This window comes from Bos indicus, chromosome X, assembly GCF_029378745.1.
Source record: "Bos indicus isolate NIAB-ARS_2022 breed Sahiwal x Tharparkar chromosome X, NIAB-ARS_B.indTharparkar_mat_pri_1.0, whole genome shotgun sequence".
Classification (NCBI taxonomy): Eukaryota; Metazoa; Chordata; class Mammalia; order Artiodactyla; family Bovidae; genus Bos; species Bos indicus.
Window position 1 is genome coordinate 59,600,437 of NC_091789.1, and position 144,179 is coordinate 59,744,615.

Below are 144,179 nucleotides of genomic sequence, written 5' to 3' on the forward strand. Positions count from 1 at the left end.
GTGAGGTGGCCAGCAAGGTGGCAAGAAAGGTCTGGAACAATCAAAATGAAGAACTTCCTGTCACGGCAGTTATGATCCTACCTCCCTTACCCCTAACAGCCTTATGGTGCCTCTGGGTTTTGTCAGTGATTGCTTTGCCAGAACATTCAGAGATGGCTTGCTGCCTCCTCTGGGCCAGACACTTCTGGACCTTGCCAGGCAAGATAATGAACTATAAAGACGAACAGACTCTGCCTCACAGTGCTGACAGCTAGAGAGGGAGACAAGACCTGGACGGGACAGGCTCAATCAATGTCAGAGGGGCCTGGTTCCCCCTACCACCCTGGAGCATGTTCCCTTTTCCACTCCTCAGCTCTCCCCAGCTTGAGTGTCCCCATTCCCTGGGCCACATTCCAAAGTTGCTTCAACTCCTACCACGTTCCTGCCCCTCCCCTCTCCCCACAGAACAACCTCTCCTCCCACTTCCCTGAGAAAACACAGGCTTTGAAGCGTGAATTAGCTCACTGCCCTGCCCCACTCCCCCCAAACTGGCCTGCCTCTCCAACTTCCTTCCCCTCCAGCCCTCCCTTCTCAAGGGACAAGGTGCCCCTCTCGTTAAAGGCTAATCTGTTCACCCTGGCCTTGGCCTTATCCACCCTCCTTCTCTGGGGCCTTCCTCTGGGCATTATGACCCTTCTCTTCAGGAAACTTCGGCTTCTTTATACCAGCTCTTTCCCTCCTGATTATAAAGTACCTGTCTCTGTTATCCCCCAGAATTAAGTCCCTCCTTTCCTAAATGTATTCTCTTGCTCCCCTCACTCTAAATATCTCTTCCCCTCCTTCCTTTTCTCTCTTTTCTTTCCTTCACCCTCAAATTCATTGAACATAGAGTCTATACTTTTCTCAACTTTCCATTCATACTTCGACTTACTGCAATTTGGCTTCAGCCTATCCTCCTTGTGAAAGGGCACTACCAAAGGTCACCAATGACCACCTAAGTGCCAAGTTCAATGATCTCTTTGAACTCTGGGTGGCCAAAGGCACTCTCGGCCAAGTCCTCATTTCTGAGGCTCTCCTTTCTTTCTTGGTCACTATCTGCTGGTTTTCCCTCCTGTTTCTGGAACTACCCCCCTGTGTTTCTTTTGCTGACTTTTCTTCTGCTTAGTCCTCAAATATGTGGCTGTCAATTACAATCCACAAACAAAGCTGATACACAGTCATGTTTTCAACGGGTCATGGCAAAATGGGAAAAACATCAAAAGTAGAGTTTTTCAATAATTTCAATGTATCTAATTATAAACGATTGTCCTTTATTCTGACATTCTGCCTTTTTAAAACTTTTTGGTGGCAAAATATTCTCTTTCCTGAAATGATGGCAATGGCAGATATTAATTTATTTCTTTAATGTCCCTATTTGTCAAGATAGAAATGTCCAGTCCCATTAATCTGTTATTCAATGAATGAAAAATTGAGACATATTTCCAGCCTGAAATGTTCCTGATAGGTGTCTCAAACCTGTTCCAAAACTGAACTGATTTTGTTTCCACCAACCTCCTCTGTACCTGCCTCGATAACCAGTTTCATATTGGCCCAGTCACTCAAGCTAAAAGCCTCAGCCGCCAAGTCCTATTGATTTTGGGCTTGAGAAAACGAGAAAACCATTTCTCATGTTTGTCTCCTCTGTGCTCCCCATTCTCCTGGTTGTTTCTTCAATTATGGTCTCATCCATCCTCTCTCACATGGATGCTGGAAGCAGCTTCCAGATAGATTCCCCCATTCTTGACTTGGTCTTTCCAATCATCCTCCTCCCAGCTCATCCCGTGATCTTTCTATAACACGGGACGAACTTTGATCTTTCTGGGCTTAAACACTTACAGTGATTCCCAGTTGTCTATGGTAAGTATCCAGTCTCTTTTGTGTGTCAGTTGAAGCCCTTTGCTGCCTAAGCCCAGCCTTCCTCTCCAGCCTTCTGCCTCCAAGGCCCTCCATGCACCCTCCACTGCAGCTCCCCTTTAGAGACCTCCACTCTATAAACAGGCCACACCTTTCACCTGTAATCTTTTCATGGTTTAGAGCCTCTGAAGGTCTCAGTCCCATCCCGTATAGGGTTAATCACAGGGAACACTGTGGGTCACAACAAGTGGCAGAGCTTAAAACTGATTTAGTGGGTTGCAGCCAGCATTTAACAAATTGAATGAACAGCAAATGGAAGAGTGAAACATGTGGGGTAAGGGTATATATTATTCTGTGAAGCTTCTGTTTTAGTCATATATCTCTAGATCTAGATTGAAAGATATATAAATGCATGTCCTGGTTTATGCCATAAAAAACATTTCCTACTGTGGGTCCCAGTCATAACATTTGACCACACTTGAGGGACTAGATTGGAGCAGGAAATGGCAACCCACTCCAGTACTCTTACCTGGAGAATTCCATGCAGAGAGGAGCCTGGGGAGCTGTGGTCCATGGGGTCACAAAGAGTTGGACATGACTGAGCAACTAAGCACAGCACACACACACACACACACACACACACAGTGTGTGTGTGTGTGTGTGTGTGTATTGCTTGCTGATGCCTGTCTTCTGAGATGAGCATGACTAAGGAGGCATGCAAGGGACTATATGTTATTCTGGGACTCATAATTAGTGCTGTTCATGTCAGAGTCCTTGCTTTCGCTGGGGAGTTTAATAGAGGTCAGGAGAACAGGTGGTGCCAAGGAGGCCTCATGGAAGAGGGATGATTGAGCAGGGTGGGGCTTATGTGGGCAGACAGAAGAGGGAATGTAATCCTGGCACAGGAGCGGATAGTAACAGGACAGAACATTTGTTAAACATTTATGTAGCAGGCACTGTTCTAAGCATTTCGCATGGATTAACTGGTCTCACAAACAACCTTGTGAAGAAAATGCTATTTTCAGCCTCATTTATTGGTGAGATTAACACATTATTGACCAGGGGTTGTGGGGTGGGGGGTGGATTGCCGAAACTGATGGCTGTGGCATTGAAACGTCTCTTGTCAATAACGTGTTAAGGTGCTTGCCTAAGGTCACATCCCAGCTTATCTGGTGGCTCAGTGGTAAAGAATATGACTGTGCATGCAGGAGACATCAGTTTGACCCCTGGGTGGGGAAGATCCCCTGGAGGAGGGCATGGCAACCCACTCCAGTATTCTTGCCTGGAGAATCCCATAGACAGAGAAGCCTGGTGGGCTACAAGTCCATGGGGTGGCAAAGAGTCAGACACAACTGTGCAACTAAACAACAACAAAGTCACAGAACCAAAAGTGACTAGGCTGAACTTTGAACTCAGGTGGTCTCTGTTTTCTTAACCACTGAGCTACCTGCCCTGCTACTGGGGATCTGGTGTGGAAAGGGGGCCAAGCAGGGTAAAGGGAGAGCCTAGGCTGGCAGGAAACTAGAGGAGGACTTAGAATGCCAGATAGAAAAGTCCAGAAAAGGCTCTGCTCTCACCTCGGGAAAGGAGATGTTACTTGTTCCCTCTAGCCATTGCCTCTTGGCCCAGGGTCCCTGGGTTCGCGGGCAGGAAGCCTAGAAACCAGAACGCGGGCCTCATGGAGGCGAGAAGCAAGGCAGCCTTTGCTCTGAGAGAGGAGGGATGGGGGCGATTCTCTTCCCACCCAAGTCTGTCCCCAGAGCAAAACTAGCAAATGGCGCCTGGGGCCTCTGCCCTCAAGTCCAAATGTCCCAAATGTGCCAAGCCTTGGACCCAGCCCCTTGGGTGCCTGGGATGGGGGTCCCCTCTGGAGAACAGTTTGTTGCCAGGTCAGCTCTCCTCCTACACTTTTTTCCCTCTTGGCCGCCATCCAGTCCAGGGCCTGTGGCCCATGTGGTGCTGGGCTCTCTGGGCAGAGCCCCTCGCAGCTCCCCATTTGCTCCTCATTTGGATGGCAGGGGCTTAGAAAAACAGAGCACTGAGGAAGCAGGAGGGAGGGTGCCTGGGAACGTCACTCCCTCCTCTATTCAATCTGTCCAGCCCTGGCTCCTCTGGCCAGCCTCCTTTCCCAGCCTGGCCTGAGGCCTGGGGAAGATGCAGTGATGCTGAATTGTCAGTAGTACTGAATTCTCAGTAGTGCATTCTCTTCTCTTTTCTTTTTAGTCTTGGCATCCTGCAGATCCTGCCTAGGTAAATAACACATACTGGTAACCAGCGGCAGATATCTTCTTGGGAGGTGGGTCCTGACAAACTAGTAAGAATAATAACTACCACAACAAAAATGTTCTGTTCTGTGCTCAGTTGTGTCTGACTCTTTGTGATCCTGTGGCTTGTAGCCCACCAAGCTCCTCTGTCCGTGGGATTCTCCCAGCAAGACTATTGGAATGGCTTGCCATTTCCTTCTCCAGGGGATCTTCCCTACTCAGAGACTAAACCTGCATCTCCTACATTGCAGGTTTCTTTACTGCAATTCTTTACTGTAAACCCGCATTGCAGGATTCTTTACTGCTGAGCCACTGAGTAGGTAATACGCATGGAGCACTTGCTGTGGAGAAGGGAATGGCAACCCACTCCTGTATTCTAGCCTGGAGAATTCCACAGGCAGGGGAGCCTGGTGAGCTACAGTCCATAGGGTCCCCAAAGTTGGACACGACTGAGCAAATAACACTACTACTACTATGGAGCACTTGTGATGTGCCAGGCACTGTGCTAAGCACTTTATTGCTTTATTATTTCATTTGCTCCTATGGAAATCTTAAGAGGTGGATACTATGATTCCTTCCATTTAAAGACATGCAGGAAACGGGCACAGAAGATTAAGTGACTTAGCAAATAGCTAGTGGGGAAAAGATCTGAGATTGAGATTTAAGTCTGTTTTGTTTCAGTGCTGTCTGAGACTTTAGAATCCATCTGTGTAGGGTATGGTCCTTGTGACAGTTGCCCTGAGTGCCCCACTTTGAGGCCCTTGTGCTGCTATGGAGTTAAGCAGATGGCAGAGGGGGCCAATGGAAGTGGGAGACTGGTGCCACAAGCCATATACAACTGCACCATGGCCATCACCAGTGCTCTGAGACTCGACCTGACCTGTCAACGGCACCACTTCTTGACTAGGAAATGGGGACCACCGGAAGTGCTGTCATTATTTGCTTCATGATAGCTCTGTACTCAGCCTTCAGTAGCCATTGTTATAGAATGGTTTGGTTACCACTCTAGCTCAGGCCCTTATCCTCTAATGTCAGTATTTTTGCAGTAGACCTTAAAGTGGAAAAGTTTGGGCTTTAGAGTTAGATCAATTTAGTGTGTGTCCCAGCTCTGGCACTTAGCTGTATGGCCAGGAGCAAATAACTTTTCATATCTCAATTTCTGCATCTGTGAAATGCGATAATAATGGTGCCTATTTCACAGGGTTGTAGTGAAGGCTGAATGAAAGAATGTGTCAATTGTTCAACCTGACACATATTTAGGACCCAGTATATGTTGGCTGTAATCAGTTATTGTAATTATTCTGTTTTTCTCCTCATCACTGTAGTTATTCAGAACATTGGCTTCAGAAGCAGGCCTGGGTTGGAATCCCTCCTCTGTAGTTTACCATCCAGGTGGTCTTGGGTAAATTAACCAATCTCTCTGAGCCTTAAGTTCCTGGAGATGAAAACAATACTACCCATCTCACAGGGCTGGAGTGAGGATGGAATGAAATCGCATAGGTAAACTGGTATTAATTCTTTTTCTCCCACACACTTCCAGGTGTTTTCTGCACACATGGCCAGATCCAGCTTTCTAAAACACACCTTCCAGGCTGCTCTTGCATCTGCACTGGCAACCCATGACCAGATAAGTCAGGCATTCACAATTTCCCCTGTAACTTCAGCCTCACTTCCAATTCCACCCAGTTCCTCCTCTCACTTCCAGCAGGCTTGTTACTACACTGGCCCCGCACATGGCCATCTCTACTCCTGCCTGCCTACGTCTGGAATGCCTTCTCTCTTCCCCATGTCTCATATTCTACCTCTCCCTGCCCCTTTGACAGTTACTCCAGGACATGCCAATATCCACCTACTTCCATGGCTTTATCATCTAAGCTCCCTTCTCAGATGTGAAGCAAGGCATCCTACTGAAGTGATCAGGGGAGGGGCTGTGTCATTGTCATCTCCCCACAGCACCTATCAGCACCCGGCACAGGACTGGGTACACAGAGGGCACTCATTCCATGTGACTGGGAAGCCATGCAACAACAGGGTAATTGGTCTGAGAAGACTAATTTTAGTCAGTCTAGCGGAGCCTTAGGGGCTCTAGGGTAGGGGGACAAACAGCCATGACAGGTGCACAGGCCAGGATGGGTTTCTCTGTTTGTATTTTGGCCTTGTAAGACAGAGTATCCATGATCCCAGGATGGGGGAGTTTAGAGGGTAGCTGTTGACTTGGTTGGGACAGCTCAGGAGCAAGGCAGGTCAGAAGTAAAAGGAGCACAGCAGAGGTCCTTGAAGGGAAGGAATCTAGAAATTCTCTCCACCTTATCTCCAGTTGTCTCCTCTATTGACAGAACATTCCTAAGCATGTTTAAAGTTTCACCTCCACCCTCCTTCTTTCCCTCTCCTCTAGCCTCAGCCTAGACCAGCAGACCTAAAAGTGTGATTCAAAGACATCTGGGGGCTCCTAAGATTCTATCAGGGGGCTCAGTCAAAGCTACTTGCTTGGTAATACTGAGACATTATTTGCCATTTTCATTGTGTTGACATTTGCACAGATGGAACAAAAGCAATAGTGGGTCAAAGTACCTAAGCATGGGTCAAAGCAGTGGCACTAAACTGCATTCATGTTATTCTTCATCATCAATATATTCCTGGTAGAAGAAATGTGAGTTTCACTTAAGAATGTTCTGGGGGTCTTCCCTGGCAGTCCAGTGGTTAAGACTCTGCCTTCCAATGCAGGGGTTGAGTTTGATCCCAGCATAGGGACCTAAGATCCTGCATGCTACAAGGTCTGACCAAAAGATAAAAAAAGAAAAAAAAAGCTTTGATTGAACAGTGAAATTTCATTTTTAATATAATAAATCTCAACCCTTCGAGTATATTTTGTTTTTAACAGTTTGTATGACAAATAGGAAGGATATCCAAGGCACTTCTACCTCATATTGCAGTATGATGTTGGTGTGAGGAAAAGCACTTGTTTGATTGAATTGCAAGCTAAACGAGCCAGTTTTTCATGGAACTTTTTTTTTAACTTGAAAGAACAATTGACAGGAAAACTATGGTTATTTAGACTGCGGTATTTGGCCAACATTTTGAAAATGAATCAAGTGATCCTGTCATCTCAAGGGAAATAACTGATAGTATTTGTTGTCAATGATAAACTCTAAGCTTTCAAGTAAGAAGTCAAATTTTGGAAAACCTGTAACTGTTACTGTAAGCTTGAGAATTTCTCAATACCCTAAAGACATTTTTGATAAGATTAATAGTTACATTAATGAATGTGAGTGTTTATATTGTATAATCACAAAATGAGTCAACAATTGGAAGATCTGTATAACTGGGTGAGTCATTTTCCAAATGACTAACGTATGATGTTACAAAATCATGGATAATAGATCCATTCAAAGTGCAAGCTAGACCAATGGATTTTTATGTAACAGAGTACAAAAGGTTCATTGATATGGTTTCAGATTTAACATTGCCAATATACGTTAAGAAATTACCACTTGTGAAGTTTAGGTGTAGCATCAAAGAAGAATATTCAGTGTATTAGTTTTCTATTGCTGCCATAACAAGGTACCACAAACTTAACAACTTAATATGATAACCATTTATTATTTCACACTTCTGTAGGTCAGAAGTCTAGGGGGTTTCACCTGAGTTCTCTGCTTAGCCAAGTTGTCAGCTGGGCTGCATTGTTACCTAGAAGCTCTCGGGGGGAAATTTCTGCTTCCAAGCTCACTCAGAACATTAGAAAAGTTTAGTTCCCTCAGGTTGTAGGTTTGAGGTCCTTGTTGCCTTGCTGGCTTGTCATCTAAAAGCCACTCTCTGCTCCCAGAGGCTGCCCACATTTCCTCTCATGCAGCCCCTTCCATGTTCAAACCATCAATGGCACGTTGTCATGCTTCCAATCTCTCTTCCTTCTCTGCCCCAAGCCAGAGAAAGCAATCTGCTTTTAAAGGATTCATATGATTAGATGAGTCCCACTGAGAATCTCTCTTTGCCAAATAAGTAACATAATCATGGGAGTGATAAACATCCTTAACACCCACTTTCAAAGGAGAGGACATTTATACACAGGTGAGGGTCATTTTGGGGATCATACTTAGAATTCTACCTAAAAACTATTAAATAACTCCCTTCTCTAGCTACATATCCTTGTGAAGCTATATTCTCCTCATATACTTTAACCAAAACAACATATTGCAACAGACTGAATGCAAAAGCAGGTATGAGAATCCAGCTATTTTTTATACCATCAGATATTAGAGAGATTTGGAAAAATGCAATACAATGCCAGTTTTCTTGATAAAATTTTTTGTTCTGGAAAATAGTAATTTTTCATTAAATCAGTTCAGTTCAGTCACTCAGTCATGTCTGACTCTTTTCGACCCCATGGACTGCAGCACGCCAAGCCTCCCTGTCCATCACCAAACTCCCAGAGTTGACTCAAACTCATGTTCATTGAGTCGGTGATGCCATCCAGCCATCTCATCCTCTGGTCACTGGATGACATGATCTTAGTTTTCTGAATGTTGAATTTTAAGCCAACTTTTTCACTCTCCTCTTTCACTTTCATCAAGAGGCTCTTTTGTTCTTCGCTTTCTGCCCTCAGGGTGGTGTCATCTGCAAATCTGAGGTTATTGATATTTCTCCTGGCAATCTTGATCCCAGCTTGTGCTTCACCCAGTCCAGCGTTTCTCATGATGTACTCTGCATATAAGTTAAATAAGCAGGGTGACAATATACAGCCTTGATGTACTCCTTTCCTGATTTATTAAATATATGTTAACATGCAATGGGTTTATTATTGTGATTTTGAATTAAAAAGTTTTAAATTTTATCCATTTTAATTTCTATTATGTTAAATATCAAATGATATAACCCATTAAAAGTAAAGCCTTTTTGGAGTCTTTAATAATTTTTTTCAAACTTTAAACTTTTTATTTTGTTTTGGGGTATAGCTGATTAACAATGTTGTGGTAGTTTCAGATGAACAGAAAAGGGACTCAGCCATACATATACATGTATCCATTCTCCCTCAAACTCCTCTCCCATCTAGGCTGGCATGTAACATGGAATCTTTAATAGTTTTTTAGCTAGTACTTTTTATTTATTTATTGTTAAATTGACATACATGTCATTCTATATTGTGTGACCAAATGTGGAAAGATACTTAAAGTTCATTCTTTTGGGTGTACAGTTCCATGAATTGTAGACTTATACAATAATCTTTATAGTTACGACATCCAAAACAATTCCCTGTGCCACATCATTGTAGTCAACCTCTGTCCCTACTCCCAGTCCCAGGCAACCACTAATCTGTTCTCCATTCCAATAGCCTTGTCATTTGAAGAATGTCATATAAATGGAATCACACAGTAAGAGGCCTTTTGAATCTAGCTTCTTTCACTCAGCATAATACATATGAGCTTCATGCATGTGGTTGCCTGTATCAATGGTATTAATACATCCTTTTTATTGCTGAGTAGTATTCTGTTGTGGGGTTCCCAGGTGTCCAGGTGGCACAATGGTAAAGAATCTGCCTGCCAATGCAGGAGATGCTGGAGACGCAGGTTCAATCCCTGGGATGGGAAGATCCCCTGGAGGAAGAAATGGCAACCCACTCCAGTATTCTTGCCTGGAAAATTCCATGGACAGAGGAGACTGGCAGGCTACAGTGGGGGGGGGGGGGGGGAGTGGTCACAAAGAATCAGACTCGAATAAGAATATAGACACATACACAGAGTATTCCATTGTACAGATGTGCCATAATTTATTTATCCATTCAGTAGCTGAAATACATTGTTTCCTAAATAGTTTTTAAAACTTTAAAGTGGTCTTATATGTGGAATCTAAAAAGAAATGATGCAAATGAATTTACTTACAAAATGTAAATGGATTATCTAAGTAGAACAGACTTATGGATGCCAGAGGGAAGGATGGGGAGAAGGGATAGTTAGGGAGTTTGGGATGGATATGTGTGTATGTGCTTAGTCACTCAGTCATGTCCAACTGTTTGTGATACCATGGACTGTAACCTGCCAGGCTTCTCTGTCCATGGGATTCTCCAATCAAGAATACTGGAGTGGGTTGCCATTTCGTTCTCCAGGGGATCTTCCAGACCCAGGAATTGAACCTGGGTCTTCTGCATTGCAGGCAGATCCCTGGGTCGGGAAGATCCCCTGGAGAAGGGAATGGCTACCCACTCCAGTATTCTTGCCTGGAGAATCCCCATGGACAGAGGAGCCTGGTGTGCTACAGTCCATGGGATCGCAGAGAATCAGACACGACTGAAGCAACTTAGCACACACACACGCATGCACATCAGTATATAAGGGTTTGGATTTCAGAGGGGATAAGATTGGAAGGATTTAAAGATCAGATGCAATGGGGTGTGGAGGGTCAGAGAGAGAGAGAAGAGTGTGATTAACTCTGAGGCTTCTGGCTTAAACAGCTAGCTTTTTCAAAAGGAAAAAACTGAGGAAGGATTGGTTTTAGTTCAAGGGCAATTCAGGATACAATTTTGAACATGCTGATTCTGAGATGCTTTTGAGGTATTTAAATGGAGACATTTCCAGGTGGCATGGGCTTCCCAGGTGGTGTTAGTAGTAAAGAACCCACCTGCCAATTCTGGAGACACAAGAGACCTGGGCCTGATCCCTGGGTAGGGAAGATCCCCTGGAGAAAAGAATGGCTAACCACTCCAGTATTGTTGCCTGGAGAATCCCCATGGAATGAGGAGCCTGGCAAGCTACAGTTCATGAAATCACAAAGAGTCAGACACTACTGAAGCAACTTAGCACACAAACACAGATGCACATAAATATATAGGGGTCTGGATTTAAGAGAAGTCTGGGCTAAAAGTGGTGATTGGAAGTCATGAGACTATAGAGGGTCATCGAAACCATAAGAGATAAATGAGAATTCCAAGAGTGGAGATGCAGAGTGAGAGGGGAAGAAGTCCTAGGTCAGACTCCTGAGAAACACATATATAAGGGAGGAGGAATCAATGAAGAAGTAGCCAGAGAGATAGGAGGAGTATCAGGGGAAAGTTATATTACAGAGGCCAGGAGAAGAAAAGATTTCAAGAAGGGCAAAGCTCTTGGGGACATTGAATTCTGCATGGAAGTCAAGAAGTTAAGAATTGAGATGTGGCCTTTGGATTTGATGACTTCAGAGGTTAAAACATCTGCCTGCAATGCAAGAGACCTGGGTTCGATCCCTGGGTTGGGAAGATCCCCTGCAGAAGGAAATGGCAACCCACTCCAGTATTCTTGCCTGGAGAACCCCATGGATGGAGGAGCCTGGTGGGCTGCAGTCCACGGGGTCGCAAAGAGTCAGACACGACTGAGCAACTTCACTTTCACTTTTCATGAACTTGATGAGAATTTCTTGGTTTGGCATGTGTCTGACCCTCTCTGCCATCAGCCCTGATTCCTCCCATGGTCTTTTCATGCCTCCCTCTTTGTCCCTAGAACCACTCTTTAAAAAAAAAAAAAAAGTATTTATTTATTTGGCTGGGTCTTAGTTGCAGCGTGTGGGATCTTAGTTCCCTGACAAGAGACTGAGCCCGAGTCCCCTGCACTGGCAGGTGGATTGGTAAGCACTGGGCTACCAGGAAGTCCCCCTAGAATCTTTTTTTATTTCTCATTGTTGTTCAGCTGCTAAATTGTGTCTGATTATTTGTGATCCCATGGACTTGAGCATGCCAGTCTTCTCTATCTTTCACTATCTCCCAGAGTTTGCTCAAACTCATGCCCATTGAATTGGTGATGCTATCCAACCATTTCATCCTCAGCCACCCACTTCTCCATGCTCTCAATCTTTCCCAGCATCAGGGTCTTTTCCAGTGAGTCGGCTCTTTGCCTCACATGGCCAAAGTATTAGAGCTTCAGTTTCAGCACCAGTCCTTCTAATGAATATTCAGGACTGATTTCCTTTAGGATTGACTGGTTTGATCTTCTTCCTGTCCAAGGAACTCTCAAGAGTCTTTTCCAACACCACAGTTCGAAAGCATCAATTCTTTGGCACTCAGCCTTCTGTATGGTCCAACTGTCACATCTGTACATGACTACTGGAAAAACCATAGCTTTAACTAGACAGACCTTGTTGGCAAAGTGATGTCTCTGCTTTCTAATACACTGTCTAGGTTTGTCATCGTTTTTCTCCTTCTAGACTCCTATTTTTATAGCACCATTTCCTCCCTCTCCCTTATGACCTCACTTTACACAGATCTCTCTTAGATTTTCTTTCTCAAAGTCTCCACTCCTGCCTCTTCTGCTCTCTTTCCTAAGCCATCTCTTCCCAGATCTAATTTTCCTCCCTTTATTCTCTCACCAAGGACTCCTGTCCTTCAACAGATACTGCTTTTCTCAGACTGCTCTTCTTTTTCCTTTCAGACTCATCTCTGTTCCCCTACTATCTAGGCTCCCTGGATCTCAGCAGGTGTCCCAGCAGATATGGCCTCCTAACCTTAACAATGACGAATCAGAGCTTGGCACGATTCCATCAGGATCTGACAGTGCCGACCTGGAGGAAATGCAACATTAGAACTTAGTCCTTGAGTGGTTGCCAATCTGCTAACCACATCCTGCCCTCATCTGCCCTGGCACTTGCCCCTAAGGTTCTGCCTTTTCCTCTCCTCAGTTGCATAGAATCACTGTGAGCTGATAAGGTGCCCTTCTACTACAAATTCTATCGCGCCTCAACTAGCATTTTCTACGTATCAAAATGTCTTCCTCTACGTAAGCTTCTCAAGCAGACTTGAGAAGTCAGCAGGAGAAAGATAGGAAGACTTGCCCCAGGTCACACAGTTGGGTAGAGGATTAGCATGTTCTCCCTCCTACCGCTTGGGTCTTGCTTGTTTTCATGCCCACAGGCCTCCTCAGGCCTGTGCTCAGGCCCGGCTGCCCTTTTAGCTTGTCCCAGCCTGCCATGGGGTAGCCCCCTGGAGAGGCTCTGGCTCAGGAACATCGTCTGGGGGTCAGTACCCCATTTGCACCTGGAAGACAGTTACAGGTCACCTTTGGAAGAAAGATGGTTTCTGATTTGCTTTGTTGAATTCACACTAGGCAGCAAATCTCTTTGCTCTGATATTGCTTCCAAAACAGAGTTGAGAGTGATGATTAAGAGTCAGGCTCCAGGGTGGGCTCTTACTGCCCTTACGTGGTTCTGCTCTGCAGTAGCTCAGTCAGATGATGTACATGAAACCCTGAGCACAGTGCCTGACACCTTGAAAGTGTTCAGTGAATAGTGGCCATTGGCCTTATCATTTTTACTGAGGAATTCTTGGTAGGGAGTCAGTGTGATGCACTGGCAAGTTTACTGAACCAGACATCGAGAGCCTTAGATTCCAGGTCTAACTATTACTGCTCAGCTTGAGTTTCTGGGTGAGTCATTCATTTCATCTCAGTGGGCCCAGGGTTTCTCATCTGGAAATATTAATAGCTGCCCTACTTCTGTAATATGCTATATAAGCCTTTAAAACATTCATAATCTTTGACCTAGGAAATTCCTAGGAAATTGTTCGTGTTACATGCAAAGGTGCTAGGTTATAATAGTAAAAAATGGAAATTAAAAAATGTCTAATAGTTAATGGTTTAATTATATTCCTATATGATAGAGTGTAGCATATCCATAAGAGAATGATGCAGATCAGATTTTCAATTGACATGAAAATAGGGCCATGTCAATGGATCCTGTCAATGTCATATTATTATATTATTTAGAAATGATAGCAGATTACAGAATTATAGAGGATAAAGTGATTCAGTTGTGTAAAAAAATTATTTTCATGTCTTCTATAGTACACCAAAGTGTTATCAGTGATTAAAACTATGTTTCTTGCTTGTGATATTACAGAGACCGCTATTTTTCTCTTTATACTTTTAAAAATTCTTTGCAATCACATCTAGCATGTTTCTAATCAGAAAAAAATAATAGGAAAGCTTTTTATTTTCCATTTGGAGAGGAAACCCATGGCCGTACTCCACTCCACAGAACTTTGGAGAGACTGAAGTGACATAGAGTGTGATACAAAGGGGAGGCCCATCATGATCATGGCCGCCTCACTCCCACCTTGTAGGGACCAGGACCTCCTCTTTGAAGCCACCAGAGTTTGACCCTACAGTTCACATGTCTGCCCTTGGAGTCAGTTTTAGGGGTGGGGTAGAGCTGGGGTTTGCTGGAGAAGAAGCTGGGTGGACGAGTCTGTGGGGTTGTGGGCAGTGCAGGGTTGCTGAGGTACTAGCTTACCAGGGCCATGTTTATGAGGCTTACTTCCTGCTGGCCCTCAGGGCCACTAGCCAGGAACACATAATGGGGGTTAGCAGAGCCCCCACCTCTCCCCATCCCAAAGCTGAAGTGTTCCAAATTCCTTCTTGGGCCAGAGCCCTCTCCCCCCAAGATCTTTCCTGGGCTTACAGAGGTCACCACACAAAAGCCCAGCTGGAGTTTTTGACAGGAAAAACACAAAACTCACCGAAGTTTTTTTAAGTACCTCAATCTTTCACAGCCTCCAGGGGTTTAATTCTGATCTGTAATAAGTCTCTGACCCAAGGTTGAGATTTGCAGATGGATTTTGCAAAGCTGCAGCTAACAATTAGAAATCCTTTATCACATCAGCCTGGGGCCCCTTGCACCTTCCTACCCTCCCTCAGGATCCCTTCCTTCCTCTCCAGGGCTATACATCTCCTCCAAGGCTCTGCAAAAGAACTGCTTCGTAAGTGTCTCAATTCTGATTTATTTGTTACCTTTTAAATTTCCAGTTGTTATCAGTTTGGCTTATGGTGAAGCCAGGCTGGGCCACCTTGGGTTTCTGACGGGAGGGTATGGGAGGGAAACTTCAGGAGGCACCTGGATTTGTAGTATTTGTTTCCTCAAGGCTACCACAAAGTTTCCAGTCTTTGAAACTGCGGGGCCAGAAGAAGCACTCTCCAAGTCAGATGATAATTTCTGGATGGAGTTTTTGAAGGCAGAAGGACTGAGATCAAGGGATGGGATAAAGGAGGTACAGTTTACCCTTCTGCTTAACTGTGGGGGTGAGGCACTGAAGAGGACTGGAAGGGTGCTTCCTCAAGACCAGTTCCAGCGCCTTTCTTGCCATGAAGGCTCACGGAGTCAGCAGAAGATGGATTTCTGAGTGAAGTCCTAAAGTCTCCTCTTTAAGTCCTTAAATAACTCTCTCCCACTGGTCTCCAAGTGTCTCATTAGAAAGTTCTTCTTTGAAGAAAATTCTGTTATTTGCAACAACATGGATGGATCTTGAGGGCATTATGCTGAGTGAAATAAGTCAGACAAAGATAAATACTGTATGATATCACGTAATGGGGAATCTAAAACAGGAAAACAAAAAATGAGCACATATATACAGAGAAGAGATGGATGTTATCAGAAGTTGGGGTGGGGATGGGGGGTTGAAACGGGTGAAGTGGGTCAAAAGTACAAGCTTCCAGTTATGAAATAAATAAATCCTGGGGTGTAATGTACAGTGTGGGAACTATAGTTAATACCATGCTGTAGATTTGAAAGTTGCTAAGAGAGAAGATGATAGAAGCTCTCATCAGATGAAAAAGAAAAAAGTGTGTAACTTTGGTGATGGATGGTAACCAAACTTATTGTGGCCATCAGTTTGCAATATATGAATGTATCAAATGATTAGGTTGTACACTTAGAATGAATAACTAACAACTCTTTTGTGACCCCATGTACTGTAGCCCACCAGGCTGCTCTGTCCATGGGATTTCCCAGGCAAGAATACTGGAGTGGGTTGCCATGCCTTCCTTCAGGGGATCTTCTCGACTCATTATATCTCAATAAAAATGAAATTCCATTTTTGGACTGAGACATTTTTCTCTCCAAGTGGCCTCTTTAAAAAATGAAACTGGAAACATTAACAGCACTTATAGCTAGGGAGGTTGTAGGTGATCTCTGTTTTTAAAAATTCTGTCTTTCTGTGTTTTCCAGCATTTTAACATGAGAGTGCTTTACTTTGATGATCAGGACAAAAAGCAACTTCTTTTTTTTTGTATACAAAGTATAACTTTACTTTTATGAAACAAACAAACAAAAACTTGTATCTGAATATATATGTCACTGAGGGCACACACAGTAGGGTGTATCCGTGTGCAGAGAGAGTTGTAAAGGAATACCATGCTTCAAACGTTGTGTTTCTTCTGACACTTTTCATTTATTTTCCCACAGTTCTGTATACTGTAGTATTTTGTTGTTGTTGAGTTGCTAAGTCATGTCTGACTTTTTTGCGACCCCATGGACTGTAGCACGCCAGGTTCCTCTGTCCATGGGATTTCTCAGACAAGAATATTGGAGTGGGTTGCCATTTCCTTCTCCAGGGGCAACTTCTTTTTAAAGCAATTAGAAAATCTCTCCATCTAGTTGTAATTCGCTGTGAACTGCTCCAAGGACAAGCTTTCCAGAAAATTGGGCTTCAAAGGAATGGCTTTGCCACCTACCAGAGTGCTTGGGAGCTGGGGGTGAGGTGTGGAGTGGAAAAAGTGTCTCAGATTTCTGGGAGGGACTGAGATCAAGGGCTGGAGAAATGAGACTGGCTGACAGAAGAGGGTTGTGGTGGCCTCCATCTCCTCCACATCCTTCCTTGCACCTGCGGACTCCACCTATCTCACAGAGTCTCATGAAAGTATCTTCAAAGAAAGGGTACCACTCACAAGACTCTTAGAGCAAGAAGTGGGGAGTGGCAGGGCAAGGACCTAGGCAAGAAGGGGTTAATTCAGAAACTGCTGTCAGTCTTGACCCTCTTAATCCTCTCCTGCAGTTCCAGTCCCTCCCCTAAGGAAGATTAAGTAAGAATCCTAAATGAAGCCTTCTTGCCCAGCCCCTGGACCATGGAGTGTGTTGGCCTCATGCCCAGAAGACAAATTCAGCTGGCCAGACCCAGAGTTCTCTGTCCCTCCAAAGCCACCAGGGCTTAGCTTCTAGGGGGACCCCTCAGAGAGAAGAGTTTCGTTCAAGGGACAGCTGTTCACTTTTCTTGGAGAAGGCAATGGCACCCCACTCCAGTACTCTTGCCTGGAAAATCCCATGGGCAGAGGAGCCTGGTGGGCTGCAATCCATGGGGTTGCGAAGAGTCGGACATGACTGAGTGACTTCACTTTCACTTTTCCCTTTCATGCATTGGAGAAGGAAATGGCAACCCACTCCAGTGTTCTTGCCTGGAGAATCCCAGGGACGGGGGAGCCTGCTGGGCTGCCGTCTATGGCGTCGCACAGAGTCGGACACGACTGAAGTTACTTAGCAGTTCAGTTCAGTTTTCTGCTTCTAATGACAGCTGTTCAGCTTTCTCTGTTTGTCCAAGTGGCTTCCTGTCCCCATGGCCTTAGTTGAGACTCAAAACTTCTCATCAAACTAGGGCCTGGAGAAGTGAGGGAACTTCCTCAACAGGTTCCCGGCAGAACCGAGATGAGAGGTTAGTCTTGATTCTCAGGCTAGCACTGGTTCTCTAAACCCTCCGCTGCTTATCACACAAACCAGAGCAGAATCTAGACTGGCTCACTGTTCAACCACTGGCTATTTTGTCTACCCCATGCCTTCCTGAGCCTGGCTGAAAATTGACCCCATCGGGCCATTTCTCCCAGTTGAGTAAGCTCCAACAACTTGCTCTTCCTCCTGCTCAGCTCTGCCATGTCAGATTCTTTAGAGATTCCAAGCTTCAGTGATGGCATTTTAAAAATTCTTGTTGCTTTTTCCTTGCTGCTTTTACTATTTATTCTTTGTGTTTAATTTTTTTTAGTTTGATTAATAAATGTCTTGGCATATTTCTTCTTGGATTTATACTGTATGGGACTCTGGGCTTCCTGGACTTGGATGGCTATTTCCTTCCCCATTTTAGGGAAGTTTTTTACTATAATCTCCTTGAATATTTTCTCATGCCCTTTCTTTTTGTCTTCTTCTTCTGATTTGAATGTTGGGGCAAAGGAGACACAGACATTTTGGACACAATGGAGGATGGAAAGGATGGGATGATATGAGAGAATAGCATTGAGACATATACATTACTGTATGTAAAATAGATAGCCAGTGGTAGTTCGATATATGACACAGGGAACCCAAAGCCAGAGATCTGTGACAACCTAGAGGGGTGGGATGGGGAAGGAGGTGGATTCAAGAGGGAGGGGACATATATGTATACCTATGGCCAATTCATGTTGATGTATGGCAGAAACCAACACAATATTGCAAAGTAATTATCCTCTAATTAAAATACATATATAAATTCTGCCTACCCCTTGCTCCAAACCACTTCCCACTTACTCCTACTGAGTCAGGACTGGCTCTGGAGAGAGGCTCTCCTCTTGGGGACACTGTTGACTCTCATAGGAAACTTAAACCAGGCTCTTCTGCCACCATCCCAGGAAAGCTGAAGCAGTAGCTGCTCTTCTGGGAGGCAGGAAGTCTTCTCCCCATGAATCCTCAAGATAGCCCACCAATCCCAACTGAAAGCTCAAATATGGATAGGAAGTACAAAGAGGAAAGTGTTAAAGCCAACTTGGGGGGAAGAATGGTACAAGGAAGGTTTCAAGGAGAAGATGAGTCCTGAAGATAACTAGCAATTACCCAGGCAAACACTGGGTGGTTGAATAGCATGCTTAAGGGTTTGGAGACACATAGAAAGGCAACTTCAGAGAAGTACACATACATGTTCAGGTAGCATTAGATTGTGTGTTTGTGTATATGTGTGTGCGTGTACATGCACACACATAGGAGCATAAAGCATGAAGTTGTAGGTTATTGGTGAGAGATGAGCCTGGGATGAAGACCAGGAGTCAGACATTGGAGGGCTTTCCTGGCTTCCTGGGCTAGAGAGCTTTAACTTCATCATGAAAGCAACGAAGAAGTCCTGAAGTTTTTTAAGTGTGGCCAAGAGATGGGGCGATACTAATTGTTTGATTTCCATTTCAGAAAGAGCCTTAGCTACTAGATGGATAATTGATCACAGGGACAGAGCAGAAGTGGAATTAGAGGGACCAATTTGAGATCCCTGTGAGGTTTGCAACTGGACAGAGACAATATCAGGATTGAACTAAAGTCTAGCTAGTGCAGATGGAACAAAGTGGATGCATTTAGGATATATTTGGAGGATAGATCTCATAGGACTTCATAACTGCTTATATGTCAAGAAGAGGTGAGGAACCAAGGATGACTGACTTGGGTTGCTGGATGAATGATAATCTCACTGAGCTAGGGAACACTGTGTAAAGAATAGTTTGGCAGTGGAGAGAGAATAGTGAATATGATTTCAACTTCGCAAAATGTTGAGTCTGAGGTGCCATTAAAACATCCAGATGGGGTCATTCCAAATAAAGTTGCATATAAAAATATTGAGTTCAAGAGAGAGAGATATCTGTGCCAGATATATGGATTTAGGAGTCACTGGCATAGAGATGATCTCACTCATGGAGAATGTAAAGAAAAAAGAAGTCTAGCTGAAACCCTGGGGGTGGGGGAATAGTCAGATTTATACAGTGGGTAGAAGAGGAGGAAGTTATAAAGGAGACCTAGGAGAATCATTTTGAGGAGCAGGGAAAACTGGGAGTGATGCTACAGAAAACAAATGAGTAGATAATTTTATGAAGGAGAAGGACAAGGTGAGATGACAGAGATATGAGGGATTTGGGGACAAGCTTGGTAACCTTGATGAGAACATTTTCAGTGGAGGACTAATGGCAGAGGCCAGACTTCAGAAGTTGAGCAGTGAGTGGGAGGGGGAAGAAGTAGAGACACCAGTATTAAGTGGCTTATTTAAGAATCTTGGCTGCAAAGAAAATGATGAGGAGAGGGTAATAGCTGAGAAGGGAAGAGGTAGAGTAGGAAGCTCAGAAAGTGGTAAGTATTTGAAGTGATCACCAGGAGATGTTCACCAGGGACAAGTAGAAGGACTTCCAAACAGCTCTAAAGATACCACTGAAATACAGAATCATGATCAGGTAAAATTATGCCTATTTTAGCAATAAGAAAACCAATGGCTGGAAAAGAGTTACTTACACAGCATCTCTGCTGATAAGGTGACAAGAGCCGAGATTAAAGTAGATTTCCCTCTGTACCTCCCATTGAATGTTTTCTGGCCCCTGCCCTGCAGTGCTTTGCATCCACATTGGCATCGTCATATCCATCACCGATGAAGAGTATTGATTATCAACCATGGGTCCAATGCTGCAGAAGCACAACAGAGGTTTCATATATGGTTTAGAATTTGGTTTGAAGAGACAAGATAGTCAACAAATGCATGTACTTATAAACTGGTGATGAGAAATCTCTTCAAGAAAATTGGAGATATCAAGGGAACATTTCATGCAAGGAAGGGCACAGTAAAGGACAGACAAGAAAGGACCTAATGAAAGCAGAAGAGATTAAGAAGAGGTGGCAAGAATACACAGAAGAACTATACAAAAAAAAAAAAGTCTTAATGACCCAGATAACCATGATGGCATGATCACTCACCTAGAGCCAGACATCCTGGAGTATGAAGTCAAGTGGGCCTTAGGAAGCATTACTATGAACAAAGCTGGTGGAGGTGATGGAATTCCAGCTGAGCTATTTCAAATCCTAAGATAATGCTGTGAAAGTGCTGCACTCAATATGTCAGCCCATTTGGAAAACTCAGCAGTGGCCATGGGACTGGAAAAGGTCAGTTTTTATTCCAATCCCAAAGAAAGCCAATGCCAGAGAATGTTTAAACTACTGTACAATTGCGCTCATTTCACATGCTAGTAAGGTTATGCTCAAAATCCTTCAAACTAGGCTTCAACAGTATGTGAACTGAGAACTTCCAGATGTACAACCTGGGTTGAGAAAAGGCAGAGGAACCAGAGATCAAGTTGACAACATTCACTGGATCATAGAGAAAGCAAGGGAATTCCAGAAAAACATCTACTTCTGCTTCATTGACTACACTAAAACCTTTGTGGATCACAGCAAACTGTGGAAAATTCTTCAAGAGATGGGAATACCAGAGAATACCTGACTCCTGAGAAACCTGTATGCAGGACAAGAAGCAACAGTTAGGACCAGATATGGAACAACAGATTGGTTCAAAATTGGGAAAGGAGTATCACAAGGCTGTATATTGTCACCTTCTTATTTAAATTACATGCAGAGTACATCATGTGAAATGCCAGGCTGGATAAATCACAAGCTGGAATCATGATGACAGGAGAAATATCAATAACCTCAAATATGCAGATGATACCACTCTAATACCAGAAAGTGAAGAGGAACTAAAGAGCTTTTTGATGAGGGTTAAAGAGGAGAATGAAGAAGCTTGCTTAAAATTCAACATTCAAAAAACTAAAATCTTGGCATCTGGTTCCATCACTTCATGGCAAATAGAAAGGGGAAAAAGTGGAAGCAATGACAGATTTTATTTTCTTGGGCTCCAAAATCACTGTGGATGGTGACTGCAGCTGTGAAATTAAAAGACGCTCACTCCTTGGAAGGGCAGCTATGAAAAACCTAGACAGGATATTAAAAAGCAGAGACATCGGTTTGCCAACAAAGGTCCATATAGTTAAAGCTATGGTTTTTCCAGTAGCCATATACGGATGTGAGAGTTGGACCATAAAGAAGACTAAGTGCTAAAGAATTTATGCTTTTGAACTGTGATGTTGGAGAAGACTCTCGAGATTCCCTTGGACAGCAAGGAGATCAAACCAGTCAGTCCTAAAGGAAATCGGTCCTGAATATTCATTGGAAGGATTGATGCTGAAGCTGAAGCTCCAAAACTTTGATGCAAAGAGCTGATTCATTGGGAAAGACCCTGATGCTGGGGAAGATTGAGGGCAGGAGGAGAAGGGGGCGACAGAAGATAAGATGGTTGGACAGCATCATTGGCTCTATGGATATGAGTTTGAGCAAACTTTGGGAGATAGTGAAGGACAGAGAAGTCTGGCATGCTGCAGTCCATGCAGTCACGGAGAGTCGGGCACGACTTAGTGACTGAAGAAAGACAAAATCAAATGGTGAAACTCTTTTTCTCTCTCCTGTGTTCCCCACCTCCTCTTCATTCCCTTATTCTCCCTCTGATTCTTTCTCTCAATACTCTTTCCCAACATTGAGCAGCTCTGGTCCCTTACACAAGTGTCATTGGTTCATCTAGAAAGTCTGTATCTTATGGTCCCTCAAACCTCCTTACTACTTTTGTTTATTCATTGAGAGGATATTTTTAAACATCTGCTTTGAGTATGAAATGGATGGGTAATGCATGGTGCAAGGCAATAGAGATACAGAAATGAGTAAGACACGGACCTTGCCCTCAAGGAGCTCACAGACTAGTGGGAAAGAATCAGGATTTAAACAAGAGATTGCAATATAGTGAAATGAGTACTTTCTGTATTTCCTCAAGCATACAATAGGGATTAGTACCTACCACAAGACATGATTGTGAATTAAGATGCATAAACTGTTTATAATGGTTGCATAGGATATGAGTGCTGCTATTTTATCATCATCATCAGTAGTAGTAGTTGTACTATGATGGAGGTAAGTAAATACAAGATACTATAAGAACACAGAGAAGGGGAACTTGACCTTGACTACAGTCATCTGAGTTGAGCCTTAAAGGATGAGAACGTGCTAACCAGAGAGAAAGAATGCCAGGCATTCTGCATTGTAGGAACAGTCTGAGCTGAGGCTTGGAAGCAAAAGACAACAGGACATGACTGAGGAACAGAAAGTAATTTAGTTCAGCAAGAGCATAGAACATGAGAAGGGCAATGGCAAGAGATAAAGTTTGACAAGTCATAGAGTCCAGTCATGTTTGAACTTTATCCTTTGGTGGATGGGGAGACACTGGAATGTTGTATGGAGAGTAGAGACTTGATCAGGTTAATGTTGAAAGATCACCTTGGCAACGGCATGGAGAATGAATTAGAGGAGGCAAGATCGGAAGTAAGACCAATTAGGAAGTCATTGCTATAGTCCATGGGAGAGAGAATGATGAAGCCCTGGACTGTGGAAGTAGCAGTGGGGATAGAGAGAAGGGTGCTATGGAATCACTGTGGACGGTGACTATAGCCATGAAATTAAAAGACACTTGCTCTTTGGAAGGAAAGCTATGACAAACCTGAAAGTGAAAGTCACTCAAGGAGTGTGTCGGACTCTTTGTGATCCCATGGACTGTTCAGTCCACGGAATTCTCTAGGCCAGAATACTGGAGTGCGTAGCCTTTCCCTTCTCCAGGGGATCTTCCCAACCCAGGGATCGAACCCAGGTCTCCCACATTGCAGGTGGATTCTTCACCAGCTGAGTCACAAGGAAAAGTAAAGTAAAGTAAAATCGCTCAGTCGTGTCTGACTCTTTGCGACCCCATGGACTGTAGCCTACCAGGCTCCTCTGTCCATGGGATTTTCCAGGCAATAGTACTGGAGTGGATTGCCATTTCCTTCTCCAGGGGATCTTCCCAACCCAGGGATCGAACCCGGGTCTCCCACATTGTAGACAGATGCTTAACCGTCTGAGTCACCAGGGAAGTCCTGAGTCACAAGGGAAGCCCATGACACACCTAGATAGCATATTAAAAAAAAGAGATATTACTTTTCTGACAAAGGTCCATGTAGTCAAAGCTATGGTTTTTCCAGTAGCTATGTATGGATGTGAGAGTTGAAGACTGAGCACTGAAATATTGATGCTTTCAAACTGTGGTGCTGGAGAAGACTCTTGAGTGTCCCTTGGACTTCAAGGAGATCAAACCAGTCAATCCTAAAAGAAATCCACCCCAACTATTCATTGGAGGGACTGTTGCTGAAGCTGAAGCTCCAATACTTTGGCCACGTGATGTGAAGAGCCAACTCATTGGAAAAGACCCTGATCTCCAAAAGACTGAAGGCAAAAAGGGATATCAGAGGATGAGATGGTTAGATAGCATCACTGACTCAATGGACATGAATTGGAGCAAACTGGGTGATAATGAAGGACAGGGAAGCCTGGCATACTGCAGTCCATAGGATCACAAAGAATCAAACAGGACTTAGTGACTGAGCAACAACAAGAATTGGTGAGACTGTGACAGTAGAAGGTGACAGGTATGTGTGAGAGAAGTGTCAAGAATCACTTCTAGGATTTGGGTCTGGTGCAAGGAGATAGATATCATAGGTATCATTCAGTGAACCCATGGAAGAACTGTTTGGGGAAGGATGCAGTGGGGGTGTGTGTGATGAGGCCTCTTTTGAACGTGTCAAATTTGAGCTGCCCATGAGATTTCCAACTGGATGGTGATTGGTCTGGAAGTCTTGAAGCTCAGGAGAAAGACCTATGCTGGAAACACAGAATTGGGAGTGCCAGGGGATGGGTAGGAGGTTGCATCATGGGGGTGGATACATTTGCTCAGGGACAGAGTGTTGATTGAGGAAAGGATGGACTTTCAAATACTCACATTTAAGAGATGATTACAGAAGGAGCAGTCTTGAATAAGGCTAAAACTGAACAGCCAGATTTTGGTGGGTTGAAAAACAAGTGGGTCAGAGGGTCTTGAGGTGGATGGAAGCAGGGATGTGCCCTTGACCCTTAGTGTCTTGAACCTTGGTAAGAGTCAGGGGCACTGGTGGGGGACGCTCCTTGAACACTTGAAAACTCTGAGCAGCTCTGTGATTCTGAAGGATTGACTTGGATGACTTCCTCTTACAAAGTCCTCCATTCTGGAGCAGCTGCCTTTTCCTCTGTCTATCTTAGTGCCCCTAACACACAGCCCAGGAATGTCAGGGCTCCCTTCAGGCCCTGGAAAAACCTTCGCTCTTGAATCCTCCCACATCTCCTGAGAGGCCTAGGGGATGGTGGCACAACTATTAGGAGAGCAGACAGGAAATGTCTGGGTGTGTGATACACATGGGAGGCCTCAGGCTAGCCTGTGGAGGAGGATTGGGGCAGGGCTGGGAGGACTTGAACTCTGAGAGTGTGGACAGATGCCCTGTTGTCTGTCCCAACCTGCCCTGGAGTCGACTTTAACCTTGGACAGGGTGACCCAGGGCTATACCACTCATCTCTAGGCTGCTGTAGAGTCAAGAGGCCTCTGAGAACTTAGCGTCCAAGTTATATCTTAGGGTCTGTTCTTCCTGCTCCTTTGCCTTGGAATTTGCCCCCAAGGTACAATTGAGGGGCCCTGTGGCACCGCTGCTGGGCAATGCATTAAACAGCAGGCCTTGGAGACGGAACCAGCCGATAGTGTGACCTGGAGTTAACATAGTCACCATAACCGACCCTGCCATTGCCACCTTCTCGGAAAGCAGCCACCTGTCTGGCTCCTGGTTTTGTCTGGCTGCCAATATAAAGCATGTGCCTACGCAGGAGCTGATGACATTTTGGCTCCACTTTCAAAGTTTTTTTTTTCTTTGTTTCTCATGTGTTTTTTCTAAAGATAACAAAGGTCAAAAGGCATCCAGCATTTTCTGGTTTCTCATAAGCTTCTGGTCAATATTTAATCTGGTTTATGGATTTTTTTAAGGTCTTCTAGATGCCTTCTTGAGCCTGCTTGTGGCCACCCACAGACACTTGTAAGGAGGAGAGAAGTCAGCCTGGCAGAGACACTGTGAAATGAGGGATTAGAGGCCGGGATCCAAGGAGCCAAAGCTACAGCCAGCAGACAAGGGAGCCTGCCCTGAAGCCGCGTGTGCTGAGAGGTCTACCATGGCCTCTCTTGGCCTCCAGCTTGTAGGCTACGTCCTGGGCCTTCTGGGGCTGTTGGGCACCGTGATTGCCATGCTGCTCCCCAGCTGGCGAACAAGCTCCTATGTTGGTGCCAGCATTGTGACTGCGGTTGGCTTCTCCAAGGGCCTCTGGATGGAGTGTGCAACACACAGCACAGGCATCACCCAGTGTGACATCTACAGCACCATGCTAGGCCTGCCCGCTGACATCCAAGCTGCCCAGGCCATGATGGTGACATCCAGCGCCATGTCCTCCTTGGCATGCATTGTCTCTGTGGTGGGCATGAGATGCACAGTCTTCTTCCAGGAGTCTCGAGCCAAAGACAGAGTGGCGGTTGTGGGCGGAGTCTTCTTCATCCTTGGAGGCCTCCTGGGCTTCATTCCTGTTGCCTGGAATCTTCACGGGATCTTGCGAGACTTCTACTCCCCGCTGGTGCCTGACAGCATGAAATTTGAGATCGGAGAGGCTCTTTACCTGGGCATTATTTCCTCCCTGTTCTCCCTGATAGCTGGAATCTTCCTCTGCTTTTCCTGCTCACCCCAGGGAAATCGCTCCAACTACTACGATGCCTACCAGGCCCAGCCCCTGGCCACTAGGAGCTCTCCAAGGCCTGGTCAAGCGCCGAAAGGCAAGAGTGAGTTTAACTCCTACAGCCTGACGGGGTATGTGTGAAGAACCAGGGGCCAGAGCTGGGGGTGGTGGCTGGGTCTGTGAACACCAGTGGACACCCCCCTCCCCCAGGCCCACAGGTGAGGGATATTGGCACTGGATCGTGTCAGAAGGTGCTGCTGAAGATAGACTGACTTTGGCCACTGGATCAAACAAAGGCAGAAACAGGAGCTGGTGTGACAGGATGCGGGTTAAACTGTCAAGACTCTTGCTAAGCCAGACTTTCTGTTTCCTTCATCTTGGCACCCTCCACCCCCACCCCAGCCCTCAAATACCCAACCCTAAACTCCAACCACCCCCCTCCAGAAGCCAGGCCCCAGCATCTCCCCTTTACCCTTTGATTTACCTGGGAGTCCATCCAAAAGCCCACTAAGTACGTCCCACTGACTGACCCTCTCTGTGATCAAAGACCCTTCCTCTTGCAGAGGTTGGCTCTTAGCTCATTGCTGGGGGATGGGGGTGGGTGCAAACGGGTGGTGGCTCCTATGGGCATGGCGCTAATCTCCTTTGCAAGCCTCCCTCCAAACAAACTGATTGGCCAGTAATGGGCCCTGGAGCCTCCTCCATCCCACTCTTATGACTCCATATGTCTAGACTGAATGTGTCTAACTGAATGTGTATGAACTGAAATAAAGCCACCCCACTGTACTGAGGGAACAGAAAGCAATGGGGTGGAGGATGAGAGGACAAGGACCAAAGCTGAGGACCAAAAAAAAAAAAAGGCCAGAATCACGGCCCAGGGACTTAGCTTCCAGAGAGAGGAAAGCACAAGGAAAGAACATATGACAGAGCACTGAAGGCGGCAGCAGACTCTGACTGTACCAAGGAGCTCCCTCAAAAGCTACAGCTCCAACTTGCACTGAAGCCCCTGTCTCCCTCTGACCTGGCGTCCTGCTAACAACAGGCAAAAGGGCCTGCACAATGGTTTCTGTAGGGAAAGGAAACTGGTTTGGTTTAGAGATGGCCCTTGGCTGGGGGTGACAGCATGGGAGCACGGGTGGACACGGGTGGGAACTACAATGAGTGTTTCTATTGGGCCAGAGAGGGGCAGCCCCCAGGAGAGTCTTCAGGCTTAATGGAGAAGCAGCCTGAAGACTGAGATCAGGCCCCCGGGGTCTGCCCACAGAGCACAGTAGCACCTCCGAAAGACCACAGCCCCAGGTGGGCCCCCTGTCAGTCACCTTCATGTTCTCCCCATCATCCTTTACCAGACATGGTGGAATTGCTAGAAGGCATCAAAGGGCTCCAGCAGGGAGTCATCCTGACCCAGGTGCCGTGGCCCTCATCTGAGTGACAGCTGAATTGCCGCCTGGGATTTTTGTTGAGATGGAAGAGTAGAGGATTCCCAGGCAGATAGTTTCAGCTCCAAGACTTCAAAATGCCCCCTTTCCCCTGGGGGTGGAGGTGGGGTGACAGTCACAAACAAACCATAGGCTTGAGCATGACTAGCTTCTGACAAACTCCAGTACACTGCCCCAAACCTCAGCGCCAGCAGAAGGGGTCCAGTCATTGTAACATGTCTTTCACAGTTCTTGCCTGTATTTAAGCTCCTCTTCTAAGCGGGAAGGCCCTCTCCCCTTAGCCAAGTCTTCCTCATGCTTGGAGAAGTCACTGGGCACCGCCTCCTTCACTGAGCCTCCTCTGACCACTCCGTCCCTCTCCTACTCCTCCATCCTCCAACCCTCAATGTAAAAAATCACTCTTTGATGCTTATTATTCACAATTTTTGATGGATAATTATCTTTCCATGTGTATGTAACTGATTTCACAAGTACATTGTAAACTCTTGAAGGGTAGGGTCCATATCTTAGCCATGTGTATATTTCTCAGACTATCTGTAAGAGTGCTGAGCACATAGTAGGTGATCAATAAACACTTGTTGATTGAACAACTGTTTTATTAATTCTAATTAATTCAGACAGGGCAGGTGTGACTGAGGGAACTGGGCGAAGGGGAGGGTAGAATAAAAATTGGTTTTTCTCCCCACTAGGTGAATAGAAAATTCTAGACCTTACTGGAGACATTAAGAAAGCAGGACGTTCTTGCCCCTTCTTAGGGAAACATTAACCTTTTCATAATGTCCAGGGACCCTCCCTTCTTACAAGTTATTTCTTTTAAGTTATTTGCTAAATGCTTACATATTTATTCCACTCATCTCTGAACCACCATTATGAGGAAGGTGAAATAGATCAGCAAAGCTCCATTTGGCAGATGGAGAAACTAAGGCACATATCAGTAAAGAGATTTTTGTAGGGCCACACTGCTCGTATAGGTGCCTGAGTCTCCTGACTCCCAAAATAGGACTCTGCCAATCAAGCAATATTCACAGCCAGTACTGAAAGCCTGCCAGAGGTTGCAAGTTGTCTGAGGAAAACAATGCATGGCCAGTAAGGTAACAATGGGGACATATAGGGTCTGCTGGTCTCCCATGAGAGAAATCTGGGTGAGTAGGACCAATTCACTGAGTGAACCACTTGGAACTGCCTATCCTGCCCTGCTGGTCAATTGGCCAGCCTGGGTCCAGCTAACTGGCCCATTAGGGGGAATGCCAAGCTTACATTTAAATAAGACGTGACACCTCAACTCCAATTCCTCTACCTCTGGAGGTGTGGGAGTTTGGAAAGCCAATGATTTAGCACTGTTCTAACCTCATTGGGAATTAACCAAGTTTGATGTGTAAACATGTTGACTGTGGCAACCCTAATAAGAATGGAGCCCTACAAGACTCAGCCTCCCCAGTCCCTAGACCTGGTGGGCCTCAGCACACAGGAGCCTGTTATAGGACACACTACCCTTACATTTCTGAGGTGAGTCTTCTTTGTGGCAGAGGCTAGGACCCTACCATCCAATCCCATTTAGAGGGAATAGTGGCAGGCAGGAGTAAGGGCAGTGGGGAGAGGGCTCTCTGAACACATGTTTAACAAGAGGTCATATCTCTGGCCTGGTACCAAGAACCCCAGGGCCCTTGACTGGGGGCCGCTGGAGTTTGGTAAATGGGTTAGCCTTGCTGACTCTGCTGGGCTGTGTGTGCTTAGTCACTCAGTCGTGTCCAACTCTTTGTGACCCCATGGACTGTAGCCTGCCAGGCTCCTCTGCCCATGGGATTTCCCAGGCAAGAATACTGGAGTGGGTTGCCATTTCTTCCACCAGGGGATCTTTCTGACGTAGGGGTTGAACCTGCGGCTCCTGCCTCATCTCCTATGTTGTAGGTGGATTCTTTACCGTCTGAGCCAGTGGGTTGCAACCTGATATGGACTCTGATGACCCACCACCTGGTAGCCAAAGCCCTTTCAGATCCATGATTTCACTGCCTCCTCCAAATACCCCCAATGAAGCAGGTCTTTTACAGGAGACAAAAGGGAGGCCCAGAGAGGTGAGTAAATTCCTTAAAGTCACAGTGTCAGAATCTGAACATAACCTTGGAAACCTATCCCACACTAAACGTGGGTCTGGGATTCTGTCTCAGAAGGTGTAAGTGGGGTGCGGCCTGTGACTCTTCAAATTCCTGCCACCTTCCTGCTCCTGTCTTTCACTACAGTATAAGGGCTTTTGAGGAAAATAGGGCACAGAGCTTCCGGTAATGTTAGATTGAGGCTTGTCTGAGAGCTCCTCCTTTCTTTTAATTTGGGAAGATTCTATGGAAGGAGTTAGACATTCATTGTCAACTAGAAAAACTGGGACAGGCGTGATAAAGAGCAAGTGATCCTTTTGGGTGGTTGAGCAAGAAAAGCCTTGCTCTAGCTACTTTCCCAGAACTCTGGGTCCAAGTTTAACAGCTTTCAGGTCACCCCATTGCCTTCCGTCATAAAGTAATTTAGATTAGCCACAGACCCAGGGACAGTGAAGGCCATTGCATCTATTCCCTGGCCTCACAGTTCTGACCCTTGCACAAGGAGAGATGTTTCTGCCTTCCCTCATTCCTCTGATAATGGTGTGACTCATGGTTTTTTCCCCTGGGGGCCCTACTGACCCACAGCTATGTGATTATTAATAGGGGAGGAGGAGGCCAAAACTGGCTTCTTGGTGGAAAGATGAACTCCAACTTTCTGAAAGACCTTCATTCAGCCAGTCAAACAGCCATCCAGCCAGCTCTCCAGCTGGCAAGCTACCAACCGGCACACACCAACTGCCCTCTTACCTGGTGGCAGGCAATGTGCTGAAGGCTTTGACGGTAACAAGGGTGAACAAGGTAACGTCTGTGCCTAGTAGCAGGTGATACTTGATCTATGGGAGATAAGACACGCACACCCACCTGTGGTACAAGATATAATATGGCCTATCTTGTGAGAGATAAGGAAAAGTGTCACAAGATAGGGGTATATCAGGGGCTAGTTAAAAACAGTTTGAAAATCCCCTAGATCCCAATCCATAGGAAAGGAGGGTCTGGCACTACTTGAGCTTCTGGGGGAAGGATGATCAAACAAAGAAAACTGCTTCCTCCAGCTGAAGGGCCATAGGGAATAGAGAAGTAGGGAGAGGGCTACACTAAGAAAGAAACAGGGGTATGCCACACAGCTAACCTGCGCGCTCCTGAGTTTGCCTCACAGGACCCTAAGTGGCTCTAATGGAGAGAGAGACACTGGGGCTCAGCCTCTCCCCCCTCATCTCCTTCTCCTGGTCAGGGTTCCGGAAACTGCTGGAAGCAGCAGAGGCAGTGTCCATCCAGGTAACCTGAGGCCTTTGGGCTCTCGACCAGAGGAGAAACATGTCTGTACATGGGAGAAGGGAGAGAGGAGGGGGCAAGTGCTAAAGGAAGCCAAATGAGGCCTCGCAGGGTCAACCACTCAGCCCTACGCTCATGGATGTGGGCTTCTTTCATGCCTGCAGCTGCCCACTCTGAGACATGCAGACCCCAGGCTGGAAAGTCCATGTGCTTCTCTTCAGCAGGCTTTGAGCTAATCTAAAGCCTTTGCCAAGTCTGGTCTCACGGCCCCAGCGAGCGGCTTTCAGCTTTGATGAGAATTTCTGTTATCTCAATGGGAAGGTGGGGGGCGAACTTCAAACAGGAAGTCCAGCAGGTTATCTCTCTCTCTTGCCCTAAAACGTGGCTACCTACATGCTATGATATGATCACTGATAAAATATTAACAGGATGTTATCAGGAACAGCTATACAAAAACTATAATCTGACCACCCCCTCCACCTCATACGACCCACCACCTTCCTGAGAATTGCAGCTCAGGAATTCCTAGTTAAAACTTGCCTACAATTCCCTGCTCTAGGCCTCATTTCTCTGCAAGACAAGCAGGAGTTTCTTAGGGCTTGACAAAGCAGGAAGTCACCATACAAGGGCAATCCAGGAGGTGCTGCTTTCCTGTCATCCTGAAAGTCCCATTCCTCCACTACAGCATCCTCATCACCTTATAAGTCACTTCTTAGGAGGGCCTTGAAGAACTTTCTCTTCATAAATAAGGCCTTGTGGAGAAAACCTTGAGAAAACTCACAGGCTTTCAAATAGACATTAGGGAGTGAAATTTGGGTGTGAAACAAGATGCCAAATGAGTGTGAGTAGTGTGGCAGGCAAGCCAGCATTTCAGCTTTAATTCCTTTTCTCCAATTCTGCTTTCAGTTTAGTCGCTAAGTCATGTCCGACTCTTTTGCTATCCTCTGGACTATAGCTGGCCAGGCTCCTCTTTCCATGGGATTTCCCAGGCAAGAATCCTGGAGAGGGTTGCCATTTCCTTCTCCAGGGGATCTTCCTGACCCAGGGATTGAACCTGCATCGCCTGCCTTGGCAGGTGTATTCTTACCACTGAGCCACCAGGGAAGCCCAGTGCTTTCAGAGTCTGTGATATTTGACAAAATTCTGTGTGGGTTGCTCAGGAGAAAGGCCAGTCACACCAAAAGTACAAAGAGAAGATGCTCTTGACTTGATTTCTGGAATTATACAATGGGATGCAGAAGGATGGATCAGCAACCCCACAGAGGATATCTGAGGATATTATGAGGACTCTGCTCCCCTGGTTTTAAAGGCACTGAAGGCCCTGAATAAAAAGCAAGTATATTTTCTGGGAAGAAACATACATTCAGTCATAGATTAACCATTAACACCATAATTTGCACTAGTTTCTCAGTTTAACCCTTAAAAGAGCCAAAACGAGATGAGGCCAATGAGTTTAAAAAATATAACATTAATTCAGAGACTATGGACACGAATTTGGGGGGCCAGGGGATGTCTCTGAGTAACACACACACCCCCTTCAACGAAATGATTCAATAGCTTTAAAAATGGAGATGAGGTAGGAATCAAAAAAAAAAGAGACAAGATGAGAAAGGCAGAGCCATCTTCCCCTTGGCAATTTCAGACACATCTCGTGTGGTTAATTTTACTCTTCTGTGTGTAATAATAAACCAATATGTTCTCAAGTGTCACTTTCTCACTCCCCAAGAGACTTGCTCAGCTCAGCACTGTCTAGAGGGGGTGGTGCAAAGGAGCCAGTGGGGACACTCGAAAGCAGAGGCCAACAATTCCAAGACCTCCTGGAGTGTAAGAATAGGATCTTAGTGGCTGTTTTGGTATCAGGAAAGCTGCCAAGCAATGGCCCCGAGTAAAAACCCAGTCAAGAGGAAATGAATCTCCACATTGTTTGGAAGCGTATTCGTTACATAAGTGAAAGATTTCCTGATCATGAGGGCAGTTAAACATTGTGTGGGATTATGAACTTTCTTCCTTGGACATTACTTTTAGTGTGGGCTGGTGGTAGCATTTTCTTATCAAGAGGAAGAAGACGAGACCGATAGTTTTTAAGATAGTAGGGGATAGTGGGAAAATAGCCTGGGCTTTGGGAGCTCTTCAGCTGCACTCTTAGCTGTGTAGCCTCGGGGAGTGAGTGAAAGTCGATCAGTCATGTCTGACTTTGTGATCTCATGGATGGTAGACTGCCAGGTTCCTCTGCCTATGGAATTTTCCAGGCAACAATACTGGAGTGGGTTGTCATTCCCCTCTCCAAGGGATCTTCCCAACCCAGGGATTGAACCTGGGTCTCCTGAATTGTAGGCAGATTCTTCACCATCTGAACCACCAGTCACTTTTAATTCTTTACACTTTAGTTTCCTCATCGGTAAAACGGGGATTATACTTGCCTCTCAGTGTGGTCATGGCATATAGTAAGACCTCAATAAATGGTTAACTGTATTCTAAGCATCAGCTCAGTCAGTCAGTTCAGTCGCTCAGTCATGTCTGACTCTTTGTGACCCCATGGATTACAGCACGCCAGGCCTCCCTGTCCATCATTAACTCCCAGAGTTTACTCAAACTCGTGTCCATTGAGTTGGTGATGCCATCTAACCATCTCATCCTCTGTCGGCCCCTTCTCCTCCCACCTTCAATCTTTCCTAGCATCAGGGTCTTTTCAAATGGGTCAGCTCTTTGCATCAGGTGGCCAAAGTATTGGAGTTTCAGCTTCAACATCAGTCCTTCCAATCAATTCAGGACTGATTTCCTTTAGGATGGACTGGTTGGGTCTCCTTGCATTCCAAGGGTATCTCAAAAGTCTTCTCCAACACCACAGTTCAAAAGCATCAATTCTAAGCATATTGGTGACCTAAAAAGTCATGCCAAAGTTCACTAAAAATGTGTCATGTGTCTTTGGGGAATGGAGACAGACAAAGTACATTTTCTACCACAGATCGGAATCTACATTAACAGGGGGATATTCTTTTTTCCAGGCCAAAACTTCTCAAGATTCTTCCCCAAAGTCTGAATTAATACCTTGAAGACTTTGAATAGGCATCTACTCATCAAATTCTGGGCTTCCCAGATGGCGCTAGTGGTAAAGAACATGCCTGCCAATGCAGGAGACATAAGGGATGTGGGTTCAATCCCTGGGTCAGGAAGATCCCCTGGAGGAGGGCATGGCAACCCATTCCAGTATTTTTGCCTGGAGAAGTCCATGGACAGAGGAGCCTGGCAGGTTACAGTCCATGGGGTTGCAAAGAGTCGGACACGACTGAAGCAACTTGGCACACAGGGACATCAGATTCCATTAACAGAAGCCAGGGGCAAAACAGACTTGAGAAGCTGGAGAGGAAGGAGGTGGTGATAGCTCTGTGACCTTCATCCAGATTTAAGAAAATGTGAGGTGGAACAGAATCATCATCTATCAGGTCCCACTGCTAGAGAAAAGCTTAGTCCAAGGGAATTTCCCAAGCTCAATGACAATAGGGGAGACTTCGTTAGCCATTCTCCTAATTCATATCAGATGAAGGCTCCATTGTTAAAAGAAATTTAGCATAGCCCCCTTCTTGTTGGCATTTCAAGCCCTTGGTCCATTCTGTTCCTTATGCCCCAAACCGGTAATTCACTATTCCTCAAACCCTCGGTGTGTTTTACCCCACATCCAGTCTTGTGATTTTGCTTGTACCATTCCCTACACTTGGAAAACTCTCACTACACACCTCCACCTTCCCAGTCCTCACAGGTTTCCACATCCCATCTGGAAAATCAGGCCTTTGGGAACACTTTCCTGAGCCTCTGCCTAAAGACATCTTGCCTGTCCCTGAGGACTCAATGGCCAAATGTATGAAATGTGTTTGGCACCCAAACATTTGAAGAATTATCTATGGGTTAGGGATTTCTGATGATTCACTTCAAAACTCTGGGTATAGGTATAGAGGCAAGCAACAAAACATGTCTCTTACAGATTTTATTTTCCACTAGAAAATGAATGCTATTTATGTCTCTTTAATGATTAAAGCTTTAACATAACCAAGAGTATCTAAATCCATTCCAATGATGTAGTTATTATTCAACCACGTACCCTGACTTTGGAATCAGAAAATATGGTTCCTGAATTTCCTCTCTGCCTAAGATAATTTATGAATCAGGGATGTCCTTGTCACCTAGTGGGTTTCCCTGGTGGCTCAGACAGTAAAGAATCTGTCTGCAGTGCAAGGAGATGTGGGTTCAATCCCTGGATCAATCAGAAAGATGGCCTGAAGAAGGGAATGACTACCCACTCCAGTATTCTTGACTAGGAAATCCCATGGAGAGAGGAATCTGGTGGGCTACAGTCCCACAAAGAGTTGGACACAACTGAGCGACTAATACTTTGTCATCAAGTACAAGTTACTCTTTTGGAGAAATTACACTTGACTTAGCTTGAGCTCATCCCTAGCTTTCCTGAGCATACTCCCATGCTTCACTCATAACACAGTACTACAGAAAGAAGTTTTAATACATAGTACAGAACTCTGAAACATATTCTACCTGGAGATTACCTGTAGGAACCGGGAGCCTACCAATTAAGCCTCTGTCTCTAAACTGTTACCCCAGATTATTTGCAATCAGTGGACTTGGGTAAGCAAAATCTTCCTCCCTGGGGCCACAAAGTCTCTCACCTGGTCCTCTGGAAGGTCCTCATTTGTCCATCCAAGAAGCATGTACATACAATTGTCTCTTTGTATCTGCTGGGGATTGGTTCTAGGATCCCCATCAGATACCAAAATCCGAGGATGCTCAAGTTCCTTATATAAAATGGTGTTTAATTTGCATAAAAACTATACACAGGCTCCCCTACATTTTAAATCATCTCTAGATTACTTACACCTAATTCAATGTAAATGCTATGCAAATAGTTGTAAATACAATGTAAATGCTATATACCTAAATGAGGCAGATTCAAGTTTTGCTTTTTGGAACTTGCTGGATTAAAAGTTTTTTTTTTTTTCCATCTGTGGTTGAATTTGTGGATGCAGAACTCAGGATTTAGTGGGCCAATTGTACTTGCACTGACTTTCTAACATATTCTGGAAACTTACCATCATACCTCAGAGATATTTCACACTCGATTCTAGATCATTACAATAAAGCAAATATCTCAATAGAGAGAGTCACAGGGATTTTTTGGTTTCCAAGGGCATGTTGAAGTTACGTTTACACTATATTGTAGCATATTTATGTACAATAGCATTATGTCTAACAAAACCATGTACATGCCTTAATTAAAAATATTTTATTGATAAGAAGTGCTAACCATCATTTGAGCCTTCAGTGAGTAACAGCAAAGATTATTGATCACAAATCACCATAACAAATATAATAGTGAAAAAGCTGGAAATATGAGAATTGCCAAAATGTAAAACAGAGACATGATGTGAGCAAATGCTGTTGGAAGAATGCCACTGCAGACTTACTCCACACAGGGTTGCTACAAACCTTCAATTTGTTAAAAAAAAAAAAAAAAACAAACCCAAAACAGAACAAACCAAAACACAAACAAAAAACCCACGCAATATCTGCAAGGTGCAATAAAATGAGGTATGACTGCATTTCCTTGAGGTGTGTTGTCTGTCCTTTGAAAAAGGATAGCGCCTCTCCCCTAGAAATAAACTATCATTGCTCTTGGAAAAAGTGAGAAAATTCCTCAGAATTTTTTTTTCCTTTTGAGTTCTCATTCTCAGGATCTGGTCTCTATAAACTTCTCATGATTATATTCTATAATTCTCAGTATTTTAAAATCGAAATCTAGGGAGCCTCCTCGTGATAATATTCAAATATTTGTTATAAAGAACACCCGTATTCCCTTTCTCCTTGGTAGCCTTTCTAATTATTCTAAGATCAGCTAAGGAGAAACACTAAGCCACTCCAGCTCACAGTGTTTGTCTCCCATAACCTGCAGAAATTACTGAGTCTTTCATTTTCAGAGTTTAAGGCCCAGGATTATCTACCTCACCCATATTGTATTTTTCCACCCCTTCCTATAAATGAGGCACTGTTTCAGGTTCTTGAAGGAGGTGGAGATAGGAGCAAAACACACATTCCATCATTAACTCATTCATGAACAACTATTGGTTATCTACTCTATACCAGGTACCATGATAAGCTCTGGCACACAATGATTGGCAAAAACAGGCATGGTCCCTCCCCTCATGGAATTTATTAGTGAGAGGCAGACAGAAACTGGAGAAGGAAATGGCAACCCACTCCAGGACTCTTGCCTGGAAAATACCACGGAGAGAGGAGCCTTGTAGGCTACAGTCCATGGGGTCACAAAGAGTCGGACACGACTGAGTGACTTCACTTCACTTCAGACAGAAACTGTGTTGTGTTCTCCACTGTATATCACACATCACGCATTATTGGGTAGTAGATATCCAATAAATATTTGTTAAATAAATGAAATTAAACAGCCAAATCTATAACAGCAAATTGTGAGATGTGTTATGGATTAAACAAAACCAGACACATGATAGAATTGGCTGGACAGTGAAAAATGGCTGCAGGGGAAAGCCTGTCTGAGAAAGCTGACATTTATATTAAGGCCTGAAGGATGAGAAATAGTCAGCCATGCCAAGACTGGAGATATGAGCATTCAGAGAGGAAACAGTCTGGGGAAAGGCTCTACTGAAGCAAGAGCCTGAGCTAATTCTGGGGGAAGACTACCGTGAGCAAGAGGAAAAGTGAGACAGGATGAAGAGTTGGAAGACACTAAGTAGAAGCAGCAGGCAGGGGTCTTCATAGGACATTGTAAGGAGTGAGGATTTTATTCTAAGTGCAGTGAGGAAGAGCTTTAAACAGGGAGCCATGTACTCTGACTTGTATTTTTTTTTTTTTAATCACTCTGGTTGCAGTGTAAGACAATTGTGGGAACAAAAATAGAAGCAAGGAACCACTTAGGAGTTGCAGGCGCTAGTGGTAAAGAACCTGCCTGCTAATGCAGGAGACATTAAGAGACATGGGTTCGATCCCTGGGTCAGGAAGATCCCCTGGAGGAGGGCATGGCAACCCACTTGCTTAGAGGATGCTGTGGACAGAGGAGCCTGGTGGGCTATAGTCCATATGATTGCAGAGAGTCGGACATGACTGAAGTGACTAAGCAGAATAGCACATGGAAGATGATAGTAGTTTGGACTAAGGTAGATGTAGTAAATATGAATGGAGTCAAGATATACTCTGAAGACAGAATTGACGGACTTTCTGACAGACTGGATGTGTAGGACTAGAGGAGGAAAATTAAGGATAACTTCCAGGTTTCTAGCTTAAGCAACTGAGTGGGTGGAGGTGCCATTTTCTAAAATGAGTAAAATTGGAGGAAGGAACAGTCCCAGAGTGTGCGTGTCACTGGTTAACAGGTTTTATTTGAAATGTCTGTGAGACCTGGAAGTGCAAATGTCAAGTAGGCAGTTGAATTTATTAAATGTGGAGCTTTCTAATGGGAAACCTAGGACAAGGTCACTTGTGATAAGAGCCTAAGTAACAACAAACTTATATGTTCAAAGGAAATTCTTATCTGGCTAGGTTAATCAGAGGAATTTTCAGGAAAGAAGGTGATATTAGAGCCGAAAGAAAGATGATGAAGGAAAATAATCCAGGTAAAAGGAATAGAATGGCAAAGATGGAAAAGAAGAAAAATCTCAAGGCAGGTTCAGAAACTGAAAGAGTTCAGCTTGGATGGAACATGGTTTCTGTTTGGAATGTGAGAAGAATCTACCGAGCTTGGTTGAAGTCAGAAGGGAGTGTGCAACTGAAAGCACTCACGAGAACAAGTTGTTGAGCAGAGGCCTAACTTGATGAGGGCATTAAAAGCAATTTAGTGACAGGGAGTAGACTGGTGTGAATGAATGAGAACAGGTGACAAGGGAGGCCAGATATGAATCTAGTTCAATTAGGAAGGCATGAGGTAGTAAGGACCTAATTGTTGACTGTGGAAATGAAAAATTAAAGGGCAAATGTGAGAGATTTTTGTAAGAATTATATTAACCTAACAGGATAGCCAGGAGAAGGCAAACACTTTTTTTTTTTTGCCTCCACAGTACATTATAATCTCTGATAAGGCTGGGTGACACTTTTCAAGATCTCCACTGCCTCATTTAACTTTGGTTAAAGGGACTTCGTGCTGGTATGGTTTCATTGTAAACGGGTAACAGAGGGGTAGCTCTAGTACTGTAGAGACTGGACTCACAGAGCTAACTGTTGTTGGAAGGAGCAGCTTGGGGTTGAGACCACAGATTAGGAGACGGTCTGAGAGTAAGCACAAGTAGAGTTTAATGTTTCCACCCTTTTCATTCTAAAGCCCAAATGCCTGGACTCTTTCGTACTCTGCCCCACTGCTGACCACCACCCCCCCCACACACGCATGCATGCCACATTCTCTCTCAGGCTGAATCGTCAATGCTCTGAATCTTCCCCTATACCACTCTCCCCTCATATTGTCCCTCTCTGTGCAAAGCCCCACTGTTTCACAGCCCTCATCTGAAGAGCAAGTATCCCTGAGAGAGTGGCTGAAAGTACCACCTGCCTTCCCTCAGTACACTAGACAACCGGGGCCTTTCAGATCATAGTCTGACATAAGAATGCATCATTTGGCAGCAAGAGCAGCAGTGAGGTGAGGGAAGAGGGCAGGGCTATCATTAAGCACCCATTCTATGGGTGAAGTGCACCTCTAGCCTCCCCTTACTTCCTTGCAGTCCCACGAGTATCTATGATGGCTCTCCTGAATTTCAAAAAAGTTAAAATAAGTTTGGGAGAGTCTTCTGAAGTTAACTGCAGAGGAGAAATAAAATGAACATCCAAAACATACTTCAGGACTAGCTAATCCCTTGCAACTGCTTGATCCCACCTCTCTCTATAATTTCTTCATTACTCCCTATTTTTCACTGTTTGTATATTTTTATGTGTTCATTGGTCAATGTCTTTTGAAGACTAGCTTCAACTCTTTGGAGAGTATGCACTATACCAATACAATAAAGAAAAGAATAAATAAAATGTCTACTTTACAGGAGTATGTGTTTCACTATTTCTGATAATATGAGATCTATCCTTCACTCAGCAGTAGCCTGAAGAGTAGGTAGGAGGTGTATTCTGAGGGATATCAAATAGACATCACTGCTCTAAAACACCTCCCCACTTAACCTTAGAGCCCACAGTCGTGGTGATATGCATTTTAAAAATTGGAGCCTTGAAGATTTCTTTTTCAAGAATTCCTTATTAAAATGCAAATACCACAGAGGAGGGTGGGTAGATGGGTCATGATTTAACCTTGATTACTCAGCTGTGTCCGACTCTTTGCAACCCCATGGACTATACAGTCCGTGGAATTCTCCAGGCCAGAATACTGGAGTGGGTAGCCTTTCCCTTCTCCAGGGGATCTGTGCAACCCAGGGGTCGAACCCAGGTCTCCCGCATTGCAGACGGATTCTTTACCAGCTGAGCCACAAGGGATTTAACCTTATTTCCCTTATATTAACCCATCACTCCTATAAGTCACATTTTTTACATTCCAGCTTTTTCCATGCTTTCTTTCATGTTATTTTTCCAGAGGTAATGCTAAATACAACATAAATTATAAGTATAAAAATTACCTTATATTTTCACACAGTTTCTCACTTGATATCTAAATCCAAGCCTATTCATTTAAAAAATGATTTATTTTTTTCCAATAAGAATAACAGATTTATAATAGAAAATTTGAAAAAGGTAGGAAGACAGGAAAAAGAAAAAAATGTCAACCATAGTCCTACCATGTAAAGAACAACCATTGTTAACAGTGCTGTCATGCCTATTCTTTAAACAAACCTTAGCTAAGGTCCCATTTCTGATATGATGCCTTCCTTGCCCTTCCTTCTCCAGAACTTCTCTATCATGTTTGTTCCACTCACTTGTACAAGTCTGTTAACTTGGTGTGGGTTTTGTGTTTCCAACTAGAATGTTAGGTCCTTGAAGGCTGAAACTATGAGTTACACTTCTTCGCTCATCCCCAAACACCTGGTACATTGGACCCAATATTTGCTGACTGATTTAAGTTAAATGAACACATATCATATCAGAAAGAATATGAAATAGGCCAAGTATCTGAGTCATTAAAGCTTTCTGGTCACCTGGTTTGGTGACGACTGCTTTTCTGTTCCTGGAACTCTTGAAGTCTATTAAGCCTCTTTTTCTACACCAAGACTGTGTAAAAAGCAGACTGATTAAGAGGCAGGATTACTCAAAGATTCTTCTTGTAAGGCATAAGGATGAGAGAGAAAGAGTGAGCGAGAGAGGGAGGGAGGGAGAGAAGCGTGAGAGAGGGAGGGAGGAAAGGAGAGGGTAGAGAAGGGGATAGAGAGTATCTGGTGCTCAATCCAGTATGTGATTTGCCTCCAGCACTGTATACAGGATCCCATCCACTTGTTCTGAGTCAAACCCGATCTCACGAAGCTCCAAGTGAGGGAGGACAGAAGTAAGGAGATAGCTGACGTGGATACGCAGCCGCGTAAGCTTTGCCAAAGCCCTGTATGATGGAGTGAGGGACAGAAGAGATGACATGAGGTCATTAGCCAACAGAACAAAATGAAGCTCCTTCAAAATGGGCCTACATTTCTCAATAATTACGTTTCCATTAGCTAGAAAGAAAGAAGAAAGCACAATGCCACCAAGCACTGGGAGATTGGCTGCAGCTCTCTAAGTGACTGCTCAATCCTTGGTGGCCTAGGAATTAATTAAGGCTTCTTCTCTTATCTATGATCAGTAACCGGGGGTCCTAAGGGAGGCTTCCCATTAGCACTCACAAGCTGATAACTAAACCCTAGTAATTAACCTTTCTAGGTCATCTCCCTCTGGGGTCCGGTAGGAGACCTGAGCCTTCTGCAGCACTTCCAGGTGTGTCTCTGTCTCCTTCAGTTTCTCTTTTAGTTCCTGCTTCTCCTCTTTGGTTCTTTCCAGCTCAGCTTTCAGAATCTGGAATTCAGCTTGGCGATAGCCCATGTGTTTCTTGCTCCAATACAAGCCTTCCGTCTCCTGGGTACTATAGGTTACCAATTCATGTTGGACTTTCTTAAATTTGGAATGCCAATGATTCCTCTCCTGTTCCAGCTCCTCCACCTGCAGTCCAAGAAACAGAAATTCAATGACCCCACATTTCACTGAAAGCTAAAGAGAGTGCCCCCAGTTTTCCTGAATATGTTCACCCTACGATTCCCCTAAATGTATTCTTCTGTTTATAGACCTTTTCAAATCCCAAATATGGGAGGGAAGCCCATTAGGGTTCACTTGATCTGAGATGTACCACAGAATCATTTAATGGCTTATTGTGTTTACACATGAGATCATCAGTTCTATCTCTCTGGTCCCTTGGTTACAATAGCCTCTCATTCCCAGTGGTAGGATGTTAACCTAACCTTTTGCTGGAACATATTCCTTTCTGCCAAAACACGTTCCAATTTTTCTGCGGTTCTCTTCAGTTCTTCTAGCTCTCTTTGGTTCTTCATCTTTGGTATATTACGACCGCCGCTCTCCTCGTAGCCTCTTCCTTTCTCTGCAACAGCTGCAGCAGGAGCTGGAGCAGAGGCCACAGAAGAATAAGGCACCGGATTCAAGGATTCAGCTGCTTTTCTTCTCTCAGCAAGCTCCTCTCTGTTAAAAGGGATCAGCTGAATGGGAGCTCCTGAATCTCGAATACCTTTTGCAACACCGACAACAGCTACAAAAGGTCCCTTGCTCACTTCTTCCTTGTTTACATGTGTGTTGCCTCTGTTAGAATCTTCTGCCACCAATCGTGGCATTTGATCTTCTAACTCTTCAGGGAGCAAGGAACCCTGGTGTTGGTCCTGGGCCCCCGAATACAGAACTGAGGCCTCCCTACTCTGACTGGTACTCTTGATTGCTTCTGGGTACTCTGGGGAAAGGTACGGTGGTGTGCTTCTCTCAGAGCTGGTCTTCTCGCGGCTGTTCTCCCCTTCTGGGTTGGCAACTGCTGCCTCCACCTTCCTGTAAGGGCCAGGCATGGAATAATCTAGAGGAGGTGTTGCCATCTCATTCTGGAGCCTTCTTCGTTTCTCCACAGGTTCCTCACCCAGGATCCATTTGTACTTACTGCAAGAAGAAGAGGAAATTCAGTTTTAAGCTGTCACAAAGAAGCTAAGTATATTATTATTCTATGAAGGATATGATATATCCTATCCTATGGCACAGATATTCATCTTCAAATTTCCCATATCATAACCGACTCTAGCTGTTATTCACAGATCATTTCATGTTAGGAATACATTTTTACCCCCAAACCCTAACCCCTTCACTCATGCAATTTGCTGAGATAGTGATGTGTCTTAAGAGAGCAGAAAAATTGAGAGGTATGAAGAAAGTCAGCATCTGGATATAGCAGGACTAGGCTGACCTTGGTAAAATTTCTGAAAATAGGATCGAAACCAGCCTGACTTAGAAGTTTCCAAAAGGCAAGTGAAGGAAGAAAAACAAAAAAGTACACATGCAAAATCCCCTAACAAGAGAATGGAAAAAAGGTCATAAAAAGCCTAGTGGAGTCAGTGGAGGAGACCGAGCCAGCTCGTTAATTTTAAAGTGTCACAAAAACCTTCCAGTATCAAAGACTTATGAACATTTTTATATTGCAATGGGACACCGCACAGTGCCTTTGCCAGCCAACTGGATTGTGGCTATTGCCATCATCCACTTGTAAAAGTTAATTAAAATACAGGGCCCTAGTCAGAAACAAAGAAACCGAATCAGCTAGTTCAAGACATTCCCCACTTAGGGCTAAAGAATTCCCCTCTGTCCAGGCAAACAGGCACTCCTTCAATTATTCAGGGAAGTTTAGGACAGTGACTCAAACACCTTCCATTTCTGGCTGCTATATATAATAATGGTTGAAGGAACTAATAACAACAACAAAAACAGATGCCACCAAAATCTATAGGCAATTTTATACCAAGCAGGAGGATGGGATAACTATCCTTCTTTCTCTCCAGAAAACCAAGAAATTTCAAGGTAAAAATTAACTTTGAAGTTTTCAATGAGAAACAGCCAGGCATGTTATTGGCCACCATAGCTCAAGGCTGCCAGTGTTTCTCTGACAATTTCAGAGAATATCTGTAAAACATCTCAAACCTTAGCTTCTTAGAATGCCCTAAATGTTCTTCAAAACTTGTGTTTGCCCAGAAATAAAACTGGTCTGTCATCTCAATAGGGCTTCCCTGGTGGCTCAGATGGTAAAGAATCCACCTGTAGTGCAGGAGACCCAACTTCAATCCCTGGGTTGGGAAGATCCCCTGGAAAAAGGAATGGCTACACACTTCAGTATTCTTGACTGGAGAATTCCATGGACATAAGAGCCTGGTGGGCTACAGTCATCTTAATAAGATCTCATTGTATCAGCCTTCAGGGGAAAACAAAAGGCCTTAGGGACTATGTAAGAACAAATGCATTCATCTTTAAACGTGTAGGGCCACTGTAGATGGTCCATTTAGCTGCAGTACTGAGGATGATAGTAGAACAAGAAGCTTGCAGGTATGAAGGAGGCATATATGATACCAGATAGCAACCATAAAGTTTTACGAAAGGCAATTAACGTCAAAGTATTCTTTTCATTTTCCTACTTCTAAAAGTTCTGTCTTTAGTTATCCTCTTTTCTCCCTACACTTCTTTTCTTTGGTAATCTCATACAATCTTTTGGCTCTAACTTCTGGAAGATAACTTCCAAGTGGTGTTCCCAGCCCAGAATCTCCAGTACTGAATTTCTAACTGCCTGTTACACACTTTTTTTTTTTCTGGAGGTCCCACTGGTATCTCATTCAGAATGTATAAAACTGACCTCTCACTTTCACCTTCAAACCTGCTCCCTCTACTAAGTTTCCTATTTGTGTTACGACATCAACAAACTCTCAGTAATTTTATATGGTTCTACCACTATCAATACTCAAGTTCAAGCTCTCATTACCTTTCCTGGGCTACTGCAATGGCTTTTTCCAGTCTCCCCTTGTCACACCTCCAGATCACCCACTGCCAAGTTAATCTACCAAAGGCATTGCTCTAATCATGTCATCTTCCTAATTGCAATCTTTAGGTATTATTCCCCACAACATAAAAGTTCAAATGTCTTAGCTTTGTATTCAAGCTTTTCCATTCCAAAACACAGGGAACATTTACTGAGCACTTACTCTGTGCCAGTTTGCTGAGTCAATGTGTATCAGGAGATACTTTTACCTTCATTTTAAAAAGACAATGCTCAGGCCTAGAGAGGTTAAATGACTCTCTGAAAGTCATGTAGCTAGTAAGTGACAGAACTGGGACTTAATTTGGCCCTAGCGTTCTCTCTCACTACTTCCCTTCAAAGACACCAGCCAAATAGAATGCCCCACGATTTCTCAGACTGCTTCTTTTGATTGGAACACATTTCTCAACACAAGACAATTCAAATGCCACTTTTGAATTCCCATAACACTTTAGCACTCTCAGTGTAATAAATATAATACAATACAATAAATATATATTGCTTTCTACTGTTTATGTGTATTGCAGGTTTCTTACTAAAGTATAAACTCCTTAACAGAAGGTAGCTTAACTAACTGTGCTACATGGGGATGAGGGAACAAAACTTTGCAAATAAGAGGCAATCCAAAAGGAACTATGATGTTAGAGACAGTGAATGGGTTTTACTTACTGGCTCTGTAAATACTTCTGATTCTTCCCACTAGGAATCAACTCTTATTCTAGATCTGAATTCACTGGTTTAATAAAGATTAATTCAGGGTTTACATATCAGGGATTATTTTTCAATTACATAGTTTCTTCTCATTTTTTTTTCTTTCTGTCATATTTCTCCATTGGTTGTCTGCAGAGAAGCCGGCTGATATTTTGATAGGGACTACACTGAATCTGTAGCTCAGTTTGGGGAGTACTGCTATCTTAACAACATTAAGTCTGCTGAACCACAAATATGAAATTTGTTTTCATTTTAGGCTTTCTTATTCTCATGTAAAAGATGCTTACTCCTTGGAAGGAAAGTTATGACCAACCTAGACAGCATATTAAAAAGCAGAGACATTACTTTGCCAACAAAGGTCCGTCTAGTCAAGGCTATGGTTTTTCCTGTGGTCATGTATGGATGTGAGAGTTGGACTATAAAAAAAGCTGAGCAACGAATTGATGTTTTTGAACAGTGGTGTTGGAGAAGACTCTTTAGAGTCCCTTGGACTGCAAGGAGATTAAACCATTCCATCCTAAAGGAGATCAGTCCTGAGTGTTCATTGGAAGGACTGATGTTGAAACTGAAACTGCAATACTTTGGCCCCCTGATGCAAAGAACTGACTCATTGGAAAAGACCCTGATGCTGGGAAAGATTGAAGGCGGGAGGAGAAGGGGACAACAGAGGATGAGATGGTTGGATGGCAGATGGACATGAGTTTGAGCGAGCTCCGGGAGCTGATGATGGACAGGGAGGCCTGGCATGCTGCAGTCCATGGGGTCGCAGAGTCGGACACAACTGAGCGACTGAACTGAACTGAACTGAATTCTCATTTAACAATATTTTGTAGTTTTCAGTGTACAAGTCTAGCTTGTACTTCTGTTAAATTTGTTAATCCTCTATTTTTGAAGCCACTATAAATGAAGCTAGTATAAAACTTCTCCTCCTGCTGGGAGAGATTGAAGGCAGGAGGAGAAGGGGACAACAGAGGATGAGACGGTTGGATGGTATCACCAACTTGATGGATATGAGTTTGAGTAAGCTCTGAGAGTTGGTGATGGACAGGGAAGCCTGGCATAGTGTAGTCCATGGGGTTGCAAAGTCGGACATGACTGAGTGACTAAACTGAAGTATAAATGGAATTGATTTATTAAATGTTTTTTCTTAATTTTTGTTGTTCCTTTCAAAGAGCCGACCTTTGGTTTCACTGATTTTTCTATTGTTTTTCTATTCTCTATTTCATTTTCATTCTGATATTTCCTTCTTTCTGCTTGATTTGGGGTTAGCTTGCTCTCATATTTTGTTTCTTAAGATGGAAGTTTAGGTTAACAATTTGAGATACTTCAATTTTAATATAAGCATTTACAAATATAATTTCCTTTGAAACATGTAAAATATCATGTAAGAAACGAGTTGCCAGTCCAGGTTCGATGCACGATACTGGATGCTTGGGGCTAGTGCACTGGGACGACCCAGAGGGATGGTTGGGGAGGGAGGAGGGAGGAGGGTTCAGGATGGGGAACACATGCATACCTGTGGCGGATTCATTTTGATATTTGGCAAAACTAATACAATTATGTAAAGTTTAAAAATAAAATAAAATTAAAAAATAAAAATAAACAACTTTACAGAAAAAAAAATAAAATAAAATAAGCCAAAAAAAAAATTTCCCCTCTGAAATTATATAATATATATATTATATATATTATATATAATATATAATAATATATAATAATTCTACCTCTTCAGCTTCAAGTTGTAATTTTTTGTATATTTTATTTTCATCTTAAGGTATTTTCTAATTTTCCTTGTGACTTCTTCTTTTACTCATTTTTAAAATTTTGGAGCATGGTATTTAATTTCTACATATTTGTGAATTTCCCAAATTTCCTTCTGTTGTTGATTTCTAATTGCTTGCTAATTGCTATGGTTGCAGAATATCCTTTATATGATGTCAACCCGTTTAAATTTGTTGAGGCTTGTTTTATGGTCTAATATCTGGTCTATTCTGGAGAATATTCCATGGGCACTTGAGAATAATATTTACTATGCTGTTTGGGGGTGAATTGTTCTGCATATATCTGTCAGGTCCAGTTGGCTTATAGCGTTCTTCAACCCTTCTATTTTGATCTTTTACCCATTATTGAAAGTGGGATACTGAAGTTTCCAACTGTTACTGTTAAACTGCCTATTTCTACCTTCAGTTCTGTCTACTTTTGCTTCATGCATTTTTTGGGCTCTGTTGTTAGGTCCGTATATGGGTATAATTTTTGTATCTTCCTAATGGACTTTATCAATATGAAATGTCCCTCTTTATATCTGGTAACATTTTCTGTTTAAAGTCCATTAGTTTGTCTGATATTAGTACAGCCACTCTTGTTCTCTATAGTTGCTGTTTATATGGTATGTCTCTTTTCATCTTTTAACTTTCAACCTATTTGTATCTCTGAACATAAAATATATAGACATTATATTTGTGTATGTGAAAAAATCCAATTGGATAATCTCCAGCTTTTGATTGGATTGTTTAATCTTATCACATTTAATGTTATTATTGATATGTTAGATATTGATGTCCATTATTTGGTTTTCTCGGAGAAGGCAATGGCACCCCACTCCAGTACTCTTGCCTGGAAAATCCCATGGACGGAGGAGCCTGGTAGGCTGCAGTCCATGGGGCTGCTAAGAGTCGGACACGACTGAGCAACTTCACTTTCACTTTTCACTTTCCTGCATTGGAGAAGGAAATGGCAACCCACTCCAGTGTTCTTGCCTGGAGAATCCCAGGGACAGGGGAGCCTGGTGGGCTGCCGTCTATGGGGTCGCACAGAGTCAGACACGACTGAAGTGACTTAGCATAGCATAGCATAGCATTTGGTTTTCTGCTCTCTATATGTGTCATGGTTTCCTTCTTCCTTTACTGTTCCTCTTTTCATGTTATGTGGGTATTTTCTAGTTTAACATTTACAAATCTAATAATACATTACTATAATTATTGTATGTAATTATACATACATAACTTTATGTAATGTTATGTCTTTTGAGGAAGCTAAGAGAAGAAAGTACAGCAAGGACATATTTATAGTTTGTTAAATTAACTTTATCTTTCCATTTTAAATTTTAATTTCTTACTATGGATGGGAGTTACCATCTGGTATTATTTCCTCACTCCAATACAGCTTTGCTCCCACCCACTTCTTTTATGCTGTTATTGGCAAATATTTTATATCTGTAGATGATCCCAACAATAAAATTATATATATGATGAAAGTAAAAGTGGAGAGTGAAAAAGTTGGCTTAAAGCTCAACACTCAGAAAACGAAGATCATGGCATCTAGTCCCATCACTTCATGGGAAATAGATGGGGAAACTGTGGAAACAGTGTCAGACTTTATTTTTGGGGGCTCCAAAATCACTGCAGATGGTGACTGCAGCCATGAAATTAAAAGACACTTACTCCTTGGAAGAAAAGTTATGACCAACCTAGACAGCATATTGAAAAGCAGAGACGTTACTTTGCCAACAAAGGTCCGTCTAGTCAAGTCTATGGTTTTTCCAGTGGTCACGTATGGATGTGAGAGTTGGACTGTGAAGAAAGCTAAGCGCCGAAGAATTGATGCTTTTGAACTGTGGTGTTGGAGAAGACTCTTGAGAGTCCCTTGGACTGCAAGGAGATCCAACCAGTCCATCCTAAAGGAAATCAGTCCTGAATATTCATTGGAAGGACTGATGTTGAAGCTGAAACTCCAATACTTTGGCCACCTGATGCAAAGAACTGACTCATTTGAAAAGACCCTGATGCTGGGAAAGATTGAAGATGGGAGGAGAAGGGGATGGCAGAGGATGAGATGGTTGGATAGCATCACCGACTCAATGGACATGAGTTTGAGTCAACTCTGGGAGTTGGTGATGGACAGAGAGACCTGGCACGCTCAATCCACGGGGTTGCAAAGAGTCAAATGTGACTGAGCAACTGAACTGAACTAAACTGATTATCTTTTTATAATAAATTTTAGTTATCATTGCCAGTACTGTTTTTTCCTGCAAATTTGAATTACTATTTGGTGTCACTTGCTTCCAAGCTGAAGAACTCTCTTTAGCATTTCTTATATGGCAGTTTTTCTAGAAACAAATTCCATCAGCTTTCATTTATATAAGAATGTACTTATTTTACCATCATTTTCTAAAAATAGTTTTATCAGATTTATGACTTCTGGTTGAAAGTGTTTCTTTAAGTACTATGAATATGTCATCCCACTGCTCCTGGTTTCCACTGTTTTTGATGAGAAGCCAGATGTTAATCTTATTGGGGTTCTCTTTTACATAACAAATATTTTTCTCTTCCTGCTTTCAAGATAATTCTCTTTGCCTTTGGCTTTCAATATTTTCACTGTATGGCTGTAAATCTTTTTGCAATTATCCTCTTTTGAGTTACTTGAGCTTCTTAAATGTGTAAATTAATGTTTTTCATCAAACTTGGAAAGTTGTCAGCCATTATTTCTTTGAGTATTTTTTCTACCTCTTTTCTTCCCTCTCCTTTCTTTCATGTTCTCCAAATTTGTATATGTTGGTGCACTTAATGGTGTTCTACATTTCTCTGAGGCTCTGAGGCATTTTCCTTCATTCCTTTTTCTCTCTGTTCTTCAGAAAGCATAATCTATAAAATCTGTCATTGGTATATTTTCAAGTTTGCTGATTCTCCTGCCAATTGTAATGTACTGTTAAGTCCCTTTAGTGAAATATTCACATTAGTTATTGTCCATTTTACCTCAAGAATTTCCATTTGGTTCTTTTTAAACATAATTTCTGTCCCTTTTACTAATATTCTGCAGTTGATGAAACATGGTCTCCTTTAGTTCCTTGAACATGTTTATAATAGATGCTTTGAAGTCTCTGTTTGCTAAATTCAACATCTGGATCTATTTAGGGGCAGTTTCTATTACCTGCTTCCCTCCCATCTCATGTACAGGTCACATTTTTTTCTTTGCATGTGTCATAATTTCTTTGTTGACAATCGATATTTTAGATAATATAGTATAGCAAGCAATTTCCACCTCCCTGAATGGCTGTTGCTATTGTTTGTTGGGTTATTTTTTTTTCCAGTGATTTGGCTGAAGTGACTCCATGAAAACTGTTTCCCTGTAATATATAGCCTCTAATATTCTTGCTCAGATTTCTTCTCGATTTTTATCTTTTACCTAACAATCTAGAAGTTACCCTGAGTCAGCGTAATTGTGCCCCCTTAGCCAGTTAGAGTTTTACCTTTTACCACTGAATGTATGTGTGGCTTGAAGGCTACTATCACAGATCAAAGAATTCACGTTTCTTCCCCCATTCAGCCCGGTAGTAGCAGCTTGGATTTTCCCTCTCCAGTCGTTTCTGACGAGGCACAGCCTTCAGCATGTGCAGTTTCCCAGACTAACAGGGATATCTGTGATTTTACTTTTAAAGCCTGGCTTCCAAGGAGTGGCCCCTGGGCCAGTCAGTGCTTGATTAGAGGCTGTGCTTAAGTATCTAGTACCAGTGAAACTTGTGCTCTCTGTTGTTTGATTGTGTGAGGCTTGGGGACTGCTTGCAAGTTCACCTTGTGTCCTGAATGAGTGTAGTCTCATGTTTACACACAGCCTTCCTAACCCACAGGGTTGACTATGATCCCAGGAGTGCTTGGATGTCTTTTTGCTTGCTTCTCTCTATTACCAAACTTATGATTTCACAGTCATCTAGCTTGTTGTAACTTGTATCATGGAGCTATGATACAATTGTTCTTAATTTTTCCCCACTAAGATTTTCATTGTCTGACAATGCCCTTAGGAATGGAATTCTCCATGATATGTTCCAAAGTCAGTTCCTTTGGGTAGTACTAAGGAGTTCTTCATCTGTCAGGCCTTCTGTTCTCCCTAAGCAGAACCTTTGTGCCACCATGCAGGGTTGTCAGCAGGGACAGTGGCCCACTCTCTAAGAGTGAAACCTTTTCTTTACAAATGAGTGCTGGGATGGTTTTTGGCTTGCTCCTTCAGGCATGAACCTCTGCCCTATAACTAAGCCGGGGGTAGAGCGACGGGAGTCTAGGCTTGTCAGCTGTGCCTAGGTGAGTGCTGCTACCTGTGGATGAGGGAAGAGAAAGCTGGGTGGGAGAAGAGAGGCGCAGTCCTCTTGAGTCTGCTTGGAACAGAGCAAGACAGACCTGGAGGATATAAGAAATGTCAGAGGCCTGCACCTCCCAGGTGAAACCATAGCTCTAGACTAGGAGCTAGGGAGAGAGGGAGCCCCCAATTTCTTGACCACACCCACCTGGATTAGAGCTTCTTGAGTAGTTTTCATAAAACAAAACTTAGAGGGAGATGAGAGCAGGTTAAATGCCCGACTTTTGCTGTACTTTCTGAGATTTAATAGATTTTCTTGAATGAATGTTTCTGTACTTGCTGTGTGCCCCTAGGACAATTTCCAGGAACTAAGAATGATTGTTTTGCTTTGTTTAATAATTTTTCCCAGTTAAATGGTTACTTGTTGGTAAAAGAGTTCATCACACTACTCATTTTGCTATTCTGGAACTCCTTTTCAAAGATCGTATTTTAAAATGTTAATACTGACCTTTGAATCAATCTTATTCATTTGCAAAATTGTTTTTCTATTTCTACATTGTGTCTATTGTTTCAAATACTCCTTTAAATATATTAGGATATCTTTCCTCCTCTCTTTTCACCATTATAATGTAATTTGAATTTTTTTCTGGCTATCCTTTTAATATATGAAATAATTAGCCTTTGATATATAGTTTACTCAGAGTAACAGAGGTGACGTTAGTGGAAAATAACCTGCCTGCCAATGCAGGAGATGTAAGAGATAAGGGTTTGATCCCTGGGTCAGGAAGATCCCATGGATAAGGAAATGGCAACCCACTGCAGTATTCTTGCCTGGAAAATCCCATAGACAGAGGAGTCTGGTGGGCTACACTCTATGGGGTTGCAAAGAGTCAGACATGGCTGAAGCAACTTACCACGCAATATAGCTTACTCAGAGGTTCTCTAAATATCTAAATAAATTACAGGCTGTGATTCTCACCTTTTTGTCTATATGTTTATGGCTACTTTAGACCTTAGTTTATATCACTCATATGAAACCTACCATGTATCTGGGGTGCTTACATATGTAACTTTGAGTACCATAAGCTCCTTCATCTGAGATTCCATCACTGCCTTAGAATACTGCTTTCATATAGTAAGGACTCAAAGGCGATGGCACCCCACTCCAGGACTCTTGCCTGGAAGATCCCATGGATGGAGGAGCCGGGTGGGCTGAAGTCCATGGGGTTGCTAAGAGTCGGACACGACTGAGTGACTTCACTTTCACTTTTCCCTTTCATGCATTGGAGAAGGAAATGGCAACCCACTCCAGTGTTCTTGCCTGGAGAATCCCAGGGACAGAGGGGCCTGGTAGGAGGCCGTCTACGGGGTCGCACAGAGTCGGACACGACTGAAGCAACTTAGCAGCAGCAGCAGCAAATATATATAGAATGAATGAACAGAAAGGGGACTATTTCCTTTAAGCTGTCTTGCCCTAAAAGGTTATGCTTGTTTATATCCTAGCTGAACTTACTCTTTACTGTAGGTTTTCCCCTATCTTTGCTAGATTCGTGAAGACTCACAAAGCTGTTTTCAATGACACCTCTGGAACACCTTGTAGGTCTTATAACCTACTCCACTAGAACATTTTAAAACACTCTTGGATAGTGTAGGCTTTATTTTATCTAGAATTAAAGAGCTGTACTACATGACCCAAGGACCCTTATCAGCTTTAGGTTTTGATAGCAAGGGAGATCTTTGTTTACTCTTGACTAATCTATTATTCCCTTTACACAGTTTTATAAGAAAACCTTGCATATTTTATTAGACTCTCAAGCATCTAATTTTCCTCTATAAAAAGATAGACTGTTTCCAGTCAATCTGAATCTCCCTATACGTGTAACCTGAAATGACAGAATCATCATTTACTGACCTTCCATAAAACATGACATTAGCAGTATCAATTATCACATATATCTCTTGAAGGAATATTATTCTCAAATTAAAATCACACATAAATAGTCAAGAGTATTTTACCTGAACTCTAGAGCTAAAACCCAACTCTGGATAGTGCAGTTCCACAATGACTCATACAGAAATCCTAATTAAGACTGATGAAGTATGCCACCCAATGGATGTACTGTCATACTGCACTCATAAAATACACACATACAGAGGGTAGCATTTGTTATCTCCTTCAGGTTACCAAAATCCACTGGACAGTATCAATAGAAACACTGAAGAGAAAGCAAAGGTGGTCACAGCAGGGAAAGGACAGCTTTCAAGAGCAGTGACATCCTGATACTCCAGTGTCAATTTTGATGCATGACCACCTCAAGGAGATCAATGTAGAGAGCTAACAACATGCTTAACAAAACCACAACACTTTTCTCTATACCCCTCCCAACCTAAGATGGGAGTTGAATAACTGTGGATGAAACAGTAGAATTAAGACCAAATCCCTGAGACCAACTAGGCTATATTCCTTAATCCTTTGCTGCATGGTTCTATCTTAGAAATAGCTCCTTCAATATGACTGAATTCAACTATCAGTTTCTGCATAGCTATTCTCTTCCAACTATTCTTGATGCTTTTGTATAGATTCTCGTTTACTTCCTTTAGAGTTCTATTACTTTTTCTCCTAATAGCCTACTTCCTCTTGAGACTCTTTGTTCATGCTCAGGGGGATGTGAGGTTCTTTCAATATCTAGGGGGCTTAATTGTGGAAGACTAGGGGACTTGCACACATCAAGAGATGTTTGTCTGGGTGAAAGCTGAAAAGACCCACTTAAGAAGCAAGAAAGAGGGAAAGAAATCAATAACATTGGTGGAGGTGGGGGCAGGAGAAATTTCCCCCTATTATATATCCCATTGCTTTTTTCCTACAGTATGTTAAGAAGATATCCAAACCGAAAAGGGTTCATAAAAATTTCACAATCTACTATATAACAGTCATATTCTTGTGGACTCTAGAAGTTCCTACCACTAGAGAGCAACTCTGTACCTTCCCCATGGCTTGGCCCTGCCAGAAGTGAGAAACACAATAGCAAGGAGAAAGCAAGTCTCACGACAGCACACAGGCAGTCATACCTTTTAGTGCTTCAAATATTCCTGATATTTAAGAAAATTTCTGTTATAAAGATTGCTGTGTGTGCTTAGTTGCTCAGTCATGTCCAACTCTTTGCGACCCTATGGACTGTAGCCTGTCAGGCTCCTCTGTCCATAGGGAACTTCCAAGCAAGAATACTGGAGTGGGTTGCCATGCCCTTCTCCAGGGGATCTTTCCAACTCAGGGATCGAACCCAGGTCTCCCACATTGCAGGCGGATTCTTTACCACTGATGGCAGGTCTAAGCTACCAGGGAATAACAAAATAACATTGCTGTGGTGCTAGACGATGAACAAGTAAATTCTAAGACTAAACTTACACAAAAAATTTACCCTAGGAAACAATGGACTACAAAGCTTACTTAATGGCACAAACTTCTAATACTTATTTTTATATGTGGCCAACAATGGCACCCCACTCCAGTACTCTTGCCTGGAAAATCCCATGGATGGAGGAGCCTGGTCGGCTGCAGTCCATGGGGTCGCTAAGAGTCGGATACGACTGAGCGACTTCACTTTGACTTTTCACTTTCACGCATTGGAGAAGGAAATGGCAACCCACTCCAGTGTTCTTGCCTGGAGAATCCCAGGGACGGGGGAGCCTGGTGGGCTGCCGTCTATGGGGTCGCACAGAGTCAGACACGACTGAAGCGACTTAGCAGCAGCAGCAGCAACAACATGTGTTAGGCCTATGGGGCCCCTCAGGATTTCAATATTCCTAAACTTAAAGAAAGAAACAATGCTTATCCAGGTAACATTACCTTACATTTGTATAATACATTATTCTTTGCAAAGAGTTTTCATGTCCATTACTTCACTTACACAATTTCCAATATAATGGGAATACATAATCCATAAAAGAACATTCGTCAGATGATCACCTCAAAAAAGTAGAACCAAAAAGATAGAAAAATAGACTTGACATGACAGTTACAATGTTGAAAAATGGGCGGTACAAGCAACATGCAAGTCTATCAATCCCCAAATGGTATTTTTCCTTCTGAATTCCATGCCAGGCTTCAGGAGAAACGCAAACACTATAACCATACCAATTTAATTTACAGGAAAGCAAACCCTGAGGCTCATACTGAAGAGAATCTATATATATCTTTTACACACCTGGAAAACTGAAAAATGCTGGAATCCAGAGGCTTAAGTTGAAGAGAAGTTGTTCTGCTTTCTTCTCCAACAGATGAAAGCCGGCTGGGGCTATCAGTGCCCTCATACCCAGTCGTCTTATTATTCAAGTCATCCATATCTTGAATAGAAGGGATCTTCAGCGGATTAGTGAATGCCTAGCAAAGAAGGAAAGAATTTATAAAAATCCTAATTTCAAACCAAATACCAAAGGATGAGTCAATCCTTCTGATGCTAGGAAAAAACACTTGGCCAAATAAAAAGAAACTGTTTCCTACACAAAACAAACAGCGCGCAGTAATGTACACTAGAACACTGACCCCAGGCACATTCAGTTATAACCTTATCAGCTGGATACCAACAGACCTCCCCAACTCACTTATTGGCTCCTGGAATCATCCCATCCACAACACAAACTCAGGCCCCCAAATCACTTTCTTATTCTCTCTTTTGACCCAGTGTAAGACTGGGTTTTCACTCCTCTGAGATCTGTGATGAGGGAAGGAATGGAGGGAATAAGCACTGCAGCAAATGTCTGTGCTGGTCTTGGAGAAATGCATGCGAGAGACTAACATATACTGCACACACAGAAACATGCATCTGGGATCTTCTGGGAAAGCCAGCTTATGAAGATAGCATGAATGATGAAGGTGAAGGAGTATAAAGGGGAGGTAAACTGAATGAGGACAGGGCAGTCCCAGGAAATTTCCCAATCTCTAGATCAGACTATAAAGCCAAGATAGGAGGGTTTGCAACCTGTTTATTAATGCACCTGGGTCTTGGTAGAGTGTCAGAAGGAGAATTAGTATTTAATTGCCTCTATCCTCACCAGCCTGACCTACCCTGACTGAGTGGGTGGAAGGTGAATCTAACATGCTGCTAGCAGATATCTCTGGGAAAGAGGGTCAAGAGGAAAATCATGCAGAAAGGCAAGGTTGGGTGGGGGAGATAAATGGGTGCTATGGTGGCTGTCAGGAAAGGAGTGTCCCTGAAAGGACGGCCAACCTTATTGCACCCTTCAGCGTCCGGAGCTGGGCAACCATGTCCGAGAGACAGTGCTCCTGAAAATTCAAAACAGCAGAGTCTTTATAAAGCCAGCCAGCCTGAAAGCAGGGACGGGGGAAAGGGCACAAAGAACCACCCCTTCTTCCCAAGAAGAAAGCAGAAAGGAGTCACCCATGAATCCTGGAAGGAATGAGACTGAGGAAAACCAGACACTTTCAACAGAAGCAGCCTGTATGAGGATGCAACGTAACCCTGAATACTCTGTGACACCGAATGTGACATTCACACTACCCAGAATCAGTACTGAATCTAAGTCTGGGCAATAAATGATTTGGCTCTTCCATTTTTGGTGATCTGAACATCAGTAACAGCAGATCAAAGCAAAAATCAAAAGATCCTGTAAAAAAAAAAAGACCACCAGAAAAAATGGCTCGTTATTTCTGTACAGCTTTCAAGAGTGCCGCTTTCTTCAACCTATGTCCTCTGTTGGGAGAAATTCTGTGTGAGGAAAGGAAGAGGGTGGACCATCTCTCACCTGGTGGCTCTCGTTTTCTGTTGATACCTCCTTCTTCTCAACAGTTTGATCTCTAGGAGAATATAAAAGTGCTATTTAGTTCACTCATGAACTGTAGATTTAGGTTATAATGTTCCTTCTAAACTAGAAACAGTGTGAGCCTTGTCGAGTAGTTAAGAGTTCCTTCCTGGACTGTGCTACTAAAGAGAGATTTCAAATGCCCTATCAAAAGATGAGGGGGAGGGAGAGAAACTAGAGCCAATCTCTAGTTGAGACATTCAGGAGATAACTAGAAAGAATAAAGAACTCTAAGAGCAGAGAGGTGAATAGGAAAATCATTAAAAAACATCATCTCTCTTCTCAAAATTCCCATCCTATTAGGAAGGGTCAGGCTCCTCTATCAAAGGATACAGACCACCATCTTGGGTAAGGTATACTCAACTGTTTCTTAGCTTTGCTCAAGTACAGGTCTTCATCAATGAGTTCTTGTTCCTCTGGAACAGAGCACCTCCTGCAGTACATAGAAGAAGTTATCTTTTGGAAAGAAAATGTGCCCTTGACTTTCACCCTTCATTTTCCTCACAAGTATGACAAGGCAGATTAAGCCCCATCTAACATTATAGAGTTCAGATTGCACCCACCTTACAAAATGTGTGGGCAGGCTACCAGGTAGCTATTCTTTTTTTCAATGCATACCTTATCATTATTTTTGGTGCATATATCACCCTTCTCCCAAGATACTCAAAGTACTTGACAGCTATAAAATTCATATGATGGTAGAGAAGCATAATCTCTATTTTTACACAGTGAAATTCAAGCACAAGGGAGACTTGGTTGGGCTTCTATAGAAAGAGAATATCACTGAGACTAGAACCTAGGTCTCCTACCGCTCATGTACTCAGAAAGCAATGCCCAAGGTATAGGCTAAGCAGGAACATCCATAGACTGTGTGATGATCCCTGAAGAGGAAAATCAGAGGCTATGGCAGAGAGCAGCACAAAGGGATGGGGAGCTGACAGTGCAGAAGAAATAGAACAGAGGCTAGCAAAGAAGAGAAAAAGAGGATTCTATAAATGAAAAGATGTTTGCTATATGTAAAGCATGAAGAAGAGAATTTTAGGAGTACAAGCTGAAAGAAGTACTAGAAAATGTATTCGGCGGACAAAGGCAATCCTAGAAAGAAATAAACAGAAACTAATAATAACTGGAAATTCTATGTTATATCCATTTTATTAGGGGGCAAAGTGTCCTGGAAGGTTATGTCTCCTGGACTAAATATAAACTGACAGCATGTACAGAATTCGAAAATGAGACTTCTAAGCTCTCAGTCTTACATTTTAATCACACCACCCTAAGAGGTACTTAGGCACATCTTTAGTCTTTGGGGGAATCCTTGCTTATTACAGAATTGGACTTCATTATTTTTTATTTCCTCCATTTTCAACGTTTTTTTCCCCTTAAAAAGCATACTCTGGTTTAGTACCTTTTTCTCTGTCAACATTTATACCGCAGAAAAAAGTTAAGAGAGTCACAGGTGAATTGAAACAAACTGAATTATTATTATAAACCTATGTTACTGAGTCATATAAAAATATTTGTTAAATTGAAATGATGTCCATGATGTGAGAGTTTGGACAATAAAGAAGACTGAGCACTAAAGAACTGATGCTTTTGAACTGTGGTGTAGGATAAAACTCTTGAGAGTCCCTTGGACTGCAAGGAGATCCAACCAGTCCATTCTGAAGGAGATCAACCCTGGGATTTCTTTGGAAGGACTGATGCTGAAGCTGAAACTCCAATACTTTGCTCACCTGATGTGAGGAGGCGATTCATTGGAAAAAGACCCTGATGCTGGGAAAGATAAAAGGCAGGAGGAGAAGGGGACATCAGAGGACAAGATGGCTGGATGGCATCACCGACTCAATGGATATGAGTTTGAGCAAGCTCCAGGAGATGATAAAGGACAGGGAAGCCTGGCATGCTGCAGTCCATGGGGTCACAGAGAATCAGACATGATTGAGCGACTGAACAACAACAAATCTAGATGTTAGCTGCTTCAAGGAACAGATGAAAGTTAAAGTGTTAATCACTCAGTCGTGTCCAATTCTTTTCAATCCCATGGACTGTAGCCCACCAGGCTCCTCTATGCATGGAATTCTCCAGGCAAGAATACTGGAGTGGGTTGCCATTTCCTTCTCTGGGGGATTCTTCCAAAGCAGGGATCAAACCCAGGTGTCTTGCATTGCAGGTGGATTCTCTCTTTTTTTAAAATTTAAATTTATTTATTTTAATTGGAGGCTAATTACTTTACAATATTGTATTGGTTCTGCCACACATCAACATGAATCCGCCACGAGTGTACACGTGTTCCCCATCCTGAACCCCCCTCCCACCTCTTTCCCGTCTGAGCGATGGAATATTAGAAAGACAGACATGTAAACAATCTAAATTGAATGTACTTCAACAGATTCAAGTATAAGAAGCATATGAATAAAATTGTCACTTCAACCTGAAATATAAATCCCTTGTTCTCAAATAGTTTACAATCTCTTGAAGAGCCCAAATGTATACACATGAAAAACATCCCCCAAATTCAAACAGTACGTGAGCAAATGTGAAGAATTAAATACTACAGACAGCCAGAGTAAAATCACTGTAAATTACTGTCAACAGGAGAAGTATCACACAAAATATTTCTGCTTCCCAGACGATATGACCAGATGGAATAAAGAAAGTCACTCTAAGCAAGTGGAATGACAGTATCAAGTCATGGAGAAGGGAATACATGCACATGTGTAGGGAAGAGTGAAGCCACAGGCCTGCTAAAGCAGAAGGCCTGTGTTAACATACAATGAATAGGTAAAGACCAGTTAGCACAGGGGCCTGAATGCCAGGCTGAAGAGTGTGGACTTGAGATGAAAAGTGTTTTAGAACAGAGACAAATCAGGACTTATCTCTGGCATAATACTGAGTCTTAACCTTACCTGTACTTTGGGTGGGAATTATAGTAGCAAAACCATCTTGCAGGTAATGTGGATGGATCAACCTTGCCAGGAAGCCTCCTCCATTTCAGACACTCATCACACTGTACCCATGTCTGGTCAGGAATCTTCCTGAATGGAAGAAAATAAAAATATGACTGTCTATATTCTGGCTTTATACTCTTTCTTACATTAGAAAGGCTATATTCTAGCTCGATACTCTTACATTAAAAGGCATACCCTAAAATTGAAAAAAACTGAAAGAATTGAATATGAAATGTGTTAGAAATGTTATAGTCCAGGTGTCTAAAATGTATAATCTTAAACTTCACAGATAAAACAATGATAGAACTAGACCAGATATGGATATGAAAACAGTAATAAGTATTAATGTGGCAAGCCACCAAATTATAGAGCTCAACAGTACTTATCCTGGAACCTTATTTCTTGAGTTTAACAAAAGGATAACTTTAACTCTAAAATTTAATAGTTAGGAAAAATTTTATATATATTACAATATTACTAAAAAATAAAACCCAAAGAATCATTTTATTTGCTTCTATCCAATCCCATGATAGATTTGAAATGCATCTGTGAGAGTCATTGAAGCAATGTCATTAAAACATCTCCTCTATTTCCCCACAGGCTCTCTAGTCCTTTTTTCCCCTTTCAAAAAGTCTTTGTTTATACTTAAGTCAAAATTTTATTAGATAGATATTCCCAAAGTTAATCTTAAAAAGTAGCATAAATTTGATTAAAATTTGTAACTAGAAAAAAAAAAGAAAAAGAAAAATTGGCTCCAGTCCAACAACTGGGTTATTAACAGAGAATTCTTCCAGAATTCTACTCTTTTAAAAAATTTTTGGCTGCACCCTGCATTATGTCAATTCTTAATTCCCTGACCAGGAACTGAACCTTCCCCTGCATTGGAAGACAAGAGTCTTAACCACTGGATTGCCAAGGAAGTCCCAAGAGCTCTACTCTTAAAACACATACTTATTCCCATCTCCCTCAGGAAGATGGGTAACCCAGTCACCTACACCTTGGAGTAAATTTGTTTCCCTGTAAGAGGAAATGATCCATATATAAGAGAAGTAGTGTGCATCTAATCTGTGAAAGGCAGACCAGACTGGGAAGGCGGAAGGCTAGAGAAAAGACAGAGAGAGGGTAGAGGGGCACCTAGGGCCAATTTGAAAAACATGTAATTTAGCCTAGGACAGATTCTGTGTATGTTACATTTATACTGAGCTTATGCTAGACATTTCAATAGAGTGATATGATTCTTTTATGTCTTAGTTCAATATTTCTCATATCTTTTTAAATGGTGCTTTTTTCCTAGTTATAAAAGCAATATAAGCCCATATTAAAAAACCTATAAAATACAGAAAGAAAATGTACCAATAAGTCTACTACTCAAATACAATGTCTTCTTGTTTAAAACTCTGTTTTAATGAAGAGAATCCATACACATTCTTGGATATACAGCTTCCTATCTCCTAGCTACAGGCTGCTCCAGCCTTGCAACTCTAAACTCCAAGCTCAGGCCTGACCTCTGGTGTCTATATATTTCTGTACAGCCACTGTTTTATTTGAGGCTTCCCTCATAGCTCAGTTGGTAAACTGCCTGCAGTGCAGGAGACCCGGGTTCTATCCCTGGGTCAGGAAGATCTCCTGGAGAAGGAAATGGCAACCCACTCCAGTATCCTTGCCTGGAAAATCCCAGACAGAGGAGCCTGATGGGCTGCAGTCTATGGAGTCACAACGAGTTGGGCATGACTGAACAACTAACACACTGTTTTATTTAGAGCCAGAGAAAGCAGTTTCAGCAGTAGTGCAAGGGGACAGAAAAGGTCGTATTAGCTTTGGTTTTACATGCACACACACGAGTCTCTTGCAGAAGCATGTCAATATTACTCTCTCGGGAACAAGCATTAGAGACAGTAATTCTCTACCTCAGGTTACATGCAGACCATGGTAGATCCTCTGACTAAGGCAGACAGAAGAGACTTTTTGTGCACAAGCCTAAATAGGCAGCTGAAGGGGCTATGCTATATTTTTCGCACTGCATCCTTCCAGAAGAGTGTCATGGTTAAGAAGTTGGGTTAGGAGGCCAGACTGCCTATATTTGAAAACTGGATCTACCACTTTGTATTTATCTAATTTTGAACAAGTTACTTAAGCTCTCAGTGTATAAGTGTCTACATTTGTAAAGAAGTAACAATATCATCTGCCTATCTCACAGGATTGTTGTGATGCTTAAATATACATGCAAAGAACTTAAACCAGTGTCTGACAGGTAAGTACTAAATAATCACCATTAAACTTCCAGGAAAGGCTGTATAACATATATACACACACACTCCAGCAATATATGAACATCTGTTCCATTGCATTAATCATTTATTTCCAAGGCAAAAAAAGATATCTCATCTTAATTTGCATTTCTTTGAAAACCACGGATGTTGGACAGGAATAGAGATCTTTATTTTTATTTTTTTAATATAAATTTATTTATTTTAATTGGAGGCTAATTACTTTACAATATTGTATTGGTTTTGCCATACATCAACATGAATCTGCCACGGGTGTACACGTGTTCCCCATCCTGAAGCCCCCTCCCACCTTCCTCCCCATTCCCACCCCTCAGGGTCATCCCAGTGCACCAGCCCTAAGCACCCTGTCTCATGCATCGAACCTGGGAAAACAAAATTTTATATAAAACATTTGATGATTTCCATTTAAAAGAAATACAGTGCCTACCTCCAAATGAACTTTCAACACTCTAATCTTTGTTTTGATGGTATAATTGACTGTGTACATATTGTCACACATTCTGTCCTCTGTATTATGCTTCTTTCCTGGCTTCCTGAAGCATTTCATCCTGATCCACCATTCTGTATGTGATTTTGTGTCTTAGATTCAGTAAATTCTACATTTTTTCCTGGTATGTTGGGTTCTCTATTTCTATTCTCAAATTTCTTGATATGGTTCCAACAATGTTCATTAGAATAAAAAGAAGGGAAGTTTGCTAATATTTCTGAATGCCTACTATATCAGCCGTGAAGAGATTACCCCATGTCCAAGGTAAGAGAAACCCAAGTAATACGGTAGTTGTTGCGAGAGGGCATCAGAGGGCAGACACACTGAAACCATAATCACAGAAAACTAGTCAATCTAATAACATGGACCACAGCCTTGTCTAAGTCAACAAAACTAAGCCATGCCCTGTGGGGCCATCCAAGATGGGCGGGTCATGGTGGAGAGGTCTGACAGAATGTGGTCCACTGGAGAAGGGAATGGCAAACCACTTCAGTATTCCTGCCTTGAGAACCCCATGAACAGTATGAAAAGGCAAAATGATAGGATACTGAAAGAGGAACTCCCCAGGTCGGTAGGTGCCCAATATGCTCCTGGAGATCAGTGGAGAAATAACTCCAGAAAGAAAGAAGGGATGGAGCCAGAGCAAAAACAATACCCAGTTATGGATGTGACTGGTGATAGAAGCAAGGTCCGATGCTATAAAGAGCAATATTCCACAGGAACCTGGAATGTTCGGTCCATGAATCAAGGCAAACTGGAAGTGGTCAAACAGGAGATGGCAAGAGTGAAGGTCAACATTCTAGGAATCAGAGAACTAAAATGGACTGGAATGGGTGAATTTAACTCAGATGACCATTATATCTACTACTGTGGGCAGGAATCCCTTAGAAGAAATGGAGTAGCCATCATGGTCAACAAAAGAGTCTGAAATGCAGTACTTGGATGCAATCTCAAAAACGACAGAATGATCTCTGTTCATTTCCAAGGCAAACCATTCAATATCACAGTAATCCAAGTCTATGCCCCAACCAGTAACGCTGAAGAAGCTGAAGTTGAACGGTTCTATGAAGACCTACAAGACCTTTTAGAACTAACACCCAAAAAAGATGTCCTTTTCATTATAGGGGACTGGAAGGCAAAAGTAGAAAGTCAAGAAACACCTAGAGTAACAGGCAAATCTGGCCTTGGAATACAGAATGAAGCAAGGCAAAGGCTAATAGAGTTTTGCCAAGAGAACGCACTGGTTATAGCAAACACCCTCTTCCAACAACACAAGAGAAGACTCTACACATGGACATCACCAGATGGTCAAAACCAAGATCAGGTTGATTACATTCTTTGCAGCCAAAGATAGAGAAGCTCTATACAGTCAGCAAAAACAAGACCGGGAGCTGACTGTGGCTCAGATCATGAGCTCCTTATTGCCAAATTCAGATTGAAATGGAAGAAAGTAGGGAAAACCACTAGACCATTCAGGTATGATCTAAATCAAATCCCTTATGATTATACAGTGGAAGTGAGAAATAGATTTAAGGGACTAGATCTGATAGATAGAGTGCCTGATGAACTATGGAATGAGGTTCGTGACATTGTATAGGAGACAGGGATCAAGACCATCCCCATGGAAAGAAATGCAAAAAAGCAAAATGGCTGTCTGGGGAGGACTTACAAATAGCTGCGAAAAGAAGGGAAGCGAAAAGCAAAGGAGAAAAGGGAAGATATAAGCATCTGAATGTAGAGTTCCAAAGAATAGCAAGAAGAGATAAGAAAGCCTTCCTCAGTGATCAATGCAAAGAAATAGAGGAAAACAGAATGGGAAAGACTAGAGAGCTCTTCAAGAAAATTAGAGATACCAAGGGAACATTTCATGCAAAGATGGGCTTGATAAAGGACAGAAATGGTATGGACCTAACAGAAGCAGAAGATATTAAGAAGAGGTGGCAAGAATACACAGAACTGTACAAAAAAGATCTTCATGACCAAGATAATTACGATGGTATGATCACTCACCTAGAGCCAGACATCCTGGAATGTGAAGTCAAGTGGGCCTTAGAAAGCATCACTACAAACAAAGCTAGTGGAGGTGATGGAATTCCAGTTGAGCTATTTCAAATTCTGAAAGATGATGCTGTGAAAGTGCTGCACTCAATATGCCAGCAAATTTGGAAAACTCAGCAGTGGCCACAGGACTGGAAAAGGTCAGTTTCCATTCCAATACGAAAGAAAGGCAATGCCAAAGAATGCTCAACCTACTGTGCAATTGCACTCATCTCACACGCTAGTGAAGTAATGCTCAAAATTCTCCAAGCCAGGCTTCAGCAATACGTGAACCGTGAACTTCCAGATGTTCAAGCTGGTTTTAGAAAAGGCAGAGGAACCAGAGATCAAATTGCCAACATCTGGATCATCGAAAAATCAACAGAGTTCCAGAAAAACATCTATTTCTGATTTATTGACTATGCCAAAGCCTTTGACTGTGTGGATCATAATGAACTGTGGAAAATTCTGAAAGAGATGGGAATATCAGACCACCTGACCTGCCTCTTGAGAAATCTATATGCAGGTCAGGAAGCAACAGTTAGAACTGGACATGGAACAACAGACTGGTTCCAAATAGCAAAAGGAGTACGTCAAGGCTGTATATTGTCACCCTGCTTATTTAACTTATATGCAGAGTACATCATGAGAAACGCTGGGCTGGATGAAGCACAAGCTGGAATCAAGATTGCCGGGAGAAATATCAATAACCTCAGATATGCAGATGACACCACTCTTATGGCAGCAAGTGAAGAGGAACTAAAAAGCCTCTTGATGAAGGTGAAAGTGGAGAGTGAAAAAGTTGGCTTAAAACTCAACATTCAGAAGACGAAGATCATGGCATCTGGTCCCATCACTTCATGGGAAATAGATGGGGAAACAGTGGAAACAGTGTCAGACTTTATTTTTCTGGGCTCCAAAATCACTACAGATGGTGACTGCAGCCATGAAATTAAAAGACGCTTACTCCTTGGAAGGAAAGTTATGACCAACCTAGAGAGCATATTGAAAAGCAGAGACATTACTTTGGCAACAAAGGTCCGTCTAGTCAAGGCTATGGTTTTTCCAGTGGTCATGTATGGATGTGAGAGTTGGACTGTGAAGAAAGCTGAGCACCGAAGAATTGATGCTTTTGAACTGTGGTGTTGGAGAAGACTCTTGAGAGTCCCCTGGACTGCAAGGAGATCCAACCAGTCCATTCTAAAGGAGATCAGCCCTGGGTGTTCTTTGGAAGGAATGATGCTAAAGCTGAAACTCCAGGACTTTATAGCTACCTCATGCAAAGAGTTGACTCATTGGAAAAGACTCTGATGCTGGGAGGGATTGGGGGCAGGAGGAAAAGGGGACGACAGAGGATGAGATGGCTGGATGGCATCACCGACTCGATGGACGTGAGTTTGAGTGAACTCCGGGAGATGGTGATGGACAGGGAGGCCTGGTGTGCTGAGATTCATGTGGTTGCAAAGAGTCGGACACGACTGAGCGACTGAACTGAACTGAACTATATACCAGGTACTGTGCTAAAAAGGTTAGGCCATCTAACTTAACACATTATTAACTGGGGATTTTTGTAGAAATTAACACCTGTGGCTGGTGATCTATTATGTAAGGGAATACTGATATGTCTTCAGTCAAATGTAAAGTAATTTTCCTCCAATTAAAAAATTTAAAAATATAACATTCGGGTAACAAGACATATTAATACGTCTCTGGTCAATCATGAGTTAATATACTCAGAGAGATGAAGTGACTTACTTACCTAAGCTCATTCAACTATTAAGAATCAGATTTAATAGAGAACAGACTTGTGGTTGCCAAGGTAGGGGGTGGGGTGCAGGGGGTTAGGGGAGGGAGGGAATTAGAGTTTCGGATTAGCAGAAGCAAACTATTATATATAGGATGGATAAATAACAAGGTCCTACTGTACAGCACAGGGAACTATATTCAATATCCTGTTTCAACCATAATGGAAAAGAATATGAAAAAGAATATACATATGTATAACTCTGTCACTCTGCTGTAGAGAGGAAATTAATATAACATTGTAAATCAATTATACTTCAATAAAATCTAAAAACAAACCAAAAACTAATAGACTTTTATCCATGATTTAATTTCATGATTTTTGCCTAATTATTTGGAAATAGAGAATACAACATTCATTTATTTAGGTTTTGAAGTAATATTCATAACATTTATAGATCTTATGACCTGAAAACAATTTTAATACATTAGATAATATACAGTAAAATTAAAAAGATAAGTAGATCTAAATTTTCAACCAAGGAGTAGCTGATTCAAATGGTCATCATCTTCCATTATATTACACTGAGGACAGGATAAACTGACAATACTAAACTCGTCATATTTATGATCCAAACCACACAAATGTTAAACCAGAAATGAAGAGGTTTAGAGAATGATGAAATTAGTACCTGTGATTTCCTGTTTTTAGTTAATTCAACTTCCTTATGTGAAAAGCATCATCTTTTCCTATTCCTTCCATTTGCCCTAGAGATGTTACCCCTGACACTTTTATATTCTAAATTTACTACTCACGGTATTGGCCTGACTATGGCTGAGGTCTCCAAATTCTCTTGGGAGGTCTTTTCCTTCCAATATGCATTGAGCTTCTGGGCAAGGGCATTTATTGTCAACCTGAAAAAAAAAAAAAAAAGAAAGAAGCATGTCAATGCTAAGAATTTGTTGAATAATTTTGTAATCTTTAAGGTGCTCCCACTTAACGGAAACCAGCCATTTAGAATATTCAGCATAGGTTTGAACATCTACACTTCAAGCAACTAGGATGGGAATCTACTGCCTTTGTAAATTATGTGTCAAAATGACAAAGTTCATAATGTTGAATAGTCACTTTGGTTGAAAAGATAAGATGGTCAGTTCAGTTCAGTTCAGTTGGTCAGTCATGTCCGACTCTTTGCAACCCCATGGACTGCAGCACACCATGCTTCCCTGTCCATCACCAACTCCCAGAGCTTGTTCAAACTCATGTCCATTGAGTCAGTGATGCCATCCAACCATCTCATCCTCTGTCGTCCCCTTTTCCTCCCACCTTCAATCTTTCCCAGCATCAGGGTCTTTTTCAATGAATCACTTCTTTGAAGCAGGTGGCCAAAGTATTGGAGTTTCAGCTTCAACATCAGTGCTTCCAAAGAACACCCAGGACTGATCTTCTTTAGAATGGACTGGTTGGATCTCCTTGCAGTCCAAGGGACTCTCAAGAGTCTTCTCCAACACCACGGTTCAAAAGCATCAATTCTTCAGTGCTCAGCTTTCTTTATAGTCCAACTCTCACAGCTACACATGACTACTGGGAAAACCATAGCTTTGACTAGATGGACCTTTGTTGGCAAAGTAATGTCTGATTTTTAATATGCTGTCTAGGTTGGTCATAGCTTTTCTTCCAAGGAGCAAGTGTCTTTTGATTTCATGGCTGCAATCACCATCTGCAGTGATTTTGGAGCCCCTGAAAATAAAGTCTCTCACTGTTTCCACTGTTTCCCCATCTATTTGCCATGAAGTGATGGGACCAGATGCCATAATCTTAGTTTTCTGAATGTTGAGTTTTAAGCCACCTTTTTCACTCTCCTCTTTCACTTTCATCAAGAGGCTCTTTAGTTCTTCCTCGCTTCCTGCCATAAGGGTGGTGTTATCTGCATATCTGAGGTTACAAATCCTAAAAAATACTGTGTTCTCCACATTTTAGAATCACAGTGAGGGGAAATGACATTAGATACAACGACAGAAGACTACACTGCAGATTAGTAGTTGGGGAGTTATTCAACTGTCAGATCACTACACGTAAACAATTCAGGACCAAGTTCAAAGTCAGAGGATCAAATATTGCACCCTACCTATTACAAATCAATCAAACAGTAACTTAAAACACGTCTATATAGTTCTTCTTTATCCAAATGCTGATCATAGCAGTTACAGCAGCAATAGGTAACAAAGTCCCCTTTAACCTTCTATGACACAGCTGTTAGTAGAGGCTATGCCCCAATTATGGCTCTTGCCCTTTCTCCTTTATCTCTCTTCTTAAGTGAACAGCAGCAGGCCCAGGGTAAAACAGTATGATGTGTAGAAAATCTGAATTTTACTTTGAAAAACTGGCAATTTCTAGTGACTAATTTCTGTTTAATTTTACAATTCAGGATTACAACTTAATGTACAGCTGTGCATACATACTTGAAATACTACAAATTTAGCATTTTTAAAAAATCTCTTGACTCCTCAGATAACTCCCCAAAGATTCTGTAGACCTTTCCTTAAGAGGAATTCTTCCTTAACTCCACCTTGCTCATATTAGATTCTGACTACACAGAGAAGATTAAATGAACTTTCTTATAAACTCTTATTCCCTCCTCTGACCTACCAGCACACCGACCTCTATGTTTATATTCTTTCCTGAAGTCACAGATGAAGAATTATTTCTTGCTTTCTATTAAAATTTTATTTAAAATCTACTTTTTAAAAAAGATTACAAGGGCTTCCTTTGGTGGTCTAGTGGTTAAGAATCTGCCTGCCAATGCAGAGGACACCAGTTCGATCCCTGGTCTGGGAAGATCCCACATGCTGAGGAGCAACTAAGCCCATGCACCACAACTACTGAGCTCATATGCTGCAACTACTGAAGCCCACATGCCTAGAGCCTTTGCTCCACATCAAGAGAAGCCACTGCAATGAGAAGCTTACGCACTGCAATGGCAAATGAAGCGTAGCCCCTGCTCACTGCAGCTAGAGAAGACCCACGCAGCAATGAAGACCAAGCATGGTCAAAATTAAAAAATAGTTAAATAAATAAAAAAGACTGCATGGGATTCTGGAAAGCTGGTGGAGTAGGAGGCAGGAATCTGTCTTCCCAAAAAGACAATATTTACACTGGCTGCTGCTGCTGCTGCTAAGTCGCTTCAGTCGTGTCCGACTCTGTGTGACCCCATAGACGGCAGCCCACCAGGCTCCCCCGTCCCTGGGATTCTTCAGGCAAGAACACTGGAGTGGGTTGCCATTTCCTTTTCCAATGCATGAAAGTGAAAAGTGAAAGTGAAGTCGCTCAGTTGTGTCCAACTCTTTGTGACCCCATGGACTGTAGCCCACCAGGCTCCTCTGTCCATGGGATTTTCCAGGCAAGAGTACTGGAGTGGGGTGCCATCGTCTTCTCCGTTACACTGGCAGAACCTGTCTAATGTAACCATTTGGAATTTTGGAGTCTATCGAATGCTTATAATTTCCAGGGGAATGCTTGGATGACAAATTGGGAAATCTCAGCTTTTAGCACAGTAGTAGTTACCCATCTCCTACCCTAGCCCCATGGCAGATGGCTATGCACACATTTCAAAAGTAGCTTGCAGGAACCAGGACAGGCAAAAAGGACCTCTCCCTCCAAATATTGGGGATCTGTGCTCTGATCTCTGTTTGCTGCTTCTGCTCACAGCATCATGTAACCCCATGGTAACCCCAAAGAAAATAGCTATAAATATATACAAAAGGAAATGAGAAGAATTCAAATGTTTCACTTCAAAAAAATCAACTAAACATAAAAGGTGACAGTAATACAGGAAATGAAGGACAAAATATAAGATGTATAGAAAACAAACAGCAAAATGACAGACATCCTTTCTTATCAGTAATTACTTTAAATGTAAATGGATTAAACTCTCTATCAGAAGACAGAGATGGGTGAAATGGGTTTTAACAAAAAGGCCAAAATATATGCTCTCTATGTGAGACTAATTTTACATACAAAGACACACAGTGAAAATGAAGGGATAGAAAAGGATATTCCCTGTAAATAATAACCAAAAGAGAGCAAGGGTAGCTAGCTATTTAATATAAGTATCAGACAAAATAGACTATAAATTGTAAGAGCTAAAACACTGAAGCAACCTGTGTCCACCGATAAATGAATGAATAAGCAAAGTATAGTACATACAAACAGAAGAATATTAAAAAAGGAAACTCAGCCTTTAAAAAGTAAATTCTGACATATGTACAACATAGATGCAACTTAAGGACATTATGTTAAGTGAAATAAGTCACAAAATGAGAAATACTGTGTGATTCCACTTACATGAGGTACTTAGCATAGTCAAATTCATAGAGACAGAAAGCAGAATGGTGGGAATGAGGAGTTATTGTTTAATAGGTACAGAATTTCAGTTTTGCTAGATGAAAATAGTTCTGCAGATGATGGTGGTTGTATGGTAAGGGAGTTAGAGAAGGCGAGGTTCGGAAAAAGAATGAGACCAGCACTTTACAGGAACAGATCACCTTTAATGAGGCCAGAAGGGGCAGCAGTCAGATTAGTGAGCTGCTGCACTAACCCAAGAACAGAGTAAGTATATATAGGCACGTATGTGGAAATCTACTGTCTTACGGGGGCCTGTTCTTCTCCAAGGTTGTTTGGAGTAGTTATCTCTTAAATGGCTGGGGCAAGGAATTCTGGAGATCGGCCAGAGGCTGGACCGGCTGGGAGATGGACATAATCAACCTTAATGTCCATTTTTTTTCCTTCGGGTGAGAGAGTTCTTTGTTTTGCATAGAATGGTGGGGAGGACCCAGAGGGGAGTTTTAACTCCAGGCTATTTTGAGCCATGTAACTTTCCTTCAGTGGTGATGGTTGCATAACAATATGAATGTACTTAATACCGCCAAAATGCACATTTAAAAATGGTTATGATGGTAATGTTATGTGTATTTTACCACAATTAAAAAAAGGAAAAAAAGGAAATAGATTATGTGGTCATTAGGGGTTGAAGAGGAGGGGAAATGAGGAGTGACTGCTAATGGACAAGATGTTTCTTTTTGAGATGACGAAAATGCTTTAGAATTAGATAGTGGTGATGGTTGTACGGACTTCCCTGGCAGCTCAGACAGCAAAGTGTCTGCCTACGACGTGGGAGACCCGGGTTCGATCCCTGGGTCAGGGAAGATCCCCTGGAGAAGGAAATGGCAAGCCACTCCAGTGTTCTTGCCTGGAGAATCCCATGGATGGAGGGGCCTGGTGGGCTCTAGTCCACATACTTTGTGAATATACCAAAACCAACAAAGTAGTCATTTTTTAAATGGTGACATTTATGGTACAGAGTAAAATTTATCTTTTTAATGTGTAGTTCTATAAGTTTTAACAAAGGCACATGGTCGTGTAAATATTAATACCAGCTCAATCAAAACACCATTATCATAAATTTTGAAACTCCATTCCTTCTTGCAAAAACCTGGTTTGATTCCACTGTTCTATTAATCTCTTTCCTTTCACTTCCCCAATCCTGGTATATGTGGTCTATATCCACTATCTTCTCTTCATACTCCTGTCTTAATCCCCTACAATCTAACTATTGCCATTACACGAAATTGTTCCTTTTCCCAATCTCATTATTCTATCTGACAATATCTATTAAATTTGAGATTTTAAAGTGACCTTTGAATCTTCCTCTCCTTTATTTTCCTTATCCCATTATTAATATATCACCAAATTTTAAAATCTTTTTTTCATAGTATCTGTCATATATTTTGGAGAAGGAAATGGCAACCCACTCCGGTGTTCTTGCCTGGAGAATCCCAGGGATGGGGGAATCTGGTGGGCTTCCATCTATGGGGTCGCACAGAGTCGGACACGACTGAAGCGACTTAGCAGCAGTCATATATTTCCTTTTTCACAGCAGTCTTATTTCAGACCTTCACCTCACATCTAGATTATTCAAATAGTATGTACTTCTTTTTAACCTATCCTGCACCTTGTTTCCAGGTTTATCAATTGATATAATTCATGTAAAGCACTTTATAAGCCATAGAGCAGTATATAAGTATTATATTCTTAAGACACAATTATTTCAAGTCACCCCTCTATTCAAGAATAAACAATGAATTCTCATTGCCTAAAGTATCAACTACTCTAGCCAATGTCCCTCTAAGACAGAAATTCTCCAACTGTCTTGGTTCATGGTACCTGTAGTGTCTCAAGTTTTTCACGGCACCCTTAGGTCTCAAGAAATATGTACTAGTTGCATTTACTCTTAAACAGTTATATACAAATAATAAGTATGGACTAAAATGTAGTGTCCACCTGAAAATATATATATTAAAATATTTCTATTTCAATCTTAAATAGCCACAATTATGTATAATGGAATGGGTATGCCTATTGGATATCAAACAACTGTTCAAACCTTGGAATCAAATTGGACACAACATCCCTAATTTCTTATTCAACACTGATTTTTTTGTGTATTGCTTGCTTTTTATCACAGTTAATCACAAAAAATCCAGATTCACAAAGATACAATGGAATCAAAAGTAATTAAATATTTTTATACCTAGAAGTGTGGTGTTAGCATAATAAATACCTAAAAATGTAGAAGTGGTTTGGAATTGGGCAGTGGGGCAGAGGCTGGAAGAATTTGAAGAACATTACACAAATTGCCTGGATTGCCTTGAATAGACTGTAGAAATATGGATGTTAAACACTCCACTGGTAGGGTGCTCAGAAGTGCAGATCATGGTAGAAAAAAACACAAACTTCCTCAGAGTATATCTAAGTCACTGGGAACAGATTGTTAGTAGAATGATGGATGTTAAAATTGTTGCTGGTAAAGGCTCAGAAGGATATTAGCAACATGTTATTAGAAAACTTGTTATGTAGTGGCAGAAAGCTTAGCAGAATTGGATCCAAGACAAGGTGGAAAGCAGAACTCCTAAATGACAAAACTGGACATTTAGTTGAGGAAATTTCCAAGTAAGGTGCTAAAAGTATGGTCTAGTGGCTGCTTCGGAGAAGGCAATGGCACCCCACTCCAGGACTCTTGCCTGGAAAATCCCATGGACGGAGGGGTCTGGTAGGCTGCAGTCCATGGGGTCGCTAGGAGTTGGACATGACTGAGAGACTTCACTTTCACTTTTCACTTTCATGCATTGGAGAGGGAAATGGCAACCCACTCCAGTGTTCTTGCCTGGAGAATCCCAGGGACGGGGGAGCCTGGTGGGCTGCTGTCTATGGGGTTGCACAGAGTCAGACACGACTGAAGCGACTTAGCAGCAGCAGCAGCAGCAGTGGCTGCTTGCTTACATAAAATGTGAGAAGAAAGAAATAAACTGAGGGAAGAACTGTTCAATAAAAAAGGAACCAGGACTTAATGATTTTGGAAAGTCTCAGCTTATTCAGATTGCAAAAGATGCTAAAATGTAAATCCAAGACAGTGGCTGGACAACCTTTTGCTAATATCTTAGGAAGATCAAAAGATCAAAGCACTCAGTCATACAAAAAGTTCTCTGAAAAGACTGAACATATTAGATCTCCACCACCATCTCAGCAGAAGAATAGAAATAGGACTATCTAAGAAAGATCTGTCAAGAATCTCTTGTCTGAATGAGTATCCATGATATATACCTGAGACCCACAAGGTTCTTGAGAATGGTACATTATCATGTCAGTGTATGGCAAAAACGACTACAATATTGTAAAGTAATTAGCCTCCAATTAACATAAATAAATTTTAAAAAACCCTGCTAAATTGGCCTGAAAGGGACAGAGAGAGTGTGAAAGAAGGTTGTTGGACCCCCAAAACTCTACAGTCAAGAAACAAGTTGAAACAAGATGAAACTACTCAGCTACAAATACACGCTTGTGTGTGTGTTTGTGTTCAGTTGCATCCAACTCTTTTGTGACCCCATGGACTATAGCCCACTAGGCCCCTCTGTCCATGGGGATTTTGCAGGCAAGAATACTGGAGTGGATTGCCATTTCCTCCTCCAGGGAACCTTCCTGACCCAGGAATTGAATCCATGTCTCCTGCATTGGCAGGTGGATTCTTCATCACTGAGCCTCCTGGGAAACACACATAAATACATGCTATCCTTCAAGAAAAAGGAAAGTCGAGTCTGCGGGTGGAGCCATGAGGACAGAATAGAGCCTTAAATCCAAAGGGTGGAGCTGAAAGCCCCAGAAGAGTATTTCCAGGCCTTGAAATTTAATGAAGTTAGCTTGCCTGGATTCCTTTTTCTGTCAAATTTTCTCCCTGTTTGAACTGGAACATCTCTAATTGGTATCCTATGCCTGTCCCACCATTGTATTTTGGAAGCAAAATATAAAAAAATTTTAAAAAGACACACACCTGCATATAGAGAGGAATTTTACCCCACGATGCATCAGACTCAGTATCATTCATACTTGATTTAGATGAGATTTGGGAACTGTGAGTTGAGGACATTAAAAACTTAGACTAAGTTGCTCTAAGAGTTGAGACTTTGGGGGATGCTGGGATGGGATAGATGTATTTTGCATGTGTGATGTAAGTGGATCTTAGGAGGCCAGAGAGCAGATTGTCATAGCATAATAATGGTCCTTCAAAGATGTCTATGTCCTAATCCCTGAAACCTGTGAATATATCAGGTTACATTTCAAGGGGGAAATCAAGTTGCAGGTGGCATTAAGCTTACTCATCAGCTGACCTTAAGACAGGGAGATTATCTTGAATTACCAACACAGTCATAAGGGTCCTTAAAAGTGGAAGAGTGAGGCAGAAGAGTCAGAATCAAACGAGATGTGATGACAGAAGCAAGGTCATCAGAGTGATATGATATGAGGACCCAACCCATCATTGATGGCTTTGAATGTGGATGGAGGAAGAGGGCCATGGGTCAAGGAATGCTGGCAGACTCTAAAAGCTTGAAAAGCCAACAAAATAGATTCACCCCTAGAGCCTCCAGAAATAAATGCAGCTTTGCCAACACCTTGATTTTAGCCCAGTGAGATCTGAGATGGACTTCTAACCTACAGAACTCTAAGCCAATAAATCAGTGTTGTCTTAAGGCGCTAAGTTTGTGGTAATTTGTTATGACAGCAACTGAAAACAATTTCTACTGCTTATAGGCAAGAGTCAAGTACCACTGTACTCCCCTCAAAAATTTTAAATATCCCATGGCTCCCCTGTGACTTCATTATGTGCAGCTTGGCACACAGTTTGGGAAGTGGGGCTTTAGGGAAGGGGTCAACAAACTACAACCTGTGGGCCAAATCCAGGCTGCTGCCTGTTTTCATAAACAAAACTGTACTGAACACAGACATGTTCATTCCTTTACTTATGTCTGTGGCTGTGTTCGTACTACAGCAGAATTGAGTACTTTCATACTACAGCACAACTGAGTAGTAGTGACAGAGCCCACACCACCTATAAAGCTAAAACTATTTACTTCCCGGCCCTTCACAGAAAGATTTGCCAATCCCTGCTTTAGGATAGGGCCCTATGTTATTCTTCCCATTCCGAGTTTCTGTCATTGCCTGATTTAGCTCCTGCTATAATTTCATCCTGGAATTCCCCTCCATCCCTTTTTTAAACGCTGTATCTTTAAGGCAAATCTTAAGTCACACTGTTTACTTAAAACCTTCCATATCTGTTCTATCAGCAAATGTTTCCTGTACCATACCACTTAGTTCCAAATAATCAAACAGTTTATTGCTCCGTTTCATGTTGGTAACAATCCGTCATTACAATTAGACCGTGAGCTCCTCAAAGACAGCAACTGTGTCTCGAATATCTCTGGAAAATTCCACAAAACCTAGCCACTGTGCCATGCACCAGTGAGGTGCTCAGTTAGTATGTGTTGATTGCATTTCTTAAGCTGAAATTCACTCTAAAAATGTTGTAAGTTTGAGCCCTGGTAGTTGCAGCTGAAATTTGATACCCACAACTATTAAAAGTGATATTACAAGTGATTTATTTGTAGACATTCCAGCAGTGTGATGGCTGAAACCTCTTTTAGCAGTTTTGAAATCTATAATAAATACTCTTAGGATGAGTTTGTGATGGCAGACAATCTTCTCTAATCACCCTCTCAAATTCCCTCATATATTAACAAAACACTTTTTTCAGTGAATATAAAACAGAATGGAAAGGGAAATGATGTCAGAATTGGGGTGAGTTACACAAATTTCTCATCCTCAGAAGACTCTGTATGCAGGATAGTATACTAGTTTTCTGTTTTTAATAAAATGTGCAGCAGATATTAAGCTACTTAAGCTGGAAGTCCCATATATTTAACTGAATAAACCTACTCTCTATGGAATACCTCCATTTGGATTCCCCTGCCATCACCTAAAACTCAACATACTGAAATGAAACATCACAAACCAAGAGTCTAATACCTCTAAAATTTAAAAGGTAGATGCAGGGGTGGCAGAGACGGCATAGGAGGATGTTACATAGCTTTAGTATCTAACATTTGGATTTCACAAATCTCAACTATTTGGTTAATCACCAGAAATTCACTACTCCTTTCACTCAAGAGAAATAGAATGACTCGGCTCTGGACTTTTGCCAAACTGATGTCATTCCTAAACTTTCATTCTTGTGAGTCAAGTCCGAATCAAAGATCTCCATTATGGGCCAGACTCATGTTTAAAAGACTATTTTACTTAAATTAAGGGCAGACAGTTATCATAATCACTGAGTAGCCCTAGGGACCAAGAACCAATTACCCTGAAATTAATCTGAGGTTGTCATCCAAATAGTTATCAGTCTGTCAAATATTAAACCTAAAATTCTTATGGTTTTGTATAAATTAAGGCACAACATTTAACTAATTTTATTATAGTTTGGACACAAAACAAAAAAAGATTTGGGGAATTACTTTCCCTCCACTCTAACAAAAGATTTGCTGCTGAGATTTCAAGGAAAACAACACCAAAAGTCCTCACGCCTTCTTTCTCCATACTCCCAGAACACCCTTTGCCCTTTCACATACTTTCCTCTGCTTAGAATGTCCTCTCCCCGCTTTGTTCACCTAGCAAACTCCAACTTTTCCTTGAAGTTTCAGCTCAAATGTATTCTGCTTTGTGAAGCCTTCCTTGACTCCTTTAGGCTTTATTTAAAGCTGCTTCCCATTTGGCATACAACCCTCATTAATACAATTATTTTATAGGTATTTCACTTTCTTATTTACATACAGGGGCTTCCCAGGTAGTGCCAGTGGTAAAGAACCCACCTGCCAATGCAGGAGAAATAAAAGATGCTGGTTCAATCCCTGGGTTGGGAAGATCCCCTGGAGGAGGAAACGGCAACCCACTCCAGGATTCTTGCCTGGAAAATCCCATGGACAGAGAAACCTGGCGGGCTACAGTCCATGGGGTCACAAAGAGTCGGACACGACTAAATGCTGTGTGTGTGACTTAACACACACACAGCATTTACATATATCTCATCCCCACTCTAGTGTTCTTGCCTGGAGAATCCCAGGGACGGGGGTGCCAGGTGAGCTGCCGTCTCTGGGGTCGCACAGAGTCGGACACGACTGAAGCGACTCAGCAGCAGCAGCAGCAGCATCCCATTTGTTCATAGGCATCTAGGATTCTTAACTTTCATTCTTATGTCCGTAATGGCAGAGGGGATATATCATAATACTTGATGAAAGAAGAATGTATGATCTATCCCTCCCTACAAGTTTTAAAACAAACTATTATACTCTGGCTTTAACAACTCCTTTGTCTCCTAAAAATAAATGAATGAAATACATTATGGTATTTGTAGCAACATGGTTGGACCTAGAGAGTGTCATACTGAGTGAAGTCAGACAGAGAAGAAATAGCATATGATACCCTTTATATGTGGAATCTAAAAAGAAATGATACAAATGAACTTACAAAACAGAAACAGACTCACAGACTTATGGTTGCTTGGGGAAAGGATCGGGGGGAAGGGATAAGTTACGGAGTTTGAGATGGGCATGTACACACTGCTATATTTAAAATGGATAACCAACAAGGAACTACTGTATAGCCCATGGAACTCTGCTCAATGTTATGTGGCAGCCTGGATGTGAGTGGGGTTTGGGGGAGAATGGATACATGAATATATATGGCTGAGTCCCTTTCCTGTTCACCTAAAATTATCACATTTTTTGTTAATCAGCTATTTCCCAATACAAAATAAAAAGTTTTTAAAAACTGTTTCACCATAAGTATTTTACTAAATAATCCCTATACTCTTTCCATAATTTTTAAAGTTTATTTCAATTGGGCTCCATACATCATGCATCAGTGAGGTTTAATTTAAAAATCAAATCATTTTATTTATAATCTTAGAAAATAGATTTGAAGGAATTCTCAGTTAACTTATCTGGCTGGTTTTAAGAGATGATTTTAGAGTTTTCAGAGAATAGAATCATATCTGAACAAACCATTAGAAACACCTCAGGTTGGGAGTGACTCACCGGTACTCCTTGGTGTATTCAAAGTCTTGTTTATTGTAGGCAGGTTTTAAGAAATTGCACTCAATGACTCCAATTACTCCCACACCTTCTCCATGAGTTGGCTTAGAAGAAAAATAGTAATTTCAACACTTACATTAATGTTGACTGCCTAGAGGCACTTCCTTTTGATTCCAAACAATAACAGAAAGGTTATATAACATTCACGGGCAAGGAAAGGCCAGTAATATCTAGAGAAACACTGGGAATTTACTCTAATAGACTGCAAATATTACAATGAATTGGAACCTATGCCAAATTTTAGGGCAGAGATTTTCAAACTGTGATCCATAGATTCCCTAGGATTTTCCAGGAAAACTCTACTTCACCCATGCTACTTCAAGGCACTTTCATCTGTTTTATATTAAGGGATTGCCATAAGATTCCATTTGAACAAAGAATGATAATACTAAAAAAAAAAAATTAAGGTTATATACTCCTGTTCTAAGGAACTAAAACCAAACTCCATCTGAAAAAAATTAAGGATGCTATGTAATCATCACACTCTATTAAAATAAAACAATGTTTATATATGTAAGGCCACAAACAACTGCGAAAGAGTCACACCTGTAGTGATTAATTACAAGTTGATACGAAAGATTTTTGGACTTAAAATCATTTTTGTATTCTTTAATGGAAGGAACTGAGTCAAAGTGTAATTAGACTGGCACACAAACAAGTTGTATAAAGATGATACAACAATGAAAAGAAATACAGGCTGCAAACTAGCTCTCCTGGGTCGTATGTAAAACCTTGTCCTACTGTGTAACATAAAGCAGCTTATCATCCTTTGTGCATTAGCAATCTTATCTATAAAATAGGGATGAATGAGATACTTATGGATGTTACCACTTTAAGTTGTCATTAAAACTTGAAGATGATGGTAATATTTCTATACTTCAATTATAAAGCACTTTTGTATGATTTATTCCATTTAAATCTCTCAACTCTGTAAACTCTAAGGTAGGTAGAGCAAGTAAAACTACTATTGTTTCCATTTTACAGGTAAGAAAATTGAGCCGCAGGGAAATTAAACAATGTAGCCAAGGTTACATGGCTTTTAGTTGGAAAAACTGGGACTCAAATCCTGGTCATCAAACACTAAATTTTATGCACCTTCCACTTTGCCTTATTGTCTCCACAAGAAAATGGAAAGCGCTACCTCAAACATTAGTAAACTTATACACGTGGCAGAGTTGCTGGTGCTCTCATTCTACCTCTTATTAACAGTGACCTAAAAAATGCATTCAGTAAAGCTCCTGGGTTAACATTTATGAAGAATGATAAGTAGAAAGAGCTTCTGAACATAAGACAGCTCACTGGTAACACAGAATTCCATGATCAGATTTAACTACCATCTCAAGGTGGCAGTAAAAAGCTATTCATTAGTTTATCACTTTTGCAAAATTTAAATCCTCTTCCTACTCTTTTCAGCCTTCTATGACAAAGAAACATTAACTACTCACCTTTACCTGGCACCCCACCTTCTCAAAAGACTTTATGAGGCGGTTGTTATGATACATCATTACTCCAAACTGGTTATTATCCTTGCAAGAGAACCCAAAAGTTATTTTCACCTGCTTATTCTGAGAAGAAAATCATTAAGGAGACAAACACCAGAGGCTTTAGCACACAAAATTTTGCATTATATTATAGCAAAAAAACATCAACCACCAGTGTATATGAACTGGTACAAACTTTTTACAAAGCATTTTAAAAATCTGTATCAACAGCTTTAAAAATATTCTTAACCTTTGACCACGTAATTCTATTTCAGGAATTTATACTACAGAAATAGTGAGAGAAGACCATAAAGGTTTATGAGTTATAGAGATTTATCAATGATTTATAACAGCTTAAAAAACAAATAATTTATATGTTTGACAATAAGGGAATGACTAAATAAATGTTAGTGTAGCCACATGGTCTGTTACACAGTTCTTAAAATTATGCCCTTAAAAAATATTTGGGAATATTAGGAAATGTTCAGAATATAATAAGTATCACTGAAAAATATGTACTATAAATATATGCATAAAAAGACTATAAGAAAATATATCAAAGTATCATCAGTGATCTAAAAATTCATAAAACACAAAACATTACCTAACCTTTGCTAACTGCCTAATTTACTACTAAATACATGGCACAACACAATTAAAAGCAATAAGGCATGTCCAGCTAGTCATACAAAACACAATGAAAGCAAAAGCACAAGGAACAAAATCACTTTCAAAAGTAAAGGACAATAATTCTGCTGGAAGGCACACTAATCCTGTTGTAATCTATTTCATGGGAAGAAGTTAACAAGCTTGAATAAATGAAACAAAGAGAACTAATTATACATAAACATGAATAATTATGAATTTTTAGCAAGTCCTATTTGATTTAAAAATCAAGGTAAGGGAGTGAGAAAGATAAAGGGGAGAGAAAGAAACTGAGATTTTCACTAAAACAAATACTAAAAGAAATCTTCATGTCTAAATGAGTTAAAATTTTTGTTACTTTTTCAAAAACTGATCTCCATTATCATCTCTAAGTAACAAGCTACTTGCATCAAATCCATGTGATAAATGGACCAGATATGATATGAAGACATGACATAAGTGATACATAACACAGTAATATTTGGCTCACAACATCTCATGTTCTGGTCTCCAGAAGCCCAAATCAAACCACAAGTAAGACCCCATTCCAATGCAAAAACGAAATAGGGCAAAACTGCCCAAAACAAAAAACCAAAATTCTATACCACAAAATTAACACTTTAAAGATAAAGACTGTCAAATTGTTTCCGTTATACACTTTTAAACTCTAAATTATGATGTGGGAGTACACTGGAGTAGGAGGTTCCCAAATTATTATGAGGGGAAAGCACAAGAGGGGAGAAGAAGCCTTTGATAACAGGAATAAATAAGTTAGCATCAGTATCTTTTCCCTCAGTGACCTTTAGAGAAATTTTATTAGAAATTACATTTTACTCATAAAAAGCCTCTTGATGAAGGTGAAAGAGGAGAGTGAAAAAGTTGGCTTAAAGCTCAACATTCAGAAAATGAAGATCATGGCATCTGGTCTCATCACTTCACAGGAAATAGATGGGGAAACAGTGTCAGACTTTATTTTTGGGGGCTCCAAAATCACTGCAGATGGTGACTGCAGCCATGAAATTAAAAGACGCTTACTCCTTGGAAGAAAAGTTATGACCAACCTAGATAGCATATTCAAAAGCAGAGACATTGCTTTGCCAACAAAGGTCCGTCTAGTCAACGCTATAGTTTTTCCAGCGGTCATGCATGGATGTGAGAGTTGGACTGTGAAGAAGGCTGAGCACTGAAGAATTGATGCTTTTGAACTGTGGTGTTGGAGAAGAGTCCCTTGGACTGCAAGGAGATCCAACCAGTCCATTCTAAAGGAGATCAGCCCTGGGATTTCTCTGGAAGGAATGATGCTAAAGCTGAAACTCCAGTACTTTGGCCATCTCATGCGAAGAGTTGACTCATTGGAAAAGACTCTGATGCTGGGAGGGATTGGGGGCAGGAGGAGAAGGAGACGACAGAGGATGAGATGGCTGGATGGCATCACTGACTCAATGGATGTGAGTCTGAGTGAACTCTGGGAGTTGGTGATGGACAGGGAGGCCTGGCGTGCTGCGATTCATGGGGTCGGAAGAGTCAGGCACGATTGAGCAACTGAACTGAACTGAACTGAATAGTGAATTCATTTAGCCCAAATTCTAACAGGGGAAAGTAACTAGTTTAATGGGAAGGGAGGCTGAGAAGAGCTGAGGTATATACAGAATGAACGCTTAGAAGGTATCCTGATAGAAATCCATAAGAGAAAGAAGCTGAAGGCAGAAATATAGTATATCCTGAAACAGTAGTTGAAAAGCACTTTTTTAGACTGGTTCTGTTAAACTTAAGGCACTAAGATCCCAGCTCCATACAGTGATATTATAACTAATTTACCTACAGATGCTAATGATGCTAGCTCTGGCTTTGTTAAGCTGGGTGTGTTTAGGGTGTTTTGTTTTTTTTTTAACTTTCATAGTAGACAAGGATTAATCCATCTGCTTATGAGTAACAACCTTATGGCTATTTAAAAAGGGAACAGCATTTTCTAATTTTTGGTCAAGGGAAGAAAGACAAAGTAAGCTAGATAATGCCTCTGATAAAGTAAACAGTGTGTGAACAGGTTTCTTGGGCCAAGAGCTGAGCTTATTACTAGAAAGTAAATGACAAGAGCAATTCTTCAAAAGTACTTATGAATTCTCATCCTTTCAAACACTTGTTTGGCCCCCAAATTCATAAACAAAGATGGACCTAATTTCCATAGTTTGCCTTAAGATTCCTCAAGTGTCTGAAATTCATTCCCAAGGCAATATGGGGGCAGAAGTGAAAGTGAGTAATTAACTTCTCTGAATGGCTGCAATTATGAGAAGTACAAGGAAATCCATGTCAAATCTGTTGAAGATTTCTCTCACCCTAGGTTTCCCATCTTCTAACTTCTATCAACATAAGTCTGGACTTCTTACAGCAAAACTCATAGCCTATCCAAAAGATGAACAAATTTAAGTCAACATTTTGCAACAAATTTAAGTCAACATTTTACATATCAATTAATACGTAACAAAATTCCTGTACAAACCCAACAGCATGGATCATTCCTTACAGTAGAGATTCTCAAACTTGGTTACTCATTATAATCTGTGGAGGATTTTTAAATTAAGAAATATTTTTTTAAAAAAAGAGATTTCAGAATCTACTGAACCAGAATCTCTGAAGACTCAGGATGCTGTATTATTTTAATAATTTCCAGGTGATCTCTGATAAAACTGGTGCATAGGTTGGCTTTAGAAATATCTCCTTAGAATACAGTAAAAGAGGGCTTGTACTATAACACATTTTTTAATTGGAAAAGGAAAGATTTCTGTTTTTATGTGCCAACTTGGAAATCTAATCCTGAAGCAAAGAGGTCAGTTTCATGTAGTTGAAAGGATACTGTGAAGGTAGGTTTATATATATCATATCCTACATTGGCCAGGCTCTTGGCAATCATCTGGGTAGTCACCTTCTTCTGACGCAGAAAAATTTTCATTCGTGGCTTCATGTATAGGATGCCACAAAATGCCTATGGAACAGTGAAGGGAAAGTTATTACACAATATTGCCAATTCAACTGACATCCCCATAAAACGCTGCTAGCATCTGAGATCCCATCTGAGCAAAGATTTGGCTCAGTTTGTATACTTTGTTATTCTACATCAACTCCCATACTAAGTACTGCTGACTATATTAGCTACACTGTTTGAGTGCAGACAGTGAAAAGGAATCCGAGTATAGGGTTAAAAGGTTGTCATCTTTATAAAGTGAAATTTTGTTCTGTAATATTTTCATGTTACAGGACATCTTACCTCTCATTGTTGAAGAAAAACCACTCTTACTCACCCGTAATGAGTACTCTGTTTCTGGCAGCTCAGAGGAAACGCCACCAGTCTCTTTTTCGTCTGTGCCAAAGTCTGTTACCAGGATATCATACTGATCTGTATCAAAGTCCAACTCAGACTTTCCATCTTTATTTCTGGGTAAAAGAGAGAAGTACCAATCTAACAAAAACTGGCTCCAAAGGACAAAAATGCACTAGGAACCCAAGAGAAAAGAAACAACATGAGCCAAAACTCAGATACCTATTTCTTCCCCTGACTACCAGTTCAAAGGAACTATGTCTTACTTGCTTTGAAGATCACACAATATTTAAGGGTATTTCCGGTCTAAACAATTCTGATATGTTTCATAGAGGTGTGATACTAAGTAGCAAAGGAAAGAAAAAAAAGTCAGGTGGGGATGTTAGTGATCTGATAAATCAAATGGCTACAGCAGCTATCCTTGATGCAGGGTCTTAATATAGAATTGTCAGGTAGGTCATTCCACATGATTTCCCCCAACTGAATAAACAGATGAATCAAAATCTACTCTTTCTAACTTCAGTAATAGTATAAGGACTAGTAAGATTTCCCCAGATCTAATTCTATTTCTTAGAAGAAAAAAAAAAGGTTGTGATAGAAACAACATATCCTTATTAGTCTTCTAGGAGATCATTTATATAATTGTCATTTAAATATAATAGTACTCATATTCCTTTCCCAAGGATATTTCTTCTCATAATCCCTTCAGGTCACTTAAATATGGTCTATTCCAAGACCCTAGGCTACATCACTAACAACTGCCAGGAGGAAAAAGGCAAGACTCATCTTTGTTACTGGAAAAAACTCCAAACAAATAATGGATTACAGAGAAAAAACATATATCAGAATAACAGTTCCCCAAATTTGTTCTGTGTAATGGCAGTCCCCCAAGATACTCTTAAATATGAAATAAAGATATAAAGTCTGTATAATCAAATAAAATTGGAGAGACAGTTTCTGATTTCCAAAGCCACCTCTAGCTCTAGGGACACCTTCTTCATACTTGAGGCTTCAGAGGCTCAGAGTTGCTGTGTTGAAAACATAGCTCCTTTTTCAGGGCTGAACCAGAGCCACTATCATACATATCCTGTATAAAGCTCGGGTCATTATAACAGTGTATTCTATATTTTCCAGGATAATCCTGATTCCTGCTACCCATCCCACTCTAACAAATGTACTCTGAGGAGATTCCTGTCCCCCATGGCCCTCACCATTCACTGTCCAAGGAAAAGAGGTCTGGAGAGACAGTTTTTTAAAATTTGGAAACTGCATACTATATTGCTCTCTTAAATATTTTCACTGTATGTTGAAATAATGTTAGCATATTAGAGCCTCTCAGAAGTGCTATAATAAAGTTATGTGGTAAGCTCTGTTTAAGCCAGCTCTTCCCAAAGTTATTTGACCATGGAATCTTATTTATGTAACACCTAGTACCATAAACTGAGAAACAATATACAAAGAGAAAAGTCTGCTGAAAATGCGTTTAAATCACTTGAAATGCTTCAAGAAAATGATCCTTTATAATATAAATTATATTACTTGAGGTTTTCCTAGTAGGACACAGGAGGATGTAAATTACCTTACTTTTTTTTTTTTAATTCAAAGTACTTTCTATATGGACCACCACAGTTTTTTAACTAAGTTTTATCCAACTAAGAAATGAGGCAAAATACTTGACCTATGGAGAAAAAGAAGAATGAATATATCTGATACTGCATGAATATATCTGATACTGTATTCTATTAAACATAAAAGTAGCACTTCTATTTTATACTAAAGGCTTTTTGGTTTCAATGGACACTATTTCATTTAACATGACAAGGTGAGACAAATGACATATCCTAAACTATTTCTAGGTAGCTTTATTAGCTCTAAACATATGACCTGAAGTCAACTTCATTATAGTTCAAATTTATCTGCTTCAAAGATTTTTCTACTTCTGATCCAACTACTCTGAAAGCACAAATACACATGTCCTTATTATTTTAAGATTGTGTTGTGCTTTGTTACCCTAAATTTTCTTCCTTATACTTCATTTTCACTGTCAAATAGGTGAAATAACTATCACTGACCTACCTCTAAACAGTGTCTTTGAATACACAATAGATATTTATAATGGATTTGGAAGATTTTAGAATAATATTGAACTATCTTGATGGTAACAGCTTCAGGATATGTATACAGGTCTCCACATTATTAAGCTGCATATTTTACCACTAAGAAGCACTGTCTCAAACAGAGCTGTGGTTCTAAGAAAGTTAAGGAAAAGTATGCAGTGAGATACAAACATGTATCAAAATTTATCTACTCTGCTTCTCTATAGAAGAGATTTATTAAAACATGCTTCGTTGTATTGCTTCTGTTTATTAGAATCTATCACTCTTGGATACCATACCTGCGGATGTTCCAAATGAGAACACGAGTGCCTTTTTTGCCTGGGATGGCATCAAACTGGGACAGCAGGTCATTTTCACTGTTGAAAATTGAATAGTTCAAGATGGCTTCTAGGCTAGGCAAGGAATCCTCAGTAATAATCATTTTTTGTAAAACCAAGTATAGTCAAAGAAAAATTATCATCTTCAGAAGATGCTATTACAGGAAGATCTGCCTTTTGGGTTTCATGTTTAGACAAAATATAGACATAAAGATATAAAGCATGAACATTACTGCTTCCGAAGAAAGGGAAGCAGGGGGAAATGCAGAAAGATTATAGAGACTAATACCAAAATCAGTTACCCCTGCAGAATATTGCTTCAAAAATTCCATGTAAATTAAGACGGTCCTATACTTAAGAAACAGATCAAAGTCTGAGTTTTTAGACTCTTTGGAAGCAATGAGTTCAAACTTTATTGCTATACTGTCTGCGTAAAGATAACCTGGTATCTAACAAAAATAATAGCTTGCTCAGTTACAGAAAAATCAGCTATTCAGCTGTCAGATAAGCTAATGAACAGTATGTTTCTAGGAGGGTGACACAAATATAACTACTTTTAAGGGGGAAAAAGAGAGAAGGCCCCAGGAACTGTACTGTAAGAGTGGTGAGGGGGTGGAGAGAGTATATAGATCAAATCATATAACAATGAAAACTGCAAAATAACTAAAACATTTCTGTTTCTTCCAATGATCCATTTATTTTAACAATGTTTAATAGGGTGAAATTCTAGTTAAATTTAAGACATCTGAATACCTCTTTAAATATGAAAACTTTTGATAGCTGGATTTGACCTGAAGAAAGAGGTTTCTATCAAAATTGTCAGTTTAGACTAATTTTTAACTAACATTTCCCATTTCCAGAAAGGATATTGTTTTGCTGGTTGAATGGAACAATTGGTACAATAACTGCTTGGGCCTGGACGCATTCCAGATACGTCTGTGATAGGAGTCCAACAGTGAGAGTGCCCCCGTTCTTGGTGAAGACAAGAGCATCCTTTCCTAGCCGCATGGAGCCTGACTTGAAACCATTACCAAAAACTCCGATGGGACACTGGCTCTTCTTTATGACTTTATCTGTAAAGCCAAAGCTGCAATTACACAAGAAAAAAGAAATCAGAAGAAATCAGAAAGATAAAAGAGCATCCTAAGATAGGTAGGCCAAATGTTTGGCTTACAAATGAAGAACACTTGTAAAAAGTTCTTCCTTTTGGTATTTCTGGGCAAAACTATTAAGTGAAAACATAGGAAATAACCATGGGGTAATGGCACTGATTTTCCTGTGTGGTTTGTGTGTACATAAACACTTCCACTGCATTAGAGTCACATATTATAAAGGTAAAGGTAGCCTCTTTTCACTAACAGAGGCTATGGCACAGCTGCCTTTCTTGTTTAGATAAAAGAGCTCTGTTAATAGAAAAGTTAGGGGAAGATGAGCAGGGTAGTTATCTCAGAGTACACCTGAGAGAGGGTAACGAGAGTACCAGATACTGACACTAGTCAGAGGTATGAGGCAGAGTAGGCATCCCTAACCTGGTTATGTCACTCTCTAGAAATTGCAAAGTCAGAGGTTATGTATCTTGCAAATTTCAACTATTCACTCAAAGGATAACACTTCCAATTCTTACCCTCTGCTCCATCTGCTGGGACAGTTCATTGGAATGTGGCCAAGGGATAAAAATAGGTAGTTCTGCCTCTGAATATCAGCAAACAGCTGCAGTATAAAGTCTCTCGTGTTTTACTAAGGGCCTTTCACAAAGCCACCTCAACAATCTCTGCGGCCCCTTAGGATCAGCTTAATCTAGGAGCTAGATCCTTCCCCTTTCTTCTATTTCCATCCAAACACACAACAAAATGACCAAACCAAACAAAAATTAAAGACATGGAAAGCTAGAAAATAAGTATTACCTTCATATATCTTCTCTCATGACAAATAAAACTAATTTTTTAAGGACGAGTTCTCTCTAGATGGACTAAGTTTCCAAAATTGTACACTACCATCCATTCCATAAATATTTACTGAGCCCCTACTATGTCCTGTGCATCATGCTAAGCAGTGGAGACACAACTGTTAATATAAGAAACATGATTCTTGCCCTCACGGTTTACAGTGTAAGGAAAGATTTCGTATATTACAGATCAGATGTTTTTCCAACATCAGTAAAATAGATGCTTTACCTGCCATGGCTGAGCAGCTTGGCCTTGGCTCCAACTCTTTTAATTGGGGTGAAGTACAATCCCTGGGTTGGGAAGATCCCCTGGAGAAAGGAATGGCCACCCACTCTAGTATTCTTGCCTGAAGAACTCCATGGACAGAGGAGCCTGGATGGCTACAGTCCATGGGGTCACAGTCGGACACGAACTGAGTCACACACATACACACACCTGATTTCTACTTCCTGGAGGTGGGGGTTTATGTTTACTCACTAAGGAAGGAGGATCACCATTTCATTTTCAAGTGTTACAGGATACCATTGTGTCCCTTGAGATGAGACACTTTAAAAGACCTTTGTGTATCCAGCAAATAAATCCAATCACATAAAAAGGTAATTTCTAGGGTAGAACTTCCTTTGAAAATACCAAAAGAGCATTGAGCTTCTGCAGTCTATAGGCCTTAGCAATCCAGAAAGTAAACTTAAAGAAGCTGGTTAAGATTCAAGCATTCCTTTCCCTCCTGTGATAGAATTACCTAAAAACAACAGGGTTGTGAGGAGGATTAAATGTCACACTATGTGTATAATATAACTTACAAAGTAGTATTCAAACTTCAATTTTTTACTCTCTCTCTCTGTCTGTCTGTCTGTCTATTTCTCTCTCTCTCTCTCTCTCTCCCTCTCTCTCTCCCTCTCCCTCTCCCTCTCCCCCACCTGCTTATGTGTGCTCTTTCTCTTTCTCTCCCATGTGTGTAAGCTCTTTCTCTCTTTCTCTACCAGCCCCGCCCCATGCACACGTGCTAGCATGCTCCTCCACTCTCTTCTCTTCTTCGAGGGTGGATTCTCCTGCTATCTTCTAAATAAAATAGAGCTGTAACACTCAAAAAAAAAAAAAAAAAAAAACAAAAAAAAAAAAACTTCAATTTTAAACTCTAGAAGTCATTCAGAATGGTCATATGCTATCATCTACTTCTACTTCAGATCTAATGCATATCTAAAACTCAGGGTTCTTTATAAACAGTAATCTTACCTACCATGTGAAATGGATCTACAGAGTTATTTGGACTTTAACCTTCTCTAATGCTACCAAGAAAATAATGCTTTATTTTCTTGGGCTCCAAAATCAGATGGGGACTGCAGCCATGAAATTAAAAGACGCTTGCTCCTTGGAAGAAAAGCTATGACCAACCTAGACGACATACTAAAAAGCAGAGACATCACTTTGCTGACAAAGGTCCGTCTAGTCAAAGCTATGGTTTTTCCAGTAGTCATGTATGGATGTGAGAGTTGGACCATAAAGAAAGCTGAGTGCTGAAGAAATGATGCTTTTGTACTGTGGTGTTGGAGAAGACTCTCAAGAGTCCCTTGGACAGCAAGGAGATCATACCAGTCAATCCTAAAAGAAATTAGCCCTGAATATTCATTGGAAGGACTGATGCTGAAGCTGAAACTCCAATACTCTGGCCACCTGATGCGATGAACTGACTCATTGGAAAAGACCATGATGCTAGGAAATACTGAAGGCAGGAAGAGAGGGGGATGACAGAGGATGAGATGGCTGGACGGCATCACTGACTTGATGGACATGAGTTTGAGCAAGCTGTGGGAGTTGGTGATGGACAGGGAAGCCTGGTGCACTGCAGTCCATGGGGCTGCAAAGAGTCAGACATGACTGAGCGACAGAACTGAACTGAATTCTACCTAAGCTTCAATTAGGTGGTCAAGGGAAAGTGGTGAAAATAGGGAGATTATATTGCTTCTTTAATTTCCTTACCATTTCTGCTTGTTCTGCCATCTATCATCTTTTCCCCTTCATAACTATAAACTTTCATTGTATTTTAGCTTATATGGTGGTGGTGGTGAAGTTGCTAAGTCATGTCCGACCCTTGTGACCCCATGGACCATAGCCTGCCAGTCTCCTCTGTCCATGGGATTTCCCAGGCAAAAATACTGGAGTGGGTTGCCATTTTATCCTCCAGGGGACCTTCCCAACCCAGGGATCAAACCTGGGTCTCCTGCATTGCAGGCATATTCTTTACCGACTAAGACTACCTAAGGTTGAAAAGATAGGTAGTGGGGCAGGGCAAGAACCAGAAATGCCAAAGGATAAGAACGAGATGAGAGGAGCTGGATGCTCTCAGTTTGTTTTTGTTGTTACGTTACCCTTAACTCTTCCTCTGTGTTCTTTTATTCCACTTGCATTCCCGTATTAGGTTTTCTATTTAACTGAAAAATCTCAGAATACATGCCAGATACCAATCAAATCGCTGCCTAACATAAATGTATTCACAATAAATAACAGAATTGTAGGAATGAATCTTATATAGTTTGGTATGTGTGTTAGTCGCTCAGTTGTTTCCAAGTCTTTGAGACTTCATGGCCTGTAGCCCACCAGGCTCCTGTGTCCATGGAATTCTCTGAGCAATGATACTGGAGTGGGTAGCCGTTCTCTTCTCCAGGGGATCTTCCTGACCCAGGGATTGAACCCAGGTCTCCTGTATTACAAGCAGATTCTTTAATTTTCCATAGACATTTTGTCTTAGGTGATTTCTCTTCACCAAGTAAGTCCTATTCTATCTCCTTAATAAAATAGACAACAGTATTTACACACCAAGTGGGCTCTGTGAGTGGAATCCAGGAAAATAGCAGCTTCTTTCCAAGTTCCTTAAAAAAAGTCAACTCTAGAATCTAGAGAGGTAAATTTAAACTGGGACTCTGATCAATTAAAAAAAAAAAAAAACCTTAGCAAATTCATGGACATAAAAGGGAAAGTACTGCTGTTCTCTAAATGTACTGGTGATATAATGTGTAGCATAAAATAATGAAAGGATACTAAGCATACTGCTATTCTCTGGCTGTTGTTCTAGAAGAACAGACCTATTAGGAAATACACTTCTTAAAAGAGGTTTTCCAACAAAGGCAGCCGAATATAGACTAGTTGGTTCACACACTATCCCCATAAGCTAAACAGAATTAATTTTGAACCTTAAAGGAATTTAATGATAGGCTTTTTCTTTTTACCTTAATTTTCATGAGATTTTGTATTTATGGCAGAAACTGTTGCTTACTTACATAACTATTTTATTAGCCTGAAAATATAAGGGTAGCATAAAAAGTTGGAAAATGTGAATAAGATTATAATAAATGTTATAAGTCAAATAGAATTTCTGTAGGCTTAATGATTTTGCATGATTACCTCCGTTATTTTTTCCAAATACAAAAGAATATGACCCCCAAACAGAAAAATTAATATACTTAATAAAAGTTTTCAATGCTACCTCTAATATTCAACTATTTTAGAACAAATTGTGGTACATGGAATCCCTGGCTAGAAGTTAGAATTGGACTAAATAATCTCTTTTAAATAAATGGGACCTTCTAACTGATTCAAGTTTGTTTCAAGATATGATCAGAAATAAAGTCCAATACATATAATTATACTTAATCCAGGACTCATTTTTTTTTTCTAATTTTATTTTATTTTTAAACTTTACATAATTGTATTAGTTTTGCCAAATATCAAAATGAATCCACCACAGGTATACATGTGTTCCCCATCCTGAACCTTCCTCCCTCCTCCCTCCCCATACCATCCCTCTGGGTCATCCCATTGCACTAGCCCCAAGCATCCAGTATCGTGCATCGAACCTGGACTGGCAACTCGTTTCTTACATGATATTTTACATGTTTCAATGCCATTCTCCCAAATCTTCCCACCCTCTCCCTCTCCCACAGAGTCCATAAGACTGTTCTATACATCAGTGTCTCTTTTGCTGTCTCGTACACCAGGTTATTGTTACCATCTTCCTAAATTCCATATATATGCGTTAGTATACTGTATTTATGTTTTTCCTTCTGGCTTACTTCACTCTGTATAATAGGCTCCAGTTTCATCCACCTCATTAGAACTGATTCAAATGTATTCTTTTTAATGGCTGAGTAATACTCCATTGTGTATATGTACCACTGCTTTCTTATCCATTCATCTGCTGATGGACATCTAGGTTGCTTCCATGTCCTGGCTATTATAAACAGTGCTGCGATGAACACTGGGGTACACGTGTCTCTTTCCCTTCTGGTTTCCTCAGTGTGTATGCCCAGCAGTGGGATTGCTGGATCATAAGGCAGTTCTATTTCCAGTTTTTTAAGGAATCTCCACACTGTTCTCCATAGTGGCTGTACTAGTTTGCATTCCCACCAACAGTGTAAGAGGGTTCCCTTTTCTCCACACCCTCTCCAGCATTTATTATTTGTAGACTTTTGGATCGCAGCCATTCCGACTGGTGGGAAATGGTACCTCATAGTGGTTTTGATTTGCATTTCTCTGATAATGAGTGATGTTGAGCATCTTTTCATGTGTTTGTTAGCCATCTGTATGTCTTCTTTGGAGAAATGTCTATTTAGTTCTTTGGCCCATTTTTTGATTGGGTCATTTATTTTTCTGGAGTTGAGCTGTAGGAGTTGCTTGTATATTTTTGAGATTAGTTGTTTGTCAGTTGCTTCATTTGCTATTATTTTCTCCCATTCTGAAGGCTGTCTTTTCACCTTGCTAATAGTTTCCTTTGATGTGCAGAAGCTTTTAAGGTTAATTAGGTCCCATTTGTTTATTTTTGCTTTTATTTCCAATATTCTGGGAGGTGGGTCATAGAGGATCCTGCTGTGATGTATGTCAGAGAGTGTTTTGCCTATGTTCTCCTCTAGGAGTTTTATAGTTTCTGGTCTTATGTTTAGATCTTTGATCCATTTTGAGTTTATTTTTGTGTATGGTGTTAGAAAGTGGTCTAGTTTCATTCTTTTACAAGTGGTTGACCAGATTTCCCAGCACCACTTGTTAAAGAGATTGTCTTTAATCCATTGTATATTCTTGCTTCCTTTGTCAAAGATAAGGTGTCCATATGTGCGTGGATTTATCTCTGGGCTTTCTATTTTATTCCATTGATCAATATTTCTGTCTTTGTGCCAGTACCATACTGTCTTGATAACTGTGGCTTTGTAGTAGAGCCTGAAGTCAGGTAGGTTGATTCCTCCAGTTCCATTCTTCTTTCTCAAGATCGCTTTGGCTATTCGAGGTTTTTTGTATTTCCATACAAATTGTGAAATTATTTGTTCTAGCTCTGTGAAGAATACTGTTGGTAGCTTGATAGGGATTGCGTTGAATCTATAAATTGCTTTGGGTAGTATACTCATTTTCACTATATTGATTCTTCCAATCCATGAACATGGTATATTTCTCCATCTATTAGTGTCCTCTTTGATTTCTTTCACCAGTGTTTTATAGTTTTCTATATATAGGTCTTTAGTTTCTTTAGGTAGATATATTCCTAAGTATTTTATTCTTTCCGTTGCAATGGTGAATGGAATTGTTTCCTTAATTTCTCTTTCTGTTTTCTCATTATTAGTGTATAGGAATGCAAGGGATTTCTGTGTGTTGATTTTATATCCTGCAACTTTACTATAGTCATTGATTATTTCTAGTAATTTTCTGGTGGAATCTTTAGGGTTTTCTATGTAGAGGATCATGTCATCTGCAACTAGTGAGAGTTTTACTTCTTATTTTCCAATTTGGATTCCTTTTATTTCTTTTTCTGCTCTGATTGCTGTGGCCAAAACTTCCAAAACTATGTTGAATAGTAATGGTGAAAGTGGGCACCCTTGTCTTGTTCCTGACTTTAGAGGAAATGCTTTCAATTTTTCACCATTGAGGATAATGTTTGCTGTGGGTTTGTCATATATAGCTTTTATTATGTTGAGGTATGTTCCTTCTATTCCTGCTTTCTGGAGAGTTTTTATCATAAATGGATGTTGAATTTTGTCAAAGCCTTTCTCTGCATCTATTGAGATAATCATATGGTTTTTATTTTTCAATTTGTTAATGTGGTGTATTACATTGATTGATTTGCGGATATTGAAGAATCCTTGCATCCCTGGGATAAAGCCCACTTGATCATGGTGTATGATCTTTTTAATGTGTTGTTGGATTCTGATTGCTAGAATTTTGTTAAGGATTTTTGCATCTATGTTCATCAGTGATATTGGCCTGTAGTTTTCTTTTTTTGTGGGATCTTTGTCAGGTTTTGGTATTAGGGTGATGGTGGCCTCATAGAATGAGTTTGGAAGTTTACCTTCCTCTGCAATTTTCTGGAAGAGTTTGAGCAGGATAGGTGTTAAATTTTTGGTAGAATTCAGCTGTGAAGCCATCTGGACCGGGGCTTTTGTTTGCTGGAAGATTTTTGATTACAGTTTCAATTTCCGTGCTTGTGATGGGTCTGTTAAGATTTTCTATTTCTTCCTGGTCCAGTTTTGGAAAGTTGTACTTTTCTAAGAATTTGTCCATTTCTTCCACGTTGTCCATTTTATTGGCATATAATTGTTGATAGTAGTCTCTTATGATCCTTTGTATTTCTGTGTTGTCTGTTGTGATCTCTCCATTTTCATTTCTAATTTTGTTGATTTGATTTTTCTCCCTTTGTTTCTTGATGAGTCTGGCTAATGGTTTGTCAATTTTATTTATCCTTTCAAAGAACCAGCTTTTGGTTTTGTTGATTTTTGCTATGGTCTCTTTTGTTTCTTTTGCATTTATTTCTGCTCTAATTTTTAAGATTTCTTTCCTTCTACTAACCCTGGGGTTCTTCATTTCTTCCTTTTCTAGTTGCTTTAGGTGTAGAGTTAAGTTATTTATTTGACTTTTTTCTTGTTTCTTGAGGTGTGCCTGTATTGCTATGAACTTTCCCCTTAGGACTGCTTTTACCGTGTCCCACAGGTTTTGGGTTGTTGTGTTTTCATTTTCATTCGTTTCTATGCAAATTTTTATTTCTTTTTTGATTTCTTCTGTGATTTGTTGGTTATTCAGCAGCGTGTTGTTCAGCCTCCATATGTTGGAATTTTTAATAGTTTTTCTCCTGTAATTGAGATCTAATCTTACTGCATTGTGGTCAGAAAAAATGCTTGGAATGATTTCTATTTTTTTGAATTTACCAAGGCTAGCTTTATGGCCCAGGATGTGATCTATCCTGGAGAAGGTTCCATGTGCGCTTGAGAAAAAGGTGAAATTCATTGTTTTGGGATGAAATGTCCTATAGATATCAATTAGGCAGGACTCATTTTTTAAATTCTCTAAAATTAAACAGACTTGTGGTTGCCAAGGAGAGGAGGAGGGAGGTATTGGGATTTGGGGATCAGCAGATGCAAACTGATATACATAGAATGGATGAACAAGTCCTATTGTATAGCACAGGGAATTATATTCAATATCCTGTGATAAACCATCATGGTTTATCCCATATATACATATATATATATATGTATATATGTATGTATAACTGAGCCAGGTTGCTGTACAGCAGAAATTAACACGTTATAAACCAACTACATTTCAATACAAATTTTTTAAATTCTCTAAAATTAATTTTTAAATATGAGGAACAACTGCCCAGCTCAAATTAGTGGGAAACATATTTGGCATGAGAATGTCAAAAAAATCCTATGGTTACTACAGTTTCTGCCTGTTTTGTTCCTTGTGAAGGAAGCAAAATTTTGAATGAATGATATTCATCCTTTATATCTGAACTCAAATGTCATTTCTACATGGTCATCTTTTTTGATTCCATAGACTAGATTAGATCCCTCTGCTATATACTCTCATAGAAACTACTTTTCCTTCACAGCACTTAAACCACTAGTAGAATAACCTATGTAGTTGTACTACTAGTCAATTATTTTGTATCTTTTTCACTAAACTGCCAGCCCCTTGACAACAAGGATCATGTCTGTCTGGTTCACCCCTTTATCTCCAGTGACTCTCACATAGGTAGGTGTTCAGTAAAAATTTGGTGAAAGAATCTAGAACAAAAGAGACAGTGTTAGTCACTAAGTTGTGTCTGACTCTTTGCGACCCCATGGACTGTAGCCCGCCAGGCTCCTCTGTCCATGTCATTCTCTAGGCAAGAATACTGGAATGGGTTGCCATTACCTTATCCAAGGGATCTCCCTAATCAGGGATTGAACTCAGGTGTCCTGCATTGCAGGCAGATTCTTTACCATCTGAGCCACCAGGGAAGCCCAGAACAAAAGTTGTTGCAATTACTGTTGCAATTATTTTGAAGCCATCCTCTTCCCTTCTTCCTGCCTTATAATTGTAAGCACCAACTCTCACATATCTAGTTCCACAAACAAAATAGAAGGTGGTAAGATTCATTGTGCCCACTATTTGACACCCATATCACTAGGATAACGTGTGGTGGGAAGGAATCAATAAGAAGATAGGTGATTTTAGGAACAAAACTAGTACATACAGATTTAGACATAAATATTTTGGTTCCACCCCACCTAAAATCCTATTTTTCATAATATAAAATATTAACTTTAGGTGATAAAAGTGAGGCTGTAAGTTCAAAAATAGGGCCAACTCCATACCTTCACCAACATACTGGCCATGTTCTTATTTCACTTCTAGAAGCTTTCCCCAGATATTCTTTTAATTATGAGGATCTGAGACATATGGTACACAGATTGCTGACTGGTAAAATATAACCAACTTTATAATTGGTTATGCCCAAATTTCACTTGTTTGATGACTCAAAAAGATTTCCCTAGAAACAGGGTTAGAGAATTAGAATACCTTCAAAGAGAACTATAACCAAATAAATCTCTTCCATTTTTATAGTTCAGAGCCCTTGCCCTCCTCCACTGGTACTCATGCTTCACACACTAGTGCAGGAAGCCACATGGAGAGTGCTGCTACTGCTGCTGCTAAGTCGCTTCAGTCGTGTCCGACTCTGTGCGACCCCATAGACGGCAGCCCACCAGGCTCCCCCATCCCTGAGATTCTCCAGGCAAGAACACTGGAGTGGGTTGCCATTTCCTTCTCCAATGCATGAAAGGGAAAAGTGAAAGTGAAGTCACTCAGTCGTGTCCGACCCTCAGCGACCCCATGGACTGCAGCCTGCCAGGCTCCTCCGTCCATGGGATTTTCCAGGCAAGGGCACTGGAGTGGGGTGCCATTGCCTTCTCCACACATGGAGAGTAATAAACCTCATTTGCTCAAAAAGGAAGCAAGAAGGAAAGAGTTAAGGAAGCTCTCATCTTTCACTGAGTGATATATGAAGATAATAAAGTACAAACTTACATTCTTAATTACAAACCTTTTAAAGTAATTAAATGAATTGACACTGGCAACAGAAATCTATATTACCAGCTTCAGCAGTTAGAAAAGAGAATTTCCTGACTGTAATTCTTCTGCAAAACTTTCAAAGATTATGTGTATGACGTCTTCTGTATCTTTTGTGGGGCTTGATTATACCTGGGAATGTCCATGGTTCTAATCTATAAACTGTTATAATGCCAATACTCTAAGAGTAATGCCAATATTCGCTCTAAGAGTGAATTTAAGTTAACACAAATTGGAGAAGGTCTCAGATCAATGAAGACCTCCAGGTCTTTAACCTTGCTGTTCTTTTTGCCTGGACTCTCACCCTTGCCCCCTTGTACCTTTACCTCATTAAATTCTACTAATCACCCCTTAGATCTCAGCCTAAACATCATCTCATCTAAGAGGCTTTGCCTGACCTTCTGGATCAGATAGGGCTCCCCTGATGAGTTATCTCATTGCATCCTATACTTTTCTATCATCATACCTATGATTTTTTGTTATGATTAATACTTGACTGTCTGAATTGCCAGCTAGACTCTAGTCTAGACTCTAGACTCTAGTCCCATGAGGTCAGGAAGAGTGTCCTGTGTCCTGGCACATAACAGCTGCTCAATAAACATTTGTTGAATGAATTAAAAGGAAGGAAAATATTAAAAGAAAATTATTAAGCCTTAAATAGAGTTCATGAACTCAAGACAAGAGAAAAAGAATGAAGGTATCTTTACCTGAGCATTCGGTGTAGTTTATGAGGTGTCATCCCACATCCATCATCAGTAAAGGTCAAACAAGTTTTATTCTTGACCTCTTCAACATCTATAAAGACCGTCCTGGCGGATACATCTGGATCTACAGCATTATCTGCAAAAGGTAGAAATCTGTGATATTAGATCTCTTTTTCTAATATTCTATTAAAATCTCTAGTTCAGTGCCCCTAAGACATAGAAACTGTCATTTATTCCCTTCATGTGAATGTCCCAGAAGGTGAGCAGGGAGCATTAATGGTATGGGGGAAGAAAGGTTTGACAGCAGATGGGTTTATGAAGCTGATTTCTAGATTTCATATAATGACTGATGTGCAATCTGCCTTTTTCTCTTCAAACTTCACGGATTATGGGAAAAGTAAGTCCTCCATATACAAAGCATTTTGCCCCATTTTTGTCTTATTAACTTCTTATCTTTTAGCCACTTTACTGCTCACAGACATATACAGTAAAGGGTGGTTATGGAGAAGAGTCGAATCTGCAACTTTGTTACAAATAGATACACACCACACACATTAGAGTTTATTGCGAAGATTTTATTTTTTACTTTTCTTTTATATCACCTCCTCCATTAAAGAACACAGATATTATCACCATCCCCATTTATAGTATGAGAGGCACTGAAAGAGGTTAAAACCAAAACACTAACTGCCTGCCTAGATCCAAACGATGTAACAAGCATGCTTAGAAGAGTGAGTCTGCTTAGGTATTCTGTAATAGTCTTGAAGGTGAGACTGTCTAATTCTCATTAAATGGAGAACATAGAATTAAAGTAGGGAAAAATATATAGAAAGTTTTACAATTCTTTCTGGGTTAGGTCTTCACAATGGGTTATTTATCCAAGAATCCAAAGACATCAAATATAGCCATATTCTAATATATGTGCCATGTCTGCAACCCCAGGGGATGACATTAGCTAAATAGTCACATCTTTTTGCCACAGGTGCCAGTTTACATAATTGCCAGTCATCGACACACGTGGTACAAAAGTCTCATTAGGGCTCACTGGCTGGAGTGGGAGGGCAGTTTGTGCAATCTGTTGGACTGGTGCCTCAAGCACTCCTGCCTTTACTGGCTCTTTAAACAAGACAAAGGCCTTCCCTCCCACCCACTCCCCTTTCCCTGGGATCCTACATTGATTTACTGATACCGTGTGGCTGGGCTGGGAGATCTGGGTGGGGTTCTGGTTGTATATTCATCCCACTACCAATGTTCAAATCATGGCAGTTCTTTGTGGGGAACATCACTTAGCAAGAGAAGTGTTGCACATATTCAAAATACCAGTTTTTGTAACACAATTAACAGTATCAGTTACAACCACTTAAATGTGTGGAATGTCCATCAAACGAAACAAGACAGATTAATTTCAAGGGCCACAATGGTGTTGCCAGAATTACTGATAAAACTGTCACTGACTGTAACCCAGAAAGTCTTAACAGCATTAGGGCATCACGGATAGCCCCAGAAGGGGATTCAAAGGTCTGATAGAGTCAATCTTTAAGGACTACGTGGGGCCAAGCCTTGTGTCATGTGATAAATCAAGTGGACCAACTTTTGGCAGGAATTGTTAAGTCTGACATGCAATAGTGCCTTTATCAGAAAGACAGTGTTTTACTTTGTAATAAAAGGCAGCAGGTTTTTTTCTTTAACTGACAGGATTCAGGATTGTGAAGGCACCTACATTGTTTCAAAAAACTACTTGGCAAGTAGGCCTTGAATTGTTTTAGAACCTATCAATCACGGCTACTGGCAGTCAAGGCCATTGAGACTGATGCCCTTAACTTGTCAACCAACAGGACATCATTTCTACTTTGAAAACTTGGGACATAGAGGGATTTTTTTCCCCTAACACTTAATGAACATTTACAATTCAAACATATAATGCATATCAATTCCAATTCTGCATTTATATAACCATATAGTCAATGAACCAGCTTGCAAGCCTCTCACAAAAATCACTCCCCGCCCCCCAGCCCCCGGTTTTATTGTCAATTTCGCCCAAACTTTACTAGGTGCTTTTTTTAAAACAGAAACCTACAAACAGTTTTAAGGTAACAACCAGGAGCAGCTAGAAATTTTATCTCCTTGGCTGGAAGTGGGTAGAATACAAGGGGGAGAGGGCACAGCAGAGGCCAGGGTCAACTGGGGCAGCAGGGGAAAAGAGATCAGCAGACAGACCAGCAGCAGTAAGCACAGCTTTGCACTTATTTTTGGTTTTAAGTAGCCTTCCACTTGGCCTCAACAAATGAAGTTTTAATAACAGGTTGGCCTCAATAGATGAACTTATAATAAAAAAGGTACCAATCTGGCAGCTGGTTTCAATTTCTGTTTAACCTTTCAAATGTTATCAACACATAGCACATGCTATCAAATCTTACGGAATCTATCTTCTCCCATGGCCCAGCCCACCTGGCCTATGACCAGGCAGGGTAGAGAGAACTCCTATTCAACTCCCTTGGCCCACCACTTAGGTGAGAGCTACACTACCAAATCCTGGGATGTCCTTATCCCCTCACTTGGCTCACACAGTCTCCTGTGCTCTCAGATCCCAAATAATCTCTTAACCTAGCCCATGGTACCCTCAGTGGGAGGACTCTAACTCCCCTCAGCCACCATGTAGGTAACAGCATGAGAAACCAAGTCTCAGGGACTTTATGTTATCCCCTAACCATGTGACTGACCCGTGGTCTAAAAAAAATCATAACTGAACCTTCACAGCTCATTCTAACCTGGGAGGCAATGAGAAAGTGTCCCATGACAGCATCCCTGGAGAGACAGGATGGCGAGTGGGAGATAGCTGGTTTTGATATAGCTCTTCCACCCATCCCCTCCTGTTCCAGGTGAATGGCCTATGACAATTCCTGCAAGGTTGTCAGGGCCAAGCTGTGGCCCTCCCAGACATCCAGGAAGTATCTAAAACTGCTCTCATCTAAAATTAAGGTCATCATCTTCTGACACAAGCTTATTCTTCCTCTCTCCTCTCTCTCATACACACAAACACACACACAGTGTCAGCATTCAAATGACAAGTTTGAAATATGAAAGTCATTTTTTGTCCCTCTCTCTTTCTTACACTATACACCCCTAGTCTCTCTTACATCTTCATATTTCTATTTCCATTGTCACTTTCTTAGTTTACAGTCTGTTCCCTCTCATCTGCATTGTTGTGGTAACCTCCTACCTAGTCCTTCAAAGCCTTGTCCCTCTTTGCTCCCATTCATCTTATACAATGTTGCAAGATTAACTTTCCCTAAGCACAGCTCTGACCACAATATTCCCTTGATCAGAAAACTTCAGATTAAAAGCCCAAGTACCGGAGCCTCCCGGTCTCATTTTGGTCACAGCTCACCATTCTAACTTCATTCCCTACTTAGTACTTAGGGGTAAAAAGACCTGCATTTAAGTCCTGGGTCTGCCACTTAATAAACACACAATCATGGAAAAGTCAACTAAATTATCTGAGCCTATGTATCCTTATCTACAAGATGAGAATAATGATGACAATGGTGATGCTGCTGCTATTTACCCCAAAAGGTATAGTTAAAAATATATTTGTGAAAGCTCCATGTAAACTCTCTAAGGACCTATAGTTTTAACTCTTCATGACATCCATGTTCCAATTAAACTCAGCTACTCAGTATTCTTCATGACTTTGTGGATGCAGTTGTTCCTTTTGCTTGGAATGCCCTCCCTCCCCACACCCATGCCCACATGTCCCAATCCTTCAAATCTCAGCTCAAATGTCACCTCTCCAAAGCCTTTCCTAACTCTCCTTTTCCTGGTAAGCTGGATGTCACCCCTCCTTCCTTTGGACTCCCACCGTACCCAATGTGTCCATCTTTGCCGATATATCACTTTCTGTTTTGCAGTTATACAAAGAATAAACCTCTGTACATGTTTTCTCTCCCCTACTAGAAGATGAACCTATGCTGTATTCATTTTTGTATCTACCACAGTGAATGCTCAATAAATATTTATCAAATGAATGGTTCACCAGAAAATTAATGCATAAGTGGAGAAGAAAACTACTGAAGGAAAATCTAAAGTGAAAGCTTCAGATTACTAGTTAACACTTTGCTCTCCCTTTTCTCTATTATTAATATGACAGATAGTTGTGACTGGTTTTAATTTGTGTTGGTATCTATGTGTGCAGGCATGTGTGTGTATGTATATAATACACCTGTATACTTGCACTTGTATGGGTCAGCTTAGACAGGAATTAGGTTCTTTAAGTTAATGCTTAAGGCAAAAATCATATATATTCAAAACTACAAATGAACACTTTAAAAATCACCCATCAAGTTCAGTACACAGCACAGCATAGGTATACATGGTTCTGCACAGTGCTACTGTGAGGGAACAAGCTTCTGTCTCTCATTTCTCACTAAGTAAATTGGTGGCTTTCCCCTCTTTTTCTCTTTTGTAAATCACATGCACCTAGATCTCACTCCACTGAGAATTTCCCTCAAGGCATGGTGCAAAATCTTAAAAATACAGTCCCTGTTCTCTAGGATTCAAAACGGGGCAATGTCAGTTTTTCTCCTTCACCTTCTAACGAACAGTCATACATATTGTAAGCATTCTGTGTTGCTGTGAAAATAATCACCCTAGTTCCCCATCACCCTTGCAAGTATCTCTCCTGCTGCCCACTGACTTCTCGCTCAAGACAATTCACACTGCAGGGCCACAGCGATTGCTTAAGTGGAGCCTGGGGCTCATTTGGGGGAGCTTTGAAACCATTTTCAAGATTCTGTTCTGTGCTACTTTGCCCCAGAAACACCTTGCCATAATTTTTGAAACATTTGCAATGTGCTCGGTATGCTTCTGCCATTTTGTCCAGGAATGTTTTTCTTCTTTGCTTTCCACACAGTATTTAGCACACTACTGCAAAAGCTGGTGTACTTGGCTTCAAGGGATCAACTGAAAACGCTTTAAAAGCAAACATCGGTGGAGCGAGAGGTTAAGTGCTCAGTTATTCATTCCAGCGGTGCGAGGGCGCTCTTGGATCGCGGACCCAGCGCTCCACAGTCGCAGGGAGCCAAATGCACTCGTGTCATCTCTTAAGAGATGTCCCATCATTCCCAGACTCTCTGGTCCCAAAAGTTAAAGAACTCCGTTTTCCAGACTTTTCTTCATGCCCCTTTGCTAGCCTGGCGCCCTCCGTGTGTCGCTGGCCCCCGTGGAGCCCAGCTGCCTCGGGGCCCGAAATTTGTGTGCATCTCCTTTTGATTATTAACTAAGCTACCCTAAAGCGCCTGGAACGTCACGGGCCAGAGAGAAAAACCACACGGGACTAACTCTTGGGTCACATCTTGTTTCCTCAGCTTTATCTGCGGAACTTCGTCCCTGGCGACGGAGCCGACCCCCTCCGCCGCCTGCGAAGCCGAGACCGGTCCCGACGCCCCCACCCCTGCCCCGGCCCTCCCCACGCGGCTCTGCACATTCCTCTCGCGTCCCCGGTACCACGTTGGCACCTCTGCCTCGGGCGATCGCGGCCAGGCCCGCCCTCGCCACTCACCTAGCAGCTCCGCGATGGCACTGAAGGGTCGCGTGTGGCTGCTGGAGTTGCTCTGTAGGTAGCGAGGGCTCATCTGGGGGCGAGAGAAGGTCCCGTCCCGAGTGAGGCCTCGGCCCGCCGGGCCCTCCCCGCGCGCCCCCCGCAGCCCCGGGGCCCGCGCGCGCGCGTCCGCCCCCTCGGGCCCCCGACCTACCGTGCTCAAGCGGATCCCAAAGGCCTGCGGGCCGCTGCCCGGCCTGGCCAGCGCGCTACCCGGCGCGCCAGGGCCCGCGGGGGCCCCTCGGTACAGGAGCATTTTTTTGGCCGCCAGGATACTCTTTTGCCGCTGCCGGACTACTCGCCCGGCCGTCCGGGACTGGCTCTCGCTTGCTCCCACCCGCAGCTGGCGGGGGCGGGGCGCGCTACAGCCACCTGTCCGGGGCGGGAGGGGTGAGGCCGGCAGAGCCGCGCAGTGGCCCCGCCCTGTCAGCACCTCTCCCAACCCGCAGACTGCCGAGCCGGCAGCGGGGCCGTACAGAAATATGGCGACCTCCTGACAGCCGCTCCTTGATCCCCGCCCCTAATTAATTCTTGGCGTTTGCCATAGGCCAGGACGCCGAGCGGGAAAGCGCGGGGGGGAGGGGGCGGGCGCATGGGGAGGGGCAGGAATAAGGCGAGGGGAGGGAGAGGGTGTAGGGATTTCTGGAAGAGTCCCAGTTCGGAGGCATGACTAACGGGCAGGATAAGACAAGTCTTAGAAGTTCTGAAAACTACAGTTTTGCTATCTGGGGAGATAGCAGGCAGGCTCGCGTGATGGGAAAGCATTCAGACTATTTTGCCTCAAATGCCTCCAGAAGCAGCCAGAACTTTTCAGAAGGCAATTGGCAAATCATCTTCAAATCTTTGCAAGCATGCAGGGAGGCTGTTTATGAAAGAAGAAATTGGAATGCACTTACATACCGCAAGTAGGAGATGGGGGTTAGGTTATGCAGTATCCACAAAACGGAATACTATGGAGTTCTTAAGGACCGTGTTTGCAGATGAAAATTTATTCATGTGGAAAATATTTATGAGGAAATTAAGGAAACAGGAGGTCACCGAATATTGTGTAACGTGATACCTATTTTTATTGGAAAAGCAAGTACATACATATATGTATAAATATGCATGTAGTCTCTCTCTCTCTCTCTCTCTCTCACACACACCCCCCCCCCCCACAATGAGAAACACCTGAAATGATGTATTTCAAGATGTTATCTCCAGGTCCGGAATTATGAGTTTTTCCGTTTTTTCTTACTTGCATTTTTACACTTGTACTATTAAACAAACATACACCATTTGATTATAGAAAAAACATTTGTATTTATTTTTTAAAATATAATGGACTTCCCTGGTGGCTCAGACGGTTAAACGTCTGTCTACAATATGGGAGACCCGAGTTCGATCCTTGGGTCGGGAAGTTCCCTGGAGCAGGAAATGGCAATCCACTCCAGTACTATTGCCTGGAAAATCCCATGGACAGAGGAGCCTGGTAGGCTACAGTCCATGGGGTCGCAAAGAGTCAGACACGACTGAGCGATCTTCACAGTAATACAGATGAACCATTATTTGACCATTCCTCTGTGATATTTCCGGAGAAGGCAATGGCACCCCACTCCAGTACTCTTGCCTAGAAAATCCCATGGACGGAGGAGCCTGGAAGGCTGCAGTCCATGGGGTCGCTGAGGGTCGGACACGACTGAGCGACTTCTCTTTCACTTTTCCCTTTCATGCGTTGGAGAAGGAAATGGCAACCCACTCCAGTGTTCTTGCCTGGAGAATCCCAGGGACCGGGGAGCCTGGTGGGCTGCCGTCTATGGGGTTGCACAGAGTCAGACACGACTGAAGTGATTTAGCAGCTGTGATATTTCTTTTTTTTTTCTTTTTTTGTGCTTTATATTTTCACATTTAATTGTAATCATTCATATTATATTCGTGGCTCTTAATGAATGAATTATACAAAATAGGTTTACAGTTTTCTTTCTTTCACATGATAGAAAGTATATAATAGAAAGGTAAAGTAACTTGTACACAACTTTTTTTTTTTTTTTTTGAGGAGTTAGCAAGAATGGTTTTCTATATTCTGCTTTTAAAACTGCTGTTTATGAGTTCTTAGTCCAGTTACCAGTTCTATAGTAATGAATATAGTGGGTGTGAGTGCTCATTTGCTCAGTCCTGTCTGACCCTTTGTGACCCCATGGACTGTAGTCCACCAGGCTTCTCTGTCCATGGGATTTCCCAGGCAAGAATACTGGAGTGGGTTGCCATTTCCTTCTCCGCAGCTGTGATATTTCATGTTGTTTGAATTTTTTTCTTGCCGTGATCTGTACATCCTCATGAATTTCTGGTACAATTATTTCTACAGAATATTGTTATGTCTACGTGTACCCCAATGTTCATCGCAGCACTGTTTATAATAGCCAGGACATGGAAGCAACCTAGATGTCCATCAGCAGATGAATGGATAAGAAAGCTGTGGTTCATATACACAATGGAGTATTACTCAGCCATTAAAAAGAATACATTTGAATCAGTTCTAATGAGGTGAATGAAACTGGAGCCTATTATACAGAGTGAAGTAAGCCAGAAAGAAAAACAGCAATACAGTATACTAACGCATATATATGGAATTTAGAGAGATGGTAATGATAACCCTGTATGCGAGACAGCAAAAGAGACACCGATGTATAGAACAGTCTTTTGGACTCTGTGGGAGAGGGGAAGGGGGGATGATTTGGGAGAATGGCATTGAAACATGTATAATATCATATGTGAAACGAATCGCCAGACCAGGCTCGATGCAGGATACAGGATGCTCCAGGCTGGTGCACTGGGATGACCCAGAAGGATGGGATGGGGAGGGAGGTGGGAGGGGGGTTCAGGATGGGGAACATGTGTACACCCGTGGTGGATTCATGTTGATGTATGGCAAAACAAATACAATATTGTAAAGTAATTAGCCTCCAATTAAAATAAATAAATTTATATTAAAAAAAAGAATATTGTGTCTAAAAGCATGTGTGTGGTTTACTCTTAATAAATACTGTAAAATGGGGACAATTTGCCCTCTGAGAAAGTTAGCTATTTTGTTACATTCATAACAACAAGTGCTATGATCTTGTTTTGATCCTTTAACCTTTGACCAAGTTTTGACCTTTTAACCTTATGACCAAGTTTTGATCTTTTAACCTTTTTCCAATATTTTGAATAAAAATTACTGTCTCAATGTTTTAATTTGTGTTTCCCTTTCAGTAAAACTGAATATCTTCTCAAATGTTTATTGTATATTTATGTCCTTTGAGCATTATTTCCCCTCCTTGGTCATTTGCTTTTTTTTTTTTTTTGGTATCTTAAAATTTTTTTAAATACACAAAAATTAAAAGAATGATATGAATTCCCAGATACTTATTACTCACGTTCAAAAACTGAATCACTTTGCTGTACACCTGAAACAAACACAACATTGTAAATCAAGTATATTTCAATAAAATTTTTTAAAATTAAAACCTTTCTATACCTACTTTATATATTCTTTTCTTCTTTTTCTATTTGTATATTTTAGAACAAATTTCAAACAGCACCTCATTTTATCCTATGTAATTCATTCTTCTCTGAAAATATGGACATTTTCCAAAAGATATAGCCACAATGCCACTTTCAGCAAAACAAAATTCATAACAGTTCTTTGATGTTCTCCAATACCCAGCCCATAGTCTGATTTCTTCAATTATCTCAAAAAATGTCTTTTTACATTTGGTTTGTTTAAATCTAGATCCGAACAAGACGCACACATTGTACTTGGTTATGTGTCTTTAATCTAAAACAGTCTCTCTCTTTTTTTTTCTTCCTTCTATTGAGCTGTTGAATTAATCAAGTCACTTGTATTGTTGAAAGTCCTACATTCTCATTTGTCTCTTTGCTTATTTTTGTTGTTACTTAGGCTGCTCCTTTCTTTAGAGGAATAAATTTAACATAACTATAAACCATAAGTTGGCTCTAAAGTCTTCATTAGATTCCAGTACAAAGTTTTTTAAAGCAGAAATGCTCAGAGATGGTGCTGTATTCTTCCTATTGCAACACATCAGAAAGTATATACTAACACTCAGTGATGTTCAAATTAATCAGTGGGTTCAAGTAGAGGCAGCCTGAATGTTCCCCTATAAAGTTTCCCATCAATTTTTCACTTTTAAGTTTCATTAATTGGTGTTTATTGTCTGAAAAAAATATTTTTTAGGGCTGAAAAACAATAATAAACTAATCTCATCATTTCTTATAATTTATTAACTGGATCCCTCTGTATATAATTTATCCTCATAACCCATTGGCTATTTGGCTGCTTGGAAATACAATTCATATAGGAAAGACTGGACAAATGCTTAATTTTTTACTTTTAATTGTCCATTTTTAGAGTAAAGCTGTCTTCCTAAATGGCTCTAGTGCTAAAGAGCTCGTCTGTCAATTCAGAAGATGAAAGAGATTCAGGTTTGATCCCTGAGTCGGGAAGGTCCCCTGGAGGAGGGCGCAGCAGCCCACCCCAGTATTCTTGCCTGGAGAATCCCATGGACAGAATCCCATGGACATTGGCTACAGTCAATGGGGTCGAAAAGAGTCAGATAGGACAGAAGCTACTTAGCAAGCAGGCAAGAGTAAAGAGTTGGTTCCTGTGCTGCTTCTGTGATGTGACAGCCTGTCTCCCATTTCAATAAAGGACTTTTTGGATGAGCTGCTGAGAGCACTGTTGGAAAGCTGCCTCCAGCTGTTAGCTCCTTCGGGGATTGCCTCAGATAGGAAGTTGACTCACTCAAGGTAACAGAGCTTTCTAGGGGCAGCCCAAAGAAGGACTATAAAGGCTTAACCATCTCAGCTCAGCTTGGGATAATTCTGAAGGGTCATTCTAACTTCAGATCTCTCTGTGGGGTTGACTGAGGCTGTTATTGGGCCTGCAGTGCAGCTCAACTCCAGCCCCCACCCTGGCTCCCTGTCTAGACCTGCTCCTTTCACAGGTGTTAATCCAAAAGACATCTCTTAATAAGCATCTAGCGTTCTACATTCTGTCTTAGAGTTGGCTTCCTGGGGAACACAAATTATGACACTTGAGATTGATTGTAACTCAGGAAAGCCAGCACTTTGATGGGATTTGGGATCTAGATCACTCACTGCCCAGTTGGCAAGGAGGTCCACATTGCAGAGGGGTAGGTAGAGAACAGATACCTCTCTGCCATGAGGTGACACTCCTGTCACTGTAGACTTTCACCAGGTGGTGAATTGCGATGGTATACTGGTAGAAGGGAACATATGATCTGCTGTGCCATATCACGTATTTGAGAAATAGGGTGAAATAGTAGCTGTGAGACCAATAGCATTCAGTGGTTACTGAGCTCCAAAGAAGATTAACTCCTAATGGAGACAGGTTTACCGCATCAAAATCAGGATGCTTCCTAGGGAAAGAATAGGACCCTGACATACAGTTTGGGGATATTTAGAGGGATACCAGCAAAATCTTGAATCCCCAGATTTCCCTGACCCCTCTAAGCCTGTAGAATTTGGCCTGATTTTCCTACATTTAATAGTCCCCACACTTTTTACTTGGAGATAATGCAGAACTTCTCCCCCAGAAGGCAAAACATGCATTTACTTCCCCTCTAGCCACTAAGCCTATAACAACAGTTAAGGCATAGCATGAACGTGCTAGGCGTGATAAAGGAGGAAAGTAACAAAGCTCCAAGTAGCTGCACAGCCTAGCTTGTATAGATTGGCAGGAGCTGGAAGAGTGCACATGAAACTGATTCTGTGAGTGCTTGATCAAGGGAGCTAGACTATACGGTTGGAAAAAGGAGAGTTTATCAACGTGAGAACACAACCCTGGAACACAGGATTTAATACCCTGGCAAGGATCACAAGAGTTAGTACAGACTCACTAAGACAGCTTCTTGAAGTATAGAAAACATGATGATCCACACTAAATGAGGTCAAAATGCCAGCATTTCTATGGCAATAATGGAATACGGGGTGAAAAGATTTAGAAGTGGACATACTGGAGTGGATATACTGAAAGAGGGGGTGTCCCTTGTGGCTCAGACAATAAAGAATCTGCCTACAATGCAGGAGACCTGGGTTTGATTCCTGGGTTGGGAAGATCCCCTGGAGAAGGAAATGGCAACCCACTCCAGTATTCTTGCCTGGAGAATTCCATGCACAGAGGAGCCTGGCAGGCTATAGTCCACAGGGTCACAAAGGGTCAGACATGACTGAAAGACTAAAACATACTGAAAAAAACTGGAAAACTCCAATAGAATGACACCATTTACCATGGCCCTGAGGAACATGTTGTGAGAGGGGTACCTACCGGCACTGCTAAGAAACGCAGTGGTGGTTCTCCTCTGTAGGTTAGGCCTGTCTGGAGGAGAGACCATTACAGAAGGCTCACTAAGACAATGGGCATTGTAGGGCTCTGAAAAGACAGACACCCTGAGGCTTAGTGTAACCATCAAAAAAGAGGTGGGTGCAATTATCATAATGAGTGCAAGGTTAATGGAGAAGCCTGAGGAGCCCAAAGTGAAGTGACGGAAATGGTAAATAGAACGTGGCATCCTACAGGAAGGATGAAAGAGCAGGGACAATAACTGTCCATCCTGGTGAGGTTTTAACCAGTGCCATTCTGTCTGGACTGAGCATTCGTAATCTTCCCTACAGAGTGACCCCCAGGCATTTCCCCCTCTCAGCCCAGCACAACACTTTTGAAAGCCTTGTTTGGCCCTCACTCTTCTTTGAATCAAGTCTTGGAAATTCTAAAAATGCCCATTTACTGCTTTCTTCTAAGGTGTGTGTGCATTGATCTCTGAGGAAGGCTTTCTTATCTCTTCTTGCTATTCTTTGGAACTCTGCATTCAGATGCTTATATCTTTCCTTTTCTCCTTTGCTTTTCGCTTCCCTTCTTTACACAGCTATTTGTAAGGCCTCCCCAGACAGCCATTTTGCTTTTTTGCATTTCTTTCCATGGGGATGGTCTTGATCCCTATTTCCTGTACAATGTCACGAACCTCAGTCCATAGTTCATCAGGCACTCTATCTATCAGATCTAGTCCCTAAAATCTATTTCTCACTTCCACTGTATAGGCATAAGGGACTTGATTTAGATAATACCTGAATGGTCTAGTGGTTTTCCCTACTTTCTTCAATTTAAGACTGAATTTGGCAATAAAGAGCTCATGATCTGAGCCACAGTCAACCCCCAGTCTTGTTTTTGCTGACTGTATAGAGCTTCTCTATCTTTGGCTGCAAAGAATATAATCAATCTGATTTCGGTGTTGACCATCTGGTGATGTCCATGTGTAGAGTCTTCTCTTGTGTTGTTGCAAGAGGGTATTTGTTATGACCAGTGCATTCTCTTGGCAAAACTCTATTAGCCTTTGCCCTGCTTCATTCCGTATTCCAAGGCCAAATTTGCCTGTTACCCGAGGTGTTTCTTGACTTTCTACTTTTGCATTCTAGTCCCCTATAATGAAAAGGACATCTTTTTTGGGTGTTAGTTCTAGAAGGTCTTGTAGGTCTTCATAGAACCGTTCAACTTCAGCTTCTTCAGCGTTACTGGTTGGGGCATAGATGTGGATTACTGTGATATTGAATGGTTTGCCTTGGAAACGAACAGAGATCATTCTGTTGTTTTTGAGATTGCATCCAAGTACTGCATTTGAGACTCTTTTGTTGACCATGATGGCTACTCCATTTCTTCTAAGGGATTCCTGCCCACAGTAGTAGATATAATGGTCATCTGAGTTAAATTCACCCATTCCAGTCCATTTTAGTTCTCTGATTCCTAGAATGTCGATGTTCACTCTTGCCATCTCCTGTTTGACTATTTCCAATTAGCCTATATTCATAGACCTAACATTCCAGGTTCCTATGCAATATTGCTCTTTACAGCATCGGACCTTGCTTCTATCACCAGTCACATCCACAACTGGGTATTGTTTTGGCTTTAGTTCCATCCCTTCGTTCTTTCTGGAGTTATTTCTCCACTGATCTCTGGTAGCATATTGGGCACCTACCAACCTGGGGAGTTCCTCTTTCAATATCCTATCATTTTCCCTTTTCATACTGTTCATTGGGTTCTCAAGGCAAGAATACTGAAGTGGTTTGCCATTCTCTTCTCGAAATAGAGGAAAACAACAGACTGGGAAAGACTAGAAATCTCTTCAAGATAATTAGAGATACCAAGGGAACATTTCATGCAAAGATGGGATCGATAAAGGACAGAAATGGTATGGACCTAACAGAAGCAGAAGATATTAAGAAGAGGCGGCAAGAATATACAGAAGAACTGTACAAAAAAGATCTTCACGACCAAGATAATCATGATGGTGTGATCACTCACCTAGAGCCAGACATCCTGGAATGTGAAGTCAAGTGGGCCTTAGAAAGCATCACTATGAACAAAGCTAGTGGAGGTGATGGAATTCCAGTGGAGCTATTTCAAATCCTGGAAGATGATGCTGTGAAAGTGCTGCACTCAATATGCCAGCAAATTTGGAAAACTCAGCAGTGGCCACAGGACTGGAAAAGGTCAGTTTTCATTCCAATCCCAAAGAAAGGCAATGCCAAAGAATGCTCAAACTACTGCACAATTGCACTCATCTCACACGCTAGTAAAGTAATGCTCAAAATTCTCCAAGCCAGACTTCAGCAATATGTGAACCGTGAACTTCCAGATGTTCAAGCTGGATTTAGAAAAGGCAGAGGAACAAGAGATCAAATTGCCAGCATCCGCTGGATCATGGAAAAAGCAAGAGAGTTCCATAAAAACATCTATTTCTGCTCTATTGACTATGCCAAAGCCTTTGACTGTGTGGATCACAATAAACTGTGGAAAATTATGAAAGAGATGGGAATCTAAATAGACATTTCTCCAAAGAAGACATACAGATGGCTAACAAACACATGAAAAGATGCTCAACATCACTCATTATCAGAGAAATGCAAATCAAAACCACTATGAGGTACCATTTCACGCCAGTCAGAATGGCTGCGATCCAAAAGTCTACAAATAATAAATGCTGGAGAGGGTGTGGAGAAAAGGGAACCCTCTTACACTGTTGGTGGGAATGCAAACTAGTACAGCCACTATGGAGAACAGTGTGGAGATTCCTTAAAAAACTGGAAATAGAACTGCCTTATGATCCAGCAATCCCACTGCTGGGCATACACACTGAGGAAACCAGAAGGGAAAGAGACAACGTGTACCCCAATGTTCATCGCAGCACTGTTTATAATAGCCAGGACATGGAAGCAACCTAGATTTCCATCAGCAGATGAATGGATAAGAAAGCTGTGGTACATATACACAATGGAGTATTACTCAGCCATTAAAAAGAATACATTTGAATCAGTTCTAATGAGGTGGATGAAACTGGAGCCTATTATACAGAGTGAAGTAAGCCAGAAGGAAAAACACCAATACAGCATACTAACGCATATATATGGAATTTAGAAAGATGGTAACGATAACCCTGTATACGAGACAGCAAAAGAGACACTGATGTACAGAACAGTCTTATGGACTCTGTGGGAGAGGGAGAGGGTGGGAAGATTTGGGAGAATGGCATTGAAACATGTGAAATGTCATGTATGAAACGAGATGCCAGTCCAGGTTCAATGCACGATGCTGGATGCTTGGGGCTGGTGCACTGGGACGACCCAGAGGGATGGTATGGGGAGGGAGGAGGGAGGAGGGTTCAGGATGGGGAACACATGTATACCTGTGGTGTATTCATTTTGATATTTGACAAAACTAATACAATTATGTAAGGTTTAAAAATAAAATAAAATTAATTTAAAAAAAAAAAAAAAAAAGAGATGGGAATACCAGACCACCTGACCTGCCTCTTGAGAAACCTATATGCAGGTCAGGAAGCAACAGTTAGAACTGGACATGGAACAACAGACTGGTTCCAAATAGGAAAAGGAGTACGTAAAAGCTGTATATTGTCACCCTGCTTATTTAACTTATATGCAGAGTACATCATGAGAAACACTGGGCTGGATGAAGCACAAGCTGGAATCAAGATTGCCGGGAGAAATCTCAATAACCTCAGATATGCAGATGACACCACCCTGATGGCAGAAAGTGAAGAGGAACTAAAAAGCCTCTTGAGGAAAGTGAAAGAGGAGAGTGAAAAAGTTGGCTTAAAGCTCAACATTCAGAAAACGAAGATCATGGCATCTGGTCCCATCACTTCATGGGAAATAGATGGGGAAACAGTGGAAACAGTGAGAGACTTTATTTTTTTTTTGGCTCCAATATCACTGCAAATGGTGACTGCAGCCATGAAATTAAAAGATGCTTACTCCTTGGAAGGAAAGTTATGACCAACCTAGATAGCATATTAAAAAGCAGAGACATTAGTTTGCCAACAAAGGTCTGTCTAGTCAAGGCTATGGTTTTTCCAGTGGTCGTGTATGGATGTGAGAGTTGGACTGTGAAGAAGGCTGAGCACTGAAGAATTGATGCTTTTGAAGTGTGGTGTTGGAGAAGACTCTTGAGAGTCCCTTGGACTGCAAGGAGATCCAACCAGTCCATTCTAAATGAGATCAGTCCTGGGTGTTCCTTGGAAGGAATTATGCTAAAGCTGAAACTCCAATACTTTGGCCACCTCATGCAAAGAGTTGACTCATTGGAAAAGACTCTGATGCTGGGAGGGATTGGGGGCAGGAGAAGGGGATGATAGAGGATGAGATGGCTGGATGGCATCACTGACTGGATAGACATGAGTTTGAGTGAACTCCAGTAGTTGGTGATGGACAGGGATGCCTGGCATGCTGCGATTCATGGGGTTGCAAAGAATTGGACACGACTGAGCGACTGAACTGAACGAAGGTGTGTGTGTGGTCCTCAGGTCTTGCTTGCTGTCGGGCTTTGTGAATGCTGTACTAAGTATTGGTGTGTTTACTACTTGGGGGATTTGTTGTTTAAACAGAAGCTTTGTGACTCCCTAAGTATTTGGCTTCCTGATCGTCAGCTGGGATCAGAGGCCTCTTCTCAGCCCCTCTCCAGCTTCCCAAGACAGAAGGTTGATCCTGAGAGGCCTGGGGAGCTGCTGAAAGTCTAGATTTGGCCTCCTTTGGGTCTCACTGCCTCTGCCCAGCAATAAAGAAAAGCAGCAAAGGAACCCATACAAATTCTATCACTGTGGCTCCACAGGGCTGTGAACAGGCCATATTGCGAAGTTTCACATACTTCACCACCAAGCAGTGAGCAGATTCTGCAGGTGGGCACAGCATGGGTGCCAGTTGGGAGCCCCTGGGTCTTGTTGCAAAATGAGGAGCAGGGAATTGCTTCAGCAGGGTGTGGTGTGCCTCTGAAAACCCCCAGCACACCTCTCTGTCTTGGGGCAGAACTTAGTTCTCAAGGCTAGCCCTACCTGGTCCAGAGCCTTGGATTCCAAGCCCTGAGCCACCTACATGATCTTTTTTATTTCAGCCTGCTCCAGGTTAAGTTCCTTAGCCACAAACCCATGCAAGTGGAGGAGCCCCCCAGGGAGCCAGGAAGGCACCTCCCATTTCCACCCTGCAGAAGAACCTGTAACAGCACTAATTGTTCCACCTGCACAAACTCATTGCCCTGCAGGGTACACCTGGGGCAGGAGGGACATTTCTCCTAGCAACCTTTGACCCACTCTCTAAGGTCACTTGTTCCAAATCCCTGGATGGATGTTACAGAGAAAGAGCCTAAGAGAAATCAATCAGTGTGGGAAGTCAGCCAGGTGTGATAGAAAGGTCCAGAGTCAGAGGACATGGGTTCCTGTCCTGACTCCACTGAATTGGCCTGTGATCTTAGGGAAGCATCATGGGCTGTGTTCTCAGGAAAACAATGTGACACAGAGCTTTGTGGGCAGGAGATTTCTTGGGGAGCACTCTCAGGATCAACACTTGCGAGAAGTGGAGAAAGCAGGACCAGTCAGAGGAGGAAGTTGAACTGTGATGCAGCCATAACATAGGCAGCTCTGGAGCCAGGGCGGCCCCTCAGAATTGTCCTAAATGGTGGTAAAGGAGCCAGGGCTTTATGTCCCCGCATTGACCAGTCACTAGATGCAGGCTTCCACCTAGAATTGGTGCACAGCCTTGGGAATTGTGGCTACTTTCACCTGAAGGTCATTTGCTGAGAGGCCCAGCCGTGTGCTGTCAATCACCAACAGGCTGAGGGCTCCAGCATTGACGGGGGGGATGGTACAGAGCTGGGCAGTGCCCCACAGCATCCTTCCAGCAAGTTACTTCCCTTCTCTGGGCCCCGATTTTCTCATCTGTCAGATTCCAGCTCCAGGGCTCTGTGATTCCATCAACCCACCCTCTCTCTTACTAACACCTCCCTTTCTCTTAGGCTACACCCAATTTAACATCCCACTCCTTCTACAATGTCTGCAGCACCTCCTCCTTGACTGTCAGTTCAGCTCAGTTCAGTCGCTCAGTCATGTCCGACTCTTTGCTACCCTATGAACCGCAGCATACCAGGCCTCCCTGTCCATCACCAACACCCGGAGTTCACCCAAACTCATGTCCATCGAGTCGGTGATGCCATCCAGCCATCTCATCCTCTGTCGTCCCTTTCTTCTCCTGCCTTCAATCTTTCCCAGCATCAGAGTCTTTTCCAATGGGTCAGTTCTTCGCATCAGGTGGCCAGATTATTGGAGTTTCAGCTTCAGCATCAGTCCTTCCAATCAATATTCAGGACTGATTTCCTTTACGATGGACTGGTTAGATCTCCTTGCAGTCCAAGGGACTCTCAAGAGTCTTCTCCTACACCACAGTTCAAAAGCATCAATTCTTTGTCACTCAGCTTTCTTTACAGTCCAACTCTCACATCCATACATGACTACTGGAAAAACCATAGCCTTGACTAGATGGACCTTTGTTGGCAAAGTAATGACTCTGCTTTTTCATATGCTGTCTAGGTTGGTCATAACTTTTCCACGGAGTAAGCGTCTTTTAACTTCATGGCTGCAATCACCATCTGCAGTGATTTTGGAGCACCAAAAAATAAAGTCTCTCACTGTTTCCACTGTTTCCCATCTATTTGCCATGAAGTGATGGGACCAGATGCCATGATCTTAGTTTTTTGAATGTTGAATTTTAAGCCAGTTTTTTCACTCTTCTCTTTCACTTTCATCAAGGGGCTCTTCAGTTCTTCTTCACTTTCTGCCATCAGGGTGGTGTCATCTGCATATCTGAGGTTATTGATATTTCTCCCAGCAATCTTGATTCCAGCTTGTGCTTCATCCAGCCCAGCGTTTCTCATGATGTACTCTGCATATAAGTTAAATAAGCAGGGTGACAATATACAGCTTTGACGTACTCCTTTCCTGATTTGGAACCAGTCTGTTGTTTCATGTCCAGTTCTTTTCTTTTTTTAATTTATTTTAATTGGACGCTAATTACCTTACAATATTGTAGTGGTTTTTGCCATACATTGACATGAATCAGCCATGGGTGTACATTTGTTCTCCATCCTGAACTCCCCTCCCACACTCCTCCCCATACCATCCCTCTGGGTCATCTCAGTGGACCAGCCCTGAGCACCCTGTCTCATGCATCGAACCTGGACTGGTGATCTGTTTCACATATGATAATATACATGTTTCAATGCTATTCTCTCAAATAATCCCACCCTCACCTTCTCCCACAGAGTCCAAAAGACTGTTCTATACATCTGTGTCTCTTTTGCTGTCTCGCATACAGGGTTATTGGTATGATCTTTCTAAATTCCATATATATGTGTTAGTATTGGTGTTTTGGTGTTTTTCTTTCTGGCTTACTTCACTCTGTATAATAGGCTCCAGTTTCATCCACCTCATTAGAACTGATTCAAATGTATTCTTTTTAATGGCTGGGTAATATTCCATTGTGTATATGTACCACTGCTTTCTTATCCATTCGTCTGCTGATGGACATCTAGGTTGCTTCCATGTCCTGGCTATTATGAACAGTGCTATGATGAACATTGGGGTACACATGTCTCTTTCAATTCTGGTTTCCTCAATGTGTATGGCCACCAGTGGGATTGCTGGGTCATATGGCAGTTCTATTTCCAGTTTTATAAGGACTCTCCACACTGTTCTCCATAGTGGCTGTACTAGTTTGCATTCCCACCAACAGTGTAAGAGGGTTCCCTTTTCTCCACACCGTCTCCAGCATTTATTGCTTGTAGACTTTTGGATCGCAGCCATTCTGACTGGCGTGAAATGGTACCTCATTGTGGTTTTGATTTGCATTTCTCTGATAATGAGTGATGTTGAGCATCTTTTCATGTGTTTGTTAGCCATCTGTATGTCTTCTTTGGAGAAATGTCTGTTTAGTTCTTTGGCCCATTTTTTTTTTTTATTGGGTCGTTTATTTTTCTGGAATTGAGCTGCAGGAGCTGCTTGTATATTTTTGAGATTAATTCTTTGTCAGTTGCTTCATTTGCTATTATTTTCTCCCATTCTGAAGGCTGTCCTTTCACCCTGCTTATGGTTTCCTTCGTTGTGCAAAAGCTTTTAAGTTTAATTAGGTCCCACTTGTTTACTTTTGCTTTCATCTCCATTACTCTGGGAGGTGGGTAATAGAGGATCCTGCTGTGATTTATGTCGGAGAGTGTTTTGCCTATGTTTTCCTCTAGGAGTTTTATAGTTTCTGATCTTACATTTAGATCTTTAATCCATTTTGAGTTTATTTTTGTGTATGGTGTTACCAAGTGTTCTAGTTTAATTCTTTTACAAGTGGTTACCAGTTTTCCCAGCACCACTTGTTAAAGAGATTGTCTTTTCTCCGTTTCCATGTCCAGTTCTAACTGTTGCTTCTTGACCTGCATACAGATTTCTCAGGAGGCGGGTCAGGTGATCTGGTATTCCCATCTCTTTAAGAATTTTCCACAATTTGTGGTGATCCACACAGTTTGTGGTGATCCTTGACTGTGATTAAGTACAAATGCCTTGGGTGACTTTCAAGGCCCTTCGCAATGTGGTCCCAACCTATCCCTTCAGCCTCCCTCCTCATTACTTACTCTCCATGGCAGATATTTTGTTTCTATCATAATTTCCCTGAAAACACTCTCCCTTGTTTCCTCTGCTCTTTCAGTAAAGATGCATTCATGAGCAGGATATAGTGGAAAGGAGTTTGGACCTCAACTCAGGTCCAGCTCTTATCAACTGTGTGACCTTAGGCAGGTCATGAGCTCTTTGAGGCTCATCTGAAAAAAATGAAGACTTTTTTAAAAAATTGATGTTTTCTTCCATTTGTTTGTTGTGAGAAGCAAATGAAGTAACATGTAAAGGGCCTACTGCAAGCCTCTTCCCTTTGTTGAAATAGCTGAATGTAAATAACACCATCCATATATATTAGTTTCAAATATACTTAGAATGAGTAAATACTGTATATAATTTGGTGCTTTTCTCAGTAATCCTTAATTCTACAAAAACCCAGTCAGTCAGAATTTTTAGTCTGGTACCAAGTAAATTCCCAGTCTCTGCTCAGGCTCTCCTGGCCTACATCTTTCTCAGCAGCCTCTCTGCCTCAGTCATAAGAACACAGAAGCCTTTTTATTCTCTTGGCCAAGAGGCATTGGTCAGCATCACCTGGGAACTTGCTGCAAACTGACATTCTCAGCCACCACCACCCTAGACCTACCATCCCAAAGTTTGGGGGTGGTGGTGGGGGGTGGGCCCAGCAATCTGGGGTTTTCCAACCACCCCTGCCCCAGGTGATTCTGATGCATGCTCAGTCTGAGAACCACCCTTGCTCAGCAGCAGGGAACTCATCTTAGGCCATGTTTCCTTAGGTTTATTGGTATCTCAGTTCCCTCCACCACCCAGAAAGAGGGAGTCATGAGGACAGGAGTTAGACAACTCCAGAAGAGACCCAGCCTCTGACAGGAGGTTCTGGCTCTAACCTGTGCTCTTTGGCTACTGTAGGAGCCCCAGGAGCAGGTTGCGGAGCTCTGCCCAAGGCCCAGCCTCATTGAGCTAGAATCTCCTCTGGTTCACACGCTGATCAAGTTATTCCAGGACCAGCGACTCCTGACCTCCAGCCTGACTCAGCACAACCCCAAAAGCAGTGGTTCTCAGAAGTGTGGTCCCCAGACCAATAGCATTAGTTCCACCTGGGAACATGCTAGCATGAAAATTCTCAGGCCCTGCCCCAGAGCCATAGGTGACTTTGATTCAGGTTCAATTTTGAGAACCATTGGCCTCAACTTTGCAAACTAGTTTAACTTCGTTTGCTTTTTCAACCACCCCACTTTCTGGCTATTTCTTTCTTCCCTGTTATATGGAAGATAAAAAGGAAGACAAAAATATATTGATTGAGAGGATATATAAAACTCTGTTTCCTAATCAAAAGGAACTCCCTTTCCACTTTACTCCTTGACTTTGTTCTGACCAGTCACTTCAAAAGGACCCATGGCTGGTCTAACTTGATTTACATTTAGTACGTATTTCTCCAGTGGCTTGTTGCTAGTGATAAAAGCTTTGGCACATGAAATAAAACATTTGGAATACAATATGAATAAGCATTTTTGAACAGAGATTTAGTTTCATTGCAGGCACTAACATGGTGTGCTTTACAGTTCTAATATCAATTGTGAAGACTTGGGAAAGGCAAACAGATTTCAGAAAATAAAGAAAAAAAGGGCAGAGGTGGGGGAGATATACTCTCCAATTGTCATATCAATTAGAGATCTAAATAGATCTAAAGAGCTAAATTAGGCAGGCAGTTTTATAGCAAGGGGAACAGGGGAATGCAGTGCTGGAGCATAATTAAGCTGTGGAGTCCTCACCAGGGAAGGAGAGGCTGGAGGACAGCAGGGCTGGCTGAGGGCCTGGATAGGAGAGACCAGGGATAAGGGGTGGTAGGGGGCTAAGAGGCAGAAGCTTAGAGGGCAAATGAGGGCCAGGGACTCAGACCTATGGGCCAGAGGCATGGGCGACTAATAGGACTTCCTGGCCAGAGTGATGGCTCCACAAAGTCTTGCTGGGAGTGGAGTCGGCACTATCCCCTCCCCACCATGTACCTGCCAGTCTGAGGACAATGGCAGGAACAAAATGCTAAATGAGAGACTTCCCTGGTTAAGACTCCTCGCTTCCACTGCAGGGGGCACAAGTTCAATCCTTCGTCGGGGAACTAAGATCCCACATGTCTCAGCCAAAAATCAAAAAGCACCAAATGGGCCTCTTGTTCTCCCTCCCAGTGCCCCCAGACCTCCCCCTCGCCCAATCAGGTCTGTGGCTGCTCCATCCCTTTTCCCAGGTGTGGGGAACATGGCCACTTTCCTCTAGCTCAGTGCCAGGCACAAGCTCTTCCTGCAGAAAGGCTTGGTTGGTTTACAAGTGAACTCTTGCTCCTTCTTTCTCTTCCCAGGGTCTTCTCAGAGGCCTGAGTGGACCTGCCTTGAGACTGGAGCCTTGGTCAGCACAGAGCACGTGTGCTCTGTGATCATGGTTTCTGATTTCCCGTCATAACAAACCTGGGTGCCTACTTCCTGGCTCCTACCTGACAAGAATCCCGGAGCATCTCAGGGGGAAGGAGAGGGTAGCTGCAGCTATGGGAGGGGGCACCTATGGTGGGGGGCGGGCTCTTCAGACCAGGTAGGTGTGTGCTGTCAGCTCACCTGAAGCTGACTGTGCCGGGAGAGCTTATGGTGCCAGCTGGCCATTGTGTCAGTTGTCAGTCAACTGTGAATCAAGGAGATGTGGTCCCTGGGTCCATGGGGTTCAGGGGGAGGGAGGCCCTTGTCTAACCTATGTGCATATGACTAGATAAGTAGCTTGTTAACTCAGCCAGGTGGGGTTTGTCCCATGTATGTGTATGTGTTGTGCATGGGAGGTACTTAAATGGTATGAAACACAGTAGGCAATGGCACCCCACTCCAGTACTCTTGCCTAGAAAATCCCATGGATGGAGGAGCCTGGTGAGCTGCAGTCCATGGGGTCGCTAGAGTCGGACACGACTGAGTGACTTCACTTTCACTTTTCACTTTCATGCATTGGAGAAGGAAATGGCAACCCACTCCAGTGTTCTTGCCTGGAGAATCCCAGGGATGGGAAGCCTGGTGGGCTGCCATCTATGGGTCGCACAGAGTCGGACACGACTGAAGCGACTTATCAGCAGCAGCACAGTGAATGTTAGAGGCATTTGTCAAAGTCATCAAATGGTACACTTAAGATTTGTGCATTTCACTGTATGAAAAATTTACCTAAAATAAGAACTGTAAACAAACATCGATCTCTAATGAGATGCGTATTGAATTGTTTCAACAGACATGTCCTGGTGTTTATAGATTACTTTGAAATGCATCCAAGAATTAAATGGCTTGATACATGGATAGAAGAATGGAATGGATAAATACATGACAAAGCAAATATAATACAATGTCAAGTTTAGAATCTAGTTGGGGTCTACATGAGTGTTCACTGTATCATACTTTAAACTTTTATAAGTTTGAAATATTTTCCATAATGGAATAATGGGAAAAATAATGCTGTATTTGGCATGAGAGTGTAAAAGTTAGTGTCATTCTTAAAGACTTAAGCATGCAGGGGTGTTAGACTGTCACATCTATATTTAATTCATCAATCTTACCCACAGGGAAAAAGATAGATCTTGGAAAATGACAGGCTATCGTAAGCTCAACCAAGTAGTGGTCCTAACCTCTGCCACTGTGCTAGGTGTAGTATATTTGCTAGAGCAGATCAGCATACCCTCAGGCACATGGGGTACTGCCATTAATTTCCTGAATGTGTTCTTTTCCACACTCTTCAGAAAAGAGGATCAGAAAATATTAAGATTTACACGGGACAGACAACAATATACATTTATGATTTTGTTACCGTGCTGTGTTAACCCTCTTGCCCTTTGTTGTAATATAGTCTCAAGGGATCTGGGTACCCCACAGAACATCACATTGATCCATGGAGAAATTATGTGGATAAGTCTGAGTGAGCAAAAAGTGGCTCGCACATTGATGGCCTTGGTGATAGACAACATGGGAGACAAATCCTATGCTGATTCAAGGGCTTGGCACATCAATACATTTCTTAGGTGTCCACTAAGGTTAGGGGCATTATGTGTAATCCCATCAGAGGTAAAGGACAAATTATGACACTTTGCATCTCTCATGACAAGGAAGAAAAGTGCATCATCTCGTTGGCCTCTTCAGGCTCTGGAGGCAGTATATTCCTCAATTGGGAACACTGCTCTGACCCATATGCTAGATGATGTTAAGACTGATAACTTGAGTAGAGGTCAGAGCAGGAAGTGCTCAGCAGCAGTCTATACTACAGTACAAGAAGCCTTAACTTGAGCCCTGTGACCAGAGTACTCTATGATATTAAAGGTAGGAAAAAGCTGCTATGTAGGATTTATGGCAAATCTCATGGGATAATCACAGTGCAAACTCCTGGGGTTTTGGAGAAGGGCCATGCTACCTTCAGAGAATTGTATGCCTTTGAAAAGCAACTCCCAGTGTGCTGCTGGGTCCTAGTAGACACAGAACAAGCTAATCATGGGACACCAGGTGAGTATGCAGCCACAGCTTCTCATCATGAACTGGGTTCTTTCTGACCCACTAAATTCTAAGGTCAAATGGGCCTAACAGTAAGCTTTTGTAAGGAAGTAGTAAATCCAGTACAAGTAGGGCCAGAGAAGTCAAGTAGCTATATGAGCAGGTGGCCCAGACTCCCATGTCATCCTCCACTATTTCACAAGCATCACTTCCTACTTTCACTCTTATATGCCGGCATCTGGGAGTATCCCTTGAGACTAATTGATGAAAAAGGAAAAAGCCTGAGCTTGCTTCATGGATGGATTGCTATGGTGCATGGGCGTAAACTGAAAATGAATGGACAGCCACGTTGCAGCCCCGCTTGTGATGGCCATGAAAGAAAGTGATGAGGGATAACTGCAAAGGGCCATTCTACTTGAGATTATCTTTGGGCCTACAACACAGCTCCACTCCCTCTACTCACTCCTGTTTCCTTTGTCTCCCTTCCATAGGTATTGATCCAAAGGTTACTTAATTAACATGATGCATACTAACACTCTCAGAGTCCACCTCCTACCACAACAGTGCCCCCTTCTTTTTAAATTTCTTTATTTCTCTTGCTCTTTTTTTTAGCTTCTCAATTTGTAAGCCTTCTTGTCTATTAAGAATATTAACCCTTTGTTATATGTGTTGCAGATTTTTTTCTCCTAGTCTGTCTTTTGCCTCTTACCTTTGCTTACAGTGTCATTTGTAAACCAAATAATTGATTTTGTTTTGGAATTGAATTGGTTAATCTGTCCATACTCCTACCAAGAGATAATGACTTTGACATATAGGCATGAACCTGAAAGGCTAACCGTGGTATACTGTCAAGAGATAAAAGCAAGTTGCAACATTTATCAGATCCTTCTGATTATAAAACTCATTAAACTTCTTTGAAAGTTCAGATTCAATAAGTTTAGAGTGGGGCCCAGGAATCTGTATTTTAAAGACAAACACTCAGAGTGAGTCTATGGGCAGATTCATTTGGATGTAAAATATCAACCCAAGAAAAGAAAATAAGCGGGCAAGTAAGTATTTGTGTGTGTGTGTCCTGGGTGGTTCAGTGATAAAGAATCTGTCTGCCAATGCAGGAAACATGGGTTCCATCCCTGGTTTGGGAAGATTCCCTTGGAGAAGGAAATGGCAACCCACTCCAGTAATCTTGCCTGGAGAATCCCTCGACAAAGGAGCCTGGTGGGCTACAAAGAGTTGGCATAAAGTTGCAAAGAGTTGCGATGTAGCAACTAAACAATGACAACAACATACTACTTGAGCATATAGAAAAGTGTATATGAATATACTTCAGAATAATGTTGGTTTTACCAAGTGGATGCAACCTAAATAAGCAAATTATGTCTCTGTTTACATACTTTTGTTATTATTATAATGGGCATTAGCTACTTATAACAGTTTAAGAAATCCACTAAATGTTAAAGCCATTTTCAAATTGCCTTGTTATCTTTTTTAAAAAAAAAAAATTCTACCCAGTCCTTTTACTTCATTTAACAATTTTTAAATTCATTTCTGACTGCACTGGTCTTCACTGCTGTGTGTGGGCTTTCTCTAGTAGTTGTGCGCAGGCTTCTCGTTGCAGTGGCTTCTCTTGTTGTGGAGCACGGGCTCCAGAACGTGTGGGCTTCAGTAGCTGCAGCTGGTGGGCTATAGAGCACAGGCTCAGTAGTTGCAGTGCACAGGCTTACTTGCCTTGCAGCATGTGGAATTTTCCCCACAGGGATTGAACCCATGCCCCTGCACTGGCAGGTAGATTCTTAACCACTGGACCTCCAGGAAAGTCCATGCCTTGTTATCTTTTAAGAGAATAATATGAAGAAGAAAAAAGAAGTTTTCAGAAGAGTTGTCTTAATTTTTAGCTAAGCCTTTCCTGCACACTCCATCACAGTATCAGGAATTTCCCTTCTATCAGGGCAGCTAAACTGGGTCAATGGTGGATAAGGTTTACACCTAGGTGACCATGAAAGAGTTAACAGAGTTTCTATGTTGTTAGAATTTTGGTTCACACCAAAAATAGTTTATACAGGTTGTGTAACAGCTGCTGTTGCAATTATGTCTAATGGAAGGTTTTGATTCACACCAAAAACACTTACATGTGTTTTGAGTGGCAAAAACTTCTGGTTTCCAAGGAACTAACTACACAAGTCTCCCCTGGGGACTCTGAAATCATCCTCCTTACTTTTGCCTGGTTCACTGCCTTGGAAACTTTCAAAACAGATTGCTGATCTGCTTCTAGGCACTGAGCTTTTGAGACTTGCTTGTCCCTTTTATTTAGAAAAATGTTTTTCTGATTATACAAGTAATTACATGCTCACTGTATAAAATTTGAAAAAGAGAAGTATAAAAAGAAACAAGAATCACTCATAACCCTACCACCCAGAGGCAACCACTGTTAATCTTTTGGTATATTACCTTCCAGTTTTGTTTCTGTGAACTTTTAATGTTATTTTTTTGGTTTACTTCTGTGAACATTTAATTTCATATACTGCTTTTATCATGTAATGTGATAAAATAAGCATTTCCAACAAACCATAATTTTATAAGATTCCATTTATATAGATGTACTCTGATCTACTTTGCAATTCACCTTTTTGACAACATTTGGGTTTTCTTTTTTGCTATTTTAAGTAACATTTAAGCTTATATCTTCAATATTATTCATGTCTGAATTTGAAGCTATTGCTCATTTCTAATGCTGATGAAGGTATTGCCTAATGGCTACTCTCCAGTAAGGTACTTGGAACTTTTCACTTTGTAATCATCATAGCGACTTTCAGGATATCTTAAGGCCGTCAGCTAAGAGGCAGCTGTCTTGAAAATAGGGAACAAGGAAATAAATGAAATCATAGTTCCAATGACAGAAAGGACAAATGTGTTATCTTAACACCCCAATATATTGAAATTCCCTAACAGTGACAACAATGGTATCCTTTATATTCAGCCCAAACTCCTATGTATCTATTTCTGCGTTGTGCTTTGTTCTTATTTGAAGTGTTCAGTCAAAAAAAAAAAAAAAAAAAAAGCCTTTTCATTCTGTTTGCTCTGGCAGAACCCTTTCAAAGGGAGGAGGGCCAAAAGAAACCTTGTCCACTTGAGCTGTGCATTGCTAGCTGAGCTAAGGCCATAAAAGAGATTTCACTAAAACTGGAAGAGTTTTAAAAAAAATCATGCTGGCAATTTAATTAGGGCTAAAGACCCATGAGGTTTAGAAGGACATATATTTTATCATTCTAATTTCACACCTCTTCAAACCCTTCTCAAAAATAAGACCACAGTTGCTTTAAAATACTCCAGAAAAAGAAGTTTGGCTCTTTGAAAAAAATAGATGAAACAGGATCAGTTAAATGTTGATAACTGTTGAAACTTGATGATGGGTATGGGTTATATTATTCTCTCTATTCCTGGGTATGTTTGAAAATTTCTGTAATAAAACACAGAAGACAGATACAAAGAGATAAACAGTGAGATAGAGAATATTAAAAGGCATGTAATAATTAAAAGTAAAAAACAAAAACGCATAAGACCCCTATGCAAAAGGTTACGTTTGATTTTGTTTAATGCAGAATTTTCTCATCTGTAACTCACTTTCTGAGCTTCCCTGGTGGCTCAAACAGTAAAGAATCTGCCTACAATAGAGGAGACCCTGCTTCAATCCCTGGGTCAGGAAGATTCCCTGGAGAAGGAAATGGCAACCCACTCCAGTATTCTTGCCTGGAAAATTCCATGGACAGAGGAGCCTGTTGGGCTACAGTCCATGGGGTCGCAAAGAGTCAGACACTACTGAGCGACTAACCCTTTCACCTTTCAACTCACTTTGTAAAATAGCTAGAAAACTACATAAGCAATTTGAGGGGGCACATTTGATTATGTAGTTTCTCACTATAATAATTTAGCTATTTGTGATAAACAGGAATCTTATTGGTTCCTATATAATTGGTGAATTGATATTGCATTGGTTTAGAAAATGTACTTTGATTAATTACTACTGCCTTTCACACCTTGCAGGAGGGAAAGGTAGATGAATGTGACTGACTTTACAATTTTTCGAAGGCCAACTAGCCTATCAGCTGCTGAACACACAAAGCAGATATTCCAGAAGCATGGACAAAGCATAGCCTTTGAATTATCTGTGACACATGGCCTCCTTTCGATGCTGGCTCCCTGAGTAGAACTAGTTATTCTACCCAGTTTGTCCAAGTATCTATCCCAGGATCTGGCATCTGATATCATGATATATCCCTCTGCTGGTTTTTCTTCCCCTCTAGAATGCCAGCTATTTTGAAATCAAAACTGTGTTTTATTCAGGTTTTGTTTTCATAGTACCTGGTACAGTCTCTGGAAATGGGTAGGGAGCATAAATGTATGCCAAATAAACAAAGGTATAAATATACACAGTGACTGGAATTGGAGTATATAGATGGAGGATTAGGATGTAGCTTATATTTATTAGATGTTCAATCTTCAGAAAGTTCCTTAACCTATATGAGCCTCAGCTGCAAAATGGGAATGACAATGGCTCGCACTGTTATTGCTAGACTCAAAATCAGCTTAAAGTAGTGCATAGGAAAGTGTTTTAGAAATCAAAAGGCAGGAAGGCCAATTGTGTTGTGTTAAGGAGTGAAGCAGTAGAGCAAGATGTTTATGACTCCAATCATTGGGTTACTGTGAGAATAAAATGAGGTGATATATATAAAATAACTTGGCAAGATACCTGGAACCAAGTAACCTTTCCAGAAGTAGAAGAGGGAAGATTATTCTCTTGTGTGTGAAAAGGTCCATGCAGCTGAGGGTGCTGGAACTATATGGGAGCTGGCAAAATGGACCAGATGTCCTTAAAATGACCACTTGATCTCTGATGGTAAGGGGAGCAATTTAGAGTCTTCCATCATGTCTAAATAATATCAAACCTACACAGTCTCTGTGGCTAGCTGGTGCTCTCACTGAGTCCAAGGGTAGCCCCTCCAGGTGTGTGTGTGTGTGTGTGTGTGTGTGTCATAGATAGATAGATAGATGTATGTGTGTGTATCTGTATATATATGTGTGTGTATCTGGGTCTGAGTGAGTGAGAATCGCTCAGTCATGTCTGACTCCACGACCCCACGGACTGTAGCCCACCAGGCTCCTCTGTCCATGGAATTCTCTAGGCAAGAATACTGGAGTAGGTTGCCATTTCCTTCTCCAGTCTGGGCCTGAGGATGGCACAAATGAAATGCAAGTCTCTGTGTTTGCCTGTGTGTGTATCTGTGTGTGCATGCATGTATGTGTTTATGTATACATGTGCTGTTAATGTGTCCTAGTATTTGTGTCTATGAGTGTATGGTTGATATTTGTACTGGGTTGCCCAAAAAGTTTGTTCAGGTTTTCCAGAACATTTTCCAGAGAAACCTGAACAAATTTTTGGCCAACCCAATATATGTCAATGTGTGTATTGTGTAAGTATCTGTATCTTGATCAGACCTGGTCATTTTGCCAGGTCCCAGTTCTGTCAGCAGGGCTGAGGAGTGGGTGGTGAGGCACTGGCGTGAAGCTGGATGAGGATTCTTGGCATGGCAGGTGGGCCTAGCTGAGGAAGTGCTAAGTGTGAGACCAAGGACAAGGAACAGAACATTTGGACATAAGTTGCATGTGTGTGTGCATGCTTAGTCACTCAGTCATGTCTGACTCTGTGACTTCATAAACTGTAGCCCACCAGGCTCCTCTGTCCAGAGGATTCTCCAGGCAAGAATATTGGAGTGGGTTGCCATTCCCTTCTCTAGGGGATCTTCCCAACCCTGCATCTCCTGTGTCTCCTGCATTGCAGGTGGATTCTTTACCCGCTGAGCCATGGATGTTAGTTAAGAGCTACGGATTAAAGGAGGGAGAAGTTAAACAGGCTGGTAAGGGCCTTTTGGCAAGTACAGGTCTTGGCCTGGGACCTTCTAAAGATGCACATAGGGGAAGGGAAGGAACAGCAGAGTGCCAAGGGCCCAGAGGGGTCAAGAGTCACATCTGCAGTACTTTCCAATTTCTACAGAGCTTTCTCACACAATAGCACCCTGCGAATTGGAACCTAATGCTAACGAAACTGGATATGACTCTGAGGGCCCAAACCACATTTCACTTCAGTGGGATGCTGAGCAGAGGTGCAAAGTTGCCCTCTCTGGAAAATAACTTCAACCCTCAGAGTATAATTGTACCTCCAAGAGCTATACATTTGAATAGCCCAATTAGCCCTTCCCCTCAATTCATCTGTGGATGATTTCACTGTGTTCACTGTATTTCAGAGACCTGAAAACCTTATTTAAAAACTGAAAACATTATTGAACTTCCAAGTCAGAGATTTGGCTTCCCCTGAGAGCTCAGTTGGTAAAGAATCTGCCTTCAATGCAGGAGACCCCGGTTTGATTCCTGGGTCGGGAAGATCCACTGGAGAAGGGATAGGCTCCCACTCCAGTATTCTTGGTCTTCTCTCGTGGCTCAGCTGGTGAAGAATTCACCTGCAATGTGGGAGACCTGGGTTCAATCTCTGGGTTGGGAAGATCCCCTGGAGAAGGCTACCCACTTCAGTATTCTGGCCTAGAAAATTCCAAGGACTGTATAGTCCATTTTAGATTATACATGACACCCACGAGGAAAACTGGCAAAGAACTCAAGGAGCATTAAGCAATCTTATGTTTGCATTGAAAGGTGAGGAAAGAGGCCTTTTCCTAAAAAGTTTTTTTTTTCAATGTCCATAATGTTGCCTCCCAGATAATTCATACTGGGAAAAAAAGTAGCTCATATACAAAGTTAGAAAGTACAAACATAACAAGGCACATTATGAAAAGGGGAGGCACTTTCCTCCCCTTTCCACCAGCACCTCTTCCTGAGGATGACTGCTTTTTATCATTCTTAGAGTTCTTCCCAGAAAAACAATATTCATTTTACTCAAGTCCTTAGCAACATTTGTCTCATAATTGATCACACCCTCCTCCCGAAAAAAAAAAAAAAAATTATTCACTTAGCTTCCAGGCCCCCACACCCATTTGTTCTCTTCCTCCCCTCTTGAGGCACCTCTTCAGTTTCTTTTGTTGATTCTTTCATCTTTGCCTAAAGCAAACGATTATATTCTGCTTCCTTAGACCTTGGACTGTAAAGGGAAATACAGCCATATGCAATTCTAAAGAAGACAATTGTATTTTGAATTCAAAGGCTCACAAACTTTCTATGGTACTTTGTTTACAAAGAGGCCTATGACAATCCCCCCAATCCTGCAGGTCCATTTCTGAATTTGCTGCTCCTTTCATCAAGCACAGAGTCCCTGGTGGCTCAGTGGTAAACAATCCACCTACAGTGCAGGGGACTTGGGGTCAATTCCTGGGTCAGGAAAATCTCCTGGAGAAGGGAATGGACACCCATTCCAGTATTTTTGCCTAGAGAATTTCATAGAGAGAGGAGCCTGGTGGGCTACAGTCCATGGGGTCACAAAAGAGTCTGGCACAACTGACATACACACACACTCAGAAATTGTACAGCATCACTTCTGCCACATTCTACCTGTCAAATCCAGTCACAGAGCCAGCCTAGATTCAAGCGCAAAGAAAACAAGACTCGTGTTTGATGAGAGGTGGTGATGGTTTAGTCTCTGAGTCATGTCTGACTCTTTGTGACCCATGGACTGTAGCCCACCAGGCTCCTCTGTCCATGGAATTCTCCCGGCAAGAATACTGGAGTGGGTTGCCATTCCCTTCTCCAGGGGATCTTCCAGACCCAGGAATTGAACCCATGTCTCCTGCACTGCAGGTGGATTCTTTATCACTGAGCCACCTAGGAAGCTCACAATTTCTGAGACTAGGCCTAAAAAGGCCTTAATAACTTCCATCATTGCCCTTTGGGAAGCTATCCTACTGGAAAGAGAAGCTACATGAAGGAAAACCAAGACATGACACCAAAGAACCAGAACCAAGATCCCAGGCATGTGGAATGGGGCCATCTTGTATCCTCTAGCCTCAGTTGAGCTGCCATAGCTGACAACATGTGGAGTAGGGGCAGCTACCTCCTTAGCCCTGCCTGAATTTCGAGCCTCAACGGGATGAGCAAATAAATGGCCATTCTGACATATTTTGAGGTTGTTTGTTTATTATGTACCAATTGACAATTGAAACAATAGTGCAAAGAATCCATATTCAACCAAGTGAACATTACTCTGACTCCTACAAGCTATGGCCCACAGGTACAAGTCCAACCATTTTTATCACAGCTAGCTAGACAAGCCTTGAAAAAAGGGGGGATCATTTCCAATTAGTCCAGAGATCAAACAGAATGACTTTTCACTCAATCTCTGCTGTTCAAAGTAATCAAAGACAAGTTCTTGAAAGTTAAGATCTCAAAAATACTTTTTGATGAGTTCATTACATTCTGTTTAGTCCAAGTCAGAGGCAAAAATAACGTATTAATCAAGGGCTGTGCTGGACACGTTACAGGTCCTAACACATCAAACCCCACAGCAACTCACTTTAAATAATTAATGTTATTTCCATTTTACAGACAAGAAAACTGAGACCTAAAGGTAACTAAGTTGTGCTCAAAGTCACACACACCCCTGGAATAAGTTGGAAGACAAAATTGTATTCAAGTTTTCTAACTCCAGCTATTCCACCCTCTTACTCAGTATGCATATTATTTCCCATTCATCGAGAAGGTTCTTAGCATGTCAGGACTGTGCTGTGGTGAAAAAAGTAGGTCAGAATAGAGGGAAAGGAAGAGTCATAGCAGCTTCATCTTGCCCTTCCCCAATGTTGTTCTCACTGCCCACCCATCCCTAACGTCAGATGGAAAACTCACTATCTCACCTTCTGTATACCAACTAAAACCCACAGTTACATTGGCCCCAGGAAACCATTATTTTACCAGTCCTGTAATCAATCAGACAGAACTCAGGTGCTTAAGTGTACCAAGAGACACGTATAAGAATATTCATGGTAGCACTGTTTTGTGACAGTCAGATACTACAAACAGCCAGAAATGTCCATCAAATTTGATGTCCATCAAATCTGAATGGACAAATTGTGACATAGTCATATGATGATACACTACACAACAATAAAAGTGAACCAACTGCAGCTGTCTGCAACAATACGGATGAATCTCACAATGTAGACTACAAAAGATAGTTGCAAAATAGTACAGACAACTTGCAAGTATATAAAGTTCAAACATCTGCAAAACAAAACTGTGTTGTTATGTAAGATAAACATATAAAAAAGCAAAGAAATAGTTATCACAATAGAATAGGGGTTATCTGTAGGATAGATGGAGGAATGGCATCAGTGGCGGGGGCCTGGAAGTCAGGAGAAGTGAGGGAGTCAGGGTTATCAAGGTGTTTTATTGTGTGTCCAGAGTGGTCATTACTGAGTGTTAGCTTCATAAATGCTCTTTTTAAAAATGTTATTTTCGGCTGTGCCTGGTCTTTCTTGCTATACACACGAGCTTTCCCTACTTGCGGCAAGCAGGGGCTACTACCTAGTTGTGGTGAGTGGACTTCTCACTGCAGTGGCTTCTCTTGTTGCAGAGCACAGGCTCTAGGCACACAGGCTTAGTTACCCTGTAGCACGTGGAATCTTCCTGGACCAGGGATAAAGCCCACGTTCCCTGCATTGTCAGGTGGATTTTTATCCACTGTACCACCAGGGAAGTTCATAAATGCTCTTTTAACTAGCAGCAGCTCTCTTCTTAAGGTTTTGGTTGCATTAATGAAATAAAAAGCAAGTTCACTAGCTGGGATTGAGAGCGAGGGAGGAGGTACTGAAGATTTCATAAGAAGAAAATGGTATGAAGGAAACAAAGACATTAAAGAGTGAACAGAATTGGGAAATATAGTTTTATTTTTCTTATTCTTTTAAGAAATCTTTTCAATTTCTCCTGATTTACTATGTTTTTTTCCTGTTGTATGTCATGTTATTTTATTAACCTCAATACAATATACTATATGTAGTTACTCCAATACTTAAATTATAATGTTATTTAATGTATAAAAATAAAATTTAAAAGCATTACTGTCATTAAAATACAGAATTTAGAGAGTGTAAATATATTAGTTATTTATTATTTCACTTTGAGCTTTAGAAAAGCTGATGTAGTTTATATTTAGGCAAAATACATATAATTCACTCAGGACTTGTATGGTAGCTTTCCATTCTTTTTCTTTCAACTTTTTATACCAAGTATCTTTAGTAACACATCCTGTGCTCAGTTGCTCATTTGTGTCCAACTCTTTTCTACCCCATGAACTGTAGCCCACAGGCTCCTCTGTCCACAGGATTTTCCAGGCAAGAATACTGGAGTGGGTTACCATTTCCTACATTTCATAATTATTTAAACAGATATAGGTATGATTACCTCTCTGTTTTATTGTCTTAAGTCTTGAAATCATTTTTTAAATTTAGAAAATATATTCACATTGAGGATCACAGCACAAAATATTAAAGTTGATTTTTTAAAGTATTAGAAAATAATTACATTCTTAAAATTCACTCAGAAGATTTAAATGGAAATAGTAGCTCTATATAATTCTATGATACTTTATGAGTTTTTATATGAACCAATTTATAAGAACAATTATTTAAATGATAATACATTTTAGTTGTAAACCAATCTTTATAATTAGATAGTTTCAGCTGCCAGCTTACATAATGTAAATATAGTAAGTTTAAACAATTACCAGTTGCTGCAGCTCAGCTTGCACTATCTGCCATACCAGCTGTGGGCTTGCTGCTAAGTTGCGATTATAAAAGTAACTGAATGGTGACCTGAGTGGGAATGGCAAGTAAGGATTTCTGAAAATTCTCTCTTCCATGAAACCAATGAGAATGCTATAAAAAATGGTCAAGATAAAGTTCTTATAACTCTGGAAATTAGTCAAAGACTAGAAATAATCTAGGGAGCATTTATTTGTGAAAAATGGATGAATTTCATTAAGAACAGGGAGTCTTCTGTCATTTTATCCTGCCCCATTGCCAGCTCCCTTTCCTCATTACCATGGTAGCCTTGAAAGCAAAGGCCTCACTATCTCAATGAAAAATCAACAGCCTAGTGGCCAACTGGAGGAGGCAAATAAGGTCGAAGCTCCTATAAACCTCCATGTCCAGACAACTGTCATTATTTACCCTATCTGATAGTTTGATATGCAATAAGCAATCAAAAGGCTTCCCTTTACTTGACCAGGTTCTGATCTCATCCACTAAGAAAACCTTTTCCCTGGGAGCATTTGTCAAAAGCAATCAGCAGTGATTGTTTAACATCACAGTTGCCTGAGGCAGTGACAATAGTTGCAACACAACAAACCATTCAAAAACTTAGAAAAGTTGGAAAAAGATGTACCAGGGAGCTTTAAAGACTGTCTACATATTCCTGGAAAACTAAAAAGTCATGCATATGTATAGGGCTGTATACATGCCCAGGGCTGTGCATTTCCCATGAAAGATCTCAGAAGGCTGTAAGTTCTCTCCTCCGGCTGACATTGAGGCTCTGCATAAGCAGGAAATGAAGCCAAGAACCTAGTTGTTCACTGCCTGGCTGGGTGCCAAAAGTATGCCCCAACATGCACACAGCTCCATGGCAAAGTCTGGGAATCACTGTTTCCAGACATTTAAGGAAATCATTCACCAATCACTAACTGACCACTAAACTAACTGAGCAGAGACTTCACTGGCCACACACAACAAAGAATACAGATTTTACAAAATTAGCTCATAAAAGTCACTAAACAAACAAGTCCTGCGGAGGGAAGGATCTGATTTACAGAGTAGCCATATTACACTATTTCATATGTCTAGTTCCCAACACACACAAAATGAGGCATACAAAAAATGTATGGCTCACGCACGAGTGCGTGCTCAGTTATTTCAGTCATGTTCGACTCTTTGGGACCCCATAGACTGTAGCCCGCTAGGCTCCTCTGTCCATGGGATTCTCCAGGCAGGAATACTGGAGTGGGTTGCCATTCCCCTCTCCAGGAATCTTCTTGACCCAGAGATCGAACCCACGTCTTCTGCATCTCCTGGATTGCAGGTGGATTCTTTAGTGCTGATCCACCAGGAAAGCCTGTATGGCTCATACATAGAGTAAAAAGCAGTTAATAAAAGTTGTCCTTGAGGAAATCCAGGCATTGGATTTCCTAGACAAAGATTTTAGTTTAAATGTATTTCAGTAACTAAAGGAAACTATGTTTAAAGAAATAAAAGAAAGTATGAAAAGGATGTTACATCAAGTACACCATGCTCATCCAGCAATTCCAGTTGTAGGTATATTTATACTCAAGAGGAATAAAACATTTTGTCCATACAAAAACTTATGCTTGAATGTTCATAACAGTATTATTCATAGGAGCCCAAAGTGGAAACAACCCAAATGTCCATCCACTAATAAGTGAATAAACAAAATATATTATAGTTATACAATGGAATATTTTCCAGCTATTAAAAAGAAATGAAGTTCTGATATATGTGATAACAATGATAAACCTTGAAAATAATACACTAAGTGAAAGAAGCTAAAACAAAAAACCACATATTTTATGATTCCACTTATATAAAATGTTTGTAAGAGGAAAATCTATAGAGATAGAAAGCAGGTTAGTGGTTGGTTACAGCTCTGACAAGGAAAAAAGGAATGGGGAGGGAAATGCTGATTGGCATGGGGTTTCTTAGGGGGTTAAAGAAAATGTTCTAAAATTTTAGTGATGGTATGTAAATTATATCTCAATCAACAAAATAATAATAATAATGATTACATGGGCAGAACCCTCAAGAAGAGCAGGATTTCTTGGAATGCCCTAAGTAAAAATACAACTTCAGATACCAGGACCTTCTTGTGACTGACTCTGCCACCATAATGCCAATTTCCTCCACTACTACTTTGCCATCCCAAGATTGGAAAGAGATTCTGGCTCAGGGCAGAACCAGTAACTTTTAAGAAGTATTTCTACTAATCATTACTTAACCTTCCCAGGTGGTGCAGTGGGAAAGAATCCGCCTGCCAAGCAGGAGACACAAGAGACATCAGTTCAATCCCTGAGTCGGGAAGATTGCCTGGAGTAGGAAATGGCAACCCACTCCAGTATTCTTGCCTGGAGAGTTCCATGGACAGAGGAGCCTGGCAGGCTAACTGTCCATGGGGTCTCAAAGACTCAGACATGACTGAGCACCACCACCACAATCATTACTTGTGATAAAAAGGTAAAGGTGTCACTAAGGAAAGGGGAAGTATATCCTGTCAGAACTGTAGATTCTAGCCAGTTCTCTATGAATCCTAGAGCTGTAGGCTCTTATGGCTTCACTGGACCAGCCCAACCATTTGGCAGATAAAGTATAGTCAACTTTACCATTGGGGTCGAGGCCCAGAACATAGTAAGTTGCCAGAGTTAGCTGTGTGCTATGGAGTGAAGAGTGCCAGGGTTTAGCTGAGTCCAGACTTAGCTAGGATTTGGATCTTGGTTCTCTGCCAACTGCTTGGGAAAAATAGATGTTTTCAAACAGTTCAGTTAAAAATGGTCTCTAGGCAATGAGTCCTATGGGAAATGAGAGGAAGCTTTTAGACCCAAATGGATAAGAACAAAGGGAAGAAAAACATCTCTTTTGTTGTAGCAGAAAGAACCCCTAAATAGTTGAGAGACATGAGTTATGGTCCAGCCATATGAACTCCGAAATGCCATAATACTTTTCTGGGCCTACTTCCTCATAGGTAAAGAAAGCAGGCTGAATGGGTTAGATTAGTTTTTTCCCTCCAACATGTTTCAGGGAACTCTAGGGTATCATCATGGACTAAATTGTGCCCCCCCCACTCCCCGCCAAATCTATTTGCTGAAGCCCTATTCCTCCATGTGACTGTATGTGGAGATAGTGCCTGTAAACAGGCAATAAAGGTTGAATGAAGTAATAAAGGTGGGGCCTTAATTCAAAAGAAGTGGTATCCATAGAAGAAGAAGAGATACCAGGTCTCCCTCTCTTTCTCTCCCTCTCCTTCTCTCCTTCCTTCCCTCCAAGAGTGTACACAGATGAAAGGCCATGTGAGTACACAGTGAGAATGGGGTCATCTACAAATGAGGTAGAGAGTTCTCACCAAAAACCAATCCTGACAGCACCTTGATTTTGGACTTCTAGCCTCCAGAACTGTGAGAAAATACATTTCTGTTTAAGCCACCAGGTCTGTGGTATTTTGTTATGGCAACCTGAGCTAATACAGGTACAGTGGAGGTGCATCAGTTCATAACATTTTATTTAACTTAACTTCTACAAAGTTTATTTTAAAAGCTTAATAAAAGTTCCGGATACAGTTATATGTGTCATATGCCAAAAGTGTTAGAGACTCTGATTTTTATTAAATTCTGCTGCCAGGTTAGCTCATTTTTGGAAAGATCTTTGAATAAAGCTTCCTTTCCTATCAGTTTAAATGAAGAGTATAAGCCTATTTCAGAGTAAGCTGTTTTACATTAGTAGGTCACTAAACACAGCTTTAAGGAAAGGGGATATAGACTCTGTCTCTCAAATGGTAAAAATGTGAAATAATTATCACACATATTTTTAAATCACCATAATTTTATAGATATTTTTCTGTGTGAATCAGTATTTTCTCAAAACTGTGCAAATACAATAATAACTTCAATCCTGCACCTGAAAAAAAAAGAACCTTAGCAATAGAGCATTTTTACCAATGATAATAGATATAAATAAAAGATTAATGAAATGAATCCAGAAATGTATTCAGAACCATTACATCATGACCCAGAAGGACTTACACAAGAAATTTGAGATAATCAAGGAATCTACTCACATTAATTGTGGTAATTTCTAGATGGTAAGAAAATGTAATTTAATTTTTTAATTTTTTTTTATATTTTCTAATTTTACTGCAATGCATATGTACTGCTTCTATAATAAGAAAAGGTTATAAAATTTTTAAAAAGGCAATCTAGGAGAAGATTGATACAAAATGTATATCAGATAAAGGGCTAATATTCCAAATATATGAAGAATTTTTAAATATAGAAATATAAGACCAGAAATTCTATAAAAATTGTTACAAAAGACATTTATAAAAAGAGATGAAAATGTCACTTAAACATATTAATATGTATTCAACTGAACTCGTAAGAGAATTCCTTTTATTTATTTATTAAAAAAAAACTTTTTAGAGAAGTTTTAGTTTCACAGCAAAATTGAGGGGAAGGTACAGGGTGTTGGTGGGGATGGTTCAGGCAGTAACGTGAGCCATGGGGTGGGATGGGGAGTGTCAGATAAAGCTTTCCTGTACGTCACTTCCTCCTAGTTCCTAACAGGCTCTGTCCTTATGTTGGGGAACCCTGCTTTATTAGATGTACCATCTGTAAATATTTTCTCCTTGTCTGTGGTCTGTCTTTTCATTCTCTTGATACTGTCCTTTGCGGAAGAGATCATTTTTAATTTTAATGCAGTTTAACTTTTTTCTTTCATGGGTCATGCCTTTGGTGTTATATCTAAAATTCTACTTCCATACCCAAGGTTATCTAGGTATTCTCCTACGTTATCTTCCAGATGTCTTATCACTTGTTTTGCATATAAGTCTATGATGCATTTTGTGTCAATTTTTGTGAAAGATGTAAGATTTTCATCTTCTTTGCATATTGATGTCCAGTTGTTTCAGCACTTTTTGTTGAAAAGACTGTTTTTGCTCCATTGTATTGCTTTTGCTCTTTTCTCAAGAATCAGTTGACTATAGTTATGTAGGTCTACTTCTGGGTTCTCTGTGTTTTTCCAGTTATATATTTTTCTGTTCTCTCACAAATACCACAGTTTTTAGATTACTGTACCTTTAATACTAAGTCTAGAAGTCAGGTAGTGTTAGTCCTCCAATTTTGTTCTCCTTCAGTATAATTTCAAATAGTCTGGATCTTTTCTCTCTGAATATGAACTTTAGAATCAATTTATTGATATCCACAATATAACATTGCAATTTTGATTGATATTGCAATGAATCTACAAATCAAGTTGGAAAGAACTGACATCTTGACAATATTGAATCATGAAATACTGATCATGGCATATCTCTTCATTTATTTTGTGCTTCTTTGATTCGTTCATCAGAGTTTTGTAGTTTTCTTCATATAGATCTTATACATATTTTGTTAGACTGGTAAGACTAAGTATTTCTCTTTAAGGGATGATAACGTGAATGGTGAATTCTTCAGGCGGTGGAGAATCTGCCTGCAATGCAGGAGACCTGGGTTCAATCTCTGGGTCAGGAAGATCCCCTGGGGAAGGGAATGGCCACCCATCCCAGTATTCTTGCCTGGAGAATTCCATGAACAGAGGAGCCTGGTGGACCACAGTCCATGGGGTCACAAAGAGCCCCTTGGACTAGAAATACTGTACTGTGCTTAGTCACTCAGTCGTGTCCGACTCTTTGTGACTCCATGGACTGTAGCCTGCCAGGCTTCTTTGATCATGGAATTCTCCAGGCAAGAATACTGGAGTGGGTAGCCTATCCCTTCTCTAGGGGAACTTCCCAATCCAGAAATCGAACCAGGGTTTCCGGCATTGCAGGCGGATTCTTTACCAGCTGAGCTACCAAGGAAGCCTTGGACTGCCAGTAGATCAAACTAATCAATCCTAAAGGAAATCAACCCTGAATATTCATTGAAAGGACTGATGCTAAAACTGAAGCTCCAGTACTTTGGCCACCTGATGCAAAGAGTCGACTCCTTGGAAAAGACCCTGATGCTGGGAAAGATTGAAGGCAAAAGGAGAAGAGGGCAGCAGAGGATGAGATGGCTAGACAGCATCACCAACTCAATGGGCATGAATTTGAGCAAACTCGGGGAGACAGTGAAGGATAGAGAAGCATGGTGTGCTGCAGTCCATAGGGTTGCAAAGAGTCAGACACCACTTAGTGATTGAACAACAACAATGTAAATGGTGGGGCTTCCCTGGTGGCTCAGTGGTAAAGAATCTGCTTGCAATGAAGAAGAGGCAGGAGATGTAGTTTCAACCCTTGAATCAGGAAGATCCCCTGGAGAAGGAAATGGGAGTCCACTCCAGCATTCTTGCTTGGGAAATCCCATGGACAGAGGAGCCTTGTGGACTATAGTCCATGGGGTTGTAAAAGGTCAGACATGACATAGCCACTAAACAACAACAGAATCAGAATCACCTGCTCAGTTGTGTCTGACTTTCTGTGACCCCATGGACTGTAGCCCACCAGACTCCTCTGTCCATGGGATTCTTCAGGCAAGAATATTGGAGTGAGTTGCCAAACAACAATGTAAATGGTATTGTTTTTCAGTTTCAAATTCATCTTGTTCATTGCTGTTGTATAGGAAAGCATTTGACTTTTGTACATCAGTCTCATATTCTGCAACTTTGCTATAATTGCTTATTATTTTCAGATGTCTGTGGGGTTTCTTTGTGTGTTTTGTTATTGTGGTGGTGGCCAATTCTTTGGAATTTTCTACATATGTGATCATGTCATCTGTGAAAAACCAATTTATCTTCTTCCCCAATCTGTTTACCTTTTATTTCCTTTTCTTGTTTTATTGCATTAGCTAGAACCCCCAGTACAATGTTGAAAAGGAGTGGAGAGATGGGACATCTCACCTGTGCCTTTTATTTGATCTTAGTGGGAAAGGTTCAAATTTCTCTCCATTAAATATGCTAACTGTGTCCACAAGACATTCTTTATCAAGTTGAGGAAGTTCCCCTTATTCTAATTTACTAAGAGTTTTTATAAGTCTGAATTTGGCTCAGATCATGAACTCCTTGTTGCCAAATTCAGACTTATAAAAACTCTTAGTAAATTAGAATAAGGGGAACTTCCTCAACTTGATAAAGAATGTCTTGTGGACACAGCTATTATCATACTTAATGGAGAGAAACTTGAACCTTTCCGACTAAGATCAAATAAAAGGCACAGGTGAGATGTCCCATCTCCCCACTCCTTTTCAACATTGTACTGGGGGTTCTAGCTAATGCAATAAAACAAGAAAAGGAAATAAAAGGTAAACAGATTGGGGAAGAAGATAAATTGAAGAAAGTAGAGAAAACCACTGGACCACTCAGGTATGACCTAAATTAAATCCCTTATGATTATACAGTGGAAGTGAGAAATAGATTTAAGGGACTAGATCTGATAGATAGAGTGCCTGATGAACTATGGACTGAGGTTTGTGACATTGTACAGGAGACAGGGATCAAGACCATCCCCACGGAAAAGAAATGCAAAAAAGCAAAATGGCTGTCTGGGGAGGCCTTACAAATAGCTGTGAAAAGAAGAAGTGAAAAGCAAAGGAGAAAAGGAAAGATATAAGCATCTGAATGCAGAGTTCCAAAGAATAGCAAGAAGAGATAAGAAAGCCTTCCTCAGTGATCAATGCAAAGAAATAAAGGAAAACAACAGAATGGGAAAGACTAGAGAGCTCTTCAAGAAAATTAGAGATACCAAGGGAACCATGCAAAGATGGGCTCAATAAAGGACAGAAATGGAAATGGTATGGACCTAACAGAAGCAGAAGATATTAAGAGGTGGCAAGAATACACAGAAGAACTGTACAAAAAAGATCTTCATGACCCAGATAATCACAATGGTGTGATCATTCACCTAGAGCCAGACATCCTGGAATGTGAAGTCAAGCGGGCCTTAGAAAGCATCACTACGAACAAAGCTAGTGGAGATGATGGAATTCCAGTGAGCTATTTCAAATCCTGGAAGATGATGCTGTGAAAGTGCTGCACTCAATATGCCAGCAAATTTGGAAAACTCAGCAGTGGCCACAGGACTGGAAAAGGTCAGTTTTCATTCCAATCCCAAAGAAAGGCAATGCCAAAGAATGCATAAACTACCGCACAATTGCACTCATCTCACACGCTAGTATAGTAATGCTCAAAATTCTCCAAGCTAGACTTCAGCAATACGTGAACCGTGAACTTCCCGATGTTCAAGCTGGTTTTAGAAAAGGCAGAGGAACCAGAGATCAAATTGCCAACATCCGCTGGATCATCAAAAAAGCAAGAGAGTTCCAGAAAAACATCTACTTCTGCTTTATTGACTATGCCAAAGCCTTTGACTGTGTGGATGACAATAAACTGTGGAAAATTCTGAAAGAGATGGGAATACCAGACCACCTGACCTGCCTCTTGAGAAACCTGTATGCAGGTCAGGAAGCAATAGTTAGAACTGGACATGGAACAACAGACTGGTTCCAAATAGGAAAAGGAGTATGTCAAGGCTGTATATTGTCACCCTGCTTATTTAACTTCTATGCAGAGTACATCATGAGAAACGCTGGGCTGGAAGAAGCACAAGCTGGAATCAAGATTGCTGGGAGAAATCTCAATAACCTCAGATATGCAGATGACACCACCCTTAT

At 41.5% G+C, this 144,179-nt stretch overlaps 2 protein-coding genes and 1 long non-coding RNA gene across 5 annotated transcripts; 2 read left to right on the forward strand and 1 right to left on the reverse strand.

Moving 5' to 3' along the window:
- Nucleotides 1-25,585: 25,585 nt before the first annotated feature.
- On the forward strand, nucleotides 25,586-28,353 carry CLDN2 (claudin 2). The gene has a single exon (XM_019956436.2). It carries the CDS (start codon nucleotides 25,773-25,775, stop codon nucleotides 26,463-26,465), a length of 693 nt encoding a protein of 230 aa, XP_019811995.1. The 5' UTR covers nucleotides 25,586-25,772; the 3' UTR covers nucleotides 26,466-28,353.
- Nucleotides 28,354-29,304: 951 nt separating this feature from the next.
- LOC139181372 (uncharacterized) lies at nucleotides 29,305-47,028 on the forward strand. Its single transcript, XR_011565350.1, has 2 exons — nucleotides 29,305-29,835; nucleotides 43,226-47,028. It is a non-coding gene; the product is annotated as an uncharacterized lncRNA (long non-coding RNA).
- Nucleotides 36,401-105,765, reverse strand: MORC4 (MORC family CW-type zinc finger 4). Of its 3 annotated transcripts, none has more exons than XM_070784601.1 (17): nucleotides 105,443-105,765; nucleotides 105,250-105,322; nucleotides 99,696-99,828; nucleotides 88,542-88,760; nucleotides 87,635-87,781; nucleotides 85,223-85,355; nucleotides 84,778-84,906; nucleotides 81,246-81,365; nucleotides 79,744-79,844; nucleotides 68,083-68,181; nucleotides 60,670-60,798; nucleotides 58,128-58,196; nucleotides 57,707-57,758; nucleotides 56,149-56,324; nucleotides 42,561-43,254; nucleotides 41,981-42,264; nucleotides 36,401-41,674 (listed from the first exon to the last, which is right to left on the reverse strand). In XM_070784601.1, the coding sequence occupies exons 1-17, from the start codon at nucleotides 105,542-105,544 to the stop codon at nucleotides 41,521-41,523; spliced, it is 2,814 nt and encodes a 937-aa protein (XP_070640702.1). In that variant the 5' UTR covers nucleotides 105,545-105,765; the 3' UTR covers nucleotides 36,401-41,520. The 3 variants fall into 3 exon arrangements, with proteins under 3 accessions (XP_070640702.1, XP_070640703.1, XP_070640704.1); XM_070784602.1 differs by having other exon boundaries at nucleotides 42,019-42,264; nucleotides 105,443-105,764; XM_070784603.1 differs by lacking the exon at nucleotides 105,250-105,322 and having other exon boundaries at nucleotides 105,443-105,764.
- Nucleotides 105,766-144,179: the final 38,414 nt, after the last annotated feature.

What these genes read in the sequence shown, in the direction of transcription:
- CLDN2 (XM_019956436.2), top strand. Translation starts at nt 25,773, where the DNA reads ATGGCCTCTCTTGGCCTCCAGCTTGTAGGCTACGTCCTGGGCCTTCTG.
- MORC4 (XM_070784601.1), bottom strand. Translation starts at nt 105,544, where the DNA reads ATGCTCCTGTACCGAGGGGCCCCCGCGGGCCCTGGCGCGCCGGGTAGC. An exon ending in CCATTCAACCAGCAAAACAA is followed by an intron (nt 87,782 to 88,541) that starts TATCCTTTCTGG and finishes CTTGGTTTTACA; the next exon opens with AAAAATGATTATTACTGAGG. An exon ending in CAGAAAACGAGAGCCACCAG is followed by an intron (nt 56,325 to 57,706) that starts GTGAGAGATGGT and finishes CTTCTTTGCTAG; the next exon opens with GCATTCACTAATCCGCTGAA.